At 36.6% G+C, this 120,484-nt stretch overlaps 9 protein-coding genes across 16 annotated transcripts; 1 reads left to right on the forward strand and 8 right to left on the reverse strand.

Moving 5' to 3' along the window:
* Positions 1–6,094: 6,094 nt before the first annotated feature.
* Positions 6,095–13,971, reverse strand: odad3 (outer dynein arm docking complex subunit 3). The gene is made up of 13 exons (XM_079376832.1): positions 13,791–13,971; positions 13,198–13,307; positions 13,026–13,103; positions 11,760–11,930; positions 11,561–11,662; positions 11,181–11,306; positions 10,908–11,030; positions 10,474–10,620; positions 9,712–9,872; positions 9,390–9,546; positions 8,132–8,281; positions 7,855–7,939; positions 6,095–6,725 (listed from the first exon to the last, which is right to left on the reverse strand). Exons 1-13 carry the CDS (start codon positions 13,873–13,875, stop codon positions 6,595–6,597), a joined length of 1,626 nt encoding a protein of 541 aa, XP_079232958.1. The 5' UTR covers positions 13,876–13,971; the 3' UTR covers positions 6,095–6,594.
* Positions 13,972–14,041: 70 nt separating this feature from the next.
* On the reverse strand, positions 14,042–31,270 carry LOC306844589 (choline transporter-like protein 2). Of its 2 annotated transcripts, none has more exons than XM_079376829.1 (22): positions 31,067–31,270; positions 23,609–23,657; positions 23,175–23,248; positions 22,966–23,050; positions 22,748–22,832; positions 22,523–22,636; positions 22,230–22,290; positions 22,014–22,140; positions 21,566–21,649; positions 21,139–21,251; positions 20,669–20,800; positions 20,115–20,214; positions 19,816–19,908; positions 19,576–19,660; positions 19,128–19,390; positions 18,929–19,023; positions 18,090–18,193; positions 17,888–17,961; positions 17,733–17,803; positions 17,523–17,611; positions 17,331–17,415; positions 14,042–14,607 (listed from the first exon to the last, which is right to left on the reverse strand). In XM_079376829.1, the coding sequence occupies exons 1-22, from the start codon at positions 31,101–31,103 to the stop codon at positions 14,498–14,500; spliced, it is 2,130 nt and encodes a 709-aa protein (XP_079232955.1). In that variant the 5' UTR covers positions 31,104–31,270; the 3' UTR covers positions 14,042–14,497. The 2 variants fall into 2 exon arrangements, with proteins under 2 accessions (XP_079232955.1, XP_079232956.1); XM_079376830.1 differs by lacking the exon at positions 14,042–14,607 and adding an exon at positions 14,734–16,106 and having other exon boundaries at positions 31,067–31,246.
* A 1,489-nt stretch (positions 31,271–32,759) lies between these two features.
* Positions 32,760–39,216, forward strand: LOC306844594 (glutaryl-CoA dehydrogenase, mitochondrial-like). Of its 3 annotated transcripts, none has more exons than XM_079376837.1 (12): positions 32,760–33,080; positions 33,559–33,674; positions 34,031–34,063; positions 34,157–34,297; positions 34,703–34,765; positions 34,959–35,129; positions 35,347–35,476; positions 36,485–36,701; positions 36,853–36,956; positions 37,973–38,098; positions 38,285–38,445; positions 38,629–39,216. In XM_079376837.1, the coding sequence occupies exons 2-12, from the start codon at positions 33,572–33,574 to the stop codon at positions 38,700–38,702; spliced, it is 1,323 nt and encodes a 440-aa protein (XP_079232963.1). In that variant the 5' UTR covers positions 32,760–33,080; positions 33,559–33,571; the 3' UTR covers positions 38,703–39,216. The 3 variants fall into 3 exon arrangements, with proteins under 3 accessions (XP_079232963.1, XP_079232965.1, XP_079232964.1); XM_079376839.1 differs by having other exon boundaries at positions 33,077–33,319; XM_079376838.1 differs by having other exon boundaries at positions 33,080–33,106.
* Positions 39,217–45,597: 6,381 nt separating this feature from the next.
* Positions 45,598–50,826, reverse strand: LOC306844596 (tartrate-resistant acid phosphatase type 5-like). Its single transcript, XM_079376842.1, has 6 exons — positions 50,693–50,826; positions 50,041–50,131; positions 49,714–49,913; positions 47,214–47,338; positions 46,695–47,040; positions 45,598–46,615 (listed from the first exon to the last, which is right to left on the reverse strand). Exons 2-6 carry the CDS (start codon positions 50,129–50,131, stop codon positions 46,355–46,357), a joined length of 1,023 nt encoding a protein of 340 aa, XP_079232968.1. The 5' UTR covers positions 50,693–50,826; the 3' UTR covers positions 45,598–46,354.
* A 577-nt stretch (positions 50,827–51,403) lies between these two features.
* LOC306844586 (spermatid perinuclear RNA-binding protein-like) lies at positions 51,404–63,448 on the reverse strand. Of its 2 annotated transcripts, none has more exons than XM_079376825.1 (19): positions 63,396–63,448; positions 62,871–63,042; positions 61,660–61,777; positions 61,221–61,417; positions 60,907–61,072; positions 59,793–59,940; positions 58,908–58,999; positions 58,469–58,564; positions 58,247–58,358; positions 58,055–58,152; positions 57,434–57,533; positions 57,008–57,088; positions 56,649–56,839; positions 56,392–56,526; positions 56,162–56,287; positions 54,366–54,509; positions 54,174–54,264; positions 52,967–53,302; positions 51,404–52,890 (listed from the first exon to the last, which is right to left on the reverse strand). In XM_079376825.1, the coding sequence occupies exons 2-19, from the start codon at positions 63,023–63,025 to the stop codon at positions 52,751–52,753; spliced, it is 2,526 nt and encodes an 841-aa protein (XP_079232951.1). In that variant the 5' UTR covers positions 63,026–63,042; positions 63,396–63,448; the 3' UTR covers positions 51,404–52,750. The 2 variants fall into 2 exon arrangements, with proteins under 2 accessions (XP_079232951.1, XP_079232952.1); XM_079376826.1 differs by having other exon boundaries at positions 57,008–57,085; positions 63,396–63,434.
* Positions 63,449–64,050: 602 nt separating this feature from the next.
* ptger1a (prostaglandin E receptor 1a (subtype EP1)) lies at positions 64,051–70,101 on the reverse strand. 2 transcript variants are annotated; one of them, XM_079376840.1, is made up of 3 exons: positions 69,695–70,101; positions 67,342–68,243; positions 64,051–65,004 (listed from the first exon to the last, which is right to left on the reverse strand). In XM_079376840.1, exons 2-3 carry the CDS (start codon positions 68,191–68,193, stop codon positions 64,735–64,737), a joined length of 1,122 nt encoding a protein of 373 aa, XP_079232966.1. In that variant the 5' UTR covers positions 68,194–68,243; positions 69,695–70,101; the 3' UTR covers positions 64,051–64,734. The 2 variants fall into 2 exon arrangements, with proteins under 2 accessions (XP_079232966.1, XP_079232967.1); XM_079376841.1 differs by having other exon boundaries at positions 67,342–68,246; positions 69,695–69,818.
* Positions 70,102–92,050: 21,949 nt separating this feature from the next.
* wiza (WIZ zinc finger a) lies at positions 92,051–103,311 on the reverse strand. Of its 2 annotated transcripts, XM_079376824.1 has the most exons (11): positions 103,224–103,311; positions 102,413–102,518; positions 101,456–101,995; positions 100,561–101,310; positions 99,525–99,689; positions 99,219–99,380; positions 97,946–98,266; positions 97,348–97,562; positions 96,289–96,553; positions 96,013–96,172; positions 92,051–93,205 (listed from the first exon to the last, which is right to left on the reverse strand). In XM_079376824.1, the coding sequence occupies exons 2-11, from the start codon at positions 102,501–102,503 to the stop codon at positions 93,037–93,039; spliced, it is 2,838 nt and encodes a 945-aa protein (XP_079232950.1). In that variant the 5' UTR covers positions 102,504–102,518; positions 103,224–103,311; the 3' UTR covers positions 92,051–93,036. The 2 variants fall into 2 exon arrangements, with proteins under 2 accessions (XP_079232950.1, XP_079232949.1); XM_079376823.1 differs by having other exon boundaries at positions 99,219–99,689.
* A 4,447-nt stretch (positions 103,312–107,758) lies between these two features.
* Positions 107,759–115,858, reverse strand: rasal3 (RAS protein activator like 3). 2 transcript variants are annotated; one of them, XM_079376821.1, is made up of 18 exons: positions 115,047–115,858; positions 114,526–114,653; positions 114,264–114,342; positions 112,360–112,427; positions 112,194–112,249; positions 111,935–112,061; positions 111,715–111,813; positions 110,938–111,609; positions 110,719–110,863; positions 110,483–110,627; positions 110,026–110,262; positions 109,654–109,855; positions 109,470–109,561; positions 109,074–109,356; positions 108,881–108,991; positions 108,451–108,641; positions 108,253–108,337; positions 107,759–108,146 (listed from the first exon to the last, which is right to left on the reverse strand). In XM_079376821.1, exons 1-18 carry the CDS (start codon positions 115,507–115,509, stop codon positions 108,057–108,059), a joined length of 3,273 nt encoding a protein of 1,090 aa, XP_079232947.1. In that variant the 5' UTR covers positions 115,510–115,858; the 3' UTR covers positions 107,759–108,056. The 2 variants fall into 2 exon arrangements, with proteins under 2 accessions (XP_079232947.1, XP_079232948.1); XM_079376822.1 differs by lacking the exons at positions 114,264–114,342; positions 114,526–114,653; positions 115,047–115,858 and adding an exon at positions 113,640–113,913.
* Positions 115,859–116,608: 750 nt separating this feature from the next.
* pglyrp2 (peptidoglycan recognition protein 2) lies at positions 116,609–120,277 on the reverse strand (the record flags this gene model as incomplete). The annotated part of the gene is given in 8 exon segments (XM_079377155.1): positions 116,609–116,659; positions 116,760–117,017; positions 117,021–117,057; positions 118,321–118,337; positions 118,341–118,525; positions 118,617–118,947; positions 118,951–119,384; positions 120,214–120,277. Coding segments are annotated over 8 exon segments (1,377 nt in total).
* Positions 120,278–120,484: the final 207 nt, after the last annotated feature.

Here is a 120,484-nt window from a genome sequence, read left to right on the forward strand (position 1 = left end):
AAATTAACTTTTCATGTCATCTTCATCGCATAAATCATGTTTATTAAAAGATTACAATTATTTTTACTGCAATCACTTTTTTGTTAATTCGTTTATATAGGTTTTGTGCATAGGTTTATTTTGGACCTTTTTCATACAGACCCTTTACAGTATTAAGCTGCATAACCTATTTAGATAATAATTTTGTTATGGAATAAATCAAATGTCAATCTTACAGACTTTTAATATAATGTGGTCATCATGGATTCTGATTGATACTAATTGTCTAGTTGCTGGGTTCATCCATCTTCACTTGCATGTGATTACTGTCAACAACTCTGGCTGGATGTCAACTTAATACAACATTCAGATCACTTTCATAAGATGGTATAAATCATAATAGAAAGGCAAATAAATTGGGCTCATCCGTAGGCCTGTTCATGGTGTTCACGTATGAATGTCTTACTAAAATGTGCTTACCTAACTGGAGAAATAGTAAAATAAGTAAACAAATATGTAACATCCCAATTCTTTTATCTGTAATGAAAACCACATTTAGTACATACAATTATTATCTTCATAGATTGTTTTTATTAAGTTGCAGTAGCAAAAACACACGTAATGACTCATACTGCACAAGTCAAATTTTCAATATGTTCTGTTTATTTACTTAAAACTTGTTTCTGTCGTGATGACACCCTTTCAAAATATTACATACATCTTAAAGGTTTATTAAAACAATATTTATTACATTGAACCTTTACTCACTTTCGTTGCTCATTGTGCTCAATTTCATACAACAATAACGGCATTTCTATAGCTTCCAGTTCGTCTGCAATAAAGCAAGCAAACGCCACGTGATCTGCCATGACTGTAGATGCAGCAAACTACGAGAGCCCCGAAGTGTCCGACTTGACGACTCCGTTTTCAACTCCGCCCCTGACTGCAAGCGGCTACTCTCGTTTACCACCGTCTGTAGCCGTGCTTCAAATCGAACGCACCTATTATGTCAAGTGTGGAAGTATGGGAAATTGAAAATTAAGATTATGATTGAAATACTTTATTTTACCATGTAATTCTGGGAGTTCCTGGTATGAGAATTTGGGCAAAATACAAGACGAGGCTACACAAAATTAAAACAGCAACTAATTTATAAACAACTCATTCAAACATACAATTGATTAATTGCATTTTTTCTCTTTGTTAGACTAAGTGAAATACTTTCCTTTAGCAACACAATTTTGACAAAATCAAAGGAAGTAAAGGAAATCTGACAGTTTGAATGTATTCCATGTCAATTTTTTCTTTTTTAAATTAGTGCCTATCGTGCAAAATAATGTGGAATCTTAAATATTTCTTTACTAGTTTTACATCGTGATGTTTCATTGTTTATGTCAAGGTTTAAATTACATTGTATCGATCCACTGGCAAATAAAACTACAGCCCATTTTATCCAGGAAAAGTACAAATGACTCAGAGGCCACTATGCAGATCGTTAAATGAATAATGGTGAAAATTGTATGAAATGCCTATTCACAGAGCCCATATACACACACACACACACTGAATGATACAATGAGCGGTTTGTTGATTTCTGCGTATAGTTCATTAATGTCTTTCTGTTCTCTCTGACGTAAATCTGTGAATGTGCAATGGCATCCCAGCAGGCCACCTCATGTTCACTGAGACACTATAACATAACAATAGGTGACGCACACTACTGAGCTCTTATAGAGAGACTACGATCATCACGATAAATCTATTTAAGCATATCCACTAACAATACCACTCATTACTAAGACAGATGTCACATGCTGATGTGTGTGCATTCACACACTCCCCCCCAAAAAAGAAATTAAATTAAAATACTTCATTTCAACGTCAGATGCACTGGTGCAACAGTCTTAACGCCAGGAGGAATAGCTTAAAAAATGTACATGCCAGCAATGTTAAAATATTTTTCATTATTGACATGCTTCTTGTCAGTTAGATACATTTGAAACATTTAAACAATTTTTAACCATGCGGGTGTGATCTGATACCTAAACCACCTTTTCCAGTTAACCATAATTTTATTTAGGTTTAGTTTTATTTATGAAAACATACACTAATGCTCAGATTTTTGGGGGTGGGTCAGTAAGATTTAAATTAACGATAAATTTTTTAAAGACATTTATTTGATCAAAATACAGTAAAACAGTTGTGCTGCTTATTATATTTTTGTGGAAACCGTGATACATTTTTCAAGATTATCATAAATATTTTGTAACATTATAAATGCTTCACAGTCACTTCTGATCAATTTAATGTGTTCTTGTTTAATAAAGGTATTAATTTCTTTAAAAATATATAAAATCATAAAGTTTAAAAAAAGTTTGAACGGTAGTGTGACTTCAACAAAAGTGGATGGATGAATTAACTCTGGAATATTTTTCATTTATTGCAATCAACAAATATACATCAGAGGTTTAGAAGGGATAGATACACTGGTGTTCTGTCGAAGCTCAATTCTAGCTAGCTCTGGATCCTTATATAATTTATACAGCTTATTTGTCAGCTGCTTTGCATTAAAGAGCATACTAAATGAATAAATGCAAATGTAATTGTCAACAGATCACCATCAGCACTGACCTCACTGTGTTCCTCAAGGTCCAGCAGATGGAAGCTCCTGAGCCAAACACCGGGCTCCTCGTCCATCTGCACATCCACATGATGCCTCATTCGTCCAAGTCGCGCCCGCAGACCCTTCTCTCCACCAGACACCACTAGAGAGGACCTCATCTTCCACTGGAATCACACACCAACTTCCTCCAAGGGCAGGAGATACATGTCAGGAATGTTAATGGGCTTCAACAAGCATTCAGTAACAAAAGTGTGGAGCTTCTACTTTGATTAGTAAATTAACTTAATACACACATACATATTTCTTATTCATTTTATGTTGTAACTTTGCTTGAATTTTTTTTTTGTTGTTGTTGTAATTTAGTAAAATTGCCAGTAATAAATTTGGAAGTGAACTTCCTAGGGGAGACTGTACTCAAAAAGTAAATTGTATTAATATTTTGATGTTTTTATTTTTATATTTCCCATTTGATTTTTTAAGTTTTTTTGTAACTTTGTTTCATTTTTTGTTTATTTTTTATATTAGTGCTGTCAAATGATTAATCGCATCCAAAATAAAAGTTTTTGTTTACAGAATATTTGTGTGTACTGTGTATATTTATTATGTATAAATACACACACATGCATATGTATATTTAAGATTAAAAATATGTTATGTCTATATATGAAATATATTTATATAATATAAATTATATGAATATAACTATATACACACATGTAAATATTTTCTAAATATATATATATATATATATATATATATATATATATACACTGTATGTCTGTGTCTTTATATACATAATACATATAAACAGTTCACACATATATATTCTGTAAACAAAAACTTTTATTTTGGATGCAATTAATCATGATTAATAATTTGACAGCACTATTTTATATTTATATGGACGGACGAGAAAAGCAGGGTTACTAGTGTTTAGATGACCTCTCAAGTTCACAGTCACTTCTGCTGAAGACATCAGACAGTGTTCGGTTTTCTGCATCAGATCATGAAGGATGTATATATGTCTATTTGGTTTTTATTCATTTTATTGAGCAAAGAGCATCATTCACTGTGAATGATGCTCTTTGTCCAGTGTCTGTTCGTGATGGATCAGCTCCTAAAAATCCATGTTTGAACTCTGCTAAAACCAGGAGAGGGGATGCCATGACCTTCCAGAATGATCCTTTATGATCTGATGCAGAAAACTGAACACTGTCTGATGTCTTCAGCAGAAGTGACTGAATTTAAGAGGTCATCTAAACTCTAGTAACCCTGCTTTTCTCATCCGTCCATCTGATTCTCTCCATACTGACTAACATGCACAAACTCACACAATGATCTGATTGTTACACAAACTAATGAACTGTCAGTTCAGTTTATTCCACCCAGTGCACACTTCTGTTGTACATAATTAACAATAATAATACAAGCTCAGTGTTCATGTGTGTTTGTCAGTAGGAACAGTGAATAAACAAGTAAAAGTGCACAACGTGAAGCATATAAAACGTTAAATAAATGCGATACCAGAAACAGAGAAGTAAAAGATGGGTGATCACTCCAAAAGAGAACGTGACCACATGTGCTCTACTAAGGGCACTAACATCACAACATAGACTTTGTGTGTTTCTATTAAAACTTTAAGATTTTCTAACCGTTCTGAACGACACTTAATAATAAACATTGTCTTATGACCATCAAATATTTGCCCAAGTTAAAGCAGAAACCCTGAAACCCATTAAAAGCGTTCAATCACAAACAAACGCATATCTCGATCTCACTCACCGTGCTAAACAAAGAAACAGGCCTCCTTTTTCAGATTTACAATCCATACTGTCTCCTCCTTTTAACTTATTTTCGAACACAGGAGCGCGTCCTAATAGCAAAACTCACTTCTGTTTTTAAATCTGGCAAAGAAACGACATTGACGCTCATATGAAGTAAAATCCTGCGATTGTGGCTGCCAGGATGCAAAGGTAAGATGTTATGAAATAGCAGAGAAAATGTTAGAGTTGCTCATTAAGTGTATGATTCAAACTGTTACAAAACAATGTATTCATATACTGAATCACGTCCATTGTAATGGCTCTGAGATATTTCTTATTGACTTTTACACATGAGTGTTATGGTTTCTTTCTTTGTTGGAATGGTTTATGATTATGTCTGTGGCCTGTTTGTGTGGTTTAACAATTTTCTAACAACAAACATTAATGGAACGTCAAAATTAGGCTAATTTAACTGTAATATTTTAAGTAAAAATATTAATAATTAAAAAACAAAACATTTCCTTTAATGCCTTTTGTTGGCCACCAAAAGTATCCCATATGTGTGGAATGTGGCTTTTACCAAAAAGCTTTGTTTAAATAAATGGCACACAGACACAAAGTGTGTAAGAGTCTCTAATGTGAGGTTCATGCACAAGTGTGATCATCAGAACTCATGAATATATGACAATTAACTTAATTACACTAACTAGCATGTGATTCCTCTGCAACATTTGATATATTGTTTATGTAATCTTACCGATTTACTTCTTTATTTATGGTAGAGAGAACAGAAAAACCACTGACTGACAGCCAAATCAGAAATAAAACCGTTTTCTCAGCAGTAATTTACAATTGTGAACAAAGATTCATTAATGTGGATGATCACAAAAGCCAGAAATAGAGACACAATGGGGATGATAAACCACGGCATGTACAGCAAGACCATGGATTATAACTATATTCTCTCTACGTGCATGTTTCAGTGCTAATGGCAGCTAGGCCTTATGAAACACACACACCCTCTCACACCCTGGTGTACAGCTCAGCTGTTTACAGCATTATCTGCTTCAGTGCCTTCAGACTCTTATATAACAAGGTCAGGAAGGGTAGATGATATAGACAGTGAACCTGTACAAGGAAATATCATTCTGCATAATATTCTACAAGAATATTAATGATAAGATTCCCATTCATAAAGTAGGTCTGTCATCATGTGTTGTTATGAAGCAGTTTTCATAAGGAATTTGGTCTTAAAAGTAGAAAAATGTTATGCCAATAAAGGATGAATCCTCTGAATATTTTGTTATGAAAACACACTATATTTGAGCATAAAAAGGTAAGTAAAATGCTTTAGGACTGATGTCAAATTGTTGATAAAATCTAGGTATTTTCTAAAGAGCTTAAATCCCTTCAATGAACTCAAGTTCTTCATTTTCCTGCGTTGTTTTTTTTTTATGTACCATGTAATTATGTACCATTTTATTAAAACGTTCCACTATACACTACCTTTCAAAAGTTTGGAGTCATTTTTAAATGTTTCTAAAAGAAGTCTCACAAAGGCTACATTCCTTCCTTCCTTCATTAATTTATAAAACTAGTAATATTTTGAAATAATAACAATTTATTCTATTTAAATATATATTTCTGAATATCTGCTGAATTTTCAGCATCATTACTCCAGTCTTTAGTGTCACAAGATACTTCAGAAATCATTCTAATATGCTGATTTGCTGCTCAAGAATGTTGAAAACATTTATACTTTTTAATGTTTTTGTGGAAACCGTGATACATTTTACCAAGATTCTTTAATGAATATAACATTCAAAAGCACAGCAATTATTTGAATCTTTAGTAACACTCTAAATGTCACTGACAGCGTACATGTATGCAGTAAATCAATGGAGGGATCCACAGGACATTTCTCAAATTCTGTGCCGAGATGGAATCTCTGTCTTATCTTTACACAGGTGTCACATGAGAAATTAGATCTTCAACAGGTGTCAAGTCATGTGTCATCTGGCATGCAAGTAATCATATGCACAAACAACTCCAGCAGCTAATACATTTATTAAAATCAAACTACATGAGCCCAATAATTCGATTATTTTCTTAAGCATGAATGTGCAGACATATGGAATGGAGATAAAGCTTCCAGGAAATGTGTTGCTACAGCTGATCATGTTCTAAACTCAGTCAGATGTTTATTAACACTCCTGCGACTGGATCAGATCAGAGCTGGCCTTTCCTCTTTTTGATGCGAGTCTTCCTCCTGGTGTTTGCGTCAATGATTGACTGTGACTGGTGCTTCAGTGTGACACGGTTGGCGATATCACCATCATCAACGCCACTGTCCTCCTCATCTGTTGACCGAAAAGACATGCAGGTGTGTAAGATATGTGTCACCTTTCTCTGCTAAACCTATCAGTTCTGTTATTGTTTCCTGTACATATGGATCAACAGCATCCTAACACCTTAACAAATCCACCAACACTGTGTACAGCAGGAGGGTGAGCTTCTAAGTACCACACAGAAAGAACAAAGTTCTAGATCGAGAGATGACAGGTGAACATCTTCTTGATAAGAGGGGGCTTTTGAACTGTGTACCAGAGCAAAAACACATGGCCATGTCTGCTCAAGAGCTTTTCAAGTTCACAAACCAGTGATCACTGGTGCAAATAATAGCTAGTAAAATAATAGTAAATAATAAAAGATAAAGAAACAGGGTTGAAACAAGCTTAAAACATAAATAGTATGTTAAGTTTGTAGAGGTAAGTAATCTTTGTATACATGTTGGTTTTAAAAATCTTTTATACAATTTTCAACAATAAGTTCAAATTTATATGGTGTGTCATGTGGTGTAACCATCCAAAATGTTCCTTACTCTTTGAATACATGTGATCTTAAAAATGTTAAAAGTACAAAATTTTTATAATTATTAATAGTAAATATCATTAAGCAAGGTTTTCTTTTTTCTTACATTTTTTTTTTTTTTTTTTTTTTTTACATAATATCAAGACATCACCCTGATATAAATGACTACTTTTTAAATTTACATAAAAAGATTTTTAGAAAAAAAAAAAGAAAGAAATTATGAGATTAAAAAATCAGTTGAAACTATGAGATGAAAAATCTCAATTATGACATAAAGCTGAAATTATGACAAAAAGTAAAAATAGCATTAAGTATAAGAAAAAGTAGAAATTATGACAAGGCAAAATTATGAGATAAAAATCATAGCTATTACAAAAAGCTATGAGATAAAGTCATCTATGACAGAAGTGAACACGACACATATTTTCAACAATTTATTAATTTCAAATTTTAATCTATTTTTGTGTCTTTTTATCTCATAATTCTTACTTAGTATTTCATAATTTAGAATTGTATGTCATATTTATGACTTTTTATTTCATTATGATTTACCAAAGCTTGATTTTTTTCTTATGTGGCTGAAATGGGATGCCATGGAAATATGAGGTAGTGTCTCACCATCAAAATAGTCCTGTTTCTGGGTCTCAGGCAGCTGAATGCGAGTGTTGTACTGTGGTAGTTTCCCTGCTATTCTGGCATGGAACTGCAGGGGAGCACAAAAAAACAACAACAGTAAAATATTAGTTATTATAATATTAGTAGTTACAATAAAATGACACATGTTCCTACTGTAAACAAAACAGTTAAAGTAACATAATAATTATATTTCACCAGTGACACATCTTCAACAAGCCAAAATATAATTACACCAACATGACTAATTAGAGTTCCTCACCTCTTCTTCCTCCAGCTCCTTCATGATGGTTGCAAGATCTTTGCCCTGTAGTTCTTCCTTTAGCAGCATCAGTTTCTGGTCAGCCTCAGACATCAGTTGCAGCATGTGTTCTTCTGAGTCTAAAGGCAGCTGTGGTGATGGACCCTTCATCTGCCAGAAACCGTGGAAAATACTTATAATAATGATATTTATAATCTCTGTTCAGTTATATTTATAATAGAACATAGAAAATGTTTAAACTGAGAAATTTTACAATTTTATGCACAAAATGAGCTCATTTCAAATTTGATGCCTGCTACAGGTCTCAAAATAGTTGGGATGGGGGCATGTTTACCATGGTGTAGCATCTCCTTTTCTTTTCAAAACAGTTTGAAGATGTCTGGGCATCGAGGTTATGAGTTTCTAGATTTTTTTTGGTGTTGCAACATTGTTTTTAAAGTATTCCACAATCTTTTTACGCACTCTTTCATAGATTGGAGAGCCTCTGCCCATCTTTACTTCTGAGAGACTCTGCCTCTCTAAGACATCCCTTTTATAGCTAATCATGTTACAGACCTGATGCCAATTAACTTAATTAGTTGCTAGATGTTCTCCCAGCTGAATAGTTTCAAAATTTCTTGCTTTTTCAGCCCTTTGTTGCCTCCATGCCAACTTTTTTGAGACCTGTAGCAGGTATCAAATTTGAAATGAGCTCATTTAGTGGATAAAAGTGTAGAATTTCTCAGTTTAAACATGTATGTTCTCTATGTTCTATTGTGAATAAAATATTGGCTAATGTGATTTGAAAGTCTTTTAGTTTTCATTTTTATTCAAATTTAAAAAATGTCCCAACATTTCTGGAATTTGGGTTGTATACAAATATATCACAATATTATTGTTTTACTGTGTTTTTGATCTAAAAATGCAGCCGTTGTGGGCATAAGAGACTTTCAAAAACATTGAAAAAATCTTACCGACCCAAAACGTTTGAACGGTAGTATACTGTACATACCAATATGATGTACAGTACTATTAAACATACTGTAACTTTTAGAAGTCCTGTACCAGTGTAAGAGACCTTGACTAACATTATAAATGGACCTCAGGGACGAAAATAAAGTTTGAAAAAAAAAAAGTTATGACCCCTGTAAGTTCTAGGAAACTACATAGAAATCTAAAATACTAAGAAATCTTCTATTAAAAACAAATCATTAACCAGGTGACGAAAAGGCATGTTTTGTGGAGCATGTTTAACGTATTTGACAGAATTCAATAGTACCAGGGGTATGGGCTGTAGTTTGTCACTGAGCTGCTGCACTCCTGCTTTGACAGTGTTTAGTGTATGTGTGAATCTCTCCAGGCCATCTTTAGCTGCATCACGGTGCTGCTGCTCCTGCTGCAGGTCATGCTCACAGTCCTGCAGCATCTGTCGGACGCTGAACAATCAAAAAGAGAATTAGAGCGCTAACCGATGACAATAAAGTTATTATATCATGCCATTGAGGAAATGTAATGGTTAGACCAGAGCATTCAGTCACAATAACTGAGTGTGTCAAGTGATACTGCAGTATTCATACGACATACACAATGTCTGCTCTCACCTGGAGAATTCAGTTTCTCGTGAGTATTTTACATCCTGATACTGAGTCTGTGACATATTCCTCTCTTCCTTCAGTTCAAGCAGCATTCTCTCATTTTCTGCCTTCATGTTCTCCAAATGTTCCTGTGTCTCTCCCTGAGAGATAAACCTGTCCACTATTTCCTATTATAAGAGATATCATTAATAAAGATTGCTCAACACAAGAACTTCTTACCCGAACATAAAGAATCTATATACATTTAAAAAAAAAAAATTAAAGGTGGTAACTCTATAAAAAAACAAACTCTTTATAGGTTTAATCCTGTAAAGCCTGTCATATGAAATAATTTTTTTATTGAAGTTTTAGACAAAATATTAACTAAATAATAGTTTGTTGATGTGATTTTGTTGAGTGTCATATTTGATACATCAGGGTTTTATAGTAGGATATAGTGAGAATATGTAGGTAATATTTAAGGAGGAAAAACACCTCAATTTTATTTGTAAGCCCAAACTGAGCAAAAATGTGCAATTTGGTGCATTCCTGATATTTATATGGCCAAAAATTAAGAAGAAATTCTGACAGCATGTAATGTAAATTCATGATAATTAAAAAAAAAAGAAAAAAAAGTGCTGTATGGACGGAAACCTAAATTGCATCAGTCTGGAAAGTGTTCAGTGTAAAATATTACTATCAATATAAAAACGTTTTGATCATGTTGATAATTTTGTATATCAAATATGGTACAGTAGGCCTCATAGTGTAAATACTGTCTGTCCTCACCTGTGAGTCTGTGACTCCAGTGGCCTCTTTGACGTGCTGGAAAGCTTCCTCAAAAGTAGAGATGGATTCTTCTTCTTCTCCTACTGTGGTGGGAGTGCGCAGGGCCTCGCTACTCAGCTCATCAGGGTTCATGGTTGCCCACTGGGGCTGGAAGGGGAATGGAGGAGAGACGGTTGGTTAAACTTGATAAAAACGATCTAAGAGGCTTACTTTTGGCCAAACGGAGAAGTCAAAAATATTTGGGTTGTGAGTTTAGCAACATGCTATCACCAAGCTCTATTTACATCAGCTGCAAGAACTGCAGTCTCCTGTGCACTTCACATACTGTAAGAAGTGCTTTGAGTATAACACATATTTTTATGCTATTAGAGTATGGCATTGCAGGCTGTATTATTATAGTTGTTGTAGATGTAATTGCAGCAGATGATGCTCACTCTTCTCTTCATCCTCTCTGCCTGAGCCATCCTCTCCTCCGCCTGCTTCTTGTAGCGGGAGAGGATTTTCTCTCTTTCTCTGCGCTCTCTGTAAACCTGCTCCTCCTGAAACTGCAGCTCAGCCTGGAAACACACGCACACACACACACACACACACACACACACATTACTACCAGCCATCATATTTGGATGACCCTTATTTTGGCATACTTACACATATGCTTTATTATCTCATTAAATTTTTAAATTATTCATTAAATGCTTTGGCTTTACCTTGGCTGCATCCTTGAACAGGAGAACGTTGTTGTTCATGACCTGTAGGTCTCTAAGCACTTGTGTCTGCCAATAGACTTCTGTCTCCATCTTGTCCAGCTGAGGTGGAAATGTAAGACTCTCTTCCTGAAGAAACAGAACAGAGGATAATTAGAAATGTCCATTAGAAACGTCAATGGGATTGGTAGGATGTTTTAATGTTTTTGAAAGTCTCTTGTGCTTACCAAGGCTGCATTTATTTGATGAAAAATACAGTAAAAAAAGTAACATTTAAATAATTGCATAAATAATTGCTTTCTTTTTTCCCCATTACCTTTATGAGGTATTGTGCTTTATACACAACATTGTGGGTTTATTGTGCTGTGTTACTGCTCTGATACCTGTAGGTGCTCCTTCAGTTTGCGGTAGCCTCGCGTTATGTGCACTGCTTCATGGAATTTCAGCTGTGATTTCTCCAAACTGTTTTCCAGAATGCGCAGTTTCTATACAACAGGTACACAATAATAATATCATGGACAATTATTTTTTAAGATTCATCAACGTTCATTCAAAATGCCCAGAAAAAAAGACAATTTCTACCTTTTCCTCCTCTCCTTTCTGGGTTTCAGGCAGAGGGCTACTGTTCTGTGGCTTCAGTATGAGGAGCTTCAAGTCCTCTAAATGCTGCCTCTGTGTCTGAGTGGTGTGTTTCATAGCATTCTGCTTCTTCATTTTATCACACACCTGCTTCTCCAGCACCGTCTGAGCTGCCTGCACAGCAAAGATCTCTGTCAATATTGAGGAAAGTCTAAAACAACTTTCTGGACCACAAATCATATGCAGGTGATTAAACTTTGAGCTATTTACTGGGCTCTTGCCAGCAGTGAAATCCAAAAAACATTTTTTTTGTAGTAAATAATTGGAATAGATACATCGTTCAAAACATTACATTTTTATATTTTACTTTTTATTTGTAGTAAGAAATGTACTGTCCAAAACATAGTTATTGTTTCATAAATATTCCACATATTTGTCATTTCATTTTTTTTTTTAAATAAGTACTTATTGAATCATCCACAGATTGATTTCCGTAAAGAAATGTCTCACCCAAAAATGAAAATGCTTAAAATTTACGCACCTTCAGGCAATCCAAGATGTAGATGAGTTTGTTTTGCTAGATTTGGAGGAATTTCAGCATTACAGTACATCACTTGCTCCCCAGTGGATCCTCTGCAGTGAATGGGTGCCGTCAGAATAAGAGTCCAAATCCACAAGTAATCCACATGACTCCAGTCCATCAATTAACACCTAATGAAATAAAAAGCTGTGTGTTTGTAAAAAAAAAAAAAAAAACAACAACAAATTTTTCATTAAGGCATTTTAAATTTAAACTCTCACTTCTGGCCAAAATATGAGTCCATAATCCATAATAACTCATCCTCCAGTGAAAAAGTCCATGTCCTCTTATCACATCAACATCTACCAACACCTGTTTTGGAAAAAAATATATATATATTTTAAATGGTGCTTGATCTTTGAATATTTATCTCCTGATTCAGACGAAGCAATATTATAGATAGAGTACTCGTATTTTAGCCAGAAGCAACAGTTTGAAGTAAAAAATGTCTCAATGGATTTATCACAAACACACAGCTTTTTACTGCAGACTGGAGTCTTGTGGATTATTGTGATGTTTTTATCTGCTGTTTGGACTCTCATTCTGACGGCACCCATTCACTGCAGAGCATTGGTGAGCAAGTGATGTAATGCTACATTTCTTCAAATCTGTTCTGATGAAGAACCAACCTGGGATGGCATACATTTTTGGGTGAACTGTTCCTTCCAGGAAAAACCATTTGACCTCACCTTCACAGACATGTTCCTGAAAGCTTCTTTCTCCATCCCATGGCCTTGAAAAACATCCTTGACAACTTGTTCATCTCCCTGAAAACCATGACCAGTAGATGCATCAATAAATATGTTCAACCTATACTTTAAATGATGGCTTAATTTTAATATTACTTATGTGTTTTATGACCTCAAGCTGTTTCTTGTGCAGGATTGCATTCTCAAGCCTCAGCTGCAGGATAGTTTCTATGTTCTTAGCAGACTGAGAGTTCTCGATATGCGCTATTGAATAGTCTCCATCTAGTGGACAGTGGGGGGGAAAACAACCATTAATCGAGCATTCAGTTGAGTGTAATGTTATACACCATTAAATTTCTGTAAACAATTTTATTGAGCTCTTTGTTTCATGTTTGCTTCAAAACCACTTAGAGTGCCGTCTGATATGTTCTTCTAATCAGGCTCCTATATATTTCTGTTCAGTTATTTCACTTTAATTGCATAGAAAAGGACCTATACATTGCCATTACAGTAAAATGACTAAACCTAAACATAGGAGCCTAATAAAAATGCTAATTTAGATGAAAATTTCAGACAGCACTTAAGAGGCCTTTTGCACTTGATAACTCCAAGTTGACTGCTTGCATCCTCGAGAATATATAATTAATGATAAAAACAATAATAAACATTACAACACTACTTCCGGAATATTGCTGAATATATACTCACGTTTTAAGTTAACTTAACTGTTTCAGCTTAAACGGTGAAATCCACAATAAAACTTACTCAGAAGATGAATTTTTCTTTGGAGCTCCGAAATTTCATCATGGGTAGGGGGCTCGATGTCCTCTGAGACAGATGTGGCGGGCATTTTTATCAATATTTATTATATTAGTGTTTATAGTTGCATTTCTTTCCCCACAAGAGCCTCGTTTGTGTTGTCAACTGGTTGCCTAGTAACTGAACTACATTGTATCTGGAAGTTGTCTCATGAATATTAAGTTACGTACCTTTACGTAATAATACGCCATTACGTTCATGCCCTAATTAATATTTATTATTTCTCCCCATAACACATCACAGAATTATTTACACTCCGTAACACAAACAGACGCACTGAAAAACACTGCAGAAACATATCAAAATGAGATTTCATTATATTCAAACGTTGTTAGGTATAAAAATTGTTATCATTAACACTGTCATCACGAGAATAGACCTAATGCATTTAAAGTAATTCAATAACAGACATTCAAAGGAAACTAAAAATAGATATTAGAACAGTTGTGTCTAGTCTAATAAAGCATAATATATACAAATACAAACCCATGTAATAAGCAAAAACAAAAGTAACAAATATGTAACACTTCTGGCTGTAATGACTGGTATTACTCACTTGTGCCTGAGCTATAAAATCAGTGCAAGTATAGCAAATCTCTCTATTTTTCCGTCCCTACACTTCTTTGTTTCTCTATAAATCTTTCCTTCTTTCCTTAGTCCACTGTTTTCACCCCCTCATTGGACTTCTTGAGGATGGACAGCAGTCTCTCTGGCATGAAGTATGGTCTGTCCGCTGTGCCATCATTGCGTTCCAGATCCTCCACTGTTGGAATAATTTAGGTTAAGACAAAAATATAGCATGAATTTAATATGAAACGTGCCAAAAAGTATAAATGGCTACAATAGTAGCAGCGCCTTGAAAGCAAAAAAAGGCTTGAGATCTCAACTAAGAGAGAGTTTGATTTATTAAAGCACTGGGAGAGCACATTACCAACATGCAAAGATTGAGAAAAGTGAAGCACAGAGGTAGAAAAAGAGGCAACAGAGTAGCAAACAGCGATAAATATCAGGCATTGAAAAGGTTGCAATCAGTCAATACAATAACCAGACACAGCCGACCAAAATAGAAGGGTGTTGTTACATTTTTTGTTTAGTTTTTAAGTTGACTTGCTTTTCGGTGGCATTTTTTAAAACTTTTTTGTTCATCTGCACCATAAAATGATCACATTAGGCATAAAATTAACACAATTTTCAAATACATTTGCACAAATTCTTACAAAATGACATTGTTTGGTCTTGGCTGGTATCACTGTAAACAGATGTTTTTTGTTGCTGTTGCTGTAAACATAGCGATGCTGCAAAATCTTTTTTGCATTCTTCAATATGATTAAGCCATTGATAAGTAACGATATTTAGGCACAAGTCAAGCACCTACATTATACTTTTATATGTCCTTACATTAAAACGTTCTACATAAAACACAAACACAGTCACATTCTACAAGTGCTATGTAGGCATATCTAATAGGGTTTAGATCCACATAACCAATTGTCAATCAAACAGCTCATACTTAGAGTACAAGACTGTTTCTGTCCAATTTTGTGTCATTCATTATGACCAGTGATTACTGATTAAGAGACAGTTCTCAAAATTGATTGATTGAGTAAACATTATGACACGAATGAAGGAGGTACTTTCTAATGTATACTAATGGCTTATCAAAGCCACCAAAGTGCACCAGTTCCCAAATCAGCAGGCTTCTCTGAAACGTTTCACAACTACACCTGCCGTTGTCCAGCTACTCCTGAGGGGTGAGCAGGGTCTCGCTCTCTTGAGGTCCGTTTTCTTGAGGCTTCGGTTCCTCTGGTTCCTGTTCTGGTTGGTTCTCGGCCTGTGGTGGTTCTGCTTGAGGTTGGGCCACCTGCTCCTCCTTGTCTTCTGCGTCCACCTCTTGGGGGCCATTTTGTTGTGGGGTCACTTGTGGAGGTTCAGGTTCTTGGGTTGTAACCTGCTCTTCGGGTTTCTCCTCGTCGGCAGCGGGTGCCTCTGGAGGTTGTGTTTCTTGGGGCGGCTCTTCAACATGCGTCTCCTGGTTTAGTGGCGTCTCTTCTTCTTGCTCCTGCTTTAGGATGCCCTGCTCTTTAAGCTGCACCTCTCCATTCTCCTGCAGCGGGATTTCCTCTTCAGCTTGCACCTGTACGACGGGTACCTCGGCACGGTCAGTCTCCTCTGAGCTTTTTTCAATTGACAAAATCTGGTGCAGCTCGGGGGACATGAAAAACGGTTTGTCGGAGGAACCGTCATTTCTCTCCAGATCTTCGCCTTGAGTTTTTTGTTTGCGTGCGATGGTTATTTTGAAATGTTAGTGTTTTGACAAAGCACGTAGCAGAAAGGAGCACAAGGACATGATTGGACAAAATCATGTTGAAGAGCGAAAAAGAGAGAGAAAGAAGGAAATGGTTAGACACGAAGCAAGCCAAAAGCCCCTGTAAGCATTTGTGATATGCAGATATGTCAACAGAGAGTCCTACAAGTGAAATCCCAGTCATTTTCTCCATACAGAAACATTTTAAAGACAAACCATGAGCTCTGAGGAAACAATGATATGTGCTTCTGCAGAAGCCATAAATGTGATAAAAAAAGTGTTTGATAGCCAATTGAGGATTACATAACCTATGTCCTGAAAAAAGCTCCACCAATCAGAGAAGCCGCTGTTACCATGGAAATGGGAATGAGCAGTGATTGCCCACTCCTATGAATCAGTGTGGATGACAAAATCGGGTTTCTCTACACTCTCAAAAAACTTAAGTATGGTATATATAGTTGTCTGATGGTATGGTATATAACTTATATGTATGGTATATATGATCTGGTATATAACACACATGTGACCCTGGACCACAAAACCAGTCATAAGAGTCTTTTTTTTTTTAATTGAGATTGAATAAATAAGCTCTCCATTGAATATTTGGGCGAGATACAGCTATTTGAAAATCTTGAATCTGAGGGTCCAGAAAAATCTAAATATTGGGAAAATCGCCTTTAAAGTTGTCAAAATTAAGTCCTTAGGATGTATTGTTGGCAATTTCTACAAATATACCTGTGCTACATATGACTGGATTTGTGGTTCAGGTTCAATTTCATATTATAGTGTCTTTTCTGAATCAACTTTGTCTGTATTTACTTTGTTTGTAATATTGCAATGTGTCTCAGAGCTGGTTGGTTTGCTTCAAGGTTTGGAACTTTTTTGGAATATAAAGAAAATGAATGTGGAATCCAGTGGTCACTGTTGCTCTCTATTGCATTACAGAAAAGAACAACATGTAAAGGAAAGGAAAGAAGGCTGTTTGAGTGCTGCATATGTGCTTAGCTGTTGTAGTCTTGAGCAATAAAAGTTGAACATCTGTGAACACCCAATAAAAATCTAACACAACAGCTGCTATTATCAGAACTCTTGTTTTGTTATTCAGCCAACAAATTGACAACTTATGTTTTTTCTTCATTACGTATTATCTCGTGAAATAAATAAAGCTGCTTCACACTTACAGAAACAGAGGAAGAGTGTGTCCACACACATGGCGTATACACTAAAAAAGCCATGAGCAATTAGATAGGCACCAAACACCACAGTCTGCAAATGAAGGGAGAGGAGGTTATTACAACCTGGAAAATGGAAATTTTGATCTTGCAAATGGAAAATCTGGTATTGCTGGATTGATAATACTCAAGCTCGCTCACCAGTATAGGCACCCAGTAATAATTAAGGGATGGAGCAGCGTCCTCCACTATTTTAATCTTGCCCGTGAAAAAGAAGAAAGAACAAATTCCTGAAAAGAGGAAGAAGAAACAGTTAGTGCATGCTGTTTTACATTGGTGTACTGGAATGTGAGTAGTCAGTTCCACTCAAATAACCTCTGGATTCACGTGATATCTGACCAAGTCACTCACCCACAATTCCAACGATGAGGAGTTTACCCAAAAATAAGAGGAAGTCTGTCACCTTGTCAAGAACAGTCACCCTAGAAAACAAGTACATTTGGACTGTTTATTGTGTTAGTCACACAAAACACTGTCTAAAAGATTTAGATTAATTTAACACTCACCGGATAATGTTCCTCATCAGGAGAAAGAATGCATCCTTGGCAGACGTACAGAAATTTTTACCATATATCGCCACCTGAAAAAAACAATATGCCAAATATGTTTTTGAGCACTTACAACATAAAATTTGCACTAACAATGCTCCCTAGCCAGAAACAATACACAAAAGGTCAAAAAATTAGCAAAAGGGAAATGAAAGTGTACCATAATATAGGCGTTTCTGTTCAGAAACTTGATGAATTTCTCCAGACACCAGAAGCAGCACTTTAGGCAGCTGAGTAGGAATTTTGCACATTTATTCTGGGCACCTGGAGGAAGTAAATCAAGATTCAAATGCATATAACAGATAGAAAGCAATGGATGAAGTATTCCATAATTACTTCCCACAGTTATTTCTTTGATGTATTTTAGACTTTTTGGTTGTCAGTCAGCATGTAATATTTGCCAAAAGTGAGAGAGAATCAAGATCAAAAGACATTTTAAGATAATTAAAAGAAATGGGGGTACATCTGAACTTTCTATGTTTTCTACGATTCTACATTTCTTTGTTTCTGAATTTCTAACTGACTTAATGGCACTTTTAAAAAAATTACCCAAAAATGCAAGTTGCGTCAGCATTTATTCACTCTCATGTCTAAACCTGTACAACTGACTTTCTTTAAGTGAAACACAAAATGTGATTTTTCAAGTTGCTCTTTTTTGAACAAAAAACTGTAAATTGACTAGTGGCTTGCAAGCATCAAAGAGAAAAAAACTGATGCCCAACCTCATTAGCTCTTGCTTTTTCCTAACCACAATAAATCACAATATATTTTTCAGTGTTGTTTTATTATGCTTTTCTGAGCTTGAAAGCTCCTGTCACTATATGCTTTTATTCTTCAACCTTCAAAACATCTCCTTGATGCACCATGGAAGAAAATCATACTGGTTCTGATCAACATGAGGGTAAGAAGGACCAATGTTTGCTCAAAATGAAATTAAAAGTTGACGGGGTCTAAAAGCATATCTACTGACGAAGAATGAAAGCACTGAAGTGGCGAGACCTTTCAGCTTCTGATCCAGATACTCCAATATGACCCTGATGACCTGAACGATGGCAAGAATGAGGGAACCAAACGCCAGAGTGCCAGTGTGATACCTGAAAAATAAGTGTGCGATAGAGCATACAAAAATGTAATGTTTTACCAGAAGGATTTTAGCAAAATATGCTAAAAACTGGCGACTACTTCTCTCGTCACACACCTGAGGGCCCGTCCCAAAGAGTTGAAGATAGGGTAAGCTGGGATGTCGTCGGGCTTTTTGAATGCCCAATAGTAGGAGGCAAAGGCCCCTGCCAGTGTGACCTGGCCCAATGCTGTCACAAAGTTGGCACACCAGAAGAAAAGGAATAAATTATAGAACTGGAACAGAATCAGGTACTTGTGGTATAACGTCTCTCCTCCATAAAACACAAACAGACACTCGGCATCAGGACATTCAGTGGTGATATTTGAGCTGTTGAACGTCTGTGGAGAGAATCAAATCAATGCAACTTTATGTATGCATTTTATCAAGCATTGCTCTGAAAAATATGCTATAACAAGTAAGGCATTCACTACTGTTCAACATAATTCAATAAAGCTGCCAATAAACAGCCAACATGATGATTATGTAGAGATTTTATGCAAAATTAGCATAAAAAGACACTAACCTCAGGGTTGCAGGTGTCTCTGGAATACATACATTCGGTTGTATTGAAAACCTTGTATATTGGCTCATTGGAGGTTGACAAAAACCTAATCAATAGTTAAGGATATCATGTTTCTGAGAAACCTAATTCACATTATATTCATATTTTAATCAACATTCTCAAACGACAATAATAAACGAAATTAGTGATGCCTATGTCTATTTTTTATAAAGTGTGATTGCATTATTTTGTTTAGGATACACGGCGGTGATGGCCCAGTATGCGATGACTAAAGACAGTAGGGCAAAGGTCAGCAGTGGGTAGAACAGTGATGACATCACATGACCGATGGCCCTGAAAAATAGATGTGGTTATTAGGACTTCCTGTTAACCTAATTATTATTTCATGACTTTAAGCCAGAGTTAATCCATCACACTGAGGAAAACGCTGCTGTTTAACTGCTAATGCTATTAGAGTACCTAAAGAAAGCAGTACTATGGAATATGAGACCAAACAACGCCAGCAACACGTTTGCTCTACAGTAAGAAAGTAGACTAACTTGCTGGCCTCTTTGATGAGAGCAATAGCAATAAGGAGCCTCTTCCTGAGGAAGATGAGGAGAAGGATGATGACCACTTCCACAATACACAGGATAATCACTGTGTGGCGATAAAGGAGGACAGGACACAGTATAATGTAATGAAAATTAAAGGTGACAAAGAAAACGGGTACATATTGTGAACAAATTGATCACTACTTGAAGAAAAATTTAATGTTACATATTTTTATTTATGTAATGAATATGTATGTATACACTACCATTCAAAAGGTTGGGGGCAGTAATATTTTTCTTAAAGAAATTAATATAATGCATAAAATTAATCAAAAGTGAAAAAGAATGATTTCTAAAGGATCATGTGACACTGAAGACTGGAGTAATGATGGAGTAATAAAAATTCAGCTTTGCCATTACTGGAATAAATTACATTTTAATATGCATACATGCATCTTTATTACAAAAACATTAAAAATCTAACTTATCTTAAACTTTTAAATGGTAATGCATTGATTTTTGTATTGCAGGTAATTGATATAACTGATATAAAAACTCACTGAAGGCAAGCCAGGTCTGCTGAATCTGTAAGTACACAGAAAAGTCTGTCTGTAGACCCAGATCTTTGATAGTGACATCAGAACCGGCCTGTCCTTTCAGACTGGCGTACTGCATGTAACAATGGAAAATACCTGAAGAGAATGAGGAGAGGAGATAAACCTAAATGAAATATATACAAATTCTTCGTAATATTGCACTATTTTTCTGTAATACAGTAAAATATGACATTACTACAATACAATAATGGAAATCTAATGAAAATCATCAATGATGATAATGAGCGTTACAATAAATAAAACATACAGGCGCAGGCTTCAATTTCTTGACGCTGAATATTTTTAAAATTAATTTTCTCTTGATTTTACAACAAATACGTTAAGGTTAAACAGAAAAAGAAGACACAGTGTTTGGTAATATAATGAGAAACATAATGTTATTTGAGCGCTGTAGACAAGACAAGAACCCTTACCGTATCCAATAACAATGACAACCATGACGATCATAACCCAGATCATGACTCCAGCCAGACAGCGCAAGAGGAGAATAAAGATCAGACTGACCAGCATGGCGATCACCAAGCCACTGAAAAACACCGCACAGAGATTTGATCAATGCAAGTGTAATTCATCTAGTAAACACTAGAACTCACTAACACTAAAGTTCATTGCACACTGAGTCTGAAATTTTTGCACGTTAAAAAATAAATGCGACCTCACGTTGTGCCAATCATGTTTACACACTGCCTCCGAAACTTTCATCCGTCATAAAAAATTCAGATCAGGTTTTATTTTCTACAAACATTTCGGACTCAGTGTGCAAGGAACGTAAATCTGACTGCCATAACCAAACACTGAATGGAGAGGAAATAAAATGAACCTAGAATGGCAGATGCTTACAGGAGTATCCAGTGCCAGGACTGAGTATAGTCCTCAAAGATCCTCATGGCTACCGCTCGGGCCTCCACCACAACATTGGATTTCCTGCAAAAAATGCAAATATGCATTAATTATAATCAATATGATTATATTTCAATGTAACCATATAGCACATACATCACATTATATTATATTATTATATTATCGTTACTTGAAATAAAATAATCTTTAACTGAAATTAAAATTATTTCAGCTAGTTGCCTGCCAAGTTAAGATAGTTTAAATTAATTGAAATTATTAAAAAGTAAACAGACATATATAAAAAAATTAAAATGAAAACAGAAAATGTGTAAAAATAAAAACTGATTAAAACTAAATTCTAATAGTATCTTAATTACACTAAAAAAGCACTGATTATATTAAGTATAATCTAATACAAACAAATACAAATAATAATAATATTACTAACTTTGAGGCTTCAAGGAGATCTGTTGCATTTATACTTTGTCCTCCATCGTCTGTGAACGCAGTTTTGTTGCCAATCACAACTACACCACCTTTCAAGGTCTCTAGAGCGGGCAAGCATCTCCGTGTGACTGAAACACACAAAGTTCATCATTTTAATGCAACAGAACTGTAATTTATGTGATGAAACAAACATGTTTTGTAAGATTTAAAGGCTTACAGTTCTTGCTAGGTGTGAGTATTGAAGGGCACAATCCATCCTTTAGAATTTCAGGAGCTTTCTGGAAAACAGAAGGACATTTTTCTGGGAAGCAATTTCGGATTAAGCTCAAGGACATGGAATTTTATGTGTTATCTCAGCTGCTGTACAAATGTTTCTTTTCATGGTTGCTAACCTAAACCTTAAAACACTGTACTAAATATAGGGGTGGGCAGTATGGTCAAAATGTTATCTACTGTAATCATTTTTATCATGATATCTTAAAAATGTTTTCTTTCCTGTCCAGAACTCACCTTGGTCATGTCAACTCCCTCCTTGCAGAATTGCTTGTAGTATTCCCTATCATCTTCATTTCCTAAAGCTTTCACTAAAGTCATGAATTTACCAGGACATCTCTCCACACAGATCTGTCAAATGAACATAAAAACAACTGTAACATTCTGTATTGCAAATGAGTGTGAAAAACACTATAGAAACATAAAATACTGAAAAAGAGGTTAACCGAAACTGTGCCAAACCTGAGTGGTGGGACACTGAAACTCCAGCAGGACCAGAGGACTGGCACACTTCATGATGTTGAAGTAGAACAGCAGGGGCTTCTTCCTGATTATCCAGACAGATTAAGCCAGGAAAAATTAACAGTCGTGTCTTAGATACATCTGATCTGAGTAAGAACCTATTTAACAATTTAACCACAGAACTGCATTTGAAGTCTCATGAATTTGAATTTACTCACTCAAGTGGGGAGCCGACCTGTCCACAAAACTGACCCTTACTGTCTGTCGGATAAATCACTTTCCGAGGGTCACCCTGAGACCATGCTGTAACAAAAGATACAGCACTGTCAGTGTGGAAAGCACTGTCTGAAATGGACATGGTTTAATGCTTTCTGCCCATCTACATATAGCGGCATAAAAATGTGAAAATAAATAGACTGAAATTTACCCAGAATCCCAACTGCAAAGTAGCCCAGCAAGGCCAAGATGAACAAGATACAACAGAGAATGTCTGTGCAGCCCCTGTTCACCAAGAAAGGCACACACACTCAGTGCTCCAACACAAATCTTGACATGTTTATGAGATGAATGTTAAAATAAAAGTTTTTAAAAAATCACTGCAATTACATGTCTCAGACAGGGTCCTTATTGTTAATTAAAACAAGTCAAGTCATTACTTGGAATAGAATAAATTTTACATTTAACATTTAAAAACATTTAAAATGAAAGTGAAAACAGAAAATACCAAAATAAAATCTAATTCAAAATATTAAAAAATAACTATAATAGTATAATAAATGACATTAAAGTAACACTGATCTCACTCAGATACATATATGTAAGATTCTAAACATTAGATACGGCTTATGAAGGTTGTCTCACCTGTTATAAATCGGCCCTTTAAACGTAGGGTCAAATTTCTTTGGCTCACCTGTGAAGACATTGAAATTGTGTATTTATTTACATCATTTGTGGGCATGCCCAGAAAAAAATGTAATAACTTTCTATTTAAACAGTACATATTGCCTCAAAATAGTTATTTTAGTGGAAAAAAATTATAATACAGTGAATTTATGTTTTTAAAGTTATTTATCTTTGCTCTGTATTTTGTATTACACCATGTTTCAGCATCTCATGTAGTCCTGTCAACAGATAATAGCACAAACGCCAATTTCTACCATTTCTACCATCACCACCGGCTTACCACCCAGCCATAAAGCAGGCACATATTTTCTCTTTCTGCCTCCTTTTGCTCAAAGCTGTTGATGGCAAATTGACAGCAAAGCAGGAAGCTGTGCTACCACATAAAAATCAAGCAGCAGGTTTTATAGGGCATGACTTCTTTCCGATTGTTTCAAGTGAAACGCTAAGTAGATGAATCTAGTTCTGCTTCGTTTGTAACTAAATTAGACTGGGCATAAGACCATTTTGAAACTGAAACTGGTATGTTTGAAAGTATTTACACGTCACAATCACTCTTCACACATCCTTCGGTCCTACGTGAGACGAGCGTTAGCTAGGAAGCTGAATTATCAGGCATATTTAGTTGGTGCTGTGGCCTATTTGTCTAAATGAGCTGAATATTTGGCATGTGTTTGTTATGTCTTCAGTCATGTGCACAAGGCCTCACTTTCACTAAACTCAGCCAAGTGAGAATTTGGCAAAGCTGCAGTGTCTATTTAGGGAAGCAGGTTGGGCCGAGGAAGCAGATCCTGTAGTGGCTGAAGTAAATGTTATGGAATTCTTGTATTCAAGGCTTTTTACTGAAGCATCTGCTCCAAACAATTCAAATTATTTATTTATTTATTTTTCCTTTTTGTTGGATTGCTTTAAGGAATTTACTTATACATTGTCACAAACAGTATCTGAACACTTTTGTACATAAAAATGTACTAATGTTTATTGATCAGATATCAAACCAGGGAACAAACATATATGAATGAATGAATGATGCATTTATATAGCGCATTTATTGTGTATTGCTGTACACCCAAAGCGCTTTATAATCATGTGGGGAGGTCTCTCCTCAACCACCACCAGTGTGCAGCATCCACTTGGATGATGCGACGGCAGCCACAGTACAACGGCGCCAGTGCGCTCACCACACACCAGCTACAGGTGGAGAGGAGTGTGATAGAGCCAATCAAGTGGATATATTAGTGCAAAAGTAATATTTGTGCTGTTCAAATGATTATAGAAGTGTCCAAATACTTTTTGTCTCTTTTAAACAATGCTTTCAATAATTTAAACCCAACAAATATGTATTTGTGAAATGTTTTGCTTGAAAGGTGTTTTGTTTTCCATATCTCTCTATAATAAATGCCACTTTGTTTGATATTTTGTTACATAATGAAGATACAGTACATTCCCATTTGAAAGAAGTCTGCTAAACAAGGTTGCATTTATTTTGATCAATTACAGTAATATTTTGAAATATAAGAATGTAAAATAACATTTCTATTTTAGTATATTATAAAACGTGTATTTATTTTTGTATATTTGTTTTTATATTTTATTTTAGTGTCACATGATCCTTCAGAAATCATTCTAATATGCTGATTCGCTGCTAAAGAAAAAGTACTATTATCAATTAATGTTGAAAACAGTTGTGCTGCTTAATAATTTATTTAATCTTCATTAATAGAAAGTTCAAATAACAAGCATGTTGTTACGGAATGGGGACTCAGACAGCGTGACGTGATGTGAACGGGTTTTATTGACAGACTTGAGGTTAAGCAATGAAACAGGTAAGCGATGATTCGCAGATTCTTCGGTGTTCAGGAGGAATGGTAACTTGGATATCCTCTTCGAAACAGGAGACACAGAACAGGAGTAACCACACACCTCACCGACACAGGGGACCAGGAAGAGACTCGGGAGCTGACAGACTTGGGATCGCTGGAAGACACACTTGGGATGAAACACAGCAGGTATGTAGACAAGACGGTAAGTATCGAGCATAGAGATATGATAGCTATAGTAGTCCTCTTCGTAGGAACAATTCACGTAGTATGGTAGACACGTTGCAACGAGACCAGACACTGGAGAGCAGGGCAGGGACACAGGGGAAGCCTCCAGGGCAGGTCAGTAGACTCCAGCAGCCACGGCGGATCTGTGAGCTTGGAATGCCATGGCGGATAAATTTTTTCCAGAGAGCTTGAACGAGAACATCCCCCTGGCCACTATGGTTATCCAGGACAGGGATATATAGCCTGATATATGACTGGTGGAGAGATGACAGATCCGTGACGCATGTATTTGAAATAAAGATCTTTTGTAAAATGATATATGTCTTTACTGTCACTTACAACAACAACAAAAATCTTACTGATCACAAACATTTAAACAACAGTGTATTTTGGGGCTACATTATATATTTCTGTATATGTTTACTTTGAGATTTGTAAGTTGCAAAAGAGAAAAAAAAATATGGCCATATTAAAAAAAAATACACTGAATATATTTTTGTTAGTGTTTTCTGTTATTGGCTTTTTGGCTGATATACATTTTTGTTGCCACCCTAAAGCCCCTTGAGACAATACACTACACTACACTAGTAACCAATGCAGGCCTTGGCTCGTAATAAGTGTGTGTGCGCTATTGACAGTTTATTTTATTGAGGTGCCATCCATTTAGAGCAATCATCAGTGAACCAGACGCTCTTAGCCATCCACAAACAGCTCCCTAATGATTTGAGCTTTCCAAACAGCTCACACTGTCCAGCATCTCTCACTGATGCTCTTCCCATCCTGCTAACCTGACACATACTGTCTAATAACCTATTCATGTGGTATTCATGCTCCTCAAAGTTAAGCAGTTCTCTTTCAACAATGTAAATCATTAGCACTAATACAAATAGTAACAATTTATGGTCTACATCTAGTTTAGTGACATTACACCAGGGCTGCATTTAAAAGTAAGCATATTAAGCATATCTTCTCAATGCTCTGAAAATGCCTTACTGATGAAAGAACTGAAATAACAAACCTTGTTACCCATAGTATGAACCACTTCCCATTTGAGTATGCCTAGTCTTAATGTTTACAGTTATCAGCAGACAGACTGTACACCACTTCCGACGTTTTGAAACAGGAAACTAGTCAAGGTTCGCATCCTCAGTAATACGTCTTGACTGTTATTCTGAGACAATGCACTTCCGTGACCTTAAATGTGTAGCATATTGTAGCTTTTTTATCTACCTATTTTTTATATCTAAAATGGTGTTGTTTTTAATAGTTTTTATTTTATGATGTACTAACCAGATGTGTTAAAAAAAACAAACAGGATCACAGCCAATCAGAAGAACATATTTACAGGCTCTTTCCACGAGCGCACTGCACTCAGAATTAAATGGACAAGTACATAATCTTATGCTGTCTTCACATGGTATTAGAAATGTCCTACTACCCACTTCTGAATTGTGCTTTGTTGGCAAAAAGAATAGAAATCATCGAGGGCACCAGGTTTATTCTTGCCTATTTCTTAGGGAAAACGTATTGAAGCCTAAATGTATTGAAGATATTCAACCAACATATAAATGTATAACGTCTCATTTGTTGAGATAGATAGTCATAGATAGATCTAGCTAGTCATCTTGCTGACGATTCTGAAATTTCAGGAAAATAAATGTTGTCTTCACTAAGTAAAATACATAGAATATGCATTAAATTATTATTTATATAGAGAAAGCAAAGTAATGTTTAATGGTTATGGTCTGCCCAACTCAGAAACTCAGGTATCAAAATCTTGAGTTTCCCAGCAGTAAAAATAACTTGAGAAGTCATTCATGTCCATTTTACAAAAGGAAATTGATATTTACAAAAATTCCGATAACAAATAAAGGCAGCATAATTCATAAATATTAAACAATTTAAAAATGATTAAAGGAACACTTTTATAAATAGGCTCATTTTACAACTCCCCTACAGTTAAACAGTTGAGTTTTACTGTTTTTGAATCCATTCAGCTGATCTCCGTGCCTGGCGGTAGCATTTTAGCTTAGCTTAGCATAGATCATTGAATCGGATTAGACCATTAGCATCCCACTCAAAAATGACCAAAGAGTTTCGATAATTTTCCTATTTAAAACTTGACTCTTCTGTAGTTACATCTTGTACTAAGACTGACGGAAAATGAAAACATTTCGCCTGAAAGTAGTCCCCGGCTATATCATAACTAGTTACCTAGCTGGGACTACTTTCAGGTGCTGCGTCATATCATTGCGCCTGCTGCACTCATGGTACGGCAGCAAAGTTCCTTGATTATTACGCCGGAATGAGAGTATAGTTCCTAGCCATATCGGCCTAGAAAATCGCATCTTTTCATTTTCCGTCGGTCTTAGCACACGATGTAACTACAGAAGAGACAAGCTTTAAATAGGCAAATTATCGAAACTCTTTGGTAATTTTTGAGTGAGCCGCTAATGGTCTAATCCGATTCAATGATCTATGCTAAACTAAGCTAAAATGCTACCGCCAGACCGGCTGAATGGATTCAAAAACGGTAAAACTCAACTGTTTAACTCTAGGGGAGTTGTAAAATTAGCCTATTTTCAAAAAAAGTGGAGTGTTTCTTTAAAAATACTGAGTGACTGATGCAATCTTTGTCATGGAACACACTTGTTGGTTCACACTGACTTCCCAGTTTAAACATTTCCTTTAATTTATTTCCAAGATCTGAGGTAAGCTATCCATTTTCGCCTTCAGTATGGCTACGCAGGTCACACTGACATTGAAAAATGCCTTTTATCGTGTGTCGTGGCGTCGTGTCTGGTTAGGGCACGGTGTAAATATGAATGCATTTCCTTCAATTAATTCAAACTGAAATCAAGTTCTATAAATCTAGGTTATTTTTGGTTAATTTTGACAAGCATAGAGGATTTATGGTGACACTAAAGGTCAGTTGTTTATTTCAATGCATGTAGACAATTGTTGTTTACACAAGCACTTGGATGATCAATACAGACACACCAGAAGTCAGGCCACACAATGCCACTTCCAACTTTCCAACAAATACACCCTTCAGGGTATCTGAGGGGAAATTGCAATTCAAGCGATCAGATTGACATTTTAAGCGCCAAAAAAGGGAGCTATTTTCATAAAGCCAATCTGTAGTGCACAGCTGTTGTTTACGTGGATGGTTGTGTGTTATCAGTTTGCTCTGTCTTTTCTACAGATCGTGCATTATTCTCGAGCTTGATCTGATCAGACGTATGGCCAGAAGGCAACCTACAGCTTGATTCTAATCACACACTTTGGCCCCTGTTTCAAACTGACCTTTTCCACCCGCAAAGTCACGTGATCTCCAGACACAATAAGGGGCACGCATATTTGAGATGCCTTTGTAGGTATAAGGACATTGCAATGTTGTGAGATTGCTAGGCAACTGGAGAGAGAAGTGTATCATTGTCATTCATGAACGAGCCTTAGAAAAGTTACAGTCTCTACATACACATCATGAGGAGGCACTTCCTATAGTCTTAGTCAGAGATTTACTATAATGATCTCTGGTGTTCATGTGGTTAAGAGACCTAAAATGATGACAAAAAGCCATCTTGTGAGTGCATGTGAGTGCGTCACTCCTGCCCAGACTCTTTAAAAATCACGTTACAACTTGTTCCCCAAAGCAGAACTTCAAAAAACCTTTGAATGAAGTTCAGGAATGAGACTGGGAAATGCTCTAGAAGAAACAGGAGAATAGGCTTTAGGAAGTCTGAATCCTTAGCTTAATCTAGGCATTTTGTATTGCTTCATCAGGCTTTTTTCATTTTGAGTGACAATTTTAAATGTGAACCTTTAAGATGATGAAGCAATCAAGGAGCATTAATATCCTTAACCCTTTGAGTTGAGAAGCAGACCACTGAACCAGGCCTATTATTAAGCCTCATTTTCTGACCCAAGATAATCAAATCTGCACCTTCAGCGTCATTAGGCATGAATCATCTTTGGATGGAAATCACACTGAAGCTATAAATTATCCCAGCAATTTTACACATTATATCGACTGGTGGAAATGAATTATTTCCGAAGTCAGAATGAAAATTAGGACATAAATTTGTTACTTTACTCCCTATATAAGTCACTTTCAGTGTGAGTTATTTGACATAAAGTACTGTGATGGTTATGGGAAAACTGGACTTGGTCTTGATCATCTTTCTCCATTTTCTGTCTCTCTACTACGCTGTCTACCAGTAATATTGGGACAAAAGTTTTAAAATGGTTCATAAACTACAACAATTATAATATTTTAATGGAAATTTAGATTTACACTAAGTAAAGGCAAGTAAGGGAATTCACTTATTTTTGGCCTAAATGTTACAGGGATATTATAGTTAATTAAAACCATTAAAAAAATCATTTTAATTTCATGAAATAGGCTAAATTAAACTTTACCTGAAATGTAAAAAGATATTTTTAGCTGAAATAAAATATTTAAAAAATTATTACAAATGCCAAAAACTATATCTCTCTTTATATATAATAGAAATAAATATAAAAATTATTTAAAATAAAACACAACCCACAACTTTAACTACAATAAATATCAACATGGAAAATACACACTAATTCAAAATATTAATCAGACTGCTACCTTAATGATACTAAAATAACTGACTTTTTATAATGCTAAATGCTACCTGTTGTTTCTATAAAAAAATAGTCTGGTTTTATAGAAACCACACTGCTTTTAGCATGGTAATGATAAACCTTTCAGGGTTTTTTACATGTGGTTACTATGGTTTAATGGTAAACATCAAGCATGCAAGATCATGTAAAACTTGAAGAAGTATTGCATTGAGTTAATAAAACACACTCGTTTTTACGAACCTTTTTATATTTCCATTAAGGTGTATTAGTTCATTTTAAAGTGGGGCAATCCACTAAAAATATCCATATAGACATTCAGTCTTACTGTTACACAAACATTAATAGACATTTACATTTATTCATTTAGCTGACGCTTTTAATAGGCAACATTGATGATAGATGCAGTTATTGTCACATATACTTATTAAGGCGCATAAAACAAGCATTATGACGATCGCAGTGATTATTGACCTGGGCCATGTGTTTGAGCCCACGCCTATTGTTTTCTTGATTACATCCGTCCTACTGTATAGAGGATATAAATGTTCTCTCACACACACACACCGGTTTAATGCATTGCTTCAATACATGCACGCATGATTTATGTCGAGCACCAGTGTGCAAGTCTGCATTACTGTTATTCTTCATCAAAATGCCTGAGACCCACGCCCCACGCATTAGTCATTGTTTCCATCAGAGGACGATCCCCACCACTTTCAGAAGGAGGAACCCTTAAAAAATGAAAATGTCTTACCATATTTGGATTCTGGATTTTTCTCCTCCGGCTCCATTTGCAAATAAAGGATGCGCACTTGTGGCAGTCACTTAAATCTCGAAATGAACAGTATCGCTGTTGCCTAATCTTGTGAGGAATTGTCCATCAGTAATTCTGCAGCTCTACAGTGGAAGTGTGTGGCACAGCAGCGCATTCTACAGTGTTTCGCTTTTCAGAGGCGGGAGCGTGAAGGCCGAACCCACCAATGAGAGGACAGGAAAACATGACAGACAGCCGTCGCAGCCAATCAAACATAAACGCTCCTTCGCTGAATCTCGCCAGCGTTTGGCGTACAAGAAATCAGTTTTAATTATTCTAGATGTAAAATTACAAAAACAACACACAATTGATGCAATACTCATTCGTCTCACCATTAACAAGTTTTTAAAAATCAACGTACTATGATTTCTATATGATAATGATAAATTGTGTTAGAATGCACCATTTGTATCTATCTAACAAATAATTTTGGCATGAGAAAAAGTGCAAATTCACGCAGTTTGGCGAAATAACAGGACAGTTCCTAGAAATACTAATTAAATTAACGTTTTAACAATACTTACCAAATCTGATACTCTCTGATTGTCATGAATAATGCAATAAACAGGATCAAGTTTCACACCAGGTGACAAAGTTGTGCAATTTCTTGGTATCTCATTTATTACAAGGCACCTCCCAGAACCGTTTTAATAACACAATAAAAGATTGTATATATATAACTACAGAAATAAAGATAATGAAAAAATCTGAAAATTTGATTAAAATTTTTTTTTTTTTTTTTTTTTTTTTTTGTATTTCAACATTAACAGGACATTATAGACCTCACAGACTGCGACATTCATATTAATCATACTATAACAGAGAAACAAAACACCTACAAGAAGTAAAATCAAATAAAATACATTCATTCAACCATAGGGGGCCAAACAAAAACACCCTGATTAATCAAATCAAACAATTTCTTATCACTTCTCATAATTTTTAAGACCTCTGTAAACATGGCTAGCTCTTTTTTTTTTTAAGATATCCAACTTGGGTGCTGTTTTCAAACCTTTACATTTGTGAATTATTCTAGTATAAAGAACAAGTAAATAATTCACAATAAAGTCTACAATTTTTGTCCTCCAAATTTCACCACGTCCAAAGTAATAGATTGTTTTATCCAATTACCTACTACAATGAAGAAATAAGTGTTCAACAGTTTCTACAATATTATTACTGAATTGACAATAAAAAAATATTCATAATTATAAAATACGCTCTGATTAATGTGCTGATTAATAAAAACTTAATAAAAAATACCCTTTTTCAGAATTTGTATTTTAGGCAATGCAATTTTAGGCTGAACCAACACATATCAAACACAGACAAAGCATCTTTATCTTCATTTTAGTTACAAACACCTATGTCATTCTGTAAAGTAAATTAAAATCAACTGGATCGTTGTCATGGGTAATTGCAAAAAATTGCAAACAAATAAATAAAAATTATGCATCAATGATCAATCTCGTGTAGGTTTTGTTTTTTTGAAATATAGCCACCTGTAATTATGCACGTGCACGACACCGACCCAGCAGCACTTTAAAAATTCCTCTCCGCGCACACGCCTCTTCTAATCATCCAATCGGAGCGCGCGATGCCGGAAAACGCCTTCGACACGCCACAGAATTTCAGACGTTTCCATCCGCCATTTTGAATGTGGCATGATCATACAAACTTAATTTAAATTTAAAATTTAAACTGTCAAAATTCAATATTAGCAATTTTAGTGCACATAATAAGTGGTGCATGTAATTATGTAGTATAAATAATTAGTGACGTTTTATAAAGATAAAAAAAAACAATGTTACGCGTTCCACCGAGTCAAAGGCATTATGAAACATACCTCACAAAAGATGGAGGATTCGCTGCTCCAGTATTTAACAGCTCTGCTCTGAATATAAAGTGTTACAGAAGACACTGGGTGGGAAATCATCTGATCGAGGCGCTGAAGGTAGTAGATTTTAAATGCATTTTCCAGTATGACTGCAACCGCTGTTTACAACTATGTTTTACATGTGATATACAAATTATGAACGTTATAATTTGGAATCTGTGGATGTGTCTGATATGGGTTGCAATTTCGTTGTGTAATGGTTGTGTAACCATGCAGTAATTCAACAGAAAATAACCTTAATAATGGGAAAATAATAACGGACACATAACTTACAGTAACAACTCACGTTTTGAATGGTAATATAACAGATAGAAGTTGTAATTGTTAAATAAAATTTGACAGTATTCGTCAAATAATAACATAACTCAAAACAAAAGCAAAAAAATATGCATTTAGTGTTTTGTGAAACTTACAAAACGTCGAAAAATGGAAAGTAAAACCACCATACAGGAAGGAATTACCACAGGAAATATCACAAATGAAAGTGACTTAAATTCAGTAAAAATATTGGTAACATTTTATTGTTTTTTCCCAGGTTTGAATACACCATGGCATTGAGAACAGCTTTATCACGCCTGCTGGTGAACTCCCAGAGATGCTCTCTGATCTCTGTGTCAAGGGCCCAGGGCTCTTCAGCACCTGCAGCATACGGTTACATCACTAATTCACCATAATATAACCATAACTTTGAATGGTCATATCAGTTATAAGGGCAAGAAAAGTAGCAAAAACTAATGACCAGTGGCATCGTTTGATGATGTGTACATGCGTTGCATGATCATCAGTATATTTATATTATATATATATATATATATATATATATATATATATATATATATATATATATATATATATATATATATATATATATATATATATATATATATATATAAATATAAAATAAACCCATTTTGCATTGCTTTGGCTTTATACATTAAAACTTGATCAAATGAAAAGATGTTTTTGATTGTGCTAACAACCAAATCTCAAATGATCTTATTTTTCAGAGAGAGAGGAGCAAGTAAAAGCAGCAAAAACACGTAAATATATTATATTATTATCAGATTGTAACATTTGAAGTTGACATCATGTACTGTATTTGAGCTGAAACTAAAAAGCTTTTTGATTTCTAGCTAAGGTGCAGTTTAACTGGCGTGATGCGCTGGATCTGGAAGGACAGCTCACAGAGGAGGAGATCATGATCAGAGACAGTTTCCGCACATACTGCCAGGAGAAGCTCATGCCCCGTATCCTCATGGCCAACAGGAATGAACGTGAGTGGAACAGCTAGTCACATCTGATGCGTTAGAACGGGGGTCAGCAACCTTCATGCATGATTAAAGCGATAGTTTGCCCAAAAATGACATTTCTGTCATTTACTCACCCTCACTTGTGGCTAATGTGGAAGGTATTTTGAAGAATGTGGGTAAAAACAGTTGATGGTAGCCATTGACTTCCGTAGTATTTTGAAATATAATTCGAAATATCCTAAATGATGACGTTTTTGGGTGAACCACCCCTTTAATTCTTACCACAGGTTTTATTTTATTATTTTCATTTTTTTATTAAATTAAATAAAATTGTATTTTCAAAATGGCTAGAACGATTGATGGCCTCTGTTGTATAATATCTTGATAAGAAAAACCCTGAAATTAAAATCTGTGGCTCTGAATTTACAGATTTCCATCGAGAGATTTTAAACGAGATGGGAGAGCTTGGTGTCCTTGGGCCTACGATTCAAGGTAAACTCAGACTTTAAAATGGCTGTCATTGAGACAAAAATCATCCTCGGGAAATTGGAACAAAATGCAAAGCACAGTCTCATTTAACATCATATCTCTTATGAACAGCTTCCAGGTGACTCTGATTCTGTTGTCCCTGACACTGAATGTATAATGCACATTGTCTGATGTTTCTGGACCCTTTGTGTTGAAGGATATGGCTGTGCAGGCACCAGTTATGTGGCATACGGTCTGATCGCCAGGGAGGTGGAGAGAGTGGACAGTGGATATCGTTCAGTTATGAGTGTCCAGTCTTCACTAGTCATGCACCCGATCAACGCATATGGAACAGAAGCACAGAAACAGAAATACCTGCCTAAACTGGGTCAGTGCACTGATCTGCTGTAAGAATATTTACATACCTCAAAGTCCCCATGGAAAATCAGTCATTTTAATATTAATATCAGACTATTTTAATTAGAAATTTGGCACATCCCAATTATTCAGCATTTACAAATGACGAGAAAAAATAATGGAAGCTCATTAAAAATGTCCCCACAGTCATTAATCTCCCCATATTATGTGTCTTTCATTCTTTCCAGCTCGTGGAGAGATGCTGGGCTGTTTTGGACTTACAGAACCAAACCATGGGAGTGATCCTAGTGGCATGGAGACCAAAGCCAAATACAACCCCTCCAGCAGGACATATACCATCAGTGGGGCAAAAACATGGTTAGTGATCCTGAATAGCTCACATAGTTTGGTTTAGTCAAGAGTCTGGCCTTGGACTCTCAGTAATTAATATATAATATCAAACATTCTGTGCTCTTCTGTGCTTCTGTGCTCAAAAACTCTAAAGTTGCACAACACGGTATCGTTTTATGTGAAGGTCAGTTCATTGGACAGTTTCTTATGTAAGCTATATCATCTGAGGGCCCTGTACCTACGTCCATATTTAGATTTTGTAACTTCACTCTCTACGGGGTGTTTGTCCCTGGCTGGTTTAGGAGGACACTGAAATCTGCTGACCATCTGTTTACTTAAGTATACAACATGAATCTGGCTTGACGTCAGAGGTGTTTCTGTCTGAGCAGATTTTACAGTTACATGGAGTCATTTAGCAGATACAGGCACATAGTACCACAGTGTGCACAAAAAAAAAAAAATTAAGCTGAAACAATAAAACTATACTGAAAACGTGAAACGACTGTAATTAATTTTAAGTATAATTTTAAATTGTTCTAATAAAAAAAAAAAAACACATACAGACATTCCGGCCCAGAAAGCACATTTTCAAAGGAGAATAACTGACTGTAGCATTGTTTTTCAGATAAACAAGTATGTTAACTTAGCATGTTCCTTAAATATCTGCAAACATATTATGGTATTTTTATGCTTTAGTAGATTGAAAATCCTACATACAGCACCTTTTAAGTAACATTTTGAAAAAATATAATAAGTATCAAATAAATCATGTTTTTAGTTTGTTTGAAAGTTTTTGTATTTGGGAAAGGCAATATATTTTATTAATATAAAATCAACGTTTGACCAAACCAAAAAACAAATCTGTTGTAACAGATTAGAGTAATTTTTTTTAAACTTTGTCCAATGTATCATTATTTTGGCAAGAACTAAACTGAAATTTATAAAACCCTGCGTTGTACACCTAAATCTTGAACACACAGCACAGATGAGTTATGATAAGCGTTTACACAAACTTTATCTTTTTTCTATGAGCAGGATCACCAACTCCCCATATGCTGACATCTGTGTGGTGTGGGCCAAATGTGAGGATGGCAGAGTGAGAGGATTTATCCTGGAGAGAGGAATGGATGGCCTGAGCACCCCAAAGATAGAGGGCAAGTTCTCCCTCAGGGCCTCGGCCACCGGGATGATCCTAATGGATGAGGTTGAAGTGCCAGAGGGAAACCTGCTGCCCCATGTGTCTGGCCTTGCTGTGAGTATGCATGTCACTGTCATTAATGGTGTGCATACATCACTAGTACTCCGGACAACTGCCTAAAACTCATACCAACCCAGATCACAAACGGAAATATAGTAACATGGTCACTCTTTAGACATTTAATTTAACAGGTTGATTTCTGTAGGGTCCCTTTGGCTGCCTGAATAACGCCCGTTATGGCATCGCGTGGGGCGCTCTGGGTGCTGCAGAATTTTGTTTCCACGCTGCCCGCCAGTACACCCTGGACAGGTGAGCGGTTTAGCATCAGGTTATCAGTTTAACATTTAACATGCATATATTAGTAATAGTTTTTTTTTTTTTAGTGTGTAAGGAAAAAAAACAACATTTTGGGTATTTTAACTAGTCACCAATTGATGACCTTTTTTGCATTTTATTTGAATAGTCCTGAAGTGACAAATTAATAAAAAAATTTCCATGTATGCATGGTAATTAATCTTCCTAATAAAAAAATATTGACAATGACAAGCATGTCATATAGGGCTAGGTGATGTAACAAAATTTGTATCTCAATATTTTTCCAAGTTTCGATGATATTCCATATAGGGTGTCACTGAGATACTATTATAGTTTTTATTCATGTTTTTGAAAAGTTTTCTGTTTTTATTTGAAAGTTTTAGTAATTTTGTTGTGTGTTTTTGTAAAATATATTTTTTTAATGTCTGGATAGTTTTCATTCATTTTTATTTCAGTTTTAGTTATTTTAGTACATCAAGATAAACTAAATGAAAATGAGATGTTGTCTTGGCAAACAATATTTGATTAAGTTAGTTTAATAATAATTATAATAAAATGGTTAATTTTTTGTTTGATTTTATTTCAAGTGTTTTCTGGTTTTATAACAACACTGAAACTATAATGCTCCACTTTTTTTTCTTCCTCCCACCAAAGACTTAATTTGAATGGAGCATTTATTATAAAGTACATACAAATGGGTTACTCCAAAATAAGCACAACAAATAATAATAAAAACAAAGTGACCACTTACTGCTTTTTAGTATATTAACACAAGTCACATTCAAAAATCAAAATGAAATATGAAAAATATACAAGTGTCATTACAGTGAGTACAATACTGAGTACAGTACTATTATTAATGAACTACTTACGATAGGATTAGATTTTGGTTTAGGGTTAGTTGCTTGTAATCATGCATAATTTAAAAAAATACATGTAATATGTGATTTGTTACCTTTAATTTTACTTTGAATTTCATCTACGTGCATGTAACTGATTTTACCATGTAGAGTTCAGTTTGGAGTCCCTCTGGCCAGAAACCAGCTGATACAGAAGAAGATGGCAGATATGCTGACCGATATTACAATCGGCCTGCAGTCCTGTTTACAGCTGGGCAGACTCATTGATCAAAAGAAGTGAGTCATTAACAAAGAGCTTAAATCACCTGTACTCAGTTTTTCTCAGTTTTAGGTATTAGTTTAAGGTGTTTATGAAAAACATTTGGAGGAGTTCAGAGCTCACAGAAGCATTATTATTACAATCAAATGTCCATGAGCCATGTCAGATTAAACCCCATTGAATTTAATACATTTCTCCAAAAGATACACACCAGAGATGATCTCCATGCTGAAGCGGAACTCATGTGGGAAAGCCCTGGACATCGCCAGGCAGGCCAGAGACATGCTGGGAGGAAATGGCATAGCAGACGAATACCACATCATACGTCATGTCATGAACCTAGAGGCTGTCAACACATATGAAGGTATAAGGAGAAGGAAAAAATGTTTGTTTCATTTTACATGAAAACTATAGCCTACATTTGGCCAGCAGAGGTCAGTATAGACTTTATATGCAGTGCACTAAGGCAATGATAATTAATAATTCTAGTTTAAACACTAATCTGAACCATACAAAAAGCTTATAAGACTTTTCTTTCTTTTCACAGGCACTCATGACATCCATGCTTTGATCTTGGGCAGAGCCATCACTGGACTCCAGTCATTTACTGTTGGAAATTAAACCCATTTTTCTCTTGGAATGTGGGTATAATGGACTTTTGCATCTTTTTCTGCAATGAGGGAAATACTTTATCAACATCCATCCATTCATGTCTCTGTATGCTCTCAAATCCTTCGGTTAGTAATGAGTCCAAACTCCCTAAAATCTGCTCGTACAAATCTTCTCTCTAGGGTGATGAATTAAAATGTCAAGTTACAAAGACAGTTGCATTATGAAACAATTAAAGATCATGTGATAAAATTAATTATTGAAAGTCACTGTTTTTTTTAATTATTCATTGGTACAATGATCACTTAGAACCTAATGATGAAAGATGATTCTTAGTGGTTTCAAAATACTGTTAAAAACTGGTTTTTAGTCTAGGATGCCTGGCATTCTGCTTGCACTTTAGATTGACCCGCTGATCATTTTTGTTGTATTTATTGAGTCCTGAAAACAAATCATACATCGGGATCTTGTGAATCTGTGCGTTCATTCTGAATAAAATCTCATTTCTTTGTTTTTGAGTGCTTTATATGCATCTGCGGGTATGTTACTGAACAGTTAAACATTTATAGTTTTTGTAACGATGTACATTTTAATAATGGGTTGGGAAATGTTGCTTTACATCAGACAGTATTTACCAAACAATATTTAATAACCAATAATTCTACATTAGGCTGTAGTATTTACCAAATCGTTAGAAATAAATGTATTTTGACTACCCAGACTCTCAGGCAGCCTAAAAAGCTATATTACCTCTATAACTCTTTTTAATAATCCTGCATTTAGCCTATAGCATTTACTGAAAGAAAGTCACACTGACTGATCTTAAAATATATCAGTGCCTTTGTTTTGTCTGAAGATAATGGGTTTTTTTTTCTAAGCACATTTATAAACCATAAATTAATTATGGTTAATAATAATAATAATTATGGTTATTAATTATTATTATTAATTATTGTACCATCCCAAAAACACAGAAAAACACTTTCACGGACTTTTTCATTAACTGTTCCCATCTGGTGGAATGACCTGCCCAACTCGATCCGAGCAGCCGAATCCTTACCCATCTTCAAGAAACGGCTAAAAGCTCATCTGTTCCATCTTTACTTGACCCTCTAACTCTAGCACTATCTATTCTAATTGTATTTTATCTATGTCTTTTTATTAAAAAATAACAATAATAATTATCTGTACTGCGTTAGGCTAACCAAGACTTGTAATAGCACTTGCACGTTGTTGCTCTTTTGTTGGTTTTGATTGCTTCTTATGTCCTCATTTGTAAGTCGCTTTGGATAAAAGCGTCTGCTAAATGACTAAATAAATAAATAAAAAATTACTTAAATGTCCTACTTGAACTATGGTCTAATCCTGGCTTAGTCTAAGCCCCTACTGTGAAACCGGGCCTATAAGTACTAAAAACTACAACAGCATACTTAAAAATAATGAAAATGACTTGAACACAACAAAATTACTAAAACTTGAACTCAAATTAAATTGAAAAACAGAACATATAAAAAGTAATGCAAAATATTAATTAAAAAGCTCAAATGTTATCTCAATAATACAAAAATAACAATGGTGTTTACCAGATCATTAGAAAACAAATACCAGAATATTAAAAAAATGAGTCTATTCTTCTATGTATCTGGCTGTCTATCTATCATCCATCTAGAGCAGAGTTTCTGGTTGACCTTGCGTGATCCGTGCGCGCGCTTTGATGAGATTTAAGCCATGACGCGTCAAATCCACCAATAGTGTCCCTGTCCGAGAAAAGATCCTGACCGGCTGATGGTGTGAGATCTTCAAACCTCATCACTTACAGCACAGGCCATCTGCCCCTCTGAACTGAAACATGGCTGCTTTTAAAATCTCGTCCTTGAATGAGTACAATGGTTTGTTTTACGGAATTAAACTTTGGAAGTAAAGTTAGGGCTACAAGCTTTTTTTCTTTACTTTTCAAATGACATTATGCACCGAGTCTACTCGCCGACTCGACAAATAGTCGCGGGTTACTTGGGATAAAAAACTACCAGGAGGACAAGCAAGACACCTTTTGTAAGTGGAGTACAGGACAGTTCTTTCTGTGTGAAATTACAGGCAGTGGACAAGAATGAACCCCATGGATATGAACAGTCTGAACGTGTCTGTCTCTGAGGACCAGTACGCGTATCAGTACGCCGTCTATGAGTCTCCGCTGTATAAGGACTACAGACCTCCAGCCAGAGATCTCATCCAGCTTCCCAGAGCCTTGCTATACCTGATGATGGCTGCGGTGGTGGTGGTCGCTGTCGCTTACGCCATTGTGGGACATTTAATTAAAGACCTTGCGCATGACATCTTGGGTAAATATACTGAGAGTTGCATTGAGAAGGTAGTCGATCAGGTTAGCAGGTGCAGCTGGTAAAGTTTTGTGGTCTTGGTGTTACCAGTAGTGTATGGTGATACAGTAGCCACAAAAAGTAGCTGTTCAGTAGGAAGGGTTATATAGTGGGCACGTAAATAATTCAAATAGTAGCTGTTCAATAGGAGGCTAATGGTTATATAGTGGGCACAAAAATAAATTATTTATTTACTTCCCCCAAAACATTAGCCTATATAAATTATAAAATGTGGTTAAAAAATCAGCTAAATGTATTTGGACCACAAAAGCATCAAATGAGTGAAGATTGAGAAAATGATTAGCATATTTTTGCAGATAGGATTTGACTTTATAGTATAATGCAATGAATAATGAATAGCACTTCAAGTGTAGCTTTTGAGAAGTGTATTTTGTTTGTGCAATTTCAGAAGAGATTTAGTATTGTAAAATATATATTTTAGTGTGTGTGTATGTGTATAAGATATGTATACCAAACATATTGTATTGCTGCTATAATAATAATGACAGATTAATAATAAAACAACAACAACAACAACAAAATCTGGACACTTTACAGTGAGAATTTGAAGAAAATGTGTATGTTATGAAAATATCACACTGAAAAAAACTTAATGGTGCTAAAATACAGCTGACGTTTTATTATTTTTTTCAGTTATTTTCCTGTTAATTTGATTTGTACATTTTTTATTTAATTCATTTTTTTCCACTTTTTAAAGAAAATTAAGCTTATTTTAGGACCATTGAAATTTTTGTATTGTGATGTTATTTTCGTGATAACATAGGCACCTTTTCTTCACAGTTTTCATTACCATAATGCAAAAAAAGTGAAAAAATATAGATGATATAAGATGGCTCTTTTTAAAAATCTTTTTAAGCTTATTTAAATTCAAATTTAAATACAAAAATTTTATCATTTTCACTGTAATTCTGTATACTGTATATAAAATACTGTGTTACTGAAATAATCATAAGGACACTGAGATTAATAAAAAACAACAACAAAATCTGGACACTTTACAGTAATGAGAATTTGAGGAAAATGTGTTTGATTGTTATGAAAAATCACACTGAAAAACAAAACTTAATGGTGCTTTAATATGCCTCACTTTTTATAAAAAAAATTCAGTAAAAATGTTTGCTGTTCATCCTTATATTTTCTGTGTGTGTTCAGATTGGGCTTTGGGTCCGGATGAGGAAATCTTAAAGGCCAACAGTGAGGCAGGTGATAACGGTTCCACACACATGCCAGCAGGCCTCACACACTCCCACCCCAACGCCTTCCACGTTTGGGATCAGGACGACGTGGTCATCCCCATCCCTCTAGAGCACAGCCCCCAGAACAGCCCTCTTCTGGCTGTCCTCCCTTTTATTCCTCACTTCTTCCCCTCTCCTGCTTCTCACAGTATGCTCAACAGCCCTGCACTGCCCCAAATACAGCCGGAGGATAACAAGACCCCCAACAAGACACCACAAGAGGCCTACGTCTTTCCTTCACCTAAAATTACAGGATATAATTCCACTTTCTCACACGTGTCATTCTATGAGAGGAGAGATGGGACTGATAAAGTTTGAACCACCCAACAATGGCTCACACTGTAGTCCACGACTTCTCAAAGGAATAGTTCACCCCAAAATGAAAATTGATTCACCCGCAGGACATCCAAGATGTAAATAATTCTGTTTCTTCATCAGAACAAGATTTGGAAAAATTTAGCATTTCATTGCTTGCTCACCAATGGATCCTCTGCAGTGAATGGGTGCCGTCAGAATGAGAGTCCAAGCATCTGATAAAAACATAACAATAATCCACAAGTAATCCACACCAATCCAGTCTATCAATAAACATCTAGTGTAGTGAAAAGTTGCACGTTTGTAAGAAATAAATCTATCAAACCAGCTAAACTATGAGTCCTCCATCCATAATATCGCTTTCTCCAGGGATCTCGTCTGAATCAGGAGAGAAATATACACAGATGAAACATTTATACCATCAAAAACAGTCCAAAACAGTTCTAATCAAATAACGTCAGTGGATTTTGATTTTTTTTTTTTATCAGCTGTTGGGACTCTTGATGGCACCCATTCACTTCAGAGGATCCATTGGTGATCAAGTCATCTACATCTTGTATGGCCTAAGGGTGAGTACATTTTTAGCATTTTGTTTTTTTTATGAACAATTACATTGTTTTAAATTCCTCCCTTTAAATAGGAAAAAATAATAATTTGGAAACTTTTGGCTTCTTTTATCTATGCCCAATGAAGGTGTTGTCGGTATTTACCACAGTACCTTAAACTATGCTATTTGACTGCAAAAGCTGGGCCTCAACCTGTGGAGAATGCGAGGATGACTGGCCTGTCCTCAAAATAAGTGCTGTTGACCCTAAATGACCTCAATAAGCAGAGAGCCATGTAAGTCCAAGCCGCATTACCTGGGCGTGTTTGCCCGGTAATATAGGGACAAAGCGAGAGACTGCACGATCACGTCTGTAGGATTGTGCCAATTCAGGAGCAGCCTTACTCCTGAAGCCAAAATACATCCTCAGAGCAGATTCAGTTCAACGCAGGATAACCAGCATATATATTTTTTGCAGTTTATGGATTTGCATGGAAGTAATATTAAACCTGTGGCTATTTTTGTTGGCCAGTTAAACTGGATTGGATTTAGAGTCTAAAGTTTTATTGTCAAAGTTTATTAACCAGTGGCTGTTTTCTAAAATTAATTGTTATTTTTTTCTCCTATGTATATACTTTATGTGCGTTCGGGCTCCAAAATGAACACTTGCAAACATCAAACAAGTAAAAAAAAGAAGATATTTTAATATATTAATATTTAAAAAAAAAAATTTTTAAGAAAATAAAGAAACATATGGCTTCGTGGCCAATAAAATATTTTCTTAATATCAAGAACATCCATGGAACCTTTCCATTGCACAAAAATTTTGGAATTTAGTTTATTAAAATGTTCTTCACACTAAGGGAAAATTAAATAGTTCTTTAAGAACTGATCACTAAAAGGTTCTTTCTGGAAACCAAAATGGGTTGTTATTATTATATTTATATATTAAACTTTCACTATTCAAGGTGTGGCAAAAAGTTCATTTTGGACCATGTGTGTGTGTGTATGTTCACACACTGTGTGTCGCTTCTATTTCAGTTGTGTTTAAGGTGTTCTGAATGTGATGCTAAGTATTGCACCATTAGAGGATCAGCTTAACTGACTAGCTGATCAAGGACAAGAGTTAAAGAGTTTAGTAAGGATGTTATCAGATTAGACTCCTCTTTTTGCCCTGTGAGTTAAACCTGAGCGAAAACCAGTAACAGATATTGCATATCACACCCTCTCATATTATATATATATATACAGTATATATATTTCTAGTATTTGATTTGATCTATGATATGGTTTCCTCTTGTAGTTTTCAAGTTATTTTATACATATTCATGACCGTTTTCTGTAAACACGCTGGACTTGTTAATCTTTGGACTTAAATAACATCTGAGTGCTGGTGACCTCATCTGTACACCTGTTTAGATAACTGCCGCTGACTGTTATTATTACTAAACCACATTTATGAAACTTACAATCATGTTGATTATGCATTAATATTTCAAATATAATTCCTATTTTATTTTACCATTATTAATCAATCATAAACTTTATTTATGAAACAAAAGATCTGTGCAATTTTTTATTTTTGTCGAGGAATATAATAGAGGAATTAAATGTAACATAAGTGGGGGTTGGCGATAATTATAAAGCAATATAATGGTTTGGGCACTGTAAATAGAACAAATAAACCTATTAGATACCGGTAGTAGTTCACGCTTTAATGCCACAGGCAAGAAATCACACTGCAGGTGGGTAGAGAAGGCTTAGCATTACACTAATACTAGAGATCCACATAAAACTGCAAAGTGTCCTTGTCCTCCACAGTTTAAATCCTTCTATAAGGCAGTAATGGCAGTTTGGTATAACCAAGAACATACATTTTGAAAAGTAGGCCAATATAGACATCATGAATGTTTTAAGAGTCACATGCAGATCTGACATAGATTGGGGAAAAAAATTTAGTTTTACAAAATAATGTAAAAGTAATTTTTTTGGTCTGGATGTATATTGTAGGAGTCGAAACATACCTTACATGCACCAAAACTGTGTTCCTTTCATACCCCTTGCAAGGCTTTACATAAATGTAAAAGCAAAATTAAAAGAAGCCCCCACACTCAGTAAGGAGCTCTGTGGATTTGCTAACCGTTAAATCGGGGATTAGGAAATCATTTAGATTAGACCAGATTGAACTGTGGACAGAGACACAGCATGTGCAGAAAGGATTAGGGCCTGCATCCTGACTGCCAAGGATATTATGTGATGGCTGGGATTCATCAGATTAAATCATGAAGCTTACATTCAAACCATTCTTTAAGCACCGTTACACTGTTTTATATATAAAATCAACATCTGTTAGGGCTAAATTGTTGTTTGCGAAGTTTTGGATTTCAAACATATATGCGCATTATAACAATACAAATGAATATTGCAGATTACAGTTTATTGAATAAAACCAAACTTCCTGTTCAAGTATGGCCATAAATGAAATACAATTAAAAGTGGACATGAAAGTAGAGCATAATATTTGTTAACATTTAATAAAAGGGAAAAGGATTTGTCACGGAATATCATTAATGTGGTCAACATCTGTCCAGCTCTAGTTTTGTCTGGCTCATGCTACATAAACATTGGGTCAGCGATGGTTTCAGAGTGGTTCCAAATACAGTTTTAAGTCAGTTAGGACTGGCAACTGTGGGAGAAATGGGAATCAGGTTGTGTGACAAACTATTACACTCAAAATGCCCCCATTATAGTCCACGGCAGTATTAGTTACCCCATGTTTAAAGCACATCAGAAGGTAACTGGTTTCAGTTTTTAAAGTTCAAGTCCACTGACATTAATGTACTCCAGTTTAGTTTGTTGGACAAATGGCGGATTCAGCATCATGACTGGTCAAACTCCCTGCAAAGAGTCAAATGTTGCAACAAACATCAGACGTCCAGTTGCGAAACACTGAGAAGCAGACTTAACAGACCACAAGAGTAGTTTAAAAGGAGTTCTTTAATAATAATTTTTAACACAGGTTCTCATAGCATACCAAACATTTATTGGTAAAACGATTTAAGTCTAATCTATAAATACTTAAGGATTTAAAGAGTGCATTTTTTCCAATCTTGAGCACATCTCTAAAAGACCTGGGTCAACATCCCAAAGTCACACTAAAACTGGATAAGAATTTCAAACATAGTCATCCACTCTGAAAAGATCGTCGCGCTTTTTAAGAACAGCCCTGTAAAGGGAGGTTCCTCTAGCCTGGATAAAAGTAACGGTCATCTCTTTCTTGTTAACCTCCACATGGGCAAAGCCACCCAAGGTGCTGGCATCACCATTGAAGAACTTGAGGTAGCCTTGAGGAACCTGGTTGCGGTGCCGTACGTCGGGATCCATAAAGTTACCAGCTCCACTGACCACATAACCAATACCAGACTCCTTGATGTACTGAAAAAGGGCAGAGAGGCAACAAGTCAAATACAAAATCAACCCAAACTGAACCTTATCAAAAGGCTTGAAGACCTACTTGTAGATTGTGATCATGGCCACACAGGTAAGCAGTAGCCTTGTACTTCTTAAGCAGTGGTCTCAAATTCTTCAGCAGACAGTCGGTTGGCCCATGCTCTGATATGGACCATACTGGATAATGCCCAGCCACCAGGAGATAATCAGCCTTAGACTTTGCCAAGCGTTGCTGAAGCCATAGCAGCTGTTTGTTGGCCTGAACACCACTTCGAGGAGCTTTGGGCTGCTGGTCAAGGAAGTCATCAGAGTTTCCACACAGCAGCACAGTGTCCAGCATGATGATGGTCAGAGTGCTGTCCGTTCGAGGAATGCGGAAGTTCATCTCATAATAATAGTAGGGGAAGTTCCTTAAAGATGGAAATAAATGTTAAAAACAGGCTATTTGGGAAAAGAACAGAGCATCTGCCAAGTCTACACACCGGGAACAGCTGCACTGACAGAATCACATTGCAAATGAGCTTAAGAACCAGGAAACCAAACTCAATTAGACATGGAGGCCTAGACACATTGGCTTACGTACCATCTCTTTGACTTCTGGCTGTACTCAATTTGAGCAAGGACGTTTCCTGCATGGTCGTGATTGCCAGCAATGACATACCACGGAATATTAAGAGAATCCTGAGTATAGACATCTTCAAACGTGACCTACAAAGAGAATGAGAGGTCCACAGCCTATATTAGGTGAAAGAGACTAGATTAGGGGTGTCCAAACCTGTTCCTAGACTGCCACTGCATCCTGCAGAGTTTAGCTCCAACCCTAATTGACCCATCGATAAGCCCCGTCCCCCTTAGTTACTGTTGCTCCCTCGGACAAACAAACAAAGTTGCTCACTGTCTTACAATGACAGCTGCAGTGTGAAAACCTTGTCCCACAATGTTTTTGCACAGTTTTTGACACCAAATGGGAAATAAATATTCCATGGAGGGATTTATAAAATAAATACTGTGGGTAACTCGAAGCAAGGGTTTACAGATCACAATGCAAGCGGGAGAAGTCTCGAATATTACGGTCGTCATGATCGCAGATGACAACATCCTGAATCACTGTTCATGTATGACAGGGTACGATTAGATTAAAAGTACATTTTACTAGTTTAATATGGAGAGGCACTGAAATGTAGACCTTCGTTTATACGTTTTTGGCCTACACTGTCCAAGACGCGAGAACAGTCCGCTATTTAAGTTTGTACTTTAGCATGGACTCAGTAACTTTAACGTTAGCTAGTTTTAGCAAGAGATACCTTGCTGAAGCACAAGACAACATTAACGTTTTGCTTGAGCGGATTAAAATTGTAACAGTGTATGACAACCAGAAAATGAAAGTTTGTCTTCATTTGTATTGGGGTTGAATACTTAGGGACATTTTGCTCTTTTGTTTGGATTCAGGAAATGTAATAAATGATATTGCCCACCCACTCAGGATACCTGGAATCAGTGTTACAAGTACCCCAGGCACATAATTTTTCCATTTTTGAAACATAAACCCCATAAAACCGATGCAAGCTTTGGATCTTCCAATGTTTCTCTATGGCGCTGAAATCTAAAGATGTCAGAGTTCCGCTCCCCATGCAACTGATACTCGACTGCCATTGGCTAGTCTGCGTTCGAGGGGAGGGGCTTACCAATAAATCAATTAAACACACCTGAGCCAAAGTAATCAATGTCTTTCAGGCAAGCGTGTTGGCGCTGGTTGAAACCAAACGCTGCAGGATTCTGGCCCTCTAGGGAGTGGTTTCATAAAACTAGTTTACCAAATAAGCCAGGCTTATTTCAGTAATTGACTTATTTTCACTTGTTTTGGTTTTCCGAAAGCAAAATTACCATAGCTCAAGCTCAGTCACTGTGGCAACTTATGCTGAGAAACTAACCTGGGGTGCATTTCCCAAAAGCATCGTTAGCTAACTACGGTGGCAAGTCCCACTGAACTCTATTGGTAACGATGTAACTTGCAACCATAGTTACTTTTGGGAAATGGACCCCTGGTCTAGAGCAAACAAACTGTCAGGCTAAGATGGACCAATAGGAACGTGTCGATATTACCAAGGACTCGCCTACAATTAGTTGACTTAGTCCAAAACTAAAGTATACAGAAAATATACCTTAAAATCGGCAACAACCAACTGCATTGTGCCCAAAATGTAGGCTAATGACTTAAAATATGAAAACATTTTAACAGTTGCTACTTGTCTTGTGCATTCAGTTCATCAGAAGTTTAGCCATGCAGCCTTTCCCTCCGATTTTGACTGCTGTACCTTTTATTAGGTTATTAGAGCATTACATTCTAAAATTGCCATTTAAAGCATTAAAGGCACACATGGATAAGCTTTGAACTGAAAAAGGCTCTGAATGAGGAGTCGATTCCCCTTGATGGGATCAATTCCAACCTTTGGAATGGACTCGATTCCCTCCCCTATAGCCCACCCCTGACAACAAAATGGATTTGCATGGCTTTCTAACAATATACCCGTAAACGTGTCAGTTATGCACGGAGGAAAACACAATGTCTCAAATGCATTAAACAGCACAAATATTCGCCGTTTGCCATAGTGGATCGATTTGATCCATGATCGACATTAAGGGTTGCTTAAGAATAAGCGTGAATATCAAATTATCCTTCCTCATTGAACCTGGATCGAATCGGAGAAGTTGCGTGAACTTAGATTGTAGTATGAAACCGCTTTAGTCCCGATTGATTTGTTAGGTTATTTGAAGTCAGGTTTTGGACTTTAATCCTTGCTTTGCTTAACGTCTTTTATGAAACAGCCCCCAGGACCAGGTCTGGACCCTTAGAATAAGACAGCTTACATAAACTCTTCAACACCAATTTGCACTCTCTACACCCAGTACACACCACAACCAAATACTCAACCACTTCTGCAAAGTTGCATTTGACATTTCAGCAGTAGAGCTACTTCATGAGAGGATCCAGGCTCTCATTAACAAACAGCCATTAAAAATAATCAAATGGGTAAAAACCTGCATTTATAAGACTCAAGGGATCTAAATGCCAGAAACCAAACCTGGAATCTAGGGTCATTGACATCAGTGACGCCCTTATAGTAGAAGTTGTCACCAAGTGCTAAAATGAAGTCTGCGCCCATCTGAGAAGCAGTTTTGGCCATCATGCGTGCAGTGGCCTTCTCTATAGGGGTAATATAGGGAGGATATGGCAGACCACCCCAGTCCCCCAAAACCAGGAATCTGATAGATGACTTGTTACCTGATGAAGGCAATCAGAGAGCAGAGATATAAGTACTCAAATGGTAACAAACATCCATCATTAACATTGATGTTTAGAACAACTGATAAGTTTTTCCAGCATCTAACATGGATCAATACCAACTCACTTCCTTTAGTTTCCAGGTCAATGAATGAGGATTGGTAGCAGAGGACCCCAGGAAGAGCAGTTAAAAACACCAGCATTAGTGGTGACGCCATCTGCACAAAAAGACAAAAACAAAACATAAATAGTTAACAACTCACTTCTCTCACAAGCATAAAACCAAAAAGAACTGAAACTACATTGAAGCATCAAATTCAAGCAATCTCACGATACTAAAAGCACCTACACCAGCAGCTTTTGCTCTTTGAGAGTCCTCTCTCTACGCCTCATAATCACCTACAGCATTGGTGCTATCTTTATATCATTCTGATCATCAATAAACCATGCCTTGATTTCAGCAAGAGCTCATTTCTTTTACCCCATTAACCAGCTTGACCAATGGGATGGTACAAACACTGCAGCTGAATTCTGAATAGTGCACTAACATACTACTCTTACTATTTCTGCCATATCTGTACTCTGCTAGTACGCATACACACATATACATACACACAATTTCCCAATGATAGCGATAGTTATTAGTTTTTAAGTGGCAATGGTATAATTCAACAGAAAATGAGGAAGCGTATCAAAAATCCCGATTAAACTATAACTGAGAAACTGTGGTTATTAATCTGTGACATTATAATTATATAGAGCAGAAAAACAAGACTCACAATGAATGAGTGGCTTAGTCCTTAGGATACTTGTGTGAGTGATCCCTCCTCTGGATGCTGTTTCCTCTCATCCACTATATATTAGGTCCCATACAGGGATGGGTGTGTGCATGTGACCAAAGCATGTTCCTATTGACTCGATGACCACAGATGCATGTGACCAAGTGCATTTGTTTCAAACACTCCTAGTATGACTAACGTTCAACCTTTTTACTTCTCTTCTGTTCTTTCTGTTCTGCCTCTGTTTAGATGTCTGTAAAACAACTACAGGCCCAAATTACTGTTAAATCAAATATCAAATGATAGATGTATAAACAGTTCAGCCATTAAGAAATCAGGTTTGTGACTTTTAGTTCATGTCAGTGTTTGAGGCTTGAGGAAACTGAGAGTATCAGTGAGGTCTGGCACAGATGTTTGGTCAGCGTTCAAATTCATGCTAAAGGTGATCAGTGTTCAAGTTTTGTGCAGGTCAGTCAAGTTACTCCATGACAGACTCAGTAAATCTTTTTTTGTAATAGAACAGAGGCCTCCCCAAAGTTGAAAGAATTCTCTAGAATGTCATTTTATGCCAAAGCATTAATAGCAGTCCTCATAGAAATGACTGGAATGGCAGAATCGGATGATTAGAAAGGGGTCTATTTTTTTTTTTCTCAGTACATAAGAGTTAACAATAAAATAAAAATTGAATGTCACACTGCGACTTTTCATTTTAAAAACTCATCTCACACCTAACTTTATTTTTATATATGCGTTTTTGAATAGCCAAAATATCAAATATCCAATATATTAGGCTTTTATGGGTCACATGGTATGATATAGTGAGAATATTGAGCTCATACTTGAAAAAGACCCCCCCCCCCCCACACCTATATATATATATATAAAAAAACGTTTGTGCAATTGCTGATATTTATATGGACAAAATGAACACTTATACTGTAATGTAAAACCATGAGAACAGTTTAACAGACTATTTACACAAACTGCACATAAATATCAGGTGTTAATCTAACAGCAATGTCTTTGAAATACATCTAAATGCTTAGTTTTGTGATCAAAGCTGTAGTTTTTGTGGTACAAAAATAATACAATACAGGACAATGATGACTGGTAGATGTACAATTAAAATATTTCTCAAAAGCCTATGATATTCATATTTCAATATGTAAAATGATGTATGGATAAACAAGTAAACTCAAGTTGCTTAAGTTCAGTAAGTGTTCATCTTCAAATTACTAACAATATAAACACTATTCTACACAGTAAAGATTTCACAGCAAAAAGGTCACATGTACCACAACCTGAAGGGGGACATTTTTTACAATTATACAGAAAGGCCTTTTACTTAAACACTACAACAGGTTTTTCAGCAAAGTTTAGATTGTTAAAAATTAAAGAGACCTTTGCAAATCAAATATGATACAGTGGGCTTTATAGGGTAAAGTAATGTAAAAAGAATCAGGAAAGCAATTAAAAATAGAAAAAAAAATATTTTATATTTTTGCACAGGTCAAAGATATGACATTTAACGCCCACCCCAGAGAACACAAAACCTCCTGCACTGGCCTATTTAACAGCAAATAGCTACATTCTACATAAAAGACGATACCAAGATTAAACTGAGTAACTCAAATCTCTTAAAAGTCCAAACAAGAAACAGCTGAAGTGGCTTCAGAGAAGTAAACATCAAAGTCTTCGTTCATTGTCCACTCTGTCAAAAAAAAAAGCTAAAAAAAATTTAGAAGCAAAACAAGAGGATGATCATAAATATACCTTTGGGAAAAACAGAATTATGTGAGACAATTTCCATTTGAGTCACATCAACTATTTAGGCACAGACAGAAAGCAACTTCCATCCTGATGTATTATTTCCTGAAACTAGTGGTGAATCAAAACCATGCTAATTCTGTTACTGAGGAGCAGTTCAAATGGCAAAATGAACACAAAACAGTATAAAATCTCAAAAGGTTTAGTTTCAACTCAGAGGACACTGTAGGCTATAGAATTGTTTGAATGAGACATCTGTACATTTCAGAGCAGGGAGACCAAACGCATTGTTTATCTGTATGTGAAGTCTGTGCTAGTGGCTCCACTTGTGTAGCCGCCCAGGTTGGGGTAGGCGCTCTGGGTGAAGCTATAGCTCTGATTTGTTGTTCCAGGTGGCCCGAACGTTGCTGTACCAGGTGGTCCACTGTATGCTGTTAAAATATCAGTTTGATGAGTTTCAGATAGTTGTGGCTTAAAAACAAAGTACTACACAGCATTCAAACTCACCTGCATAACTGAAATCGGGTGGTCCTCCCATTCCCATGCCAGGCCCTTGATATCCATAGCCGTAGTCTGGTCCAACAAGAGGTGCTTGTTGATTTGTTGTTTTGCTCTGGGTTTGAGTTTGAGTCTGATTCTGGCCCTGGCCCTGATTGACGGGATTTTTGAATTGTGAATAGGATTGGGTGTACTGATTATAATAGCCAGTCATTGGCGGTGGAACAGCCTGGTAGGTGGCCGTGCTGACGGTGGAGGTTGCAGACGGGTCTTCCTGTGGATTCATAGGTGTGCTGGAGTTGGTAACAGTCTGGGCTGGGGTTAATCCAGCAGTAGTGGTGGAGCCTGGGGAGACAAACGGAGAGAGATGAAAAGATAAGATGACATCCACATTACAAAAATAAGTAACATGCATTTCTTTCTGGATAATAGTTGACAAATGTCTTTGTAATCTACATTTAGTAATCTCCACTAGAGCTTAGATTTTTTTTCCTGTGATGGCAAAGCTGAACTTTATGTGATGCACAAGAAATTATTCTAAAATGCTGATTTTGTGCTCATTCAAACATTTTTTATTATCAGTATTGAAAACAGTTTTTCTGCTTAATATTTTTTTTTTTCCAGGAGTCTCTGCTAAATAGAAAGTTCAAAAGAACAGCATTTGATTGAAATGGAAATATTTTGTAACATGATAAATGTTTTTACTCTGTTTTGACAAATTTAAAGCATCCTTGCTGAATAAAAGTAGTTATTTCTATAAAAAAAATATATATTTTTTTTAAAATAAAAACACTTATTGACCCAAACATTTGAACTGTATAAATATATAGAAATTATATACTAAAAGGCGGTTTGTCAAACAGATTTTTCTACTTAGGTTTTTAAAAATCATTTTATAGAAGTTTCACAGATAAGTACAATTTCTAGACCGGCACAAAACCAGAAAATTTATCAATACAGAAATTGTGAAATGTTTGGATTTTTGGACGACTTTATGAATGACTTTTCCATGCCTAAAAATCATATGTAAAATATGAGTAAGAATTAAACATTAGTATCCAAAATAATATTTTTGCCCAGTCTTAAAAAGCACTTTCTTTGTGCATGTAAGCATTTTCTCTGCTTCCTTAGCATTCAAGTGATAATCAAACCATGGAAATCAAAACGGTGATGCTAAATGAGAAAGATGAGGATTATGCCTTTCATGTTAGTTTACCTGCAAACTTGCCAATGTTGAATCCTCTGCCTCTACCTCTGCCTCTTCCTCGATTGCCTGCATTGTAAGATACTCCAGCCATACCATAGCCCTAAAGAAAAAAAACAACAACAACGTTTTAGACCAAAGACGAAAACAATATTAGAAAAGAAAGAGACCAAGAGAAATTCCAGAATAACACATCGCCTTTACCATAGGAGGAAATCTCTTTTTCTTGAGTGGGTCTGCAGGAGAACCTTCTGGAAAAAGCCGTTCTAATGCTGCAAGGGCTGCGTTGGCTTTAGCTAATTTCTTATTTGATCCAGAGCCCTGGAATTTCTGCCCATCAACCTCCACCTGAAAGAAACCACACATGCACATGAGAACAATAAACTATTATATTTGAAGCGAGAACAACTGCAGGAAAACAGTAGATTTAAACAGCAGCACCGTCTAATGCTTATTCAAGTAAGTCACCATTAGAAACAGGATTGAGGGCAACAGAAAAAAACAGTTGCTGTCAATGACGCAGGTTGAATTTGTATGACTCACAGGAATACGAAGACAGACAGAATATTGGTGTTGTAGCCGCAATACACTTTTTCCAAAAGTGAATGCAAACAAATGGATAGTATTTTTATTCAAGTTTTTTAATTGAAGTGACAGCATATCAGCAAAATGAACACATGCTACAACACCTACAACTTCATATGATAAATAAAAATGGGAAGCAGAACTAACATTACTGATGTCCTCAATAATTCATATAAAGAGCTGTCGGGTTCATGGATTGCTCAGAAACTTTTTTTTTATTTGTCCTCGTATATTTACATCAAAGTTCTGGCTATTGTGATGGCAGACATGCTACTTACTTGCTCAGACGATATATTCAGGATATACGCCTTAAGACATTTTCCTTACTATCAGTGATGTTGTTATGGCTAGTCAGATCTGTTGTAACCACAGTTGAACCTCAAACAATCAATCACATTCAATAGGGCTTTAAAATGTTCCTCTGCACAAAAACTGTTTTATGTTTGAAACACAGACGTCAAAAGAGAGCCTAGAATATCAGTGTACCCCTAATAATAGAATATGTTAAAAAAAGACGCATGAAACATGGATATCATTGAAACAATTTATTCATATAACCATTATTTACTGTTGAGTTGCTCATGTTGACTTTGACCAGGTTCCTAGAGAAAAGAAAGAAGGTCCGTTTTAATAACGGATTACTATACATTTATGATGAGCGAATGGTGCTGATCTACTGTTGATGAATTACTGCTAGTATTTGTTTTGATGATAGTTTCTTTAGTGTTATTTCTTTAGAAAATAATTGAGGGTGTACATATGTTGATTGCTTTTTCTGTTTGTGAGCAGCTGAAAAAAAAAAAAAAAAAAAAAAAAAAAAAGTCTCCAATGTATATCAGGCTGATGTGATTTTATTCCTGGTCATTCTACGTGATTTTGGGTTGGACTCCTGTAGCCTCTATTGACCCTCGTCACAGGCACACTGCTCATGTAAAAAGTAACAAAATCGGTATTTGGATTTTACAATAATTGGGCAATTAATCAAAAATGGATTTTCAGTCTTCAGTGTCACACAAGCCTTCAGAAATCATTCTAGTATGCTGATTTGATGCTTAAGAAATATTTATTAGCATTGAAAGCATTTTTATTAATAGATGTTTTTGTGAAAACAGTGAAACATTTGTTTGCCTCAGTCACTATGCAGTGTACCCATTGTTTCCTCACTAGGTGCCACCCTGCCTTCAGAAAACGTCAGAAAACTAAAAATGAAATGTTCAAAGCAGAAACCGGAAAATGTTATGATCGATTTGCTGTCCCTCATGCCCATGCCACAGTACAACTCAGAACAGTGTTAAAGGACTCCAGCTGAGAGTGATATTGGCATCACTGTGACGGGGAACATTTGCATGAATTTTCATCGTGACATTTAAAGTACACTAGCTCAAAATAAACCAGCTTTAGTCAACACGTCTAACCTCAATGGTGAAGGTCTTGTCATTGAATCGTCCCTTGACAGAGGTTAGTTCATATTTCAGACTTCTCCGCTTCTCGTTGAGCTCCATGACGGGATTCTTGCCATGTTTGGTGAGGATGGGGCCACACTGCAAGATGAAGAGGAACCAATCATCCCAAACCAATTTCCTACAATCTACACAGGCATCAAACCTCAAAGCTATTCAAGGAGGATCAATCTTTGGATGCTAACCTCATTTCCGTCATCAGACCCTGTGGGAGTGGTTTCATCGGACCCGGTGACCGCAGGCACGGCAACAGACTGGCTCTTATTTTCATCCGCAGGCTTGGTCTCCGACAGCAAGGGCACACCTAATGCTTGCAGAACCTGTGTGTCGTGGACATGGCATAGACAACTGAAATTCACACAACAACCCTGGAAACTGTTCCCTGTGTAACAGCTACATATGGCATCTAGAATGCAAAGTTTCTTTCAAAATTAAGACTCACTTTCTGGGCAACATGAAGCTTGGCGCTGCGTTTGGAGGGGCCTGTAGCCTCATAAGTTACCCCATCCACCTCTACAGCCATTGTGAACTGAGGTTCATGTTCAGGCCCAGTCTGTGATGCCAATCTGTAGAGGGTTCCTGGCCGTAGCTGGTTCAGCTTCATCAGGGCATTTGCTGGTTCGCGTCTTTCTGCTAGGAGAAAACAGGTGTTATGAAAAAAAACAATACGGCTGACTTTGTATATAATACATATTTCATTAGATGAGGTATGCTGTATTTTTCTAACACACAATAAATATTAAATTAATGCAGGGTAACATAAGAGGATGATGAAAAACAGTCTGAAATTGAGATGCATACCTTTTCTCGGAAACTTTGGCTTCATTTCCAGATCACCTGCATCATAAACTTCCCTTGGCCTCTTTGCTGGAATATCAGCTACTGCAATTTAATTAAATGAAAGGGAGAAATGTGGCATGATAATAGGTTAACAGACACAGAAAACATGGTTTTCTTTGTTCTTCTGAAATAAAACAACATGATACTATGTAGACATATTAGCATTCAAAATGCAAAAGTCCAACATTCAATGCCTATTCAGTGTTTAGCAACTGGATCAACCCTAGAAAATTACTATTTGAACTACAGCAGGTTTCATACAAGCAATCCTAATAGGTGTCATTTACAAGAGAAGCTTTAAAGATACAAAAGCAAACATAGCCTACTTGTTTTATTAGGGGAAAACCGTTTAAACTGTTTTTGAACACTAGAAAGTCACTTTGGTACCTCTGTTTTGTTCGCTGAGCATTCTAGAAGCTTTGGAATTGAGGCGGTCCATTCCAAGAACTTTGTAAAGCTGCCCAAAAGCTGACAGTCTTAAGGCAAACTAGAGGTGAGAGGAAAGCAACAAAAACTGTAAAAGATCTAAATGGGGTTTCTCCAAGGTTGTAAATGCATCAGCTGTAATAACCATCTTATCTGGCCTTAGTCATTTACTCTCATGTTGCAGTATTTTTTTTTATTCCCATCATCAAAAAAAGAGAAATGTTCACAAAGAGAGTTTTTACCGTAGTATTTAAAAGAGCTTTGTGTGAGGAACAGAAAGAAAAAGAAAGCACTGTACGCTGATTACCACAGATGTCCTGATATCTCATTTTTGTTCTGCATATTCGAAAAGATTTGAGTGCAAATAATAAATGTATATATCTCTCTTCGGTCACTTTTTTTTGAGTATTGACATACATATTCACAATGAACAGTTATGTTATGGAAAACAGCTGCATGAAATTTTCATTGTGTTCCACCATATGGGTTTAGATTGACACTGGGTCAAGTAAATAATTACCATTTTCATTTGTATGGTTTCTAGACCAATACACTCTAAAATAAAGTCAAACTACAAGTAACCTGTGCACTCTGGGTAATGTCTTCTCTCTGTTGCGGTGTAAGATGGGCGCCAGCATCAGTGCTGTCTCGCTCACAGGGATCAGAAATGCCTGGACCATCTGTCGAGAGGAGTCATGCACAGTAGATGACTCAAAACATCAAAATATGCTCAGTCACTCAGAAACAGAGACAATGCTTTGTTTCAGTCTTTACCCTCCATTAGTATCCCTGATGCAAGACACTCCAGAACTCTCCGGAACGCCTCTCCAGGTCCCAGCAGCCTCTCGCTGGTTGAAATAGCCTTCTGACAGAGCAGCTCAAGAAACTAGATAGAATTAAAGAGATATACACAGAAAAGTGACCTACAAATATCTCTCTAAAAAGACTTGTAAATGTCTCATTGTAAAGATATGTATTTTTTTCAGGTGGACTCACCCATCCTTTGAGAGGGGCCCACGTTGAAACACGGGTACACAAGTCCCGCAAGATCCGAATCACGATGACACACGACTCAAGCCCGGACACTTTAGCCTGTTAACCCAACAAACAGCAAACCAGTCAAGACTTTATCATGCATCTTCAAAGAACTTCTAGATGCTTTTTAGAGGACGTTTTGTATGAAGCAGATCAATCTGGCCAAATTATAGGTTCTGACCAATAACGAACAAATTGCAACCTGGGAAAGATACATCTGACATTTAAACGGAAACAGGTTATACGCAATGCAGTTTAAAGCATTTATAGACGTTTCAGAATTCAAACAGCCTTAAACATTTTTCAGAGAAGCTCAATGTGCAAATATGTATTTTCCCCAGGTCAAAGGTCAGATTAAGTTACAAGTCGACTTTTAGACAAATAAAGACGGGATGCAAACCTGGAACCACTTGGCCTGGCGGAGAGACGCCAGAGAAGCCAGGCATTTCTGCCTGTCCAGAGCGTCCTGCGGAGAGCTTTCCGCGCACGGTTCTAGTGACGAATGGAGTAAGAAGACAAGGTACAGTTTGACCAAGGGGGGTTCTGTCATCTGGCCAGGGGGCAGACGCAGTGTTCCCATGCCCACAAGCAAGAGGAAGAGGGGGAACTGTTCGATCTAACACAAACCTTAGTCTGTTTGAACAGTGATTAATCTTCTTTAAATTACTCTACTTCTATAGACATTTCACCCTCCTCTTCTGTAGGCCAACTGCGCCCCCCCCTTCCGAGACAGAGAGTTTCCAGTTGGTCAAAAGTCCAGCTCCCCTAAAATTGACAAACTAGAAGGCTTGGTTGAGAAAGTCAATTTGCAACCACAGGCAACAAAAGCAATACCTTAATTTAAATGAAATAGGTTGTGTACAGGGTAAATACTGCAGCAAAATACAAGTGAAATCTGTTCTAGATGAACAGATCACTCCTTAAGCACAAAAATTAATGTTGCATAAAATTAAGCTAAATGCACTTATCTGAAACAGTTAAAAAAAGAAACTCTTATTGTACAAATTATAAGCATAATACCAATCACATGGTAAAATATAAGTCTACAGGTTCATTTTTGCTGCAATGCAAACCCTTCGTATCGCTTTAGAGGTGACGTTCGGAAATTTCAACGTTCAACAGTAAAATGCGAAGAAAATACTTGCAACGTTTAAAATGCTGAAAGCACCCAGTATTTGGCTCAGAAGGAACCACCACTCATTTGATGCAGCAGAACTTTTATTTTCATTCCTCTGATGTACTGAAGGTCTTTTAGGTCCGAAAATGCAAAAGAGTGAGATCATACCTCCAGATGCCTCTTTTTCAACCTGATCCCTGACCACGGCTGAGGTCAGATGGATGCTCAGTTTCAGACTGCGCTCCGTCGGGCTAGTAACAATAATAGCAGCATCTTGGATAGATGGAGTGATGACGTATTTCTCCTCAGTAACATCCTTTCATTGAAGAAAGCGAGAGGAGAAATTGCATATCAGTTTAGTTTTTCATTAATATTACCTGGTAAATAATGACCAAGCCAATTTACATTTTGAAATGTAATTTATTTCTGTGACAGCAAAGCTGAATTTCAAAAACCTTAGGCCAGGTTAGATGTCATATTAAATATATATGAAAAGTCTTTACAATGTACACTGTATAAATTTCATAGTATACTTTATGAAGCATTTGTCTACCAATAGTTTTATTTCTGAAAGATGTTGTGTCAACAGAATGATCTGTATGTTGTTAAACAGTACAATCCATGAATACACTGCACTTCTATCCCTCATAGCCTCCATGTCGTTTCTGTCAAAAATTAAATATGGCACTAATAAGGTCTATTGTCTCAGGTGCCAGAGTCAAATAATCCCTCAAATTATTCTAATATGTTGATTTGGCACTCAAGTTTCTTATTGCTGTCAGTATTGAAAACAGTTGTGCTAGATAATTTTTTGTGGAAGCTTTGTTAATGAACAAAGTTCAAAACATTTGAAATAAACATTTTGCAATATTATAAAATGTCTTATTGTCCATGGATCAATTTAAATGCATCCTTGCTTGAAAAAAGGATTAATTCTCAAAAAAAAAAAAAACACTTGACAAACTTTTCAGTAGTTTATTACTGACATTTTTGTTTGTTAGAAATATTAGCCAATTTTATAACGCTTTCAAATACCAATAAACTAGTGTTCTCTTCTCTCTTGAATTTTTTTCTACATTAAAATACATTCTGCATAAAGATGCCAATTTCCTGCTTCATGCATTTAGCAAAACACAAAGCTGTTTTCATTTGCATACATTTGCATTATGCTTCTCGAATAAGGCCCAATCAATGAGAAAAATACACAACTGAAATTCTATAATAAAACTTTCTATATTCTATAACAATACAAATGACTAAAATAAAAAAGGGTGAGAAAAACCTTTATGAATTCCGAGAGTTTTCCAGAGATCAGCCTGAGCAGAGAGCTGGTAGGCACATCCCTGGAGAGCAGCACCAACTCTAACTCCAAGTCATCTTTCAGCAGGAGTCCTTTAGCCACCAGGCCCACTCTCAAAACACCACGCAGTTTACTTTGAGGGGATGCACTGCAGAGAGAACAGCACAGACTCTGAGCAAGAAGTTATACTTCCACCGAAACTGTAATATAAATTACCCAGTGACTGCTTAAAACAAAAAGCTCAGTTTTAAACTAAATACATTAGTGCAGATGACTTCTCTAATCAACACCCATACCTTCCAGCATCGGTGGCACTACTCTCTTTCTCATTTAACCAATCAGAGACAGACTTCACGGCACACTCCACATTAGACACCATGATCTGCACTGCATCCAGCTGCTCTGCTGATGGGTACACAGTGGTGTGCTTGGCCTTTATATAGCGATCCTCATTCACAAACGTTCGCTGAGGCGGTGGTCTCATTGGCGGAAGCTGTAGAGTAAAACAAGAGCTGAATTTATGACACTTGATTCAAAATGTTGCCTTTGCAGTTTGCACTTTCTCTGTGCATGTGTTCTCATCACGGTCTTCCGTTACTTTAGGAAAACAGTGATGGGTACAAACATTAGCAGTTTAATCTACTTTAACTAGTTTCCCAGTGAGAGACAGAGACAGAGAGAGAGACAGAGAGAAAACAAATTTGCATTGAAAATGTAATATTCAGAGTAACATACGTCCTCTGGGTGCAGATTCTCCTCTTCCCACTTCCTGTACTCAACAACATATTGGTTGTACTGCCTGAGGTCTTCTTCATAACACAAGCAGTCATACCAATAACGCAACTCTTCATACCTGCAACAAGAATTTAGTTTCACTGCATCTTTATATACCAGACATGCCCAAACCGGGACTGTGGGCCAATGTTGGCCTTTAATGACCTTTGATTTGGCCCACAATGTACATATTACAACAGGAGGGAAAAATAAGGGGGAAAAAGCATGCCATTGAAGCATATATTCATTTTAGATTTTTGTTAACATTTTTCTAGTTTCATTGAAATGTAAAACATTGAATTTGATTAAAAAAATCATTTACAATGAAAACATTAGTGCTGGTCAACGATTAATCGCATCCAAAATGTTCTGTTTATATAATACATGCGTGTGTACTGTGTATATTTATTATGTATATATAAAGATACACACAGTATACATTTTGAAAACATTTACACGTATTAATGTTTATATTTATATTCATATAATTTATAAATGTATAATAAACATAACATTTTTCTTAAATATATACATGCATGTGTATTTATGTATAATAAATATACACAGTACACACATTATGTAAACAAAAAAAAACATTTTGGATGCAATTAATCGTGCTAGCCCAGCACTATAATATATATATAAAAAAAAACGTATTTAATACATTGTAATATAGCTGGATAATGACATTTACTTTTTATCTATGCCCCTCAATCAAGTTTGATTTTTGGCCCTTTGTATTAAAAAGTTTGGGCACATCTGTTATATACATAAATTTAAGCAGCATATCCAACATATGAAAGAATGTTCATTTAAACAGGGTCCCCATCTTTTATTCATTACATTTCCAAGACATTTATCCATGAAACTTGGGTAAAGAAGGTATAATTGAACCAGCATAAAAAATAAATATCTAGCCTTTTTCTCCCCAATTCACTACAATAATAAAAGATTTTGATATTTTTCCAATCCTTGAAATCACAATTACACATTTTCCACATACAGGATTTCTTCATGGCCATGGGAGACCTGTTTACATTTACATTTATGCATTTAGCATACGCTTTTATCCAAAGCGACTTACATTGCATTCAAGCTACAGTTTTTACATTTTATCAGCTCTTGTTTAGAGCATTCCCAACATTACATCTTTGAAGCATGAGGTGTTTTACCGGTCGTAGTCCTGCGGGTGGAGGCGGTAACCCTCCTGCATGAGATTATCCCAGTACAGCAGCTCCTCATAGGCCTGGTGCTCGTCCCAGGCAGGTGGTGGTCGAGGAGGAAGAGGTCCTTCCCTCCGCCTCGGAAAATTCCCCATTTGAGCCATTTTCTTCAAACAATCACCTGTAAGTTACGCAAGTCGCACAACGTTCATAGTAAATAAACGATTCAAAACACTCATGGAGTCAACGAGTTAACAAACCAGTCCCGGCGGACTTCTCATTAAAACTCAAACTTCATAAAGCTGCGAAAATTTAAACATATTGTCCAAATAAAGCATCTATCGTGTCTGTACAAAACACCAAATATCGGCGAAGCACGCGAGTCAGTCAAATTAACGATTTACGCGAAAACAACGATTCATATTTTACCGGCACAGCTGCTAGTACAACCAAACTCTGTAACGTTAGACATCTTTAATATCGCGTGTCCATGTATTTTTTTTTTACATAGCTAAACAAATTTGTTGTACTCACCATTCAATGGAAGCGTAAAAAGCTCCACTTCCAGGCCATGCGCTGACCCCGCGGCGCATGCGCACTCAAATTTCGTCTCGCCTAGCGGAGACACGAGGAACTCCATTTATTGGGATTTGTTTTGTACGTACTGTAATCTTTATTGTTTATTATTGCAATAAAAAAAATAAAAAAAAACTTTTTTTTTCCACCTTGAGAAAAACAAATGCATACACACCCTGCAGGAACAATTGATTGGTCATTTCTATTATGCAGTGCATTTTCATGTTTATTATTTTTTATGTTTTGTTTCGGGTAGGTTGTCACATTATTATTCAAATTGGTCAGTTACAATTAGCCTACTATACAATGGTCTGGTAGGCTATTATGGTAGGCTAAACTGTTTTTGTGTCAAACAACTGTTTAAATTGATCAGAAAAGCTTGTATTAAACTATTTAATGACAGCTTACCTCGTACATTACAACATGTTGAATAAGTCTTAACCAAATTATTAACCAGTGATCATTAACAGTAGGCTACTACTCTATCATTATTCTGGCTTTTGGAATATTCAGTTTGTTTATTGAGCTTAATGCATCAAATCAGTAACGAAGTGAATAATAAATAAACAACAAAAACTGATTTCATATATAGCAACAAAAATGAAATTCAAATACAATAAGCTTGTTTTGTTTTATTATAATGCTTTTCAATGTAAAATAACAACATTAAAAGACTCCAGAAAATTGGAACAACAAAAGAAATAAATTATACAATAATATGAAGATTATTATTCACATGAGCATTTTTGCACAGTAACATATATACAAGACAAAAATAAGGGAAAACTGTCTTCCCCTTCTGTGAGGGGAAATAACGTTCACCACAAAAAATATGAGTTTACCTCACAGTTAATATATTGTTGATGATCATGCTGTTTAAAACCTGATTAGGTGAACATTTCTTTCCAGTAAAACAAAGATTAAAATATTTTTTGTGCCAAAAAATGGGGAACAACTAGGGACACATAAAAACACTGTCCCAGACCTAAAGCTACAACACTGGCCGAATTAATGCCTCATTTACTAACACCAGTGTATTTTCTGTATTGAGGACCCAAGACAGGAAATGATTGCTGTTCTCTCTTTCACAGGCATGAAAGTTTCCAGCCAAATCCTTATTATTAGTGCTTCACAGGGAGTAATAGGAATGTTCATCTCATGCTTTATTTATCTTTGTGCAAATTTGCTTAAATAATTACATTCTTAACATAGAGAGTGCAGTACATTCTGTACATTCCCAGTGAGATCCTCTGTGACACCGAGAAGGCCTCCTGTTGTTATTAATGCACACTCAGATTCACACTCTACTGACAGGATTCTTCTCAGAGCTGGGGAAGGAATGGATCTCCCAGCAGCGAAAAGTGCTTTCCTTAAAGTCTGTTGGACGTTTGGTGATGAAGTAAATCTTTTGGAGGACGGAACGACGAAGAAGAATGTAGACCCATGGGTCCAGTATCTGGTTCCAGGACGCTATCCGCACCCCCATTATCATTAGGGTCTTAAAGGTGGCAAGGTCATCTCCAATAGAGCCCTCGTATGACTGTTTCACTGTAATTAGGCCAATAATCTGAAGTTAAGAGACAAAGACAAAACACCATAAGGATTATGACAAAATATCCAGGTCTTAGAAATCCATAGTCCAGTCTGCTGATTTTGTACGTTTCCCCACTGACAAAGAAATGATGAGTCTATAATTTTAATGGTAGGTTTATTTGAACAGTAAGAGATAGAATAACAACAACAACAACAAAAAAAAATCCATTGCTTTGCATTTTTATGAGTCAAATAAGTATTTGATCCCCAATCAATCAGCAAGATTTCTGGGTCCCAGGTGTCTTTTAAACAGGTAAGGAGCTGAGATTAGGAGCACTCTCTTAAAGGGAGTTTGTTACGTGTATAAAAGACACCTGTACACAGAAGCAATCAATCAATCAGATTCCAAACTCTCCACCATGGCCAAGACCAAAGAGCTGTCCAAGGATGTCAGGGACAAGATTGTAGACCTACACAAGGCTGGAATGGGCTGCAAGACCATCGACAAGTAGCTTGGTGAGAAGGTGACAACAGTTGGTACGATTATTCGCAAATGGAAGAAACACAAAATAACTGTCAATCTCCCTCGGTCTGGGGCTCCATGCAAGATCTCACCTCGTGGAGTTTCAATGATCATGAGAACGGTGAGGAATCAGCCCAGAACTACACGGGAGGATCTTGTCAATGATCTCAAGACAGCTGGGACCATAGTCACCAAGAAAACAATTGGTAACACACCACGCCGTGAAGGACTGAAATCCTGCTGCAAGGTCCCCCAGCTCAAGAAAGCACATGTACAGGTCCATCTGAAGTTTGCTGATGATTCAGAGGAGAACTGGGTGAAAGTGTTGTGGTCAGATGAGACCAAAATACAGCTCTTTGGCATCAACTCAACTCTCCGTGTTTGGAGGAGGAATGCTGCCTATGACCCCAAGAACAACATCCCCACCGTCAAACATGGAGGTGGAAACATTATGCTTTGGGGGTGTTTTTCTGCTAAGGGGACAGGACAACTGCACAGCATTCAAAGGAACGATGGAGGGGCCAATGCACCATCAGGGCCAACAAAGGAGTGGCTCAAGAAGAAGCACATAAAGGTCCTGGAGTGGCCTAGCCAGTCTCTAGACCTTAATCCCAGACAAAATCTGTGGAGGGAGCTGAAGAGTCAAGTTGCCAAATGTCAGCCTCGAAACCTTAATGACTTGGAGAGGATCTGCAAAGAGGAGTGGGACAAAATCCCTTCTGAGATGTGTGCAAACCTGGTGGCCACCAACAAGAAACATCTGACCTCTGTGATTACCAACAAGGGTTTTACCACCAAGTTTCACCAATTCATGTTTTGCGAAGGGGTCAAATGCTTATTTGACTCAATAAAATGCAAATCAATTTCTAACTTTTTTGAAATGCGTTTTTCTGGATTTTTTATTTATTTTTTGTTATTCTGTCTCTCACTGTTCAAATAAACCTACCATTAAAATTATAGACTGATCATTTCTTTGTCAGTGGGCAAACATACAAAATCAGCAGAGGATCAAATAATTTTCCCCCCCACTGTATACGTATACTATTCTGTCGTTTTGTTATAAACTGTCCAAAAAAGCTTTGATAACTTAAGTTAAGTGCTTCATTTAAAAAATTAAAAATAATAATAATGATAATAACATTTAGACACTGAAAGCCGTTTCTGCCTCATAGGAATTTCTTTTTTTTTAAATAAATCATAAAATAAATTTGAAAATAAGAAATAAAAATATAGCATCACAATGTGAAATATAAAGTTGCAGCTAATATATAAAACTGCAATTAGCTTTGTAATTTTGTTTACTCTGTGGCATAAATGGGCTTCTGTTCATTTGTTTAAACTTTTCATTTATATGGAGTACCACATTTTCCACTGATTCATCCCTTCCTCAAAAGTGCTCAAGTTGTTGGAAATTCACAAATAGGTCAAAGAAACGATAGCTTTGTGGCTATTTGAGATGCTTTCTTTTCTTCTTGTTTTAAGCACGTTTGGATGGCAGAAAAAGCACTTTGTTGCAAAAGTCTTGACACGTTTTTTCAAGAATATCTGGGCAACAATTTCAAAGACTGTAAACATGAAAAAAATCAAACAATCTGAGTGAAAATGTAGTCAATTACTCTATAAATTAACCAAACTTGTCTACTAAAGATCTACTTCCTATAGAGTCTTTATTAGTTGTATAATTTATGTTATTGTGCTTGGTGTTATTTTAGTGAGGTTTCTTTATTTCTTTCCAGACTGTTTTCATGTTTGAAGTGGTTTTATGGTTTTAATATTGGGCCCATTTTCATGATGGGGCTCCTAACCCCACTGACCTGCTGTTGAATTATTGCAACTGCTCATACTCACCAGAAGAGGGCTCCAGCAGATACAAGATGTGACCATTATGCCTACAAGTTGCACCACCATCTCAATATCATGGGATCTAGCTGATCGATGGTTACAGGGTTTCTTTCGTATCCTCGCTAACACTAGCGTCAGTCCACTTATGGTGTTACAGACCAAAGCAACAGCAAGGGATGCCAACCCCAGTCCTGAGAACAACATAACAAAGGCCACGTCTGCCTTCTCTGTGTCCTCCAGCACTTTAATGAAACACCAGGTTCCAGGATACTGGTAGGTGTATGAACCCAGCTGAAAGCAGGGCAGAAGAGCAACACAAAGAGCTGCTAACCAGATAACAGAAAGAGAGAGCTTAGTCCTTGTAGTTGTAACCAGAGATGCATGGAGCAGTGGCTTTGTCACCCCTAAACACCTCTCAGCTGCCATGGCGCAACCAAGAAAGAGCGGACACAGTCCGAAAAACACCATGCTGCCTCCTAGAAACTGGCATAATGGGTCCGCCCGGTTGTATTCTTCAGCGGGTACACCTCCAGAAAGATACAGCCTCATGACTATTGCACCAGGTATGACATGCCCCACAAAGTCGGTGGCCACCAAAGAGCTGGCGAACAGGAGAAATGCTTTGGATCGTCGACGTAGACGGGCATATGTGTTTGCCAGGATGAATAAAGCCACAATGTTAGACAGGATCCCCAGGGTCATCGAGAGCATCGCAGCTATAGGGCCACTCAGGATCGGTCTCTCTGAGGTGACATTCTCAGAGTCGGTAAGTGATGGAGAGGTCGGCTGTCCTTCCCATTGACTGTCATTGGAAAATGGGCTGAGTGGCGCAGCGTCTGATGAATTGCAGTGATGCATAGCTAACTCAGTGGAGTGTTTAGCTGCGGGGCTCCCATCTTCATGCAGAGCTGCTGATAGGATGGAGAAATATGTCTTAGAACAGATCATTTGAAAGACACCAAGAAATCAAAATGAGTAGTTATAGCCATGTGCATTTTAAAGGTACAAGCTTTCTCTTTATTGCTTACTGAATACTTTGAATCATTTTTAAAAATACAGAAAGCATTATTCCCAGATAAATATATATAAATGTATTAGTGTGATTGTCACATCACATAGCATGTATAATGTAGCGAGTCCCATCTATTAATAATCTTTGAAATAAAGACTGTAATTCTGCATTTTTGAACCAATTTTGTGTAATATGTTTTGTCACGCCAATCAATTATTGTGTCAAGAAAGAGATAACTTTCAGTAAATGTAGAATGTCATTTTTTTAGATCATCCACATACAGTGAACAGTATACGTGCAGTAATATAATGCAGCAAAAAGGTTTGTACGCTTTTACAGAAAAATTCTAAAATGTATCCTACAATCTTGTGTTGCATTTTCTGTTTTATGGACAGGCAAAACATTTTTTGTAGATTATTGCAGTACATTTCACATGAAAATACTATTTTAGTCTTTCTGATTCAAAAATTCACATTTTAATTCAGTGTGTTACTTGCCATTTGTGAAATTTACCAGTAATTTCTGAATTAATTTTTTTTCTACACCTTTTTATTTTTCAGTGTACAGTGATCATCATGTGGATTTTCTATACCACCTGTATTATTATGGAGGTGTTCAGTATTTTAAGGCAAAAATAAAGCAGATTTTGACTGAGTTTAACATATTAACATTATATCACTTAATGAAATACACAGTTATAAATGATAAAATATAGGCACAATTATGCCATCCTGTAATGAAACATTGTCATTGTTTACACTATGATTTTTATTTTATTGTTTATTTTTAAATGGTGAATTCTATTGGGATATTTTTATTTCACTGACCATTTTAAAAAGCACCCCCACCCAAACTTCCTGTACAAACAGGAAATGTATCATTATCCCAAGTAATTTCATGCAGTCTTTAAAACAAACATGTGCAACTATTTTAGATTTTGTCTCAGAATGATGAATTACATTTATATATCTGTTTGCCATACAATCATATTGTCATCTAAAAAAAATAAAAATAGGGAAGATCTATTCAGGGCTACGCCAAACATTACAGCTGAGCGAAACATGTTCTGACAGAGGCTACTGACAGCCACAAATCGTTTAAAAACATTCCTCAAGGTTCATTCGCCTGCATTTGACCCCTCAATGTTATGCTTTCGTCCTGGAGTCAACATCTCCCCTGAAGAATGCTACAGTGAGTCATTTTATAGTGACTCATATTTAGTTGGTTGCATGGATGCATTTAAAAGCACTGATCCATAAAAGATATACATTGCATGTTACAACAAAGTTGGGTTCCCGTGACACAGCATCTACTTACAACTCAGTAAAGACCAATACAACTGCTTACCGTCATTAACGAATATCCACTGGGATTAAAGCATCATGTAAAAAAAAAAAAAAAAACAAGAATGCCCGCGTGCGTAAAAGTAAAAAAAAACTTTTTAAAAAATCATTTCATAAACAAAACTAAATGTTACTTTTAACTAAAGAAAAATGTAAATTACTACAGTTAAAAATGAAATTATGTATTATAACTGGTGAATGTACAAGAAAAATTGTGCATCGTCATATCCATATATTCCATACGAGCGCTTGGTCATGTTTAATAAAAGAAAAAGGTAATGCAGGTTCGGCTAGGTTAAAAAAAAATGTTCCCCATAAGATAATAACTCGTTTTAAATGACGAAATGCAGATTCACAGAGGTCCGTTCCACCGGCGGACGCGCGCGCTCAGAGCAGCCGCTTCAGTACAGTGTGTTTCTGACGGAAACATGCGGGTGACTATATAACCCCTCCCTGATGAAGCTCACTGCTCTTAGGTGAGTGTGAATCACTCTTACCACCGGCCTAAGAGATGCATTTCTCTCATATAAAGATGGGGCTGTTATTTAAAACCTTATTGTTAAGAAAACTGGTTAACCGTAAGGAATAAAGCAAACAAGCCACTATTACAAACTAACACATCATGTTTGAGCAACTGCTTACAGTAACTTTAGGCTAATGACAGGTATTCATGCATTAAATGCTAATTCAGTCATTCTTATGATAAAGACAGATACCTGATTCAGCATTTGCGATTTCGTTTTTCCCTGCTCTCTTAGGCCTGACCTTGAACATACTATCAAATGTTCCACTAAACCAGATTTTTGTCGATTGAAGACAGGTGTCTGTGTTTGCTTAATTTTTTTTCAACCTGGCAAACTAGATTGGCTTCACACTTGTGGTTTGGATTCAGACTAACGGCAATACTTTTACATGGTGATATTAAAGAAGGCAAGAGAAAAACGTGATGTTGACCACAGCGGTTACATGGCTGTTTAAAGCAATCATTTCTTCTCATAGACTGAACAGCTTATGTATTTATTGACTGGATTTTAATGTGCATTGAATTGCTTTAAGATATAGGCTATAGCAACATGTGACCCTGGACCACAAAACCAGTCATAAGGGTCAGTTCTTTGAAATTGAGATTTATACATTATATGAAAGCTGAATAAATATGTTTTCCATTGATGCATGGCTTATTTGGATAGGACAATAATTGGCCGAGATACAACTATTTGAAAATCTGGAATTTGAGGGTGCAAAAAAAAAAATCCAAATATTGAGAAAATCGCCTTTAAAGTTGTCCAAATGAAGTTCTTAGCAATGCACATTACCGACACTAATCAAAAATTTAGTTTTGATATATTTACAGTAGGAAATTTAGAAAATATCTTCATGGAACATGATCTTTACTTAATGTCCTAATGATTTTTGGCATAAAAGAAAATCAATAATTTTGACTCATACAGTGTATTTTTGGCTATTGCTACAAATATACCCCAGCGGCTTAAGACTGGTTTTGTGGTCCAGGGTCACATATATGGTTTAATTAATTAGACCTAAATCAAAACTCTCTATATGACATCACATACGTATATTGTAATGTGAAGCAAAAGGGAAAGTGGCTGGTTGTCACACAGGCTATTTCTTAATAAATACAAGTTTTTGAAAATGGGTGCTTCCTCTTTCAATACTTTCAACGTAGTTCAGTTATTGTTTAAGTACAATATATTTTTAGTGCATTCTGTGCTAAACTAAAATTCGATTATTAATTTCTATGTCACTATAGTTGTTGTGTAAACCAGTGACCTGGCAACCAAATTACATTTAAACAAGATTTGGACTGGTCAGTTTAACAATGTTCTCAGAACAAGGATATTTGGTCATAAATAACAGGTTGGGGGCAAGTTGTCACACGTTTTAAATGTAAAAATATAAATAATTGTTTCGTGCTGCGTAATCATTGCACTGTTGTTTACAGTACAATGAGACACAAAAGACGTTGCTGAAAAAAAATTGCCAATGTCTGTTCCCTGACCATGGCCGTTTTTTTCTTGGAACAACAGAACAAAACAAAACATTCAAAAGAAATGTCAAAATACCACAGAACTAACCCCATACTCCCTGAATGCCACTGAATATATGGAAAATTGCAACACTGAGTGTATAATGAAGTGACTGAGGTGAAAACATTTGCCCCAAATAAGAAACAATATGACAAACTTGAAAATAGCGGTTTCAAGTAAAATCGTTTTTAATCTTCTCTTTCAAGTAAGAGGACACTGGATAGCAAAAAATATTTACAGCGCAAAGACTTGATCGTGCTTGGAACTGATTGATGTCAAAATGGAGAACAGAGCCACATATCAGCCACATCAATAAGCTCAAGTTAGAGAAGTTTTGAACCACCCAGGTCTCTCTCATTATGTCATCAGCCCGGGGTTTAGCTTTTGATAAAGCTCATTATTAGGCTATTGACACTGGAACATTAGCATGGACAGATGAACTGTGTATTTTTTTTTCTTTGTCATTTCAAAGATGTGGCGTTCAGAAATGTCAACCAAGAGTCGGGTGCTTGGCTACAGCAGGGATTTTCCATTTAGAGCACCATTCTCCCATTCACTTAATAATCTTGTGAATGTAGCCATTTGGATTCTGTTTGATTTCAGTCTCCAAGACTAAGTCTAACAGTGAACAAATTGTACTTCTTTATTTGTTTAGCAAAAACCACATTCTGTTTCCGCTCTTCCCTTGTCCAACTGTGGTCTGAAAAGGACACCAGTCAATCAAGGACTACAAGACACAAATGCATTAATATTGGAAATGAAGGATGTGCCTAAAGATGTGTTTTAGAAGTATGGCATTGTACAAGTTTCAAATACATACTCATTTAATTTTTCATTGGAATTTATTTTTTTTTAATTTCAAGGTATAGTTGGAATCATGGTTATTTTATTATTTAGAAAACAGCAAATATTGTCAATTAAAATTTTACCATTTACTCTGTGTTTCATTTGTTACCTAAACTAAGATTTATTATTTGTGCATTATAAGAAATTGCTGTTATAACATTTTATACTGAGTTAAAGAAAATTATTGACTGCTGTCTATTAGTCACTAAAACACACACATTACAACACACAAAAAAAGCATTGATTTAATAACAATCTGCATTTTTAACATTTGTCATACTAAACATGCAGGCTTAATGTCCAGTGCTATCGAAACTTGAATAAAAAAAAAATTATATTAAAGAAATAGTACAAAATAAAATTCTGTTATAATTTGATTTCCTTTATTTTTTGTTACATAAATGGAGATATTTATAGAATGCCCAAGCTGCTCTTTTCCATTCAATTAAAGTACATGTTGACTTTTAATATGAGTGAATTAGTTTTTATTATTATTAATTTTTAGTTCTAGTGTTGTGTTAATAGTGTTAAAAATCTGTTATCCACGGCATTTATCTTTAACATGGTCAGCTTGCTGAGAAAGAATAATCTTTGATAAAGTTTGACTCTAATAAAGTTCGACTGTGGAATGAGGGGGTAGGCCAAATGGTAAGATAATTTCTTAATAATAAACATGATAAAATTGCAGCCTGAAATGAAAATATTTTGCAAAACTTTGAGACCGGACCGATAGCAGGTTTGGATTAGATCCCCAGAGCACTCAAAGGGCACAAGTCAGGAAAAGACAGTGGCTCCCAATTTTCCGAAGAGGTGGAACATTATTCGCTACTTGCCAGACATTACAAATCAACCCAGATGCATATTTTTTCCCTCTGGCACAAGAAATAAAAACAGGTATTTATCCTGGCATGAACATGGACATGGTGATCCAGAAGTGGATCTCTGTGGATTGGAATGTGGACTCTGCTGATCATTCTTAACCGTTCTCAAGCAGGAGTTATAAGCTTTAGTCTGCATTGTAGTAGGCTCATATTGTTTTGCTACATTCTGGTTTTGGGTTTTCGCTGATTGCTCATTTGTTTGCTCTAGATCGAGGAATTTTGGACAAGATCCCATTGGAGCTGAAACAAGACGCAAGGAATGAGCTGTGGGTAGAAGAAGTACTGCAGACGCAGACTCTACAGGTTCGAAGTCATACATCTGTTTTTGTTCCCTCATTTCAATATGCGTCTCAGTAATATGATTGCTAAAAGGGCAGAGTCTTCCACTGATTCGTCTCTGTGACATTCACAGCAAGGAAAACAACTAAAGCTATTTCCTTAACCAATTAGCAAAGCGGTTACAGATGAGGGCAAACTGTAAGTGTCTTCTCTACGAGGCAGATGTGGAAGAAAGCAAGGTGCCAGATGGATTCTTGGAATCTTGCATTCATTGTAAGATTGACAAATCCAGCTGTTCAAAGATGGCACACATAGACGCATGAATCATATCTGCATGATTGTGCCATCATTCCAATAATGTCCTAGAAACATTAAAAAGTTAATCCTTGAAATGTTACAAAACTAAAGTCTGAATCGCATTAAATAACTATCAGTTCTGTGTAAATAGGTCAGGAAGTTTGCTAGAAATAATTCCTGCTCTTAACCTTTATCCTCTATATGGCCACAGGCTGAATCTTCGGTTTGAAAGGCGAGAGACATGCAAAACCCACCATTTGTTCTGCAGCCCAAAATTCCACCCAGCCATGAATCTTTCACAAATCAAATGTGGTTCACCACATTCACATTAAAATGTCAAGGCTTTGAAAACGCTCCCCCTCTTCTACTGCCTGGCCCACCAAACAGAATGCCAATGTGGTGTGGTGCAGAGGGGTCAAGAAGTATGTGTGCAACCACAGGTTCTCATGAACTACAACAAGGCTGATCTTGGTCACTTGAAGCACCCCATAGAGCTGCTTCTAAAATTCACGATCCTTAGACCTTAGTGAACCCTGAATAATGTTTAAATCCATAATTCATGATAATGCTCCCTTCAGAGATAAAGTGCATCCCCTGTTGTCCTCTCAAATCACGATCCACAGACATATTTGTTTAGAACTGTTTTGGACTGTTTTCATTTTTAAACAGTGCTTGATGTGTGCATACATCTCTCCTGATTCAGACCAGAAAACGTTTTCACTGGCTAAGTCAATATTATGGATAGAGGGCTTGTATTTCAGCCGAAAGCAATGGTTTTAAATTAAAAGTGTCTTAATATGGATTACTTGTGGATTATTATGATGTTTTTATCAGCTGTTTGGACTCTTATTTTGATGGCACCCATTCAAAGACATGATAAGAACAGTAATGTGTCATTTGTGTCTTATTAAGATCTAAAAAGTGTCTGTCTAATGTTTTCATGTAATTAAAAGACGAAATATGCAGCGAAAGCATTTTCAACCGGAAGCCACTAGAAGAACAGCATGTTTAGAAGAGAACAGAACAGAACATTTTCTTCCAACATCTACTGCAGCTGTCAGGATAAATTGTTGGTTAGATATTGCAGAAAGAGAAAATAATAGAGACAGACAGACAGTAAGAATGAGATTCATATCATAAATGGGAAAAATTATCCCATTCACTAACACCTATGTTTGAAATAAAAGTAGTGTAACTACGAGTGTATTGCCAGAAGCTGGCCATTCATATATACTGTTGTATTTAGCACTCATCTGAACATCGGCTCTGGAAATGAATTTCATACATTATTCACAAATGGTGTTTGAACTCATTAGTACATTCTGGTCTGCATCATTCTTTCTGCATCTCACGTATTCATCAGCCTCGGGGTTCTGGGGGTCAACAGGACAAAAACCGGCGTATATGAAGGTCTTGCTAAAGGCCACGTGAGACAGCTGAAGGCTTTATTTTATCAATGGCAAATCAATTGAAACCTAATTATGCTTTCAGCATACTGAAGATTTACTCCAAAATGAGTTTGTTTCCTTGTCAGAACAGATCCTTTGCAGTGAATGGGTGCCGTCAGAATGAGAGTCCAAGCAGCTGATAAATTAATCCACACGATTGCAGTCCATCATAATGTATTTTGAAGCAAAAAGCTGCATGCTTGTAAGAAACAAATCCATCAAGATATTTTTTACTTCAAATCATTGTTTAAAATACAAGTCCTCTAGCCATACTGTTGCTTTCTCCTTCACAAGATGTTTTTGGGTGAACTATTGCTTTAACAGTGAGCGATGCGGTGCAAGGTAGACTGTAAAGCCCAAACAACAGACATGCATTTCCTCTAGTAATTCAAGTTTTAAGCTATGCAGAAAATGGCTTGTCTTTCAAGGCACACATTTTGCTGTGCACACTTGCTTGGCAATATTGATTCAGCATTGGCTCCTTTGCCAGATGGTACATAGGTGTGAGACACAGATCAATTAATGGACTTTTCTCACAAAATATTCAGTCACTTCAGCTGATTTAATGTTTGCCGAATAGCTTAGTTTGCGATGCTGAAGTTATTTCTCCCTTCATGTTGGCATCTGTTTTATCTGCCTGTGAGTTCTTCAAAATGGCTCTTACAAGAAATCTATTTGCCTAAGAAAGTAAACAGGATTGCGGAAAACATCCTGTACTGCTTTATAACTGAATAGCATTTTCTAAATAACTAAGTAGAAATAGTGATTAATTGTAGTAATAAAATACTAGCTGAGCAACGATGATAGTGTGAGGGCATAATGTTTCTACACGCTGTGATAAATAACTTGCAATAACAACTCTCAGTCCATTACACACTGGCAATAACAGCTCTTGGTCCATTAGTTTTGCTGTAATTTGTAAGACTGTCACAGGCTGAAAATTGAAAATTGGCTGGTGGGTGGTGAGATGACCATAATTACATTGGGAACGATGTGTAAGAAGATTCATATATGGGGAACATCTATACAGTAAGCATGAATCAGATGTTTCCGCTTTGATTACAGAATGAACATGGTAAAGTAAACACAAATGGACTCTGTCTCTCTAAAGCTGTCTAATAAATGCTTTTAGGTGAAGTTGAGCTCACATAAAATATGTCAACATACACCACAAAAAAAAAGAAAAAAAAAAAAAGAAATAGACTAACAAGCATAATTCTGTTTTCTACTATGCTAAAGACAACCACCTTGCGAGATTTCTTAGCCACAAAACTAGCCAAACATTGCCAAGCATGTGATGTCTGATTTCAGAGAGTTAATGAAAAGCCACTTCCTGTAGTCTAGAGGTTATGATCACATGGCTAAATATTGAATTTTTCCTTAAAACAAGCCACGTATATGTATTGAAAAGAAAAATGAAGCGACAGATAATGCCTTATAATCTCAGCGTTTCAGACCATTTGCATTTGTAGGTGTGTGGCCCAAGATATATTAAATCTGATACTAAATAACCTTCTTATGGACAGTCTAAGTTTACAATGTCATTTGAGAAAGAGTGTTAATAGCTATTTATTAGCACAATTTATGATATTGCTTTAAATCAACAGTTCAATAAACAAGTTAAAATTGTATAACTTAGATTTTAAGAACAATGTTGCCAGTTATTTTGTCTGTTTTTGCTCCATCAATGAAATCATTTCCAGCATGTTGTTACACTGCACTCCACTCTAAAAAAAAAGGTGCTATATAGCATTAAAAGTGGCTCTTTGGCTCGTAATCATAGGGGAACCACTTTTGAAAGCGAAAGTGACAGTGACATACGGCCAAGTATGGTGACCCACAATTTGTGCTCTGCATTTAACCCATCCAAAGTGCACACACACACACCCGGAGCAGTGGGCAGCCATTTATGCTGCGGCGCCCAGGGAGCAGTGTTCAAGGGCACCTCAGTCGTGGTATTGAGGGTGGAGAGAGCACTGGACATTTCCCCACCGACAATTCCTGCCAGCCTGAGACTCGAACCCGCAACTTTTGGATTACGAGGCCAACTCTCTAACCATTACGCCATGACTTGCCCTTTTTTAAAAATCTTTTTTCTTTTTCTTTTAAGTGAAAGTATATAACATCAAATCTTGGTGCTTCAGTGGTTCTTCAGCAGTTCTTCACCGGTTCTTTGGCATGACTGAGGGGCTATATAGCACCGCTACCATATACAGAACCTGTTAAGCCCCTTTAAAGGTTCTTTACGAGCCAAAGAACCACTGTTGGTGCTGTTTAGCACCATTTTTGTTGAAGAAATACAATGCAATATGGCACCTCTTATGATTCTACATAGCAACATTTGACAAAAGCACCAAAAGTAGTTCCCCCTATGATTACGAGCCAAGAACCACTTTTAGTGCTATATAGCACCATTTTTTTTTTTTTTTTAGAGTGCATGGGCAATTTTTGACTATTTTATGTTTTAGTTAATCGGTGGCTAATTTGTATAAATTAGCTTGAACTGATTTGTACATTTTCATATAATCTGCTTATGCCACAATGACTGTTTAGGGGTGGATTTTCATGCTTATTTATTTTTTTCTAAAAACTTTCTGTACAAATCACATTTAAGAAGTTCATGCAAAATTGGCACCTCATAAATAGTTAAATTTTCTCATATGGTCAGGTAAGGTGTTTGGTTCTGGAAAAAAATCAGTGTTTTGAGCAGTTTAGTTAAATTCACGAAAGACAAGTCCACAAGTCTGTTAGAGAAGAGTACATGCAATGGTCTCTTCAAGAAAGTAATTTTATTGTTTATGGTCCTTTTGATTAATTTTAAAGCTAGATGGTGGGAGAGTTCGAGCTTCATGTATAAACAGAACAGTTCAAGTTGTTAGGGTTTGTTTTTCTAATATATACAAGTCAGTATGATGTAGCGTTGTGCAGTAAACTGCAGAAAGAGTAACTGAAAAATCCCCACTATTAATGCAAAGACTAAGAGTTTGTCTGAAACAAACACAGAAAACCAGAGCAATACAAGTGCAAAAACCCAGTGCTATTAGACTGTCAAATCAGCACACTTGTAGTGCTGCTCGACCAATCAGATTTGAGGACCAGTGTTTAAAATTAAATCTTAAATCCTAATATAATGTATTAATTAGTATAATGTATTATTTCTCAAGAAAATATCCCACTTACACTTGGAAGTATAAGGAAATGAGCCTTAAAGAACAAAATACAGTAGCCGTATTTGCTTAAGCAGTATGTTTTTTTAGTTATTTTATGCCTTGCATGCAATGTTTATACATCAAGAGGCAATGAAATTTTCACTTCAGATGCTTTTGCTGTGAATAGAGGCTTGTCCTTTGAAACACCTCAAACACTGAACAAATATTATGTTGGGATGGATGAGACCTTTCCAGCTGTCTTTAACCTCTTCCCTGCATGAGAGGCGAAAACATCTGGAAGGTTATGTGTGTGAAAGGGTGGCTACCAATAGTGTTGGAAAAACCTTTTTGGAGTTTCAGCCCCCTGTGGTATTACATAATAATATAAATAAATGAAACTTTATTTGTTCGGCCCCCTCTCTCTAGCAGGGGTCTTTCAGTGGGGCCCACGACCCTAGGTGGTCTGTGGCGGTACAGTAGGGGGTCAGCCAATTATTATTATTAATATTAACTGTAAAGTACTATAAGTTAACAACCAAAGCTATAGTAACTTTCATATTTATCTAAAAAAACCTATGAGGAAATGCACATTAATTTAGAAGATTTCCTGTTTTTATGCTCCTTTTTCTTCCACAGCTGTTGCTGGTATATCAAATTGCAGCTGAAGAGAATCCAGACTGTGAATAAACCGATTTTAGTAATTTGGGAAATCTACTCCCTAAATAGCCATTACAGGACCTCTAGTGTTACCATTTAATATTGTCAGCTATCGGGATATGGATATTTTGTATTTCATTAGTCAAAACCCCCTGATGAACTTTAGATACAAATGAAAAGTCATGCATATAATCCATTATCAAAAACACACTGCTGGAGGATTTCTTTTTGTTTGTTTCTTAAAAAGAGAGAGATTGTGGTGAGGCAATGAATGTGGGTGGGGGCAAATTTTGGAGCAGGATTTAATAGAAGAAAAAATCTGTTAATTCTTCTTTTAAAACACACTAAGAAAAAAAAAATCTCCTGGCAGAAAATGACCAGTTAAGTTTTTAAACATGTTTAATTCAAAATACAGCAAAACACCTATGAAAATTCCTTCAGGCCTTATTTTTACAGACTGTTATTATAGTGTCATTTTATGTTTTTTTTACAGTTATTTGTTTTATAATTATATTATAGTTATATACATATTTATATTTTGTTAACATTTTGCCTTCCTGTAGCTCAAACAGTATTTGTTTCCCCAGAGAAACAAAAATAATTACCTCAATTAATACCAATTAATGCCCTTGAATGCAAAATGTCAGTTGCTTTGCATAAAAGCATCCGCCAAATGCATAAATGTAATATTTACGAACTGACCTCATTCACTTTCATGACGACTATTAATTTTTGGTAATCAAATTTGGCCACAAAAATGTTGCCAAATGAGCTTAACTTGTATTGAACCTTGCATAGTCCTTTAATGATTCTCTCCCAATGTTTTTAATATCCTTGCAAGCTGAATTTATTCGGTGAAGCTCTATAGTTTTACTGCTCAGGCAATAATAAGCCTCTCCGCTGACTCTTTAATTGACTTTATATGTGAGAATTCCAGGCGTGAGGTATAGTGTCCACTGGCTGCCACGGCCTGGGTTGTTTTTCTTCCTGCTTGACCTGGATGAATTCCTGCTTTAATCTTCTTTACCAAAAGCAGAGTTCACATTCACATGGATTACATATCCATAAAGGCAGCAGCTGCTTAATTCCTCTGTATTTCATTCTGCCAAGTTTAACACGTAGGTTTTCCTTTGAACTGCATTCCCAACAGTCTGGATCTGAAAATGACAAGAAGATTCAATCCAGAAGATTGAAATATTTAGTGTGAATTGCTCACAAATCTGTGATTCAAAATCTCATTTAAACCTTTGTATGAAAGTTTCAGGATAACATATTTAAAAGAAAGAACGGTTATGGCACAAATGACAAAATTGCTAAGGGGAAAAAAAATCATATCATGGTTACGGATTTTAGGTTACTGATCAAATAAGAAAATAAAAAAACATTAATCATGTGAACTCAAAATGTCAGATTTTAAAGGTGAAGCATAGCATTTGCCACTAACATCACCAAACCAAATTGCACAATTATGGATTGTTTTCAGATGATTTCACAAACTCTCCCCTCCATCTTCTATTGGTCAGACAAACCGATGACCCCGCCCACAATTACACCATTGGTCAAGCCAGTTTTGCTGTGTTTTGTGGTTGGGATGCAGAATTCAAGGGAATGTATTTAGATATGGAAATAGTAGGCCTAGTCACTTACTGATAACTGAAACCATAATAACCATAATAAATATCAATAATCAAAATATAAGTTTGAGCATTTGTAGAGTTTTGTGAATGACCAGTGGCCAAATCTGTGGTTTACATTCTGTTGGATAAGAACTGGGAAAGTATTTTAACATAAAAACTTTAAGATTCAATAGATAACATATTGAGAACAGATCAAATTAACACATGTGGCATTACAGTCTAAAGTCTACACTGTTTTGCATCTGGAAAAGGTTGTGACCATGTTGTGAACAAAACAGTATTAGTTCATGTCTCTGGCACACACAATGTATTTCTCAAAGGATTCGATCTTTCCGGAGGCTCTGTGCTCTTTGAAGACTCCTGAGAAATGAGAAGCATGTCCAGAGCTATTAATCAATAGTGGACATACATCTCCAGTGTGGGACGTTGAATAAAAGTGAGATGATGAGAGATTGTCTCATAACTCATCTGAATTTAACAAAGAGTTTTTCGCAGAAGCAGCACACACTGGTGTTCTGGGTTGGGCTTGCAGTTACGGACAGTCTGTGCTCCTTAAAACACAAAGATCTTTGTCTCCTCTGAGATTGAAGTCTATTGGAATTACAATAAGTGTAAAAAAACAAAGAAAGTGCAGATGACTGATTAATGAAGAACTACAGCAGTTATCTGGTCTTGATGTAAGAACTAATTTAGAAATCTGTCAGTGAGAAGGAAAAAAAAATAACTGGAGAAAGAGAGAAGGTTAGGCAACGTTTGAGAAACATAACAAAACAAGCCTCCAGATCCTCGTCTCTGAATTGTTATTGTCTTTCAACAGTGTCTAGAGGTTCATTATTCAGAACATGAACACTCATAGATTCCATTAGTTCATCACCACTTTCTTCTCAGAAAGCACACTTTGTTGTTGAGTTGAGTTTTTTTCAAAATGATGATTTTGTACTCTACAGAATATAAAAGCTGTTTGATGTTTTATTTATTGCTAGTAAATAAACTTTAAAGACCAACCAAGATGCACCTGCTAGTTACAAATATATGTAATTATTTCCTTTCAAATGCACTTATATTTCTCAAAATCCCTGTAAATGTAAGTGCCAGGGAATGTAAATAGAGAAAAAATGAATCACAACCAATGAATGAGTCAGACTCTGGGGAGCAATATAGACGACTAGCTGTTTGTCGTAGACCATAAACTGCTGTGAATGCCGAAGATAAATTGAATTTTGCTTCCTCATGTGAATGAGTTCTAAAGTAGTATAATAATAACCATTTGGGACCCACTTTATATTAAGTGTCTTTAACTTCTAAGTACTAGCATTTAAATTAATCAGTACAATGTACTTATGTACATATTTTTACATTATATTTTTAAATACCAACATGTAATTACAGTTGCAATTAATTTCTAGTTACAGTGGGGATCGAAAGTTTGGGAACCCCTTGCAGAATCTGTGAAAATGTGGATAATTTTACCAAAATAAGAGAGATCATACAAAATGCATGTTATTTTTTATTTAGTACTGTCCTGAGCAAGATATTTTCCATAAAAGATGTTTACATATAGTCCACAAGACAAAAAAATAGCTGAAATTATTAAAATAACCACATTCAAAAGTTTGGGAACCCTTGGTTCTTAATACTGTGTGTGGTTACCTGGATGATCTACGACTGTTTTTTTGTTTTGTGATGGTTGTTCATGAGTCCCTTGTTTGTTCTGAACAGTTAAACTGAGCACTGTTCTTCAGAAAAATCCTCCAGGTCCTGCAGAATCTTCAGTTTTCCAGCATCTTTTGCATATTTGAACCCTTTCCAGCAGTAACTGTATGATTTTGAGATCCACCTTTTCACGCTGAGGATGATTGAGGGACTCAAACACAACAATTAAAAAAGGTTCAAACATTCACTGATGTTCCTGAAGGAAACACGATGCATTAAGAGCCGGGGGTGAAAACTTTTTGAATTTGAAGATCAAGGTAAATTGTACTTCATTTGTCTTCCAGGAAACATGCAAGTATCTTCTGTCGCGTCAGAAGGGCAGTACTAAATGGAAAAATATGATATTTCAACAAAATAAGAAAAATTGGGACATCTTCATCCTGTTCAAAAGTTTTCACCCCCGGCTCTTAATGCATTGTGTTTCCTTCAGGAGCATCAGTGAATGTTTGAACCTTTTTTAATTGTTGTGTTTGAGTCCCTCAATCATCCTCAGCGTGAAAAGGTGGATCTCAAAATCATACAGTTACTGCTGGAAAGGGTTCAAATATGCAAAAGATGCTGGAAAACTGAAGATTCTGCAGGACCTGGAGGATTTTTCTGAAGAACAGTGCTCAGTTGAACTGTTCAGAACAAACAAGGGACTCATGAACAACCATCACAAAACAAAAAAACAGTCGTAGATCATCCAGGTAACCACACACAGTATTAAGAACCAAGGGTTCCCAAACTTTTGAATGTGGTTATTTTAATAATTTCAGCTATTTTTTTGTCTTGTGGACTATATGTAAACATCTTTTATGGAAAATATCTTACTCAGGACAGTACTAAATAAAAAATAACATGCATTTTGTATGATCTCTCTTATTTTGGTAAAATTATCCACATTTTCACAGATTCTGCAAGGGGTTCCCAAACTTTATGCCACTGTACATCTATAATTCAACTGTTGATACTACCCCACAAAATGTTAATTGATGGACTGGAGTGATGTGGATTACTTGAGGATTATTGGGATGTTTTTATCAGCTCTTTGGACTTGCATTCTGACGGCACCCATTCACTGCAGAGGATCCATTAGTGAGCAAGTAATGTAATGCTAAATTTCTCCAAATCTCATCTACATATTGGACGGCATGAAATTGAGAGCAAATTTTCAGTTTTTTGGGTGAACTATTCTTGTAGGTATAATCAAAGTTCCAAAGTTAAAATCTACAGCAATGAGTTCATTGCACTTTCTGAACATTTTGAACACAATCATGAAGAAAACTGGGCTGCAACAAACAAATAAAACTTTTACCATATGCTTGTGATAGACACTTCTTTAACTTTAATCTGGACTGAAGCTACAACCAGTAATCAGACCATCCCTCTCTCTCTCTCTCTCTCTTTCCGCTCTTCACGAAGGGTTGAGATGCTCTGCCTGGATTTGTCATTGAATTAGTCTGCTTTAAAAATACCCCATTTGTAAGTCAATGCGGTGGCTAGACCATCAGAGAGGCCAAACATCAAACAAGGAATCATCTGGAAATTTATTCAGATGGTGTACTCGCTGTCCAGGATATTGTTATTAATATTCAGCCTCATATTGTTACGTGTGCTCACATGAATTATGTGCTGAGAACATTCCTCTCATTCAAACATGTGACAGAATCTTCCTGAAATGCATTTCAACTTTTCAGACAACTCATATCATCTTTCGTGAAAGTGTGATGGAAGAACATGCCTCAGGACACATTCAAAACAACTTTTTAAAGATATTTGTCTGTTTTCTTTTTTATCAGTTTTACAGACCATAAAATTGCTTTTGTCAATGTTTCAAAGCAATAGACTTACTGAATTGTATTAAAAAAGTAATAATAAAATATATAAATTATGTTTTTTTATTTAAAAGGTTTTTTACACCTAAGGATATTAATAGCACATTTAACAAATGATATGTACTCACTGGTAAAATATTGCTCACTTAGAATGTTTTATTTCACACACTGATGCTTACTTCTCGCTTTTGTTTCATTATAATTTTTTCCTGCATCAATATTTAGCTGATCTGAATATTTTGGCTCCTGATAGTTCTCTTGAGGTTTTGTAAATTCTTCCTCTTTTCAGGGTCAGTTCTGTGGGGACTTGCCTGAATAAATTTACTGTTAGTAAATCATGTGTCACACTGAATAAACATTGTAGTTTATGCATCATTGTGGATTCATCGGTCCCCCGCATCCGATGCTAGTATTGAGGAACAACTGAAAAACTTGTGACTTTTTAGTTTTTTCTTTTTAGTGTATATATGTATATATATATATATATATATATATATATATATATATATATATATATATATATATATATATACACACACACTATATTGCCAAAAGTATTGGGTCACCCCCTTCTAATGAACATGTTTGACTACTTTAGTAATTTCTATGAGTACAAATCTTAATGTTTAAGCATATAATGATATTCTAGGGAATTGTGTGCTTCTAATTTTATAGCAACAGTTTGGACAGGACCCTTTTCTATTCTAACATGATAGTGCCTCTGTGTATAAGACACGGTTCAAAAAGACATGATTGATTGAGTCAGTGTGGAAGAACTTGACTGGTCTGCAGAAAGCCAAGTCCTGATCCCTGCTGAACACCTCTGGTGTGACTTTATATGCAGACCTTGAGCCAAAAACTCATGGCTGATAACTATAGCCTGTTTCAATTCATATCAAAGCGCGAAATAAACTATGTGCATGCAATGTCGTGGTCAGTTAGGGCATGAAGTTACCAAAAAGGCGATTAAAGCTGCCTTAAAACTGTGCATGCATGTGATATGTTATATATGAGTTACATTAAGAACGTCATGGTTTTCAAAACTATCCTGGAGCATCCCAGCATTGTCTCCCTCATCTAACACACCCGATTTAACTCGTCAGCTCATTAGTAGAGACTGAAATGAGTCAGAAAAGATGATGAGAGTTGAGAGAAAATACGATGCATTTCAGATCCGCGTCACGTTCAGCTTAAAGAAATAGCAACCAAAAACAACCTAATAACCAGCTGCTGTGATGTCTGTTCATCAAGAATAAAAGAGTTAAAATACATTATAGTATTTAATGTGAGACCACTATCAATATGACTTTTTATACAAAATATAGCTGTCGCACAGTATTGGTGTCATTTCCACCACAACACTGTAATGTCCCTCTAAAAAGTTTGTGTGAAAGATTGTTTGTGTGATTTATATGGAAATATTCAGTGACATCAGAGCACATGTTGGACATGGAGGGAATTTAAATTTTCAACAACAACATATGAAGAAAAATTAAGGTAAATAATGCTTGATCAGTTAATATATTTATTCTACGTAATTTCCAAACATGTTGTACCTTCAAGGGTTTTTTAAAAAGCTAAAAACTTTAAGTTAAATAAGAGTATTTTGCAGACATGAAATGCTAAGTATTAATTCAAAGATAATCCAAAATAAAGTTAGTTGACAGCATTTCAAAAAAGTTATTAATTGATTTGAATTTTAGTGAGTCAAATAAGTATTTGATCCCCTAGCAATCAGCAAGATTTCTGGCTCCCAGGTGTCTTTTCTACAGGTAAGGAGCTGAGATTAGGAGCACTCTCTTAAAGGGACTGCTCCTAATCTCAGTTTGTTACGTGTATAAAAGACACCTGTCCACAGAAGCAATCAATCAATCAGATTCCAAACTCTCCACCATGGCCAAGACCAAAGAGCTGTCCAAGGATGTCAGGGACAAGATTGTAGACCTCCACAAGGCTGGAATGAGCTGCAAGAACATCGACAAGCAGCTTGGTGAGAAGGTGACAACAGTTGGTACGATTATTCGCAAATGGAAGAAACACAAAATAACTGTCAATCTCCCTCGGACTGGGGCTCCATGCAAGATCTCACCTCGTGGAGTTTCAGTGATCATGAGAACGGTGAGGAATCAGCCCAGAACTACACGGGAGGATCTTGTCAATGATCTCAAGGCAGGGACCATAGTCACCAAGAAAACAATTGGTAACACACCACGCCGTGAAGGACTGAATTCCTGCTGCTCCCACAAGGTCCCCCTAATCTAGAAAGCACATGTACAGGCCCGTCTGAAGTTTGCTAATGATTCAGAGGAGAACTGGGTGAAAGTGTTGTGGTCAGATGAGACCAAAATCCAGCTCGTTGGCATCAACTCAACTCGCTGTGTTTGGAGGAGGAGGAATGCTGCCTATGACCCCAAGAACACCATCCCCACGTCAAACATGGAGGTGGAAACATTATGCTTTGGGAGTGTTTTTCTGCTAATGGGACAGGGTGGGGGTTATGGGGGGGGGGCTGTGCATAAAATGGTTGTAATTCCTAAGCATTTTATGTTATGTTTTTGTTCAACCCTTTGAATTAAAGATTAAAGTCTGCACTTCAGTAACATCTTGATTGTTTTATTTCAAATCCATTGTAGTGTTGTATAAAGGCAAAAGCACGAAAACAGTCAGTGTCCGAATACTTCCGGACCTGACACCACACACCCACACACACACACACACACACACACACACACATATTAATACTCTTTAACTAAATGTACAAATCTCTAGCAGTGACTAGAGAATATTTCAGACTATTTTTTGATGTTGCTGATAAACAGGATTGCATTTGCATTTATTTTGTGCAGATGAGATGTACCTTATAAAACTGAATCTGTGTAGATTATTTCCTAATAATATATTTTACCTGACCAGTGTCTTCAGACAGAAGATGGGATGTTCAAGGCCTGTGATTTCATAAATAACTAAATAAATACTAATAAAAAGGAAATTTAAAGTCAGCTTGACTCAGCTAGTCATTTTAGTGTTGGTTTGGACTGAGCTGAAAATAATTATTCACAGAGTTTCACTATGGCCCCTTCATTAACACTGTTATGTAACTGGTTTGCTCCTCTTTTCACCTTTCCGTCCGCTCATCCTGTCATTTCATGGATATTTTTATACACTGTGCTGTCACATCTACTGTCTATTTGTCTGTCACCCATTAATTATTTTTGTACTTTGAGTGTATATTGATATGGCTTAAAAATGAACAAGAACCTGCATCTGAAAATAACAAAAAAATATAAACATGCTCACATGACAGCTGAAAATATCCTGGAGCAACAATGTCTTCAGTTACACGATGAGAGAGGAACAACTGAATATGTCCACAATATTAACAACCCGTCAGTGATGAACACAAGATACACGATTCTTCTCCATGATCTACAAGATATTACAATACATGAGCGATTTTAAGCAGAACTATGCCATTCATCAAGAAGTTCAAACATCCTTTGGTATGAGATCATCTTACCTGACAGTGTCTGCTCCGGATAGATCCAGTCGTGTCATATGAGAGACCACTCCAAATGCAGAATCACCGTCATCAGCAGAGGAAACCAAAGATGCAGAGAGCAGCCCATGCAGTGAAAAACAGTTTGTTCCCAATATACGCATTAGAACAGAACGCATTTTATCATGTGAGGATACATCATCAGATACATGGTTTTTGTAAAATGAGCTCTCTATAAACCCGGCTGTAAATCGTGAAAATAATGCTAAGATGTTCTTTTTTTCATTTCTCATACTGATACAATTTCTTCACTGTGGGTTTGACTGCCAAAGCTGATGTAAGTTATCATACAGTTTATTTTTTAATACATCAAAAAGTTGAACAAAATACATTGAATACATTCAATGGAACATCCATTGAATGAGGGTTTAAAATATAAATTGTGTGAATTATTCTTAAACGGACATCATTTTTGTTGAACATTGTGAGACAGCTGAAGATGGAATAGAAAAGAACATGAGCTCATCTGCACTGAAAAACGGCTCCTCGGAGAGCTCTGATTGCAAAGCCACAAGTCGTGTGAGAAACTGCTCTCGGTTGCCAAACCTTAAAGTTTATAAATCATCTATCAAGGATTACAGGCCTCCTTTAAATAGAGAAGAAGTCTTGGATTCTTTACTGTAAGTCAATATTGTCATCTCACTCTTTTAAACAGACTCCCTTTTCCCAGGCCTCGTGGACTTTTTTAAGTCTCAAACTTAGCCAGTCTGTTGTAAAATCAAAATAAGACTAAAAAATAAACAGAAGATTCCAAATGGTAACTCTGTGAACATTTCATTCAAATTGCAGATTTTGTCTCAAGACCTAACATAACTTAAAAGGATATTTCACCCCAAAATGGAAAGTCTGTCATAATTTACTCACCTTAAATTTTTTCAATGAATTTCTGTCTTCTGTTGAACACAAAAAAGACAAGAATGTGGATAATCAGACAGTTGCTGGTCCCTATTGACTTCCATGGTATGAAAAAAACAATACATTGGAAGTCAATGGGGACCAGCAACTGTTTGGTTACCCGCATTCTTCAAGATTTTGTGTTCAGCAGAGGAAAGAAATTCATAGAGGTTTGAAACAACTTGAGAGTGAATAAATGATCATAGATTGTCCATTTTTTGGGTGAACTATCCCTTAAGGTCAGGTCATGACTATATTCATATCCCTCAAAGTGTAGAGACACAGCTCGACTCTAGCTCCTTTCTCACCAGCATCTGCAATATTTATCTTTGGATGCATCCAAAATGCTGTTACTTGAATGTCTTCAATGCTGAGGTGTGAGGTCTTTTAGCTGGCTACCTGTATCTGTTCTGTGCCAAAACTATTCTCAAGGGTCTGATGCTTCACTCCTTCAATCTTCTATCAAGCTGTACATCCCAGTTCAGCCACCTCTTGATGTATAGCCCACATTGATTTCTATACATAAGGGGCTCTTGCAGAGAAACACTGCATTGTTGCACTGGTAAGAAAGCACTTGGGTCATTCTGATACAATTGTGCTGGATAATCTGAAGATTTCTTATAATCATTTCATTTGAAAACATTACCGCTGAACTTTCCAGAACTCATATTTTCCCACTTCAGGTCCAAAATTCCATTAAAAATTATGTCAGGAAAATTAAACGTCATTTTAATGGGGAAAACACAGTATAGTGGGACTGAAGAGAAAGTGGAGTGACACAAAAATCACAGACTATATATGGAGTGAAAGTATGATACTTTAACATTTTGGTAAATGGTCTACAATTTTTAACTGACGAAAATACTATATTATAGCTAAACATTTAGCATTACACTATGCAAAATCTGTCTAGTAATATGACTGTATCCTATTAATTTATTGTATTAGTGATAGCATAGTCAAAAAGGTGAATATATATTGGTATAAACAATTTCTGAGGCTTCTAAATTATCAACATGATCAAAGTTTTGCGTAAAAACCTGCTGTAAAGAATCTACTGTACATGTCTTTTGTCATCTTATTAATAATTTATACTTTTTATCAATAAAAATGCCCACCTTCAGTTTGTGGTACACATGAAATCTGGATATACATCATAAGCTATCAGAATTTTATCTGACCTTTTTGGCAATAAATACAGTGGAGATTAAAATGAAAGAACAACCTGCAATTTCCTAAAATGCTTTGCTTAGTCCTATTTGAATTCATTCTAACAGACAGTTTTTAAGCATATTTCATAAATTAATTGTATTCTGCACATTATAAAAAAAAACTTAAATGAGATATTTGAAAACGTACTGATCAAAATTAGACAAAATTTCAAGTTATTGGTGTGAATTTGGCACCTGTCCTTAATTTCCTTAATTATATGACTGAAACTGTAAGATGCAAGGTGACTAAAGCCCTGCAATAGGAGCTTGTCCAGATGAACGCTAAAGGGATGACCCTTTTTAGCCATCACAAGAGAAGTTAGTCATTCTAAATCGGTGATTTCTCAAATATTGCAGGTTAACAATGACACTAACTCATTTAATTGCCCCCAAAGGCTGGTTGTCCATGAAAGACAAATCAATGATAAGATGGCACAATGCGGAGGACTCTCAATGGGGAATCGGTTCAGCACTGCAGCTGGAATTGCTCGCCAGTTCAGCGCTGATCAGGGTAAGGAAAGAAGAGAATTTGGACTGAAAGCCCACTCTGCAGTGACCAAGCCTCTCATTAGCAGAAAGAATCAAAAGGCTAAGATCACCTTTGCTGACGAACATGCTGTGTGGAGAGCGGAGAACATGTTAGCGTGTCTCTAATAAGATCGGTCACAAACATGATCCCTGCACGATCTAATGTGGTGTCTTATTAACTCACTGTCATGCATTGTGTGCAACACATTTCTTCTTTCTCTTCGTGTTTCATTCATTTTCTCCACTGCTAAAGGATTCTTAAGCCTCTTAAAAGTCCTCGTCCGTACTCCTAACAATTTTGGACCTTAAGAACTCTTTTAAGGGTTAAGATGAATTACTTCTATTTCTGAATTACTTTTTTCTTTACTAGGATCTTTTCTTTAATTTTAAGAGGAAACACCCAAATTTCTAAGAATTTTGTTACTAGGAGCAACTCTTAGCATGAAGATTTTTCATGAATACGGGCCCTGATCTAAACCTAATGGAAAATCTTTGGCAACATAGTTATGGTTAAGAAACCCAGTACAGTTACCAAACTATGGAACAAACCGGAAAAAGAGTGGACCAACATCACACCAGAATAGTGTGAGAAACTAGTGAAGTGAATCAAAGCAAGGGCCAGTACACGTCCTACTAATTTCTGACAGGTCTCAGCTGTAACCCTCCAAAATTTTAGATGTAATCTTCTTTTGTGCTAGTGGTTACTGTTCTCTGATTTTGATCACTGTTTTCCACAAAATAAAGGTTTTTGTTGAAATGCCTAGGAAATTTGGTCAAACATGCAGAACAATGTTTTCTCCTCTTTGAGTGTGAGCTCCATTTTCTCATATATCATACTATAGCCATAAAAGCCTCAAGAAAAAGCATGCATTTCTCTCTCTCTCTCTCTATATATAAATATATTAATTTTTGAGTTTTTGATTTTCAACATGCAGCATTATATAGCTGTAAATCAGCAAGACTCTCTAAAGCACATAATTCAGTTTATCCTAGAACAGCCTGTTCCTCAAGTGCTCAATTTCACAAACCTCTTTTGCTCTCTGAAAGGACCCTTTATTCATGTAAGAGCTCCATAAATGTGTCGGTCCAGTCTATATGTCCTGTAATTAACATCTCTCAGCACAGCTGGTTTACACAGAATCCTCACTGCGGGAAGCAGACCTTACTCTTGAAACAGGAGGGGTTTATTTACACAGGAATATAGCATTAGCAGATCTCAAGTGAAAAACAGCCATAAAAAAGCGGAAAGGGAGAGCAGCTCTGGGAATATCACTGTCTTATACAAGAGACACAAATCTTATGCTGAATTGATTGTGTTGAGGATTCAACCGTGCTTTTTAGGAAGAGGGACATGAAAATGTACTGCAATCTAGCCTATAAATGACCAACAAAGCAGAAAATAGATTCAAAGTCTTTATTTATTGGTTATCAAATGCAGGTATAAAAAGTTCTCTCAATACTGCATTTAATTATTTTGCAAGGACTACAGCTTGTCATTAACAGTTTGATCCAACTGAATTTGAATTAAAACCTTGCAAAGCCTGAGACCAAGAGCATGGTGAAAAAACCTCACATATCACATGATAAATAATGTATATGGAAATATATACAATTTAGGACTATAACACAGCTTTTACTCCAACTAGCCACTGGCAGTGTTTTACAAAGACAAACACATGTAACAGAATCACACTGTTGACTACTTTAACTTGTACTGTTGAAAATATAGGAAAAAAATGCTCCTCAAATATGTGTTCGTAAAAAAACAAGACATATTAAAGTCTCATTTAATGCTGGAATCACTTGACAAGGCCTGCAGATAAGTAGTGCTGGTTTCTGCTTACACTGGAAAAATCCTGAAAATACATATTAATGAAAATCTGTAGAAATCCCTTTTATTGGATTTTTGGCATTGAAAAATCAGATCCTCCACTCAGGTGAGAAGCACTGTTTTCCAAATTCTAAGTACTATATTAAAAAGTAAGAACAATAACTTCATTTTAACGACCAAACGCTGGTCTACACAATTTTGTTCATAAAACAATAAAACCGTATTTAAAACTAAACACCTTAAGTACTATTTCAAACTTTAAGTACAATATAAAACAACTGGTTTGAAAACTTAAGAAAAGAGCACATTATAAACAGTGAAATACAATACAAAAGTAAAATACATTCAACTCACTGGACAACACTTGACAGGTAAGAAATGCGGTGGTCAAACTCTTTCAGTAGTGTTTTACAAAAACTCATCTAAAAGTAGAAAATGAAATTGAAGACAACATCCACATCACAGTTGACAGTCAAGGTCCAGGTAATAAAGCTATAAAGTCAGTGCAGTGTAATTGCATCTTTTGAAACGAAAGACCACAGTAGAAAGAGCATCTAGACAGCCTGAGGGCCAATAAGCAGCGGCGCTTCGCTGTGACTGAGAGGAGGCTGCGTTGAGGGGCTTGAGGCTGAATCCGTCTTCAGCTTGAGAATGTGCTGCTGTAGATGCATGACCCAATCCTCCTGAATGGAGAGCGGCCCTCGGAAAACCTCCTCACAAAACCTATCAAATCACGCAGGGATGATCATTTACCGATCTTGTCTTTTAGTGGATATTTTTATTTATTTATGGACATTTCATTACAATGAATGCATTTTGACAACTACTGGGGGGACATAATGCAGGACAGATTCAACATCTTTAAATGCCATGAGCATATGTGCTGCTGTAAACTTTGTGAAAGGATATCAATTACTTTGTTTAAAGGGGTCATGAACAGAGAAATCAAAATTGACTTGATAATTTGTCATCGTGCTATAAAAACATTCAGTTTCAGAACTCAAAAACTTTCTCGTCAGTCTAAAAACAACTTACATTAAAGCCAAAGCGACAGGTTTTGGAATGTGCCCCTTTATCATGTAATAGTGTGGCTAAACATTGCCTCAGGAGAAGATCATCAACGCCTGCTTCTACATCACTGCCTGTTTAGCCCCGCCCACTGATTCGCACACATGGTAGGTAAATGACAAGAGCGGCAAGCGCAGGGCTACACAGAAACCAAATGCTAAACTTTGTTTAATGAACTTGATTTTTAATAAAGAGCCAGACTGCATCAGTAAGAACTTGGTCTTTTGTTCACTTCATTTTACCACTGATTCGCTTACAAACAAGGCACAATTCGACACAGGATTATCATAAAGATTAAAACTAAAAGACGATGCTGTGCTGACTATACTGGATCCGACAGTAATGTCGCAACATACAAGTGTGAGTAACAGTTTTTATTATGAGATCACTATTGTTTTGTCTCTTACTACAGATCATTTCATATGTGCTTAATAGCTATGCATTTTTCATCTAAAATACAGCAGCCTCCATTAATGATTCCACTAAGGATGTAGGCTGTCAAACAACTATTAGCCAATCCAATGGGCATTTACTTCAGAGTTTACAATCTGCTACACCTATTCAAACTGAGCGTTCTGATGAGGGGGGTTAAAACAGGACAAAAAAAAAGCCTATTACTTCTAAATAATATTTTTTATGTAACAATCTTGATAACATAAGTGGACCTGAAGAGAACAGCACAAAATAAGAAATGAAAGGCAGTTCTTGACCCCTTTAAAGATCCTATTTTTTCATTTAGTACTGCCCTTCAGAAGCAAAATAAGATACTTGATACATGTTTCCTACAAGACAAAAACATTGTATTTAAAAAGTTGTCCCTCAATTGTCCTCTGTGTAAAAAGATGCATCTCAAAATCATAACGTCACTGATGAAAAGGGTTCAAATATTTAAAAGATGCTGGAAAAGCAAAGAATGTGCAGGATCTGAAGGATTTTTCGGAAGAAAAGTGGGCAGTTAAATTACTCAGGACAAACAAGCGACTCATGAACAATTATCAAAAAAATAAATAAATAAATAAAAAAATCCAAGTTAGGACACAGTATATAAAGAATTAAATTATGTATACTTTTGAACATGTTTATTATACTTCTTTCAAATTTAGCTATTTTGTCTAAAGGCACAAATATAAACTTCTATTAAAAATGTATGGAAATTTCAACAACTGTGTAAAAAAAAAAAAAAAAGGTATGTTTATGTCTTACAATTACGACCTTTCTTGCATTTGAAGTTTACATCTTGCATTTCTAAATGTTTCTCAGAAATGGATGTTTTAAAAACTCACAATTCAGACTTTTTCCTCAATTTATTTCTCGCAATTGTGACTTTTTTCTCTAAATTCTGACTTTATAACAAACAGTTGCAAGTTATAAAGTCAGAATTGTGAGATAAACTCGCAATTCAGAGAAAATATCAGTCTTTCCACCCCCTCAGAATTGGACTATATAACTCACAATTGTGAGTTTATATCTCACAATTCTGAGAAAAAACTCAGAATTGTGAGATAAAAAGTCACAATTAACTTTATGTTTTATTCAATGGGCTTACAAAAACAGGCTTACAAAAATGGCATATTCAGGGCAGCACAAAATAAAAATATTAAGCAATTTAAAGCTGCAGTCCATAACTTTGTGTTCAAAATTTACAAAATGCATACAAGCGTGAACACCATAAATCCATTTTTTCAAAACGTGTTTTTGTCTTGTCCTGAATCACTACAGTACACTTATAATAAGTGTTTAAAATTCAGACTATTTTAGACCGGTTCGGGTTGTTGCCGCTGCGGAGTAGCCATGATTCGTCATAGACATAAACAGAGAGAAGTAGCTAGATGCACAAAGTTCTGGTTATTAACAGCTGGAGCGCCAAAAGTTACTGATTGCAGCTTTAATTAATCCCTCTTTATTTTGTTAAAAATCATAAAAGATATTTTGAAGGATGTTGATAACCTAACAGTTGGCAGTAGCCATGGACTTCTACAGTATGGAAGAGTAAATATCCGTTTAACCTCAAAGTATACTTGGGTTATTTTTTATGGGTATGTGCACACTTGAACACAACCTCTTTTCAAAATATACTTCATCTGATAGTGTGCATGAAAATAAGCAGTCGACACATTCACACTAGAAAGATTCATCCTTGTCCAGTGTCTGTGCCTTCTCTCTCAAAATGTTTTTAGCTATTAACATGTCTGTACTCGTTTAAACTACAGTGGCAGGCATCTTTTAACCCCCTCACACAAGTACTCGTCCAAAATCAAGCGTGTACAGTGCTGATGATATACGACATGGACACTGTACGCATAAAAGTATACTTTAGACCAAAACGTTTGCAGACCCCTGACCTAGAACCATGTGAGGTGTAGATAGCAAAGTGCAAGGATAACTGGATAAGGACACCATTCAGGCTGTTTCTCTTTCTACCAGGTTCACTGAATACAAACTGATTAGTGGTTTAAACTCACCTGCACTTAAGGGAGTACACCTTCCCTACCAGCTTTACTAGGCTGGTCTCTGGTGGTCTAGGCACCAAGGATGGAATGTTTCCAGCCCGAGAAGGCTTTGAAGTTTCCCCTGATACAGACTCAGAATGCGATAAATGCTTTGGAGGACGCCGTTCACAGCCTAAAACAAGGATAGTGATTCTCACCATGCATATTAATGTTCTTTATTGGTGAAAACTCAGTTAATACAAAATCTGCAGCCTTTGTTTAAACAAGATATACATATATTTCCCTTACCTCGAGGTGAACGAACATTTAGTTCACTGCGGGCTGTGGGGATCTGTATCAGGCTGTTTGAGGATAGTTCATATGATGAAGACCGTTTTTTGTGCGATGAGGAGGAGTGGCTCATCCCTGCTTTGCCTTCTCTAGTTGCTTTGGAGAACTGGGATACCTGCAGCTGACCTGTAGTGTCTCGAGCTGCTGATGAAGCTTTGTGAGAACCAAGACGGACGGACTCAGAGTCTGAGGAAGAGTATGGAATGGAGGTTCTTCTGGAGGCCTACAACAGAGGGAGACAAAGAGACACTTTGTGAATACCAATGACACAAGAAGTTGCTGAAAATTGTGTGTACATGCAAATCTTGAATAGGAACAGAAATACTGCAAAAGACAACAAATTAATCAGTATTTTGTAGCATCAGTATTTTCCACACACACACACAAAAAAAAGTTTTAATTTAATGTTTAGGTCACTTTGGACCCAGGGATGTATGGAGTATGATTAGTTGTCAAAAATACTTTTAGTAGAATTATTAATACTAGTTTATACTCACACACACGTTTGAGACTAAATTTTGTTGATAAATATGAATATGTATGCCTACTGACAAATCATTGCAGCATGAAAACTTGATCTTTTTTTCATCTAAAAGTGAAAGTTTATTCAAGTAAAATAAATGTTTAAAAATAACATGGTATTATCATTGAAAACACTGACTTCACACACACAGAATTTCTTCATTTTTCAGCTGCTTATACAATATGGTTTTAGTTGAAAAATATTACGCTGTGACTTTTATAAAATAACCATTCTTCAGGTCCAAACAGACCTGGAATGTGAAAACGGCGCACAAATTTTAAATGCAACTACGGGGGTTAAAGTTTACATTTACCTGAGAGATAAATTTGCCTAAGATATTAAAATTAGTTTTAAGATAATATTAATATAGTTTTAAGCGTAAATCTAACAAACTTTTCTGTGGTTTATGCTTATAACCATTCAAAGCACTTTTCTAAAAAGATAAGTAAATCTAACTAGAATGATATTAAGTCAACAATTTCACCTGGACTCACCTTCTTAACAAAAGGCAAGTCCCCCCTCATGTAGCTTTTATGAAGCTCTGCTACCTTCCCCGGCTCCCTCTTCATCCAGGCCGCCAGGGTCTCAATAGGAGAGCCGATGACCTTCCAATCCACTCCCTGCTGCCTCAGGTGGGCTCTTGCGTGGCTGGCCAGTGCCTTTCGATTCTCAAAATCAAAACCGCAAAGTTCACAGGTGGCATCACAGCCTATGGCAGAAAGGGTAGAGAGTGGAGAACACAAGATAAGAAATAGACATTGCACCAACCTTCAGAATAATGTCTGGACGGAGTCAGCTTTGGTCAGTTTGCCCTTTGTGACTTAATTTGACTATATGTAAAATAATAATGAGAGATGTACAAAAACCTGATGTATCATATTAGATTTTTCTGAAAAATGTATGGATAATGAAGTTGCTTCAGACCAGCAAGTGTTCATCTTGGCATATTACAGTTACTTTTACATGTACTTTATACAATTAATTAAATTTCACAGCAAAAAGACAACCCTAACCCTTGTCTTTGTGCATTTTAGGAGGTTTACTGAGACAAATAATCATGCAATTAAAAAATAAAATCTTGATTCAGTGTACCTGTAGACATGATGTCTGAGGCAGGTTTTTCTTTTTCCCCTGGTGACAGAGTTAATGTCTGAGGTGAGGATGCTGGTTTTTTCCACTGCACTGCCGCCCCTGATGCAGGTTCTGATTTGATTTGGGATACCCGTTCAGTGTCCTCCCGCCTCATGAGCTCATATAGGGCCTCTATGGGTGGGACTTTCAGGGACCACCTTGCTCCCAGCTGTCGTAAGTGACCACGTGCGTGACAGGATAGAGCTTTACGAGTATCAAACATCTCGCCGCAGTAGTCACAGCATACAAATGGTTTGGGCTCCTGCTTCTCAGGCTTAGGGGCTGCGGAAAGCAGACAGAAATCATCATAAACGGAACAAAATAAAACATTATACTTGCTGTTGAGAGTTACAGGGTTTATGCAGGTTTTATGAAGGTAAATCTAAGATGTTTTAGACCTTTTTCAGTCCAAATTAAAACAAAACAAAAAAAGAATAAATTGAGTGGAGCAATGTGTAAAAAGATGTTTAAATATAAATGTCTTGTATTAGAAGTATTAAACTTTAAAAATGGAACTTCTAACAGACCTACATTACATTTAACAAAAAAAAAAAAAACTTAGGATACAAGGTCTCTGGCATGCAATGTATCTGTTGGCAGACTTATAACAAAGGGAAAACAGGTATCATCTGCCAACATATATCTAATATCAAAGAGAAAACTGGTTTTCCAACCCCACTTGTTCTTGTTTTAATCATAAATTCATTTAATTTTATTTAGTTTCTCAGAAAAACTAAAGACTTAATATCTTCATTTTGCATCTCAAGTAAATGTGTCTTGATTTAAGGATGTTTAGATATTTGTATTGAAAAAACAGTGGATGTATCATTTAATGTCATGACCATATTTATATATTGTCAAATGCCATTAAAGTTTGACACACAATAGAAAATACTGCTTTCTTGCGGTCATCTATGCTAAAAATGTTGCATCTCACACACTGAGTGTCACATTAATCTATAAATAGCTAAATAGATGCAAAAAAGTGAACCCAAAAGTAACCAAGCAAATAGATGCAAGACATACGACCAATAAGAATTCATATGCATATAGTACAATTATGTAATTATTGTAGGTTGTCACACAGACTTTAATTTAATAATAAATTAATAGCACTCCTAAAAGGCTAAAAAAAATAGAGTGAAATTGAAATGTATAATCTGGATGTTAACTGATGTTGCAGGAATTTATGTAGGAAAAAACTGAATAACAGAAGTAACTAATTATTACGCACCGATCACAGGTGATTTAATTGTGTTGGAATCAGACTGAGGTGTTAAAGGGCTGGTGAGAGTGCTTTGTGGCTTAGGAGACTCTATGATCGCGATATCAACTTCCACAGGCTCGTCCTTTGGTTTTGGGATCACAGTCCTGGAGCCTTTCTTGGCCCTTGGAACTTTGTGAGGAACGAGAGGAGAGGAAGGCTGGTTAATGGGTTTAGGGGATGGGAGGAGAGGGGGTACAGCAGGAGCTACAGAGGGGGATACAGGTGGGGTCAGTGAGGATGGCCCGAGGAGACTGAGAGATCCTGCAGAACTACCACGTTGGGCCATGACCTCTCGCAGAGTGGCCATGGGAGACCCGTTGACAGACCACTCTGTGATGCCCAGCTGACGCAGGTGATAGCGGGCATGACTGGCCAGGCTCTGACTCTTCTTAAACTTCTCGTGACAGAATTCACAGTTGACATCTTTAGATGACTCGTCTATAAGAAAGAAGACAGTATGTCAGAACACTTTTTATTGTTACAGAACTAGTATATTTGATAGTTAAAGACTGACCAAAAACAAAGTTTGTTAGATTTTGGATGTAAAATAATGCCCTTAATTCCCCGTGAAGACGTTTTAGGTTAACTGCATATTAGATACACTACTGTTCAAAAGTTTTGGGTCGGTAATTTTTTTCTAATGTATTTTTGCATTTATTTGATCACAAATACAGTAAAAACTATAATATTGTAAAATATTATTAAAATTTAAAATAACTGTTCCGTTTAAAACTATTTTAGACAGTCATTTATTCCTGATGGCAAAACTGAAATTAACATGATCCTTCACAAACATGCATATCATGCACTGTATCAAATAAAAAAAATTAAATAAAGTATTTATTTGCAATTTTTGTAACAATGTAAAAGTCTTTACTGTCACTTTAGATCAACTGAATGCATTCTAACTCAATTAAAGCATTAATTTCTTCCCAGCCTCACAATTATGGATGGTAGAGTACATGTATATTGTTATTGACCTAAATAAATACATATTTTGTATAACAATTTCAAAATCAGGTTCCTACATTTTTTGACCAACGCATTTCCATGACTTTCCAGTTGTTTTTGGCAGGAAATATTTTTTTTAAATTTAAGAGTGCATTCAATTAAGATTGCATTCAAAATATTATATTTAACAGAAATATTAATATTTAAAATTGTATTAATTTCATGTGTTTTCCAGCCCAGGACGTGGCACTTCTAAAGTTCCCTTTTGCTATACTGTATATTATCATGCACACGTAGAGTCAACACGGTCTTTAAACATTCTTCAAAAAAAAAAAGAAAACCAAATTTTCATTTTCACCTTGAGAGAGTGATTTTAATTCTGCTTTTTTGCCAAGGGGAAAGCTCGCTGAAACATCTAGAGAAATCTTCTGCTTCTTCACTGAGGGAGGTGATTTCAATTCGGTTTTCTCCCTGAAAGTCAATTCCTCTGAAACATCTGTAGAAATCTTTTGCTTTTTGTTTGGGGGAGGTGATATCAATTCTGCATTACCACTGAGGGGCGAGATTCCTGAAACATCTGGCGAAATCATCTTCTTTTTCTTTGAGGTAGGTGCTTTCAATTCTACTTGGCTACTGAGTGGCACGTTCCCTGAAAAATCAAGTGAAATCTTCTGCTTTTTGACTGAAGGAGAGGATTTAAACTCTGCTTTGTCACTGAAGGGCAAGTTTCCTGATATGTCCAGAGAAATCTTCTTCTTTTTGATTGGAGGAGGTGTTGGACGAATGGATGTCAGTCCTTTAAACGACAGAGGAGCAAGAGGGGGATTTTTGCTAATGGCTAATGAGGTGGAAGGAGTGGAGGACGATGACGTGTAATGCTCAAAATCCGACCCTTCTACCCGCCTGGTACTGGCCTTTTCCTTAAAGTCCTCACTCTGAATATATTTATGGAGCATGTCTATGGGAGCACCTTTAGGGTCCAAACTCACACCAAGCTGCCGCAAGTGGGCCCGTGCGTGGCTGGAGAGACCTTTACGGGTCTCGTACCACGCTCCACATAACTCACATACATGAACATCATCCCTCACTGAGGAATTCATCATCGTTTCTGGTAACAAAAGCACAAAACACATTTTGTAATTGATTGGAATGTTACAAGCAAGGATTGCTTCATCATTTTAACTAGCTTGCTTTATAGAGTACTACAAATGTGCTAGTCCAAATACATACCAAAACATTTTTAATACTGTTACCTAAATTGAGAGGGGCATCTGTTTCCTGAGGGGCCCAGAGGGGCTTGGTTGGGGCCAGTAAGAGGGAGGTCGAAGGACTGCATTCACTAAGCCTGTATTCCACATCCTTATGAAGAGGCAAGGCTGAAGATGGAGTGGACACTACAATCTTCTTTGAAGATGCTTTATGAGGCTTCCCTACAGCTAAAGGCGAAGAAGAGCGACCAGATGCTGCTGATCCTTTTACAGCAACAGGGGAAGACGAGGAAAGGGCATATTTTTTCTTTACAAGGTTGGATATTTTAATCTTCAGTTTGGGCCCAGCGTCCTTTTTGAGGTTGGGGGACTTTGTTTTGTATTTTTTAACAAGGCTGACCTGTTTTTTAAGCTTGGGTAGAGTTCCACCTCTATCTTTCATTAGCTGGTATAGGAGGTCTATAGGAGCTCCACTACAGTCGGACACAGCCACTCCCAGCTGCCTGAGATGATAGCGGGCATGACTGGAGAGACCTCGCCTGGATTCAAATCTGGTCCCACAAAACTCACAACTATGGACTCCTACTGTAAGAGTGTGAGAGAAAATGCATAATGTGATGATGACTGTTTTTCCTAAAGAGAATGCATTGTGTTTTTAGATTGTAAAATGAAGGAATCACTACTGATTAAAAAAAAAAAAAAAAAAGTGTAAAAAAAAATTTTAAAGGAATAATTGACCCAAGAATAAAAGGTCAGTTCCTCATGGTTTTAGAATGACATGAGGTTAAATACAGGAAGCATTTTATTTTTAGGTTAAAACTTTGTTTTAACTCTGTTTATTAGAGCTGAGGCTGGAAAGCACAAGTTTCAAACAGATTTTAAAACACTAGGCATCACACACTTGCCAACTTTGCAAATGGTTACAGAAAAAGAATTGGCATCATACACTAAATGGCCAACAATCACATACAAAAGTTTATCATCTGTCTTTGGTGTACTTACAATAAGAGTCGTCCGTGTCTTTATCCAGACACTCTTTGGAAACGGTGGCAGTGCTGGTCTTCTTTGCTGTGTCTGGTGCTGTCTTCTCCATGGCTGGCACCTGGCACTAAATTTAGACAAATTTCTTCTAAGAATACATTTTTACTTTATTTATAAATATTAAAAAAAATATGCAACTCAAACACAATAATTTTTGCATTGAGCTGTAAAATTTTAAATGTAGTGATGTCTGATATAAGTCACAAAAACTGTTATTACCAAAATACAACAGTAACTAAAGATATTACTACAATAAAGTAATATTACATGACAACACATGTATTACTAATATGTAATATACTGTTAGTAACAATACTAAATTAAATAAAAGCTTCTCGTGTTGTTTGAAAAAAAAATACGTATTTACCTTGATTTATTAGCAACTATTTTTTTTCGGGAAGTAAGGCGATGTAAAGGTAATGTTTACTAACACTGACAAGCCATTCGTTTCCTTCTCTCGTTAAACATTTATGTAACACTACCTGGCTGAATTTGTGCATAATCGTTTATTTTTACGAGTATCACTACTGGACTTGTTAATGATGTGCAGTGATGAGAAACCAAGAACAACTTCCCATCTCGTTCCAGCCATTTATTTATTACACAATGGACGCGCACATGCAGCTAGCACCAGCTAATTATTTATCGCGCACTGCAAGTCGATTAAACAGGTTTGGTAGTGTGCAAAGGCATAGAACATCTGGCCTGTTCGGCTACATGTAGCTAACTACATCGAAAACAACATGTTGAAGCACGTAATGCTCAAAATTACCTTTAAGTGGCGAGGTTTCTCTTACAAGAGGGAAGGCAGGCACTTCAATCAAAACAGCACAGTCGAGCTGCAACAACCAGTCAAAATCAATCGATAGCTGATTTAGAAAACACCACAAGAGCCCGGACTTCACCTGTAGGAGAAAAAAACAATCCGTCCTCTCAGATTATAAACAGTACTCACGGATTCATTTAAGAAGAACAGCAAGCTCCTACGTGTCAACAAATCATATTGTAGCCTATTATTGTTTTATTGTATATTATTATGTGAAGTAGGCCTACTACAGCAAGATTCTCTTATCAGTTTTAATAAGTAACAAAATCTTGTTTAATTTGTAATAATCTTAGCACTTGATTATTATTGTATAATAAACCTGGCATTGTGACTGACTTTGTAATTTGTTCCTCTTTTGTAAGTCATTTTGGATAAAAGCTTCTTCTAAATGCATAAGTAACCTAAATGTATAAAATTATTAATAAATAATAGGGTGTAAATAAGATTGTAGCATCATATCTCTTTAAATTTATACAGAAAAATCACAATAACTGATATTGCATTGTTGCTTCAACACTTGTTGACATGTAACAATTTGTATTGGTTTAAGTTTTTGTGTTACATGAAGCTCGTCAGAGAAATTGTACATAGAAAATTTCATTCATCACTAATAAGGGTACTAAAGCAATTATAAGTAAGCTTACCAACAAAGCAAAGGCTTATGAACAATGTTTTGACATGCTCTTTTAAATAAAAAAAGTTTAATTTATAAAAGAAACTTTGATTTTTGTGAAAAAGGTCATATATGGCTGGTTAAGCTAAAATGGGCCACAATTTTCAGCTAAAATGGACTGCACACACACACACACACACACTTTTAAAATTGCATTGCAGACAGTATGGCAGGAGGACAAGCAAAGAAAGGAAACAGAGACGAGAAGAGAGAAGAGAAAGGGAAAGAAAGGAAGATGTCAGTAAAATGGGCTGCATATACACACACACTTTTACACAGAAATTGAGGGTGAAAATAGGTTTATAGGCCTACTGTAGATATGTATTCATACAAAATCTTAACAGTCTTTAAAAAAAAATACAAGCATACACACACGTGCACACAGAAGCCACCAATACACAGAAACACACATCTATACAACAAGATCAGTTCATTTTTAATTGCATTGTTTAATTAAATATTCATTCAACTTTCTGTTTAATTAAATACATTTATGGTGTTGCTACGGCACAATAAAGACAATAGTGTCAATTTACTGTTAAAAATTACCTGTGTTCTCTTTTTAAATTGTCCCATTTTACCTGAATGTTGTGCCGTGGCTCAAGAAGGTACCTGCTGATACTCTCTCATAATTTTAAAACTTTTATACTTTTTCACATTTAAAAATTATAAATATATTTAAGAGACCCATGCTAATTTATAAGAATATCATTAGATCTCCTCCATAGCTTATATTATACGTAATTTACCAAAACGTGGCCCATTTTAGCTGACCCTAGTTGTTATTATTATTATTATTATTATTATTTATAGGCTAAATAAATGAGTGCACTTAAGATAGTAAAATGTTTATCACAAAATAATTCCAAGAATGCTTTTTTTTTAAATAACCTTTTACAGTTTTGGAAATGTGTTTGTGCACTAGCTATTCACTTTTAACGCGAATACTTATTTTGTTGATTTTATTATGCTAAACATTTCCCCCCAGAGTTAGATGCATGTTTCATTGTTGATGTTATTATTAACTAGGCCTATTATAACATTGCATTCAGTTAGAGAGCAAAGGAATGACAACATAACCAGTACATTATTTGTTTTATATTGCTTTTTACCTTCTCCTCTTGAAACTCTATCGTTTTTTTTTAAAGAAAATTACGGATATTTTCTATTCTTCTTTTTTAGGCTATAGGATAAAACACAGGCAGCGGTGTTTTATCCTATTGGTGATTAATGTAAAATAAACGCTAAAAAGAAGATTATTTTGGGAGTGAGGATCATGGTCTCGTAGGCTACTATGAAAAATAATGTTTAATAAACACAATACAGTGCAATCATGTGACTCGAGCCCACACCTACAGTACTGGTAAGCAAGATTTTCTTGTATTTTTTAGTTTAGAATTTGTCATAGTAATATGATAAACTCAATTGTAGTGATTTATATATATATTTTAAACAATATACTGAACTCAGTTTGAGACACTTTTTGTGTTAATACCGCTACAATAATGTAATGTCTTTGCCTTTTGAAATTTATGTCAAACAACCGCTCCACCAACACTGGTGCCCCTCAGGGCTGTGTTCTCTCCCCACTGCTCTTCTCCCTGTAACACCAACGACTGCACATCTAAAGACCCCTCTGTCAAGCTCCTGAAATTTGCAGATGACACCACAGTCATCAGTCTCATCCAGGACGGTGACGAGTCTGCTTACACATGGGAGGTTAAAGAGCTGGCTGTCTGGTGCAATCTTAACAAAATGGATCTGAACACGTTCAAAACAGTGGAGATGATCATGGACTTCAGAAGAAACCCCCCTGCACTCTCCCCACTCACCATCATAGACAGCACTGTGGCTGCAGTGGAGACATTCAAGTTCCTGAGATCCATCATCTCTCAGGACCTGAAGTGGGACACTCACATTGACTCCATTGTAAAAAAAAAAAAAAGGCCCAACAAGGTTGTACTTCTTTCGCCAGCTGAGGAAGTTTAACCTGCCACAGGAGCTGCTGAAACAGTTCTACTCAGCTATCATCGAGTCTGTTCTGTGCACATCAATAACTGTCTGGTTTGGTTCAGCTACAAAATCAGACATCAGAAAACTACAGAGAAAGGTTTGGACTGCTGAAAGGATTATTGGTGCTCCCCTGCCCACCCTCCAAGAGCTGTATACATGCAGAGTGAGGAAAAGGGCTCAGAAAATCACTCTGGATCCCTCACATCCAAGTTATCCCCTTTTTGAACTTTTGCCATCTGGCTGGCGCTACAGAGCCCCAAATACCAGGACAGCCAGGCACAAGAACAGTTCCTTCCCCCAGGCAATCTACCTTATGAACAGTTAAATGTTCCCCATATTATGCAATAAAAATGTGCAAAAACCTTATATTTATTTGTTATTTGATGTTAGCACATCCCTGCATCTCATTCTATTCTATTTCATTCTATCATCTATAGCACAACTCTACATATAAATTGAAAAATAAATAGATTGTATTTAAATTTTTGTCTATTTATATTTACATATGTGTATTTTTTATTCTCATCTTATTTTTATTGTCTGTGTTTTGTTGTGTCTGTGTACTGGAAGCTTATGTCACTAAAACAAATTCCTTGTATGCGCAAGCATACTTGACAATAAAGCTCTTTCTCATTCTGATTCTGACTCTACTACTTTATTTTTTAGGTTATCCAGTGTTTTGAGTTGGCCTAGTTGCAGTCACATTTACAACAATTATTACAGTTAAAAGAAATACAGTGATGAATCAGCTTGGTTTGTTTAATGCACATTTTATTTGTGAAAGTCTACAAAACAGTTGGTGAGAAAAAAGTCTTACGCAGATCCATTAATTTTTAATTCGTTTTTTTTGTTTTTTTTTACTGCAGTATATTATTGCATTGATAATGGATTTGGTTTTAAATCCTGACGACACTGTCGTGATGGGCCTGATCACCAACAATGATGAGTCGGCCTACCTAGAGGAGATTGTAAATCTGGAGAACTGGTGCCAGAGGAACAATCTCCTCCTGAACGTCAGCAAGACAAAGGAGCTGATAGTGGACTTTAGTACAAAGCAGGAGAGGAACTACCAGACCCCCATCATCAACAGGAGCCCAGTGGAGAGAGTGGACAGCTTCCGATACCTCGGTGTTCACATCACGCAGGACCTGTCATGGTCCTGTCACATCAACACCGTGGTGAAAAAGACCCGGCAACGTCTCTACCACCTCAGTCGCTTGAGAGACTTCAGACTGCCCTCTAAAGTGCTCAGGAATTTCTACTCCTGTACCATAGAGAGCATCCTGACGGGAAACATCACGACCTGGTTTGGAAACAGCACCATGCAGGACAGACGAGCTCTACAGAGGGTGGTGCGATCAGCTGAGCGCATCATCCGCACCGAACTCCCTGACCTGCACTCAATCTACAGCAAGCGGTGCTGGACCAAGGCCAAGAAGATCGTAAAGGACCTCAGCCATCCCAACAATGGACTGTTCTCTCTGTTGCGGTCTGGGAAGCGATTCCGCTCCCTGAAGACCAACACAGAGAGACTGAGGAGGAGCTTCTTCCCGCAGGCGATAAGGTCTCTCAATCACACCATCACACAGGAGTAATATCTTTGAAACATTGACATTGACTGGACAATCATGGACACATTCATGCAATACATATTTATATATCTGAACCATTGCACATGACACTTCATAAGTCACTTTAACGTTTCATAAGTCACTTTTGCATTGCCACTTTAAAATTTTTATATATATATATATATATATATATATATATTTTTTTTTTTTTTTTTTTTTTTTTTTATTATTATGCCCTTATTTGTACAGTTTATTTACTAGTTAAATTTATTTTCTTTTGTATTTCTTCTTATTAATATTTTTTAAGGTCACTGGCTGCCGTACAAGCATTTCACTGCATATCGTACTGTGTATGACTGTGTATGTGACAAATAAAATTTGAATTTGAATTTGATTTAATTGTGACAGGTAGGTAGCTATAAGCACAGTGTTATCGATGAATAAAAGAAATCTGACAAAAGCTAATAGCAATGCAAAATGGCACTATGTAACACACCACACCAGTTTACTTCCTGTTTTGCATCAGGTATTGATATAAGTCTTTCTCATGCCATCAGCATTAACTGCATAGAGTTGGTGCACATCTTTCAACAATCCAGCAAACTGCTCCTCCTGTTGTCAGACACACAATGCAAGTCTTAACTTAGCCATATTGTATGTACAAGCCAGAATTAATTATGTACGTCTAAAAAATAGAAGTGAAAACCAAATAACTTACCAAAACATTCATGCGTTCTACTGCAGCCACAGCAACATTAAGCTTTCTTTCGTCTTCCTCTCTCTCTTCTTCTATGACGCCCAGTCTGCACAAACAGGAAGAGAAAGAGAAATGTTCCAAGTAGGCTTATGAGTATTTACAAATAAACACATTTTGACTTCTTTTAAGCAAAAAAAGGATATATATATTTTTTTTAACCTGAAAGTTGCGCTTGCCAACTGTTCTTCACGAATGGATAACAGATTACGAAGTTCCTGAACCTCTGCCTGTAGCTGTGTATTCTGTTCTTGGGTCAGGACTATGAAGTCTTCCAACCGCTTGGCCATCTCCAGCTCACGCTCAGTTACCTGCTCCACGCCCATACGCAGCTCTCCCAACTCTTGTGCATGCTATGAGACACCCAAACTTTGTCAACATATTGTGGCATTTTATTGCACCATTTCTATCCTTTATTACACAAGTTAATTTTGACAAAACATCAAAGTAGTGGTAATATAATTTTACTTAGACCAGTCTGGTTACTGGTGACTTTTTCATAGTATGATTTTTCAAATCATACTATTGTGCTTTATTATACATGCGATGGTTCTGAAACCAGATGCATTTAGAGTATGCAAACTTGACTGACCCTGTCTAATGTGCTTGTCTCCTCTTGCTCTTGCCCTATATTATGATAGGGCTCGTTGCTGTTTTGTTTGATCCAGAGTACTTTTGCTCCTGGGGCTTTGGATTTTATGGCCTATGACAAACAGGAAATAAGTATTTGAAAGCACATCACTGGCAAAATGTCTAAGAAATTTTAACCAGTCTTAGTTACTCACATTGCTAGGTGATGAAATTTCCAAACAGGGATCCTGATCTTGATTGTAGTCTTGGCACTGTGTTGGTAGCTCTTCTTTGCTTGTCTGCCTCTTTATTGGTTGCCGTTGATGCCGTGATGGTCTGTTGGGGACACTAAAAGCCCGCTGCACCTGCTTCCGCTGACGTTCTTTACCTTGGTTGGATTTTGAGTCTATGGGAAGCTGCTGCATGGAGTTTTGTAATGGACTGTACTTGGGGAGATCCTTTGGAAGTAAATATAGAGGCTTTGGTGTTCCATGAATGCTGTATCCGCAAGAATGGAGACACAGGTGAGAGGAGTGTAAGTACTTTGAACAAACATTGATTTTAAAACTTGATACAGCTTCTCTTGGAGTCCCCCTGGGAATTAACCTTACCTGCTAACAGGGATCCGTTGAGCTTCCTGGCCAAGGAACTCTGTGATCTGATTTAGGATTGAAGGCAAGGGATGTAGATTGTCTATTTGGTCCTACAAAAAAAGATGTAATTATGCCCATGAGCACATTGTTTAATTAATGATAATCTCATAGTGCTCAGATGAGCCCTGATGTTTTATGTTACCTGTTTCATTACATAGATAATATCGACCAGGAGATTGTGAAGGACTGCTAGACGAAGGGGCAGGTCTACATAGCCATCAAATCGAGCCATGGCAATTTCACTGTCTGGATCAGATACTTTCTGTAAAAATCCTCTCATTGGCTCCCAGTGTTGTTCTAGAAATCCATTCATAAAAAACATGTACTCTTCTTTTTCGCCAAACCTGGTGGATATTGAGATAATATGGTTGTTTCCGAGAACAAACCTTACAAAACTCTAATTACAGTACATTGGGGCTTATAATCAACACACAAAATATTTTGGCGACCTGATGCAAGTTAACTGAAAGATGGAATGGTAATCAAAAAATGAAGGACTATAGGCTGGACTTACAAGGTGAAGTTTGCAAGGTTTTGAATGACCTTGGCTGTCAGAGTGAGAGTACGAAGGGTGTTTGGCTCTGGATAGGCTTGGGTGAGGCCAAAGAGTGATGGACTGAGGATCGCTGGGCATAAGAATCGAAGAAACAGAGATGCTGATATGAGACGGTGTCCGATGTCTGTTTGACCTCTGTCCTCACAATCTGATACCCAGCTGGAAAAAATCTCATTCAGCTCCGCAGGGAATGAGCTGTTCATAGAAAGGAAAGAATTGATCATTTAAAAATAATTTTCCATAGGAAAACTAATGACACCCATTAGGAGTTAAGTGGACATAATATATCTAGTTACTATTATGGATAGTATATAACAACAATTTGTTCATCTTAGATGTGTTTTCTACAGAAAATACTTGCTCTTTTTTTTTCAAATATATTTTTTGGGAGTGTGTTCATTTAGGTTTATCTTACTCTTGCATGTCGGTTATTCTCTTTACAACATCTGCACACGTCTCCTTCAGATGTCTCTGGTTGATTGGTAGATCAGAGGCAGAGCATTTCTGTGGGTCTACCTCACAGCTCTCTCCTCCACTATACAGTCTGGCTATGAAGTCACCTGTGGATAAAGAGGGTTAAACAGGAGGTTAGAGGTAAATAATATGACACATGCAGTTTCATAACAAGGGATGCAGTAGAATATTCCTTACCAAGTGTGTCAATGAGATACTTCTGGCCCACCAATTTCATATATTCATCAATAGCCTTTGTGGCCAGTGTATTCTCCCTGAAAATCAAAGCCTCATTTTCTCCCAAGCGCTGAACTTCTGCACTACCAAGATCAATCAAGAACTCCTGCACAATCAAAAACTATTCAGAAATCTGAAGAGCTTATGTCTTTTCCGACAGTTACCGCTGTTGCCACTCACCTTAGCTTTCCCAATGCTCTGGAGCACATGAACAAGTGCTCCTGCAAGTTCTTCTTTCTCCCGTACATTGAGAAGGGGTTCCAGGCTGCTGCACATGTCCACATAATTCACTGTGATATACTCTGCAAATTCCTTGTACCTCTCAATAGGCAGAATTTTCAGGATCTTGAATTTGGATTTGACTCGAAGTGAAGCTTGCGGGCCAACTTGGTCCTTTGCTGTACTTGTTCCTGGGGGCTTGTAGGGAACGATGGGATACCACTTCTCCTGATAGGCACGTCCTTTTATTTCTGCCAGATTAAGAGCCACACTTCCTAGAGGATGCAAAATAGAGTCATCTTTGGAATGGCGCTTCTTTTTGGGGTCTTCGTCTTTAAAGAGGTGCAGGGTGATCTGGTTGACAGGGGGCAAATTGTCAAGTTCAAAAAATTCGCCCCAGAATAGCTGGCAGCCTCCTGAAGTACCACCACCATGGCCTGTGCCAGCTGCTCCAGATCCTCCATCAGCTGCTTGGCTGGAGCGTTGGATGGACTTCCCCACTGCCTGGGTACTGGTACGAGCAAACAACGTTCCATCAAGGTGGACCTCACAATAATATCGCTTCTTTGGGGGAAGGTCTTTTGCTTCATTAACCCAAAGGCTCAGTGAGTACTCAGTGCGCTCACAGTTGTCCTGAAGGTAGATAGTATAAAACATTATCATTATTTGTGTCATAAAAGTGCACAATTAATTAAATATTTTGATGGACCTCACAGTAAGTTGAGGAATATTCAGTACCTTATTTGGATGAGCAGCACGACGCAAGTCTTCAATCCAGCGGTCTCTTTCTGCAGCTGAGCTACACCCAAAGCAGTGGTTATTCTTTGAGTTGATGACCTTTTATGAGTCAGATAAGGAAATGGCCAGAGAAGAAGAGATTTGTTTGGATTATGGATTGACTTAAAGATCAGAAAATTTAAACATAGTTTGTACTTTAATATGCAACAGCAAGGTCTACCTGAAAACAGTACTTCTCCCCTAGAATCGAGCAGTGAACTGGCCTGATGACAGTAGTCTGGTCTGTGCTAAGATCCAGGCTTTTTGCCACACTGACTGGAATGGATAAAGATTCTTTGGAACCATACCTTGATGGAAAGTGTGAAAGACTGGTAAATGGCATATCATCTCAAGCCATCAGATGATTTGTTCCAACTGACATTATTCTGTACTACAGAGTCAGATCAATCTTTTTCTACATTATAAAAATGATCTTCTACCTTCCAGCAGTATTGAGCTGTGTGCTGCTTTTTTTCAAGCGTTTCTTGATTAAATTCTATCATGAAAATGAGAGAAAAGGATCGTTAGGGGAAAATACATATATTTATGCATGCATTTTATTCAGCAGCAGTTTCAGATTTTTTAGAAATACTAATGTATACTCACTCTGACACCGCCATCTTGCGCTTTTATTTTGGTTCCACTCTGGGGGACCACAGGATCTGGGTTTAGCTCTAAAGAGAGAATGAGAACAGTTTCTATATTTGATGATCACTTTGATGCCACAGTATTCCTCTTTTGTCTGTAGTGAGCACTGAAGGTGGTCCATCCCATTCTTTTTTAAAACGTTCCATAATACAGTTATTGATCATTAATGCTTAAATGATCAAATGTACTGTATGTGTGCATGTATGTCTTTCTGTTTATTTCGTTCTGGTGGGATAAAATACAGCAGAAAGACAACTAATCTTAATGCAATCGCAGATTCTGAAACCAAGGCAGGAAGCATAGTCATTTCCTTCCTTCTATGTGCATCAGATCAATAATTACCAGCTTAACAGAAAATTTAACTGTTACTGCAGCTGAATTCTGTTAACACGGAACAGAACCGAAATCTAGGGGCTTATTTAATTTTTTATGTCAAAAATGAGGTTTTACTTGATCATCCATGTCCCTTTATGAAGCTGGAGAGCAGACAAGCAGTACCATGCAAAGCATGTGGTCCCAATTTTTGGACTTACATGATTATAAGGGTCAGACTTAGGAATGCTTAAATAAATCACGATTACAAAAGCAGCAGCTGTAAAAATGTGTCATATTTACTTGGCAGCCTATTAATGTTTTGTTTCTGATGAAGTCTGACACTTTGCATTTTGTCATGAAGCACATGAAGTAACTAACTTGCAAAGAATGCAAAAGTGCAACATTAAAAATTAAGACGACAGTATTGTATCAGCAAGTACTGCAAATAGAAATGAAGCAAGCATTTATTGCAAATCTGCCAAGGCCGATGGATTTAGAATTTTATGAAAAATTACTGTCATGTTCACACTGCCCCAAAAGACACTGACAAGCTGAACATGTTCACTTGGGTCAAAACAAACCCTGATCAATACCAACAGATGCTGACAGGGGTAACACACTGATGGCATTTGTCTCTCTGTGTGTGTGTATATGGAAGCACAGATATTGGTAAGCAATTCAGCCAACAAATAAGCTCCAGCAAATTACATTGTATTTGAAAGCACTACTCATGGTATATCTTTGTGCTTTGTTAAACAACTGAATTAGCTGAAAATTAAGATCAATGTAAACTCAGTTAACTGGATTCTGCCATCTCCTTAGACTTGTTTTAATGCTGATTGAATTCCACATACATTAAACTCTCCAGCAAAATGATTGGACTGAATCATTTAAGTAGGGAAAGTTAAAATTATTTTGCTTACCTAGTGCCCCTCCACATACAATCCAACGCCTGAAACCCATTATTTGGAGTAGCTCAGAATTTGTATTTTTTTCCCTTTCAGAACATTAAACTCACAAATGCCCGTTTAGGTTTTTTACTTTTAATATAAAGGTCCCACATGCTTATTTTGAGTGAAGTAGACAGCACACCCCTTCAGTCTCAGTCATCCTCTGGTATGGAACACCCAGTTACGATGGTATCTTCAGACACTCAAAGGAAGCAATTTTACAAGCACACGCACAGATAACCACGTCAACCATTTCCTCTGTGAATCCGTTATCTAGCTTCACTTTAGTTACTGACAGGCCTTCATTGGCTAGATAGAGACAGATGATATCTCTCATCTCTTGAAGTCATCTCCGGTTTTGAAATTGTCAGGACACAGCGAGCTTTAGGCCGTCACTTCATTCAAGTGTACTGCAATCCCCCCAGTGATCTCCACAAGATAATGTTCACATTTGTTCTTATGAGGCCAGTTAGATAACAATAATAGTGGATCAGAAAGTTCTGAGCAAAGCTCCAGTGTCATTTGTTTGCAGATTTCTTGCATCTAATGCAATGACATTTTTGGCTTCGATGTAAATTCAAACTCTGTGATACTGACCAGTGTGACTTCCACTGATGTTCTGGAGACTGATGCTGGAGAGACAACTGCTGGCCCGGTTCCGTACCCTCGTCAAAGGCTGAAATAAATTCAAAAGATAATGATATATTGGCAGCATAAGTTGACCTAAAATCAAATAGCATTTCCAAACTAAATGCGCTGATGCTTTAAAGTCAATTTAATGGCATATATCGAGTATCTTAATCTGCTAAGTATAATGTCTGATTTGTTGGCATCGTTTAATGTGTGTGTTGTTCATTACCTCTTCCTCACGCGGGATAAGGATCTGTCCATCTTGAAGAAAGCAGTTGCTAATGTCCCAAACGGGAACGTCTTGTGGAGGGGCCCAGGAGAGGCGAACAGGCTCCACATTCTCAGGTTCGCACTTTTCTTTGTGTTTTCATAAAATGTGAAAGAGTTTACATGCAACGTTTTAATTTAAAATGCCAGAAGCTTCAAATACAAAACATACTACATGCTAGAATGAATTTGGAATCCAGTTCCAATATCATAAGGGCTTAATTAGTTAGCAGTCCTATCAACATCCAATTACATGTTTATGTCATTTGGGTACAAAAGAAAAAAATCTTTCTGTCTATTGTTCCATCTCGCACATCCTGTTGTTGTTCCCTCGTTCTTTAGCGCCATTTAGTGGCATGTGCATGTACAATCTTTTATAGGGTTAGAAAGCAAGTCTACACTCTCCAACAGTAGAGATCTTTCTAAGGAACCTTCATAACTTATGTTTAGTAGAACATTTAGCATTGAATATAAAGTTCTTACCATATTCTCTGGCAGCACTCTGTAGACGTTGTCTCTTGAACTTCTGTGAAACCGTTTGCAGGTACGTCCTTATTTTACCCCTCTGCGTTGTGTCCTGGACAGTGGACCCAGATGCAGAAGAGGAGGATAGGACCGAAGATAGTAGGGACCCTGGTGGCTCTGAAAGAGCTCTGCAGAAAGGGTTTTTTCTTGAAGTTGCTGGCTTGTCTGGTTTGGATGGGCTTTCGTTCCCTCGAGTTGCAGTCGAGCATTTTTCCCCTGCGTCTTCACTCAGAGCTTTGCGCCAACTCTGCATTTTACTCCATTTGTTTGAAGCCCCTTTCTCAAGCCTCTCAATAGCCCCCTGTGCCACCGTCTCAGGCTTGGCCCCTGTGTGCCACTTGTACGTGTTGAGTAACTTGCCATCCTCTGGTTGTTGTGGGTCTTGATCAACCGGACTGTTCTGCTCAGGAGACAGATCCATGTCTTCCTCAATCTGTGGTGCTGATTGCTCAGCACTCTTTGTTTGTACCCATCTTGATTCCTACTCCGAAACCCAAATTAGCACGTTTTCTGGCCGCAGGATGTTTGAGGCAATGCAAAGTTTGTATTTTCTTGTAGTATCTCAAAACGTATGGTTTCCTCAGCACTTACCAGTCCTAGAGGTCTTTAAATGTCTTGTATTTTCAATTTCATGTGCTTCGGATCTCATCATCTGCTCACTTCACCTATTGGCTTGTTTGAAATGATGCAACCTTTGTGGTCCTCAGCTCTTGTAGGTATGAGGCGGTTTTTTTTCCGGTGCGTACTTGTCGTCCAGTATTCAGGAAGCCAGTCAGTTTGTGGGTGGGGAAATCAGGTTAGGTATACAGGTTGAAGGAAGACTGAGAGATGAGGATATTTCCCATACTAACCCAACTAGTGCAAAATTATAGTGCTATGTTCTTTCCTTTGTTATTCCTATTTATGGAAAATCTAGAGATCATAGTATTTTATTTGATCATGTTTTGTTCTTATACATTGTATTTGAGTTTGAACTGAATCGGTATGGTTGTGACTGGAAAAATTATTATGATCATCGTAGCATAACATAATCAAGATTTGATTTTGTTGATTAAATATGAATAGGATTGACAGTTTAACTTAAATACCTGCTTGTTTTGTTCAGTGACGGTTAAATTTCCTGTCAAAACAGCAGCACTTCCTGTCTCACTCTGGGGCCTGCTGCGAAAACCACTTCCAGTCGTGGTAAAGACTCAAGTAATCTTGTCAACCTTTCCTTGAAACTGTCACATACAAAACTCAACGTGTAAGATTAGAGATCACCTTGTTTATTTTTGCACATGTAATTCTCATTTACATGCAGTACAGTAACATTTCAAGGTTTCACAGACTCCCAACCAATGTACAAAGTAATGCTAATTGCCTGTTTTATGCTAATAACCTTACATTTAAGTGGCAACCTTTTAACTTCTAAATTATATTTAAAACTAAATTTATTTTTAAAACTAAGAGTGCTTGTCATACTAACTAGTGGGTTTAATTGTTGTGGCTGCTAAAGCAGTCATGCACCTTAAGTCAAGTCATGTCAGTGACAGCAGATGTCCTCGGTGTTTCTTAAAAGGATCCATATCCTGTGAACAACATTGTACAGTCACAGATTAATGTGTCGGTTAGGATGACAAGTATTTCCAGCATTAAACTTTGAAATGTCTAAGTATAGCATCTACATACTTTGTAGTGTTCCCAGGTTGTTATCTCAGAATACAGTGACTCCCCTGGACATGCTGTGCCTGCTACTACTTGTCTATGAACCAGAATGGTAAAATTCTCATGCAGAAATCCGTTGCTGACTCTGCATTTGACCAGATGATGGTGTACTAGCTCCATGTTAAATTGGGCGGGTAAATGAGCAGTGTAGTTCCCGATGAAAGCATCACCATACCCAACAGTATTATGTTCTTTAGTGTGAGCCCCTACTGACATCCAACCTCATCCTTCGTAGATGTAGCCATCAGACCCAACAACAAAGCTTGGAGAAAAAGTCAGATACACAAAATACTTACAAATGATACTCACTGTGATATTTTGTATGCACCCTACTCAAAGAAAAAAAACAAAATATGGACAAATATGGTTGTATGCTCTGATTAGTTCGTTGAAAAACCACAAAGTAAGACACAAATTTTAAACATTTGACATTTTTATGCATGTAAACATTATAACTGTTCTAAAAACTGATACTGGTTTCTAAAGCAGGAACTTAACTAAAATGTAAGCACATAAGGGACTGTTTTAAAATTATCCACATAAGCAGCAACTTTGTCCTCATGCTAAAAATGCTCCTCACTTAAAAAACTGGAGAGGCTTGACTCAATTGATTCCTATAGGGTTTGGCATTAGCATGTTGCTATGCTAATAGTTATACACAGAAATAAGCAAAGTATTACATAGTACACACAAATATTGTAGCCTATAAAATAATACATTTTTAATTTAGCTATTTCCAGTATTGAATGAAATATAAGATTACCTCAGTGGCCATTTTGTGTTTATTTTTCCACTGAGATAAAGCAAAGCTGCTGAGTTTACATACTTCTCTATTATATAGTAGCCTAAAATAGTATGTAAAAGAGCAGTATGTCTAAATTCACAGTTTTCATAAAACATTAAGCAAAAAGTACCTGGATGAAATGCACATCCTATGGAAATTTTACCATCACATGCAAGAGGATTTGTAAATAGCAACTGATGCTGGTACAATATGACAGATGTAGTACATCCAGATTACATTCATGCTAAACATTAATAAAACATATTGTTTTAATGGTTGTGAACTAATTACTACTCAGAAAGAGAAGTACCTACTCAGTGAGTATGCAGTTTTCCGGAAGTTCACATGTAGTATGTGATTTCTTTGTATACTCTGACTTTAAAAAATACATTATTATTGTTAAATTGTTATTTCTTAATATTTTTAAATGTTTATTTAGTTTTGTAAACATTCTTAAAAGAAGTTACTTCGTTGCAGTGCATTCTGGGATTGCTTTCTCCAGTAAGAAAACCTACCGGTTGGAACAGCTTTCACACCAGGATGCTCTCAATATTTCTAAATGTTTATTTAGTTGTGTAAACTTTTTTTTTTTTTTCCAAATGAAGTAGCTTCTTTGCAATGCATTCTGGGACTGTTTTCTCCACGAGGAATGCCTACCGTTTGGAACAGCTTTCAAACCAGGATGCCCACAGCAAGGGACAGAATGTATATTTGTGGCAGAATCATGCTGAAGCACGTTACCTGTAGCCGATGTCGTACTAGCCCAGACTCTTCTGGTGGAAATGTTGCATTGCCCTCATATTTTTGGAACGCATTTGAAGGTTTCGACAGGGTTTGCTGGGAATCTCTGTGTGGTGAATATACAGAAATGGCAGGGGTGGAAACAGAGGTTTGAGAGGAACCAGGGGTAGCGCTGCTCCCCACATCTTGAAATGATGGCAGGACACTGAAGAAGGGTAAGCACAGAGATTGTTGGTTTAACACCAGCGTTTGAACAGTCAAGTTTTATTTGACCAACTGGAAGTACCTTCACTTACACATATAACGTAGCATAAACTCTTTAATTCCTTTTTCTATAAGACTCTCAACCCCAACATCTCCTTTTTGTGGATGACTATGTAGTGCATCTGCTACTTTCTCTTGAAGCAGTGATGAATTTGTGATCTTTTTAAAATTCTGTCTGCGATAGCGGCCTCTCAGATGAGTACTCAAGTCATGATCCAACTCTTCCATAGTCCCTAAGTAGTAGCTCCTCAGTAGTGTGCTTAAATGTACTTCAGAGCAGTTAACAACAGAAAGATGCTTCCCAAGTATGGCTCCATCCATTCCACCTTGGACCAGAGCATCAGTGGCCAAGGATGGCATGCCTTAAAGAGTAAAAACCATAGGAGCAGATACACTGTCCCAACAACCATCCGGGCCAAGTCGCTCAGGTGGAGTTGCATTCCCAAACTGTAGCCCATATTCAAGACCTAGAAGGAGAGGAGCAAGGACAACCGTCGTGCCATCAGGAGTCAGAACAACTCCCCTCTCTTCATGATCGTCTGTTATGAAATGATGAGTGACTTTGTCCAAGAAATTGGAGAGATTGTGGTTTATATTCATCTGCTCTGTGATAAAGCTGTTGTTTTCATAGTGAATATCACCTTGATTGTCAGATGATCCCACAAAGTCATGTGTGACATTGTCAGCAATTTTGCGTAGACTCATCATTAAACCCAGTGGATTTAGTCCTGGGTTTAAATCTTCTAACCGTGTAACAGCAGTTATAAAGTCCTTCACGTTCCTCAGATGAACTGCTGTAACTAAAATATATAATTACTTAAGACACAAGAATTATGCATGTGCAATTATAATCAAGGTAAAGAGGATTTTTGGGGTAATAGAGATACGGACTTCATCTCTTTGAAGACTGTACATGTGACAAAAGTGTATGTGACACAATAAATTTAAGTATTAAGCATGTCTCCGCTGTCTTTTGAAATTTATATCACATATTGCTAAGGTTGAGATGGTAGTCTGATTAAACTATGCATACTGGATGAAGCCGAGCTGCAATCACAATATGTACGTTTATTAGTCTGACTAAAGGCTGGAATACACTACATGACTGTTTGACTTGATTTTCAGTCTGGATGTGTCAACAATAATAGTTGTCGAAAGTCATTTTTGCTTTTTATTTTTAGCTTCAGACCATGATTCCATCCAGTCAGAGGATACCAAATATATTTGATATTTATAAGTTGATTTTAGTATATTGTGTGCATGTTTCTGCACGAGTTGGTTCAGTTCAGATTGACTTGAAAGTCAGGTAGTGTGTAATTCTCAGTCATGTAATGCATCCCAGTTTTGCTCTCTTTAACCTTTTACAAAGTAGGCAAGTATGTGATGCCTGGTTTTTAACAATGTGTTCAGATTTTAAAAGTTGTGTAGTATATTCCAGCCTTTAGCAAAAATGTGACTTTCAGTTGAACTAAAGCACTCACATAACACTAAAAAAAACTCCATGTACTTACTGTAATTATACATGTATTGCATGTAATTATGCATCATTTCTTGTTATTATAATAGCAAGTACATGTGTAACAAGAACACCTTAAAATAAAGTGTTACCAACATTTATGGTGGGCATACCTGAGCTCTGAATGACTATCCATATCCCAGACATGGTAATAATCCCCAATGGTCCTGGGGCCATAATCAGTACTAAATGCTACGACTCAGTACCAAGTGCTTGATTTGAATGCAGTGTAAGAGTATTTGTATATATACTGAAACACTGAAGGCAGGACACTTCAAATTCAGCAATTTAGTGTGTCAGGTGGCGTATTCCATCATGAAAAACATGTTTTTGTGTTGCGTCAATGGGATTGCATGTTAAAGGGTGTATGAGTATGTATGTTTG

This window comes from Barbus barbus (genome assembly GCF_936440315.1).
Source record: "Barbus barbus genome assembly, chromosome: 25".
In the NCBI taxonomy this organism is placed as follows: Eukaryota; Metazoa; Chordata; class Actinopteri; order Cypriniformes; family Cyprinidae; genus Barbus; species Barbus barbus.

Excerpts from the sequence above, each read along its gene's own strand:
- LOC306844596 (XM_079376842.1), bottom strand. The coding sequence starts at position 50,131 with ATGGCGTCACCACTAATGCTGGTGTTTTTAACTGCTCTTCCTGGGGTC. Across the intron at positions 49,914-50,040 it reads TGACCTGGAAACTAAAGGAA|GTAACAAGTCATCTATCAGA; the intron begins GTGAGTTGGTAT and ends TGCCTTCATCAG. Across the intron at positions 46,616-46,694 it reads GCCATGATCACAATCTACAA|TACATCAAGGAGTCTGGTAT; the intron begins GTAGGTCTTCAA and ends GCCCTTTTTCAG.
- LOC306844586 (XM_079376825.1), bottom strand. The coding sequence starts at position 63,025 with ATGGCTCAAATGGGGAATTTTCCGAGGCGGAGGGAAGGACCTCTTCCT. Across the intron at positions 61,778-62,870 it reads CACCCGCAGGACTACGACCG|GTATGAAGAGTTGCGTTATT; the intron begins GTAAAACACCTC and ends TTCTTGTTGCAG. Across the intron at positions 58,565-58,907 it reads GCCAGGCCAAGTGGTTCCAG|GCTAAAGTGTCCGGGCTTGA; the intron begins GTTTGCATCCCG and ends TTGGGTTAACAG.
- LOC306844589 (XM_079376830.1), bottom strand. The coding sequence starts at position 31,103 with ATGGAGCCGGAGGAGAAAAATCCAGAATCCAAATATG. Across the intron at positions 22,833-22,965 it reads CAGGTCGGCTCCCCACTTGA|GAAGAAGCCCCTGCTGTTCT; the intron begins GTGAGTAAATTC and ends CTGGATAATCAG. Across the intron at positions 17,962-18,089 it reads ACAGAAACGCCTATATTATG|GTGGCGATATATGGTAAAAA; the intron begins GTACACTTTCAT and ends TGTTTTTTTCAG.
- LOC306844594 (XM_079376837.1), top strand. The coding sequence starts at position 33,572 with ATGGCATTGAGAACAGCTTTATCACGCCTGCTGGTGAACTCCCAGAGA. Across the intron at positions 33,675-34,030 it reads TTCAGCACCTGCAGCATACG|AGAGAGAGGAGCAAGTAAAA; the intron begins GTTACATCACTA and ends CTTATTTTTCAG. Across the intron at positions 35,130-35,346 it reads GAAATACCTGCCTAAACTGG|CTCGTGGAGAGATGCTGGGC; the intron begins GTCAGTGCACTG and ends CATTCTTTCCAG.
- rasal3 (XM_079376821.1), bottom strand. The coding sequence starts at position 115,509 with ATGGATCTGTCTCCTGAGCAGAACAGTCCGGTTGATCAAGACCCACAA. Across the intron at positions 112,062-112,193 it reads CAGCTCAATACTGCTGGAAG|GTATGGTTCCAAAGAATCTT; the intron begins GTAGAAGATCAT and ends CTTTCCATCAAG. Across the intron at positions 108,992-109,073 it reads AAATTTCATCACCTAGCAAT|GCCATAAAATCCAAAGCCCC; the intron begins GTGAGTAACTAA and ends TGTTTGTCATAG.
- wiza (XM_079376823.1), bottom strand. The coding sequence starts at position 102,503 with ATGGAGAAGACAGCACCAGACACAGCAAAGAAGACCAGCACTGCCACC. Across the intron at positions 101,311-101,455 it reads AGATGCCCCTCTCAATTTAG|AAACGATGATGAATTCCTCA; the intron begins GTAACAGTATTA and ends TTTTGTTACCAG. Across the intron at positions 99,690-100,560 it reads ATTAAAATCACTCTCTCAAG|ACGAGTCATCTAAAGATGTC; the intron begins GTGAAAATGAAA and ends TCTTTCTTATAG.
- odad3 (XM_079376832.1), bottom strand. The coding sequence starts at position 13,875 with ATGCCCGCCACATCTGTCTCAGAGGACATCGAGCCCCCTACCCATGAT. Across the intron at positions 13,104-13,197 it reads TGCACAAGAAACAGCTTGAG|GGAGATGAACAAGTTGTCAA; the intron begins GTCATAAAACAC and ends CATGGTTTTCAG. Across the intron at positions 9,547-9,711 it reads CGAGAAACTGAATTCTCCAG|CGTCCGACAGATGCTGCAGG; the intron begins GTGAGAGCAGAC and ends TTGATTGTTCAG.
- ptger1a (XM_079376840.1), bottom strand. The coding sequence starts at position 68,193 with ATGCATCACTGCAATTCATCAGACGCTGCGCCACTCAGCCCATTTTCC. Across the intron at positions 65,005-67,341 it reads TCTGCTGGAGCCCTCTTCTG|ATTATTGGCCTAATTACAGT; the intron begins GTGAGTATGAGC and ends TCTTAACTTCAG.